Source organism: Oryzias latipes, chromosome 17 (assembly GCF_053564925.1).
Source record: "Oryzias latipes strain Hd-rR chromosome 17, Olatipes_Hd-rR_3.1".
Taxonomy (NCBI): Eukaryota; Metazoa; Chordata; class Actinopteri; order Beloniformes; family Adrianichthyidae; genus Oryzias; species Oryzias latipes.
In genome coordinates, this window is record NC_136253.1 from 28750069 (window position 1) to 28869141 (window position 119073).

The window sequence follows — 119073 nt, forward strand, 5'->3', positions numbered from 1 at the left end:
TTTTCTTGAAACAAGGGTTTCATAAGATTCCGTTTTTGCATTGTATGTTTTTATATTGATTGCCGCATATATCTGTTGGCCACATTTGTTTGATTGCTCATGTGCGAATGTTGCAAAGAAGGGACGAGTGGCAGCTGCAAAAAGTTAGAGCTCACGCCAAGTGGTTAAAAACGCAGGATGTAGGAGAAAGATCGTGACTGCTGTCGTGACTGAGAGCAAACTATCTATCTATCTATCTATCTATCTATCTATCTATCTATCTATCTATCTATCTATCTATCTATCTATCTATCTATCTATCTATCTATCTATCTATCTATCTATCTATCTATCTATCTATCTATCTATCTATCTATCTATCTATCTATCTATCTATCTATCTATCTATCTATCTATCTATCTGAATTGAATAAACAGGAGAAAATTGGTGTATAAAATCCGTTATTAGAATGTCCATGTTCAGATTAGGGCCGTCCCGCGTGTGTCCCGATAGTGTGTCGGTTGATGCTCCGCTCCTTTATCTGATGTCTCCAGGGGCCGAGCGAAGTTATTTTTTATCTCCAGGAGCCATGACTCTGCATGGAGGCCAACGTCCCCGGAGCTGCAACAACGCCTCTGACACAGAAGATGATATTTTATTTCTTTCTTCCAGTCAGGATATGATGATTAATTAAATCGGGAGACGTATATATCATTGCGCATCATGGTTTAAAATAGTTAAGCATTAATAGACGAGCGTGGATTGATGACATACGAAAGAAACAGACAAGAAAAAAAAGACTTTTTTGTATAGTTAATTGTAAAATAAGAAAAAGGGAAAAAACATATGATTTGAGTATATATTGTTCAAAAGCTGCAATATTTTGTTTATTTTATAAAAAAAAGAGCCGACTTTAGTATCTCAGCCCTACAGTATGCAGTCCACTGCCTCTTGTTACAGGCCGTTGCTCTGTGCCTGTTTGCTTTTTTAAATGCCTTGCCCTCCACAAGACTATATAGCCCACGACAGCCAAATAATAATGAATCATTTCATAAATAATGGGTTTAGGGGCTTATCGGTAATGAAGAGGCCGCTGCCGTGCGCTTATCTCACTCGGCCACATTGCGGCCTGTGTTCCGCTCCCCATGCAGAGGGAGCGCACTGGATGCGGCGAGGAATAACTCAGAAAGGCGCGCACGCCCATACACACACAATCTCTCACACACCCTGCTCACACACTGCTCCTAAACTGGTGGAAAAAAACCTCAGACATGGATGACCCACTCACAAAATGGCTCCACTTACACAGTAACATCAACAACGCGTCTGGAGCGGTAAGTCCGAGAAATATGCGCTTTGTTGGAACCGTCGTCTTTTAACGCTAAAATCCAGCTGCTGTCGGACACTTATTAGGGATATCATGGAAGAAATTTGATGACATTTCCTTCGGTTTTTTGTGCGATCGTGTGAGAATGTCCTGGATAACGGATGCGCGGCCTGCGTATGCATTCACGGGGAAAAGGAGTGCGCTTTTTTCGACGAAAAACCATCCATCTGCGGTCTTAAACGCGTTTCTGTTACATTTAATCGAATATTTCACTCGAACACCTGACGCCGGTGTGTAGTGCAGCGATGACCCTGTTAACATAAGCAACACTGGCCTTCTTATTCTAACCAAATGGACGCAGCAGTTTTCTCATTTTGCGCGTAAAAACCCAATCCACCCGGGTTCTATAGGTTCTTCTAGGGATTTCTTTGGATTAAAAACGAAAGAATAGTTTTACTTTGACAGGCACCACTCGTTACTCAGCTCACCGTGTGGTTTTGCTCTCCAAACTGTCTCTACGAGGAGGTTTTATATCTTTGTTCCCAGCAAAACACAACGAATTTCGATTTGAATTCATTAACTTTAAATGTTATTTAAACATTAAATATATAGTTACATTTACACAAGTATATAAAGCGATAGAAACTGAGGTAATCTACGTTTTATTTAAAAATGTTTTTATATGTAAACTAAAATGTCACATTTAAAATATGTCTCCATTTTGTGGTAAAAACGTTCAAAGCTTTTCCGAAACTGTTAAACGTGATGGGCCCAGCTTTTAAACTGTTCCATTTTTTATATGTTCCAAAGAACCAAACCCAGAGAAATGATTTGGATTTTAACTTTAGCAGTGCAACTCTTTAAATAAGAACTGAAAGCAGCAGCACATCGTCGATTAACAATCATGTTCATTTGATTAATTATAGACTCGTAATTAACCGCACGATATAAATGAAAGTCTGGTGGTGACGATCTCTTTCTTTCGATAGGTCTGTAAGGACACTGAATGATGCTAATATTTGACACGGACGCCTCAAATCATCTTTTGATAATGAAATAATTGTTGAGAATTAAATGAAGGACTGCAGGGCGGACTTGAACGATTAAAAATGATGGAAAAACGGCAGCAGGAGCTTTGTCCTGGAAGTCCCGATGCGGGCTCCGGTCCTGGAAAGTGGGAGGATTCCGCCATCATCTCCAGACAAAACGGATACAAGGAGGACGAAGAGCCTCAGAGAGAGGAGGAGAGAGAAGAAGAGGGAGAGGAGGAGGAAGACGATGAGGAGAGGGGAGGGAGCTTCAAAGGCGCTGAGGAGACGGATGACGTTCCTCTGCAGAACTCGAGCAACGGGACCAGCATTATCATCAACGGCGTTGCCAAGGAAACTGCCTCTCACAACGCCCTTGACCTGAAAAGGGAAGTGCCGGTGATCGAGCTCTCCAGGAGGGAGGCTATAAAAGTGCTAGAGCCGAGGACTGAAAGCCATTTGGTGCCGATCACAGAACTTCGCAGACCTCCACCGCTGCCGCTCCCTCCGCCGCAACGAGACGACGCTCGAATGGTCCAACTGAGCCCAAACGCGTTTCCTGTCCCGGCGCGGGCGATGCTCTACAACCTGGCACAGCCTCTTGCAGCCATCAACAGGTAAAGCTGCAGGCAGGAAGAGAAAAAACTAATGATTTTATGAAAGCACAAGCATCTTTACTGTCGGTGTTCAGCATGAAAAATATTGTGGCTCCATTGTGCATTGCAGAAGTATTAAATTCTGCAAAAAAAGTGGTGCACTTGAGTTTTATTTAAAGTATTAAGTCACCTTGCTCTCTAAAGCTTCAACTTGTGAACAGGTTGCAACCTTAAGAGTTGGTTACAATATAATGAATGATGAAATGTATGTTTTTTTTTTTTATAATGCTTTTGTATTTTGTTGTTGTTATAGTCTTGGAGGGGAGTCGGAGCAGTACAGCATGTACCCCAGCAACAGGGTAAAGCGCCGCCCGGCGCCTTATGAGGTTGAACTCGACGAGGGTAGGCGCATTTTAGATCTTTATAAGTATGGTAAGATGCACTTCTGCTGTGTCCTCCTTCTGCCAGTATAGTTCCTAAATTTCCCTTCCCCATCTCCATCTTCATCCATCCACTGACATGGACCTGCTGTGTTGCAGAAGATGCCTCACCCAAAAAAAAGTCAACCAAAAAAATGAACAAAATAAATCATGACTCAAATTAGCTGCTGCTAATGCCAAATGTACCTGCATGCAATTAAAGTAAGCTCTTCTCTGGAAGATTTGGGGTTTATTTCAGAAATAACGTTTCCACTGCTGCCCACTCGCAGCCATGTAGGGGAGGAGAATGGGGATGCTGCTGCTTCCATGCCAAGGTTTTACTGCAGAGTGGGCTGAGGGATTAAGATAGACTGGGTGTGTTCCAAGGGCAACAATAGCCCAGAAGACATCATTGTTGGAGGTGGGAGGATGTGACTACCTGCAGTGAATCATTTCATTATGTCTAAATAAAAGGTAGGGTGCAGAAACTACTGAGTGAGTGGACACCCCCTATCAAATGTGGTTTGGCAACATGAACGTTTTTCCCATCCCTTTTAAAAAGTTTTGCACAGACTTTTGGCAAGAAAAAGAAAAAAAAATACTTTAATGGAGGACTAACTTTGCAGTTTTTCTCAAAGTTGGGCATTTGTTTTGGATTTGCAGCTAATTCTTCATTCCTTTTTTGCACTTGTGATGCTTGACCTCTTTGGCAAACCACATTTTCTGTTCCAGCTCTGCTGGTTGTTTTGTATTCTTTTCTATGTGTTCACTCCATGTCTCAATTTTCTTTTCCCTTATTCCGCCTCTTCTAGCCGGCCAGCCGAAGATTGTGCGCCGCATCTTCACAAACAGTCGTGAACGCTGGCGCCAGCAGAATGTAAACGGCGCGTTTGCGGAGCTCCGTAAGCTCATTCCCACTCACCCTCCAGACAAGAAGCTGAGCAAAAATGAGATCCTGCGGTTGGCAATGAAGTACATCAGCTTCCTCTCCAACCTCCTGGAGGATCAAGATGGTGGGAGAAATGTTGGCAGCACAACTGAAGGGGACACAGGACTGCTGGTTGGTGTTGCAACGCATGAGGGGGGCCCTCAGGGTGCGCCGCACCAGGACACTGTGGTAGACTTGGCGAGGGACGATCTTGTAGAGACAATGTCACCAGGTTCTAGCTGTGGAAGCCTCCCCGATGGGGATGCTGAAGGGAGTCCGGAGAGCTTCATGGAAGACCAGGACTCGCCTCCAGCTACGAGGACTCTAACAGCTTCACGTGGGGCCCCACTTCATCTAGCTGCTAGAGACCTAAGGCGCAATGGACGTCCATTAGATGGTTCCAGTCGCCGATGATAAAGATGCCAGCGAACCAACAACATGACGCAAGGCAATGAAAATAAGCAAAGAGATTAACTAAAATCAGAGGGAAATCATCAGAACACTGTTAGTTTTGGGTCATCAGTGTGGGAAGGAGAACCAAGGCACTTACGTTCTGTAAAAAAGTTGTCTGACTTGGATCCAGAACTGGCTTTATTCTCCTACTCCAATCCCAGACAGTACTCTTGAATAGTTTGCTTTAATTTAACCCCGAAAAAGACTTGTACATTCTGTTTGCATGTCCAACTTAACTGACCTGCAAATTACGATTTTCATGTGCTTAAAAGTTGCAAAGTTATAAGAAACTTCAAAGAAAAAACCAAGAAAGAGAAAACTAAATAGATCCAACAGCTTTCGTTGAAGATCGAATTTGCTCTAAGTTTTTTTTGAATGTTTAAAATTGCAAAGTTGAACCTCAATTTTGAACGGCAGACACAACAGGTCTACTTTGCACATAGAATCCCGCTGGTTGACACATAGAAAATTCCAACTAAAGCAAGAACAAGAGAGACTGTTACACCAGGATGGGGTGTTAGCTGTACTTTTACAAGCGCAGTTATGTATGTATTGTAAATAACATTATATTTCCATGGCACAATTTAAAAACTATGACAGAACTCAAGTCGTGGTTTCACATGTACCATAGTGCGCTTGTCAATCAGTTTACTGGGAGAGTAGAATGGAAATTAGAAGTAAAACAAAAACTCACAGTAAAGTACAGCAAATGTGGTACCTTCTTTTCCTTGTTAGACTTTGGTGATTGAAAAAAGAAAATGTTGGCTGACCAAATAATGATTTTGTTGTCTAGAATAAATATACCTATCAAAACTATTGTAGAGGTACAAGACGACGAGAGCTCGAAAAGTGTACAAAAAAATGGGTCAAATGAGATCACTAAATGGCTCATGCGGTCTTTTTGATATGAATGTTTCAGTGTTTTTTAAACTGTAATGCAGATGTAGTTTAGTAAGGTACACCGATGAATCCCTTTTTGACACAAACACACACTAACACACACACACACACAGCAGCAACACACGCTGTTAATACCCTAAGAAAACCAGCAGTTGTCTGACAGAGACAGTTATGTGTTGCTCACTGTTGCTGTTAATTCTGCTTTTTTCAGCAGGACCTAGTAGCCTATATTGGTACCTTTGACAATTATGGTATTTTATGAATTGCAGTAAAGGGACATTGTACATTTGGTAAAGGCATCATTGTTGTATGATAGCTGTATCTATAAACACTTCCAATGGTAAATTGGTGAATTTTATATAAAAGTCCTAAATAAAACCTTGATGAGAAAAACAGTTTATACTTTGCCATCTGTTTCAAAGCTCTACCTATGTTGTCAAGCTCATAGAGAGAATTAAAGACTGACTCCAGTCATCTTTTGAGGTGTTTTCAAAGCGTTTCTAATGGTCTTTTAATTATGATTATGAAGTTTCTAGCCTAAATCTAAAAACCTGTGTCATTGGAGATAGTTTCTACAGAGTGGCAGGAGTTCATTAGAAAATTCCCCTCCGAGGACCGCAAAGCAAGTCCACCTCCACTTCCCGTCAACCGTTGATTTAAACAATCTTCCACTAACTTAAAGCCTCTCACACCCCACAATCTAACATTACCGGTGCAACAAAAATGGCGTGCAATATTGCAGCTATCCAGCCGTACAGTTTTGAGCCAGATGCCAGCTCGGACGTGAGAAATGAAGATATACATGGATTATTCGCAAGTGCATGCATCAGAAGGGAGCGAAGCAGGAAGCTTGTGGCCTGCTGACTGTAGCTTCTACATCATATCCACAAGCTTTTTCAAACTGCAATTTTTCGTCTGCTCCTGATTAACAACGACTTGAATAAAAAAATACTCAGAACTGCAATTTTGAGTTTAATTTTCTTCATTTGTGTCCTTCATCATCAGAAAAATAACACGTTAAAAACATAAAAAACACTTGGTCTTCATCAGACTGGGTCTTTTGGTTATGGGAAACCACACAGTCAACTTAGTTTGGATCAAATCAATTCAATTCAATTTCAACCTACTCAGTATGATTTGATTTCTTTCGCTTTAACTGCACTGCGCATAGTTTCAGCCACATTCTCTTTGAGAAGCTGCTCCAATGGACGCTGGAATCCTGACTTCCTCTCCAACAAATGACAACTTCCTATGGAGGTTACCATGGCTCGATGACCCTCAGGATTTCCTGCCATTGTGAAAGTGGTTTCGACGGCCTTTACTGCGCTCGTTTACCCGCTGTTGTGCCTGTGCACTTTTCCAAACAGTCACAATGATAAAGGCACATTCCTTAAATGATTTAGTCATGTGGAGGAAAGGTTAAACTATTTGTAAACTTGTGTTTGCTGATGCAATGATAGGGGAGAGGACTCGGTAAAACGTGGCACTTTCTGAGGCCTACTCCTTTTGCTTCACACATACCAAGCTTGGCCAGCAGTCCCACCACCCCAGCAGACTCAGTACTCAGACATTTTTGAAGGCTGTAATTGCTTCCAGAGAGCATCAGAGACATCCAGGTGTTTGGAGACCTCTCCTGTGTTTTGCTCTGGCTGTGCTGTGAATCCACCGAAGGGCTCTCTGGGTAAATGCCTGCCAAACATTTACCTGCTTCAGTGTTCCTGACTCAGAAAAGACGCACAGCAACAAAACAGGGACTATTTGAGGGGTTGAAAGGCAGCGAGTTAGAGGATGTGTGTGAGAGCGTTCATGTTTATGTGAGTGAGAGTGCAGGCTTATGTGGATGTGTGCGCATTGCATGGATCTTTGTGTGTGACAGAGAGCTGGGCTGTATGTGTGCGTGTTTATCTGTTCAGTGCAGATGGGTGGCAGAGTGGCTCTTGCAGCCAAATGATTCAGTATGCTAATGAGTTGTTATCTGTGGTGCTGCAGGAACAATATACTGTCTTTCTCACAGTGGGAATCCAGCCTGCTGGGAACAGATTACACTGCACACGCCGCCAAGGTAGTTATTTATATTTTTCGCATAGAGTTGTTGAAAATACATAAAACAGAGTTTTCCGCGTACACACACACACACATATACAGATAGGCCTATAAACAAAAAGGGGGAGAAAAAAAATAAAAATTTTTGCAAACGCGCACACAAACCACCATCAGCACAAACAGTAACATAAACACAAAATGTTACAGAAATTGCGCCTCTTTTCCACAGCAGATGAAGATGTCATTCTCAGCTTACTCCTAAACAGGTATCAGTGATATGTTTCCATCACATTTACAGAATTTTCTCTGTGGCCTTGATTGTGGTAAACATTTAATTTATATAAAATACTTTAGGATTTACAAAATATAATTTTTTATCATAAAGAGTGAGACCTTAGCATGAAAGCACAGATGTTTTTGTCTGAATAGTTTAATAGAACTCTAAAGCTATTTATTTTCTCATTGTACTGTAAGCTTTTTTATTTCACTTTTCTGCGATTTGATATTATTTTCTTTTTTCCATTAATGTTGGACATCAGGAAAATAGATGTGATGCATTCTTTCATAAAGAACAATTTTTAAACCTTTTTAATATCCATAAACTCAGAGTTTCTTAACTGAAATGACAGAAATTAAATTAAAATATAATTTTAGATGAAAGAAGGTGAAAAGAAACATCTCAGGTAAGAGTCATTTCAGTTAAATAAGATTCAAAAACGCTATAGAAAATAAAATTGTAAACTATGATTAATTCAAATGCAATACAACAATACAACAAAAAATGGCTACATAAATTAATTCAGGGTGATTTAATTAAAAGGTGATACATGTCTGTCTAGTTTTATTTTACTTAAAAATTACAATTTGAGACAAAATGTCAATTGTTAATCATAAAAGGAAAAATTCAGCAAAAAACTAAAACCACTGGATTTTTTTTCACATTTATTATTGTTTCTTGATAGATTTAATACTGAATTATGATGAAATGTAAGATTTCTTTTTTTAAAAACTACATAAATAAATATTTATACAAGTAATGGAATTAAGACACATAAAGTGTAGCAACAATCGAGCTATTACTGTAATGGCAGTGCTAAAAATTTTAAAGAGAAAAACTCTTTTAAGGGACTTAAAAAAGTTAAACAGAAAAACGCCTAGGTAGGTTGATGTATGTGGTGTAATAGTCTGCAGATATGAGATTTTTTTTTCTTTCATTTGTGTCTAGGGAGGAGGCCTGTCGTAGATTGGCAGCACTTCCAACACGTGGCCTTCCTCTCACTCTCTGATCTATGACAGCCTAGACAGGTTCCAGCTGGATTTGCTGAACTGAAGTGAATTTGATGAGCTTAAAAGGTGCCAAACAAAAAAGAAGGTAGAGAAAGATAAAAGGCGCCCCCTTTTATAAAACGGAAAGTATCTTGAGATGCTTCTTTTGTTATTTGTGTCAAATAATGTGCCTGGATGAGGCTTTCAGCACCAAAGTAATTTCTGTTCCAGAAATGTTTGTTTTAACCTTTTAAAATAAGTGTTTGCATGCATAATTTATTTAAACAAGAGAACGCTCCTGAGCAAAATATTTAAGAATCTGCAATTGAAATATTTGTAGAAATCCAACAGAAGTTTTATTTGACAAATATATAATTTAATTAATTTGTAAAAACATTCATCAAGTTGGCTATGTCTGTTATTATCTCATAAGTCCTCACAATGTTGGACATATTCAGATTCAACGTTTGGAAAAGTCTAATTTAGTGCTTGTTAAACAAAGTCTGGATCAGGAAGTAAACCTGACAGTTAAGTTTAGTTTTGTTCTCTTATTCCTAGTTAATGTGGGCAAACATTTTTAAAGGGTGTTAAACTTCAACTTTTCTTTTTTATAAATCATCAACAAACAAGTTGGTGAGTTTAAAATTCCTTTAAAATCTAAAATGTATTTAATTCCTTTTAGTTTGCTTAAACTTTCACTTAGGTTCTTCTATGACCCCATATTCTCTCATCGTACAACACAAAATGCCACTGAACATAAATATAAAACTAAAAACAAACAAAAAAATTCTTGTTTCAATCTAATTCATGCCAGATGATTCAATATTGTTATTGTCCAGTTCAGTCCAACCAATAAATTTCAAATATTTGGATATCTAGCAGAAGAAAATAAAATAAATATGAACATGTTGGTACTTTTGAAAATAAAAATGAAAAATAGATTTTAAAAAAATACTCCTAGTTAACCTTTGATTTAATAAAATATTCACTAAAGTTTGGAATAGATGGTTCAAACAAAATAATTAGAAAAAAAAGTGAAATGTTGCTATGAAGTGGTAAAGATTTAGTTATAATACATCTACTCAAGTGAACGGTAAAAAGATGGTGTTGTCAAATTTCTCACAATTTTTACAAAAAGCTTCTTAAGTAAACTTTAAATAAGTTCATAATTATTAACTACTTCAAATTGTAATGTTTTGCCCAAAAACCCAATCTCCATAGTTTAGTCTAGCTTTTGCAGTTATGACATAAGCTAAACATAGTTAATGATTGTTTTTATTTCTGGCATTGAAAGCTCAGTGATTGCATTAACCTCTTGTTTTGTGCTAGCAATAGCCAAATACATGTAGTCTTTTAGTTTGTTTAGAAAAATGTAAATAGGAATTCAACATATCAGGAGGTTAAAAAACTGTGTTTGCTTTCATTTGCAGCTGTTTCATGCAGCCTAGTTGCAAATGAAATTTATCTCAAGTAATTGAACAAATTATGCCCTCTAGTGGGAGCAAAGACACATGATTTACCTGAATGTCTGTGGAGATTCACAGTCAGGTCATATTATCATATAGTACTCTGTTCTTAGGGGACACTTTTCAGTGTCTTTGAAAAAGAGAAAGTGATTTCAGAGGAAGTTCCACTGAAATAAATTCATATGTAAAGTGGTATGCTGGGCCAAAATAACTTTTATCTTTGTTTGTTTTGTTGTGTATCTGTCACCCAGTATGCCGTGTTTGACCAGTCACAAAGAAAACTTTTGTTTAGGTAGACATACCAGTACAACCAGTGGCACCTGTGTTATTGAATGCAGCTTCTACTCTCTGTCTTCTTTACATTTTCTGTATAAAAGAAACAAGATAAAAAATTAACTTTGTCTTCTTTTTGTCGATTCCAGAACCTTTACTAAAGAAACACAAACCTTGACAATCAGGAGAGTTTAGCTGCTGGTTCAATTCTTGCCCATTATATAGCTTTTGTCACTGATTGTCTTTGAGAGAGACACCTAAGGTCTTCGTTAACCTGGTCTCTTCAAAAATAACAGAAAAGGGAACAACACGCATTATTAAAGAAAGTGTATTTGGTTTAAACTTGCTGGTTACATTCAACTCAAATGTTTCCATCCCTATTCAGAAGCTGCTGATTCCCTTTTGGGGTCATGGAGCTGCTGGAGTCAGCCCAGCTATACTGTCGGGGGAAGACAGGGTACGCCCTGAACAGGTCACCAGTCAGTTGCAGGGCTCAGGTGTTTACAATTAACTTTTTTTATTGCTGTTATGTCATTATCAAATACGTGAGGTTAGGTCAAATTGAAGAGGTCGTGAGTCCATTAAAGTAATATTTTGGAGGCTTTTAAATCAATACATCATTATGAAAGATCGACGCAATTCATTCTATTTTTTACTGTCAGTCTCCTATTTTCTAAAATCTTTTTTGATCCTAAATATTTCTGTAAAATAATTTAGTAATCAGAGGTGAGGATAGTGGTCCTGCTTTTACAAGTCAGACTTTGTTGCCGAATAACTAAGTGAAATTAAAACTACAAAAATAGGCACCATTCTAGAACTGTTAAAGTGGAGGAACTCTTAAAAAAAAGGTAATTTTGATTTATTATTATTCTGTTAATTCTGTGATACTTCCTTATAGTTATATCATCCTTAACGTCAGAAGATTTGACTACATATGAATTATTCTTTATAAATTCACTAGATGGCAGCATAAAGTGTGTGCACTGACTGAAAGTGGGTACCGGTATATACAGTTTCAAGCAGCACATTTTTGAGCCAACATGAAAGAAATCAGATTACCCTGCAGGGCTTAACAGCTATAAGTTGTAAACCAGCATTTTAATTGACTTCTTTCTTTTTTTTTAATATAAATATAATTTTTAAAATCTTAGAATAGCTTTTGTCGTTAAAGTAAAAGTTCATTTGGTTCACTCTTAATTACCGGTATTTCTGTTCAAATCACAGATGCACCTAATTTCTTTTGAAATAAAATTATTTACTTTCAACGAGTTACAAAAAATTGAATTTTTGCACATTAAAACATGTGCACATTCAAATCATTTATAGTAAATTATACAAACCCGACAATCTGAAAAGATATAAGAACATGAAACGTCATTAAAATCCACTGTAAATTACACCCAATACATTAAATACTATATTGTCCATTGATATGTTAGTTCACTCAAAAAACATAAGCCTAACGTTGACTTAACATAAAAAAAGAAGGAATCCATCGTGCTTGCCTTTGTTTGGATTCACTCAACATAAATAAATAGTTTAGTCGGCTATAACATTTCACTTTATTTCCATCACTTACATTATAGTAAAAAAAACATCAGACACATGACATAACTTAAGAGGTTTAAGTTTAAAAAAGCAAATTAATCATTTTTTATGAATTCAATGAGGAAAAACACATACAAATGTTCTTCATTTTGTTGTAACTTTAAATATGTCCTTGAACTATTCATCAGTTCTGAAGAAACTGCTTATTTTATGAATATTTAGAAAAATACAGCACAAAAATACATTACAAGAGTCCAGCACAACCAGTGGCAGAGCTACAACAGTTTGTATGTTCTTAAATGAGAACGTGTTATTTTAATTTAATGATTTAATATAATGTTAATTTAATAATCTAGCCAGAGGGGTTGCAAGCCAGTAACTTCTGTGCCGGTCCCAAGCCCGGATAAATAGAGAGGGTTGCGTCAGGAAGGGCATCCGGCGTAAAAATTGCCAAAATAACCATGCGAATCATCCACAACACTTTAGACATACCGGATCGGTCGAGGCCCGGGTTAACAACGACCGCCACCGATGCTGTTAACCTACAGGGTGTTGGTGGAAATTTGACTACTGTTGGTCGAACAAAGAGGGGAGGCAGAAGGGTCCGTGGCCAGAGAGAGAAGGGAAAAGGCAGGAACATAGGTTTGAGAATAGGGACTCTTAACGTTGGCACAATGACAGGGAAAGGCAGAGAGCTGGCAGACATGATGGAGAGAAGGAAGGTAGATGTACTGTGTGTGCAGGAGACAAGGTGGAAGGGCAGCAAGGCACGTAGTATTGGAGGAGGATACAAACTGTTCTATCATGGTGTTGATAGGAAGAGAAACGGGGTAGGAGTGATTCTGAAGGGGGAGTTGGTAAACAGTGTTCTAGAGGTGAAAAGAGTCTCAGACAGGATGATGAGCCTAAAGTTAGAAATTGAAGGGGTGATGGTGAATGTAGTCAGTGGGTATGCGCCACAGGTTGGCTGTGAGTTAGAAGTGAAGGAGAGATTCTGGAGTGAGTTGGATGAGGTCATAGAGAGTTTTCCCAGAGGAGAGAGAGTTGTTATTGGAGCAGACTTTAATGGGCATGTTGGTGAGGGCAACAGAGGTGATGAGGAGGTGATGGGCAGGTTTGGTGTGAAGGAAAGGAATCTGGAGGGACAGATGGTGGTGGACTTTGCGAAGAGGATGGAAATGGCTGTAGTCAACACTTACTTCCAGAAGAGAGAGGAACATAGAGTGACATACAGAAGTGGAGGTAGGAGTACTCAGGTGGACTACATCCTATGTAGACGAGGTCATTTGAGAGAGGTTAATGACTGCAAAGTGGTGGTAGGAGAGAGTATAGCCAGACAGCACCGCATGGTGGTGTGTAAGATGACTCTGGAGGTCAGGAAGAAGAAGAGAGGGAAAACAGAAAAGAAGACCAAGTGGTGGAAGCTACAGAATGAAGAAACTTGTGAGGAATTTAGGCAGAAGTTGAGGCAGGTCCTGGGTGGTCAGGATGAGCTTCCAGAGGACTGGGAAACTACAGCAGAGATTATCAGGGAAACAGGTAGGAAGGTGCTAGGTGTGTCATCTGGAAAGAGGAAAGACGGTAAAGAGACTTGGTGGTGGAATGAGGAAGTACAGGAATGCGTCCAGAGGAAGAGGTTGGCTAAAAGGAAGTGGGATGTAGAAAGGACTGAGGAAGGTAGACAGGAGTACAAGGAAGCGCAGCGTAGAGTGAAGAGAGAGGTGGCAAAGGCCAAACAGAAAGCTTACGATGAGCTATATGACAGGTTAGACACAAAGGAAGGAGAGAAGGACTTGTACAGGCTAGCCAGACAGAGAGACAGAGTTGGGAAGGACGTGCAACAGATAAGGGTGATTAAGGACAGAGATGGAAAGGTGCTAACAACCCAGGAGAGTGTACAGAAAAGATGGAAGGAGTATTTTGAGGAGCTGATGAACGAGGAAAATGACAGGGAAAGAAGGGAGGAAGATGTGGTTGTTGTGGAGCAGGAAGTAGCAGAGATTGGAAAGGATGAGGTTAGGAAGGCTCTGAAAAGGATGAAGAGTGGAAAGGCCGTTGGTCCTGATGACGTACCTGTGGAGGTATGGAAGTGCCTAGGAGAGACAGCAGTGGAATTTCTAACAAGGTTGTTCAATAGGATTTTAGAGAGTGAGAAGATGCCTGAGGAATGGAGGAGAAGCGTTCTGGTCCCGATCTTTAAGAACAAGGGTGACATGCAGAACTGCAGCAACTATAGAGGAATAAAGTTGATGAGCCACACAATGAAGCTGTGGGAAAGAGTAGTGGAAGCCAGGCTTAGGAAGAAGGTGGAGATCTGTGAGCAGCAGTATGGTTTCATGCCCCGTAAGAGCACCACTGATGCCATTTTTGCTTTGAGAATGTTGATGGAAAAGTACAGAGAAGGTCAGAAGGAGCTGCATTGTGTGTTCGTAGATTTAGAGAAGGCGTATGACAGGGTGCCGAGGGAGGAGCTGTGGTACTGTATGAGGTCGTCTGGAGTGGCAGAGAAGTATGTCAGAGTAGTTCAGGACATGTATGAGAGAAGTATGACGGTGGTGAGATGTGCTGTAGGTCAGACAGAGGAGTTCAAGGTGGAGGTGGGACTACACCAAGGATCAGCTTTGAGTCCTTTTTTGTTTGCTATGCTGATGGACAGGCTGACAGACGAGGTCAGACAGGAATCTCCCTGGACAATGATGTTTGCGGATGACATTGTAATTTGCAGTGAGAGTAGAGAGCAGGTGGAGGAACAGCTAGAGAGGTGGAGGTTTGCTCTGGAAAGAAGAGGTATGAAGGTCAGTCGTAGTAAGACAGAATAAATGTGTCTGAACGAGAGGGATCAAGGTAGAAGCGTTAGGTTACAGGGGGCTGAGGTGAAGAAGGTGCAGGAGTTTAAGTACTTGGGGTCAACAGTTCAGTGTGATGGGGATTGTGGAAAAGAGGTGAAGAGGCGAGTGCAGGCAGGTTGGAGCGGTTGGAGGAAAGTGTCAGGAGTGTTGTGTGACAGAAAAGTGCCAGCAAGACTCAAAGGAAAGGTGTACAAGACAGTGGTGAGACCAGCTCTGCTCTATGGGTTAGAGACGGTAGCAGTGAGACAGAGACAAGAGGCTGAGATGGAGGTAGCGGAGATGAAGATGTTGAGGTTCTCCTTAGGAGTGACCAGGTTAGACAGGATAAGGAACGAGTACATCAGAGGGACGGCTCATGTTGCCTGTGTTAGCGACAAAGTCAGAGAAGCCAGACTGAGATGGTTTGGACATGTTCAGAGGAGGGATAGTGGATACATTGGTAGAAGGATGTTGGAGATGGAGCTGCCTGGCCGGAGGGCAAGAGGACGGCCAAAGAGGAGATATATGGATGTCTTAACAGAGGACATGAAGTTGGCTAACGTTAGGGTAGAAGATGTTCATGATAGAGTGAGGTGGAAAAGGATGATTCGCTGTGGCGACCCCTGATGGGAAAAGCCGAAAGAGAAAGAAGATAATGTTAATTTAATGTTATTTTTTATTTCAAATTTTATTTCTGCTTACAGAAAATTATATTGATATTTTTTAATTGTTGTCAATAACGATACCAGTATTGACTGAAGATTGGGAGGTAGCTCCGACCTTGTCTGCAACTTAAAACACATTGAAATACAAAATTCTTCTCAATTACTGTGCAAGATAGAGGAAGAGGAAGACAAATAAAAAATGACATTAGAGAATAGCATATATAAAAAACTGCGAGAGTGTGGTTTTAAATTACTAGCCCTCAACAGTTTTATCATTTGACCGAAACTACAAAATCGGCATCGAATGACATCACACACGTGTGTCTCACAGCTGCGCACTTGTCATTGGGCTTTGGAAACGAGGGTTCCTGCTACAAAACCTCTGTTCCGGTTTAGACCTTCAAAATAAAGGCGCGACGCAGAAATAACCAAGGCAATATAACGACCCCAACAGAACCTTGTTGACCCCTTTAATCCCTGTTTTTCTGTGAATGAAAAATTGAGTTTTTGCATTTGTTGGACGCTTTTCCTTCAGGATGTGAAACCTCACAGGAGAGCAGAATGTGAAAAAGCGCGAGGCAGCTGCGGAGGCGGAGAGACACACGAGACGAGTGGAGGAAAAACGGGGTCAGCCGCGGAGACCAGGACACTTCTAATTCTTTTTCCTCCCCCTGATGATTCCCAGTTGCCTTCTGGGGTTGTCGTTGTTGTTTTTAATCTAAAAACACCCTGTCTTCACAATGAGTCGTGGGAGAATGGCCCGACCAGAATCCTGGTTTAGCGCTCCAGGAAGCTAAAGGCGATCGGACACAAAGTCGCCTTTTGTCTGTGATCCTATAGGTGAAAGGGGAGACCGGGGTAAAGGAGAGAAGGAAAACACTTGAGGGGGGAAAAATCAGTCTCTCCTGTTATTGATTTCTCTCTCGTTCCAGCTGGCGGATGGAGTGAAGCGAGCAAAAGGGAGGGCGTCAGACTGCAGCTTGGTTGCGTGTGATGATAGGAGACACAATGACGCTCCTGTCTCTTCTGGGTCGGATCATGCGCTATTTTCTCCTCAGGCCGGAGACGTTGTTTCTGCTCTGCATCAGTCTGGCGCTGTGGAGTTACTTCTTCCATACCGACGAGGTGAAAACCATCGTCAAATCTAGCCGGGATGCCGTGAAGATGGTGAAGGGAAAGGTGGCGGAGATGATGCAGAACGAGCGGCTGGGAGGCCTCAGCGTTCTGGATGCGGAGTTCTCCAAAACCTGGGAGTTCAAAAACAACAACGTCGCCGTTTATTCCATCCAAGGGAGGCGAGATCATATGGAGGATCGCTTCGAGGTGCTGACCGACATCTCCAACAAGAGCCACCCGTCCATATTCGCGATATTTGATGGTCACGGCGGAGAGGTAAAAAAAAAAAAAGTGTTTTTTGTTTTTTAAATATATCCACTGCATTTAGTTTTACAGATGTTAGATCTATGAGCATCAGTCAGATCCAGATGTGTCAAAAAATGAGCGTTGGAAAGATCTCCAAAATATTTTAAATAAAAGCTCTAATATGTATTATTCCATAAAAAAACAACATAAGTCAGCATCATTCGTGAAACACTTGGTGGGTTTGGTTTCAAACCCTTCCCCTCCCCACTGCAGCATTGTGCTCCCCCCCCCCCCCCCCCCTTTGTGCAAACCTCCTCTTGACTTGGGCTTCATCATAGCAGAGCTTTGTCTGGGTGCTCTGACAATGGGTGGGGGGTCCTTCATTCGCTGCATGGTTATGGGGGGTGTAGTTTCACATGATGGGGGCAGAACAGAACAAGCCACCATCTGTCCCCAAATGTGAATTTTATGACAAATGAGGTTCATTAGAAAACTTTGAAAATTCAAACTTAGAAATAAAAACTTCTTAAAAGTTGAAAAATCAATGTTCTTCTTTTCTTTTACTCTTCCTGCCAAAACTAGGAACTGAGCCAGAAGGATGAGGATGCTGTTGGTGCAGTTGGTTTTGATCATTTACTGTTGTTTGCTTTTGCAGAAAACTATGAAAAGTATTTCTGATATCATATTTTACAGAATTTGGGATCACCAAAGCCTCCAACACAAACCTATCAAACTTCAGCCTAAAAGTTTTTCCATTTCATTTATAGCAAGATTAGGTTTAGTTTCTGTGACGCAACAAATTAATGGAGCTAAGCCAAATCCTAACCCTAATACTGTAGAATACTTTTATATTAATATTTTTTAGAATTCTGCAAAATAGAAACTTTTAAAAACCCATCTTGATGAAAATCGTAGGGGGGGTTTGTGGGGGGTTTCTGATGTTCACCCTCATTTATGTAGTTTGCTTTTACTTTGGATGAAATAGTATTGATTTTTTAGAGCCTACTCACCTAGAAAACACTTCCAGAGTTAAAAACCCACTTTAATAAAAATTGTGTTTTTGGTGTTTTTAATGTGTTCTTGTGGCATTTTTATGATGACGGAGGACATATGTAAAGAAAAATCAGCTTAAAATTGCATTCCTGAGTGTGGCTTTTTTTTCCAAATCATTGTGAATCAGGATCAGATCAATGAACAGCGTTTAAAAAAGAGCGTAATTGTGACGCTTGGTGGGCTACAAGCTCCCTGCTCCACTTCATTCTGATGTATCCACTTGTAGACGACTAGATCCATGTATGTCTTAGTTTTCCTCGTCTGAGCGGGAATCTAGCTCAAATTATTTGTTCTTTATTTGTGTAATTTTAAACTTTCTTTTCTTCCTTTTATTTTGAAGCACTTTGGTACCCTCACAGAGATGTAAAGTGCTATATAAATAAAGTTACATTAATTTTTTTTTAATGGTTTATTTCAAGCAATCAAATAGAAATAATACACAAAACAATACAATCATCAGTTATACATTCATAAAATAACTAATCAAACTTGGGATAATTAGACATATTAATAAAAATTGCTTGAAAGGGAGTGGAAGGAAGCGAATTTATATAATCCCACCCCTGTTCTACTGGAACTATTTTATTACATGATTTATGATTATCCGGTTCCTAACTTTTATCAGACAGGATTAAGAATCTTGAAGTATCAATAAAACACATGACAAAGAAAATTCATTCAAAACTGTACAACTGGATAGCTCTAATATTGTGCAACATTTTTGTTGCACAAGGTTAGCATGTCAACAGATAGCTCAGTTATACTTGACAGGAAGGGGGTACGGGGCTGCTGCCCTGCCAACAGTCTCGTCCACAACTCAGAAGTGAGTCTTACTCAGAAACTATGTCCTAGAAAACGACACAGTTTTTTTATTTTTTTATTTTGGCTATAAACGTCATAATCATATTTAAAAGACCACTGGGAATAGCTTTTACAATAGATCAAAAGATAATCAGAGTGGGTCTCTAAACTTAGTTAAGAAGGTTTATTAGTAAGTAGTTTATTAGTGTGTTTTTTTTCCTGGCTTGGTAATTTTTTCACATTTTTTGTCCATCTTTTTACAAGTCAGACTTAAGCAGAGCTGTTCCAACATACCATAATATTAAAACAGACTTGATCACGGTGGATTACGGAGTCAACCCATTTACCTTTTTCTGTCTGTGAATGCAAAAGCTGCCTCGGCCTTTGGCCATTCCTGCAGACGGTGGCAACAAACACAGGTTGGATGGTGTTTACCCACCTGGATATCAGTCTATTCCTTTCTCATAAACAAATATTTACTTCTCTAACATCATCTTTGTTTTTTTGTCACTTTTCTTACATGTTTTTTTTTCTTTTACTATATAAAATTAACATAATTGACCTTCTATCCCTCACTTCCTTCCACAGTTGGAAGTGCTTTGGGTCATGGTGACATCTTCCTTATCAGTGGCTTTTTTAGTCAACTAAGAGCTCAAGACAGCAGATGTGTTGAACTCTCATTATTATTTTTAAAGACGCACTCCAATGAAAACTGTGTTTTTGGTGTGCATGTTTTTGTGGCATTTTTTCTCATGATGCAGGACAAAAAAATTAAGCTTAAAATAACATTTCAGAGCATTTCTTCTCTCAAATTGTTGTGAATTAGTAGCAGATGAAAATTGCAGTTTGAAAAAGCTTCTAGCAGTGTTATAGATGCTACATCTATAGCATCTATGGGGAGCCAGTTTAGCTCGTGCTGGTTTGCGGCGCCTTCCGTCCGTGAAACCTGGGTTCGACTCCGGGCTGCTCCCTGTTCCCTTCTCTACCTCCTCCGGTTCCAAGCCCGGCTTGAGAAGGTTGCGTCAGGAAGGGCATCCGGCGTAAAACACTGCCAAATTTACCATGCGACTTGTTCGCTGTGGCGACCCCTGATGGGAGAAGCCGAAAGAGGAAGAAGAGTGTTATAGATGCTACAATCAGCAGGCTCTCTGCTCCATTCCATTCCAATGCATCCACTTTCAGACAGATAAATTCATGTACATCTTTGTTTTTCTCGTCTAAGCTGACATCTGGCTCAAAACTGTACCGCTGGACACTTTGCAAATACAACAAAAGATGATCAGAGTTGGACTTTAAATAAAACCTTTTGAGCCCTGGTTCTTCCATGATGCATTTATTTTGACACTAAATATTTGTAGGTTTTTAATGGTCTTCTTCAACAGGAAGCTGACCCTCATTCCACACATGTACCAATTTTGTAATAATTTTAAGTCTTTGGGTCCGGATGTGTCAAAAGATAGAAGAGTGATCTTTATAGTTACTTTTTTGTTTGGTTTTTAACATCTGTATTCTTTTTAAAGGCATTGATTGTTGTGAATGAGTTTAGTTTTAGGATTATTTTTGATACATTTAAGAATGTGCAGGAGTCATCACATCCTTTTTTTTTCTTTCCAAATGTCGAGTTTATTTTAATCACCTTGAACTGTGCCTGCAGTTTGAACCTGCCTCCCCCTAAAGTGAATAGAAACGGTTTTAAACGTCACCATGTGTTTTACAGCCATAGATACAAACAAAAAAAGGAAATCTTTGGGGTTACCTTATTCTACAGTCAAATGTGTAACCAGATGTCTGTTAAACTAAAGCTGTAGGAGAAGAAAGTCAGTTAAACAACTGCTCAATGTTTTTCCTTTTTAAAGCAAACTTGGGATTGTTCATCTGTGGAGGTTCACACTCGTTCACACTTGTAGTTAATTTGATATACTTTGTCCAACGGCAATTAAATCTAAAAACATATAAAAAGGAAAAAAAGAAAATGATTATATCATTATTAAACCGGACTTGCATTTATATAAAGGTTGATTCTTTTTTAATCATTTACTGAAATGAATTAAGCATTAAAAAAGCTTTTTTTGTCCTTAGAGAACAGACTAATGCAAAAGAGCTGAAGTTATGAAATGAAATGATGTCTCTTTAACTAAAAGTTATTAAAAAGAGAAAAATCTTTTTGGATTTTGACATGATTCCACATCATTCGCCTAATGTAAACCTTGGCAAAAGAAATGACGAAGAAGCAGAAAAAGCTGGGGAGGAGGATGTTCAATAATTCAGCTCTTAACACCTGCTACATGTTACAGAAAAAGCACTTAACTAAATTAGATTTGTATTTCACCACATATATTTAGTCTTTCCGTTTCACCAAAAATCTGTCTTTAAACCAGAATATCTGCAAATAATGAGATGTAACGTATTCATTCCTATTTTGTGTGGACTTCTACTAAAATCTAATTTTAATTTTACTGTGAGAAAGTTTTTTTGGCACAAAGAACTACAGTTATGTTATGCACGGCAAGGCAAAAAAAAATGTTTGCGTAGCACCTATTGCACACAGAGGCAGTTCAAAACTTATTTTGAAGTAGTTTTAATTCAACCCAATTTTGTTTTAAACTGGTAGCCAGTTTAAAGTCCCCCTAAGACAATAAAAAGAAGAAAATGTTCCCAGTGGTATTTAAATTATAACTGTGAAATTTCTAACCAAAATCCCACAACCTAAATGCCTTAAAAAGCCACATTTCATGTTTATCTGAAACCACCGTTTCCAAAATCTCCTCTATATGGGCGTGGCCATTTGCCTTTGAGCCCTCCTTTCTAATGACGATAGCTGCAGTCTTGCATGAGTGACACAAGGGGGGCACAAACTACACCGACTGACAGTCTCTATTCCTACAGGTGTCTCTTTAGCGATAAAAAAACTGTGAAAAGTGACACATTTTTGGTTCCAAATCGACTCTTTTTGAGCAAATGTGCAGAATGACAAAACTAATGTGTTAACCAGACTCTGCAGTTTAATCAAAAGAACTTTGATAAGCCCATGATAAATGCTTTGAAATACATTATAATTTAAGCTACAATGGACTAGCAAGCAGCACAGGCTGTGGCTCAGAACTGATTTGATGCTTGCACATGCAGACTGTTGAATTACCTTGCACAGCAAATAAAATGAAATGCCAGAAAAAAAAGTGACTATTCTCACGCAATTTTCCAAATACGTGCGGCCAGTGCTGAACTTTTTTCTTGGCTGCAGGGACCCAGAGGAAGGGTTATGTTTAGGATTGTTGAGCTCCAGAAAGCCCCAGGCTCAGGAACCATTTGCTGGTTTAACCCGAACCGTAACTCGCTAATGGGACTTTAAGTTTAATTTGAAATTCGTGCAACCAACAACAAAATCCAGCCTTGGACGCATCTAAAATATGCCCAGAAAACGCAGCAAAGTGCCATATTTGTGCACGCTGGACGGGGCAGGGCATGGAGCTTGCACCCTTGGGCCGTTGTTGACATCAACAGCTCATTTGTTTCACAAAGAGCGTCTTTGCGACAGTTTGATTGACAGCAATTTCAAAAGAGATATACTCAGAAATGCAAAAATGAAATGATTTCTTATTACGTTTGTTCTCTTTCATAAGAAAAATGGCACACGTTCACAGCACAAAAAAACAACAACATGATTTTCATTTAAGAGAGTCTTTAAGGACTTTACAAAAGGAATGATTTGATTGTTTCCTCTAGTTTTGATTGAATCTCTGGCAGTATCGTTCTGGATAATCTGCCACTTTCTGAGTCTTTTGGAAAAGCAGACCAAACTGTTTACTGTGAAGGTTTAAATGCCATTCAGGAGTTTAGCTGCTCCAGGCACCAGCAGATAATAAAGCAAATATGCAATTGTAATACAATGATTGGAAATCACATCAATCTTGGATTTTATGCTCTCCAATGAAAAAAAAAAACATGTCTGCCCTTTGAGATATAATCTGACCCAACTGTGGACTGAACCTGATAATCCCTCCCACTTTTCCAGCTGATCAAGAAAATTTTATGCTCCAGTAAATCAAAAGTTGCTGTCAGATCAACCTTTTTTTTTCTTTAAAGAAGCAAGTAAAACCAAAATTCTAGGTGCAGTTATAAATGTAATGCTAAATTATGTGTAAAAAAATCATCATTTTTAATTCTATGGTGCAATAATGGCAGTGGTATTATGATACAGGCTTAACTAAATGGCTTACCATTGTAAAAAAATATAGTTAATTTGAATTTTATGAACAACTCCTTAAAAAAAAGTTTGGGAAAAACAGTGGATCACACAGCAAGATATTTGGTTATCGAGCATATTTTTAGTTAAGTTAATTAATTTTAAACTCATTTTTGTTAGCTTTGTTGGTTAAAGAGCTTGCATTGAAACCATTCAGTAGTATTTAAAAACTAGCAACAGGAGAGCTACTTGACACAAAATCTTCCATTTATTGCAGTACAGACATAACTGAAAATGTGGCTTTGATATTTTTTTTGTTTAAAAACCTGTTTTCAAAGAGGGCTCTGAATCCCGCCTCAGTCTATCCTTGGTCTTCTATCTGGATCTCTCTGTATCTCATTGTGTTTTTTTTTATTTCCTCCTCATCTAAGGCTGCAGCTGACTACGTGAAGGCCCATCTGCCCGAGACACTGAAGCAGCAGCTGCAGGCCTTTGAAAGGGAGAAGAGGGAGAGCTCTGTGTCGCACGCCAACATTCTCGAACAGCGCATCCTGGCCGTGGATCGTGAGATGCTAGACAAGCTCTCTGCCAACCACGATGAAGCAGGTCAGACGGGGCGAGGAAGGTGTTAGGAAATGTAATTATGTGGCACACTCTGTAAGCCAGGAAGAGGAGATGGCCAACTTCAACTTTTTGGAAAGTTTTACGACATCCCAAGCAAAACAAAGTAGTCAATACTACAAGTATACTTAGTCTGTACTAAAAGTGATGCAGTATGCTGGAAGTTTACTTTTTAAATATTTAAATGGTTCCTTAAGTCTGAAGAAATATTCACTTAGTATACTTCCTATACTACACCTACATGGTCTATAGTAGAGTTCTTATACTTATACTCAAGTATACTTGATAAAATAAATTTCAAGTATATTAATTTCTGCTATGCAGGGTGCTAAATTACAATTTAACAAAATATAATATACACTATATATAGTATATATACACTAAAAGCAGATTAAATAAATTTACAGAAACACCTTATGCCTTGTGACATTAATTAACATATAACCATTAACATTTATATATATCAATTAGGTACATAAATGAATTATTTTTTCTACAGTTTTTGTCAACCTATAAATTATGTTGCAGCATTTACCAGTAAACTTTTTTATTTTGCTTAAAGAGCTGCTGGAGAAGTAAAATAAAATGCTAAACTTAATTTAATCTAACTTTATTTTGCTTAACAGTTAGCTGTCTACTTTTTCTACTTCTATTCTTTCATCTTTCTTTCATCTGCTCCTGATTCACAAAGATAGAAATACACAGAAATTTAATTTTGAGCCTAATTTTCTTAACATGTTTCATCCATAAATCAGAAAAAGAATAAAGCAAAACATATTCACATGCACTGAAATGGGAAATATGTTTGGGGAAGCTAATCGAAGTGGATGATTTGATTTTTGATACAGACTCTTCAATTCTTAAGAATTATTTCCAACACCTTACAAAAAAATTCCAATTAAAAAATGTAGATGGGTTTCTTTTTTACAAATTGCACAATTCAAATAAAAATAAATGACATTTCTGTGTTTCAAATAGCACATTAAAGTTTTTTTTATTTGTTTTTATCATCAGCTTTAACAGTGAATAGTGTTAATTCTCCTCATAAAGCATTACCGTAATAACATCTGCAAAAGTCCCTTTTATCTAGCTTTTCAAAAACATTTTAAATATATCCTAAATGAGAATAGTAATATCATCTGGGTAGTTATGAGAGAAATGTTGGAATAGGCAGTATTTGGTGTCTTATCTGGGTTTCCTGTATAGGAACAACATGCCTGGTGGCGCTGCTGTCCGACAGGGAGCTCACCGTGGCCAACGTGGGAGACTCTCGCGGTGTGCTGTGTGATAAAGACGGAAATGCCATTGCACTATCGCATGATCATAAACCCTATCAGCTTAAAGAACGCAAGAGGATCAAGAGAGCAGGTACAAGCTGACATCTACTATGATAAAATCTATGCAGAGGTGGCCTTTGCTCTTCATTTGCAAATTAGAGTCCTCTGCTTCCACCTATTGGTGCAGTCTGGAAAAACAGTTTTGACAGATTTTGACTCTCATGTGCTTTTGCCTTTCCTGTCTTTTTTATTTTAAATTCTTCACGTCTTATTTTTTTTAAAAACTTTCTTGTCTTTTTCTTTTGTCTTTCAGGAGGTTTCATCAGTTTTAATGGATCCTGGAGGGTGCAGGGTATCCTGGCTATGTCCCGCTCCCTGGGAGACTATCCCCTGAAAAACCTCAACGTAGTCATTCCCGATCCTGATATAATGACCTTTGACCTGGATAAGCTGCAGCCGGAGTTCATGATCCTCGCCTCGGATGGGCTGTGGGATGCCTTCAGCAACGAGGAGGCGGTACGGTTCGTGCGCGAGCGTCTGGATGAGCCTCACTTCGGTGCCAAGAGCATCGTCCTCCAATCCTTCTACCGTGGTTGCCCCGACAACATCACTGTCATGGTGGTCAAGTTTAAAAGTGGAACTGGGGGGAGCAGCAAGGCCAGTGATTAGGACTGGATCATTTGGATGCGGAAATGCAACATAGAACAAAAGGAAAGCATCAGGAATCTGCAAAACAAACAGAAAAATATTGTAATTTTTACACACTAACACGTCTGAAAATTGAATTCATCATTACATCTAATCCACCTAGTGGAGAAAAGGGGCATTGAACCACAAAGCCCATAACCATCTTCTATATTGTTTTATTTAAAAAAAAAAAAAAAAGACTGAAACAGGAAACTTGTTTTAACCAGCACACATAAGACTCTGATTGCTTCACTTTAAATGTGCATGAATGGTACGGCTCCCCTTGGAGGCATTCATTTTTATTTATTTTTTTTCTTTTGGAGGAGGCTTGAAATGTGCCTACGCAATATTTACTGTGCAACGTACTGGAGGTGCTGAAAATGCAACTGCAAAAAACAAGACAAACAGCATCCAGCTTGCAGCGCCTCCATAAGTGTTGAACGAGTCTGTTCCCCTTCTGATCTAAAGAAATGTATCTTGTTAAGTCCTTTCCTAAATCCAGAAGGATGCAACTCCCCAAATACCGTATATCCTCTGGATATCAAACCTCTGCAAACTTTCTGTTATGGCATTTGTTTGTCGAAACTGAACAAATTAAAAAAAAAAAATAAGCAGCATGGAAATGTTAGGTCAAAAACATTTAGCAACGAACTATCAGTTCTCAGTAAAAGCTTGATCTGTCTTTGGTTTTTCATTGACTTACTGAATGTTTCAGGTGGCACCCATAAGGAAAAAGGTTACTGATACATTTAAGGAGTTTTTAAAGCCTTAAATGCTTGTTTTCTGAATAATGTATGTCACAGCAGTTTGATAGGTTTCTGTGAATATTTTCTTTCCTCTTTAAGGAGGTAAACTCTTTATCCAGCATGATTGAAACTTTGAGACCAAGGGTGTAATAAAGCCACATTTTAAGTCTGCAGAAGGAGTGTGATACCCAAAAAGAAACCGTATAGGGAGAAAGTTCTGCATTAAATGTCATGTTGAATTCATACATATCAACCCACATTAGCATCGTGCTGTTCTGAGTAATGCAAATGGGTTTTGATTTATGTAAAACCCGATTTAGAAGCAGAAATGACATTGCTCAAATGTAATGGAGCTAATGTGACGTGTTCCCTTCACTGTCGGTCGCGGGGTGTGCGTTTGGACCCTCCATAACAGAAACACTGCATTCGTCGCTGGACACTGGAGGCCGCCTTTGACCTGGAAAGCACACGTGACTTAAAAGTGACTTAATAAAAATGACTCGGTGCATACTCCCACTGGAGCCAGAAGGCAAACCTGATACGCTCCTGAAGCAATACAAACTGGCGTCATCAACAGGAGCCGCAGTGAGGAAAGTTCCAGTAAACCCATACTTGATTTACTACTGTTTTCAGTTCAGCTGTTTACCACTGTGTTTTATGATCTGTCATCAGCTGAGAGAAACGCTGAGACGTTTTCTTTATCTAATAATTTACCCCAATGCCTTATTTATTGAGGTTTTTTTTCTTCTTTTGGATGGAGATTGCCACATCAGAATATACCTACTGTGTGTTTTTGTTTTATTTCATTCTGCCTATGAGCAGAAGTTTACAATTTAAAAAGAATCATTTTACTGTGAAAAGCAGTTCATATCTAACACTGAGTGAATGATCTTCTGATTCATAAAAACAGTATTAAACAAAGGTCTTCATGTCAAATCTGTTTGTCTTTATTGTGCCAAAATGATCTACAGAAATGTGTTTAATGCTTTTTAAGGTGATTAAAGGCTTTGTTTAAGAGCATAACATATGAAATATTTCTCTGTATTTAATAAACTTTATTTGAGTTTAAATCAATTTTGAAGCCAAGAATATTAGGAAAATAGGAGTTTCTAGAAGGGGTGTAACAATTAATCGACAAATCCATTTATATTCATGTGATAAAATAAGATTGATCTGTTTGAGGCAAGCAGTTAATGGAATCAACCTGTAGCATTATACGATTGTTTCAATATGAAATAAATTGAATATTGGAAAATACTACAGTAGGTTAATTTTACCATAACCTAAAAACAACTAAGTGTCATTACAGTGGACAACACATGTGTAATGGCAACAACAAAAAACAGCCCCTCACAATCCAAACTAACAAAAAAGAAGAACACTAAAACAAACTATAAATAAGAAAAGATACATAGCAAAAGGATGGACAAAGAGACAGACATCAAAATAAACAAAAAAGATAAATGCTTCCTCAGCAGGACACAACATTTAAGACACGTCAAAAAGCTCAAAGGAGAATTTAGATATGAACTAATATGATGACAGTTTTCTATGCGTTTTAGGGGCTCACAGGGATATGACACTCCCAGCACACCCAGACTTGCCCCTCCTTGATATTCTGCCGACACGCAAACTGGATAGTGCTGCTGGCTAAATCCGGACTAGTTTAAAAGTACCACACATGACATACTTCTATAACCCTTATTTTAATTTATATCAGTTTTGACGGCAACAATTTTAGGACAATAAGAGTTCTCTTGGTGGCCACTTAACTTTGCATGGTTGTGCGCGTTTGCAGCTCTGAAGGGTGCGCAACTTGAAACCGCTCAAAGGAAGGAGGTTAAAGACAGCCAGCAGCAGGTGGGCACTCTCAGAATAGCTGGGACTTACCCAAGAGCTTTGGATCGTCATATATATGTGACTAATAACTAAAAGCAGGAGTCAGTCATCGTTACGGGAAGGGCGCGCGCAAACACTTTAAAACAGCTGTTTGAACCACAGGCACTTCAATTTGTTCAAAGGGAAAAACAGCACGTCATCTCCCTTGGAATCTACTTTATTTATTTTTAAAGTTCAAGGCATTATGGGGCAGCACGGTTCGAAATCCTCCTTCGAAGCTCGGGTGATTTTCCAGCGCGCCGAGGAAACGTGCGAGAGAACGGATTCATGCTCGACCCCAGCGCCGGTTGTCCGCATCCAGAGGGAGGCGTCCACTCCGACGGCCTGCTTTTGCTCCTCCGCTCGAGTCCCGGAGAAATCTTCACCCCACTCATCATGGCCTCATAGCCGCCGTGACGCCGGGGCTCTGGTGTATGTGATGGACAACCCAACCGGAGGCGTGTGGGTGAAACCCAGAGAGAAATGGACCAGATCTTGACACAAGAAAGTCTTGATTTGAAAAGCCACTACTCTGCAGGAGAAAACAAACGCATCCATGAGTTCAGCGTCTGGATGATTCCTTTGTGCTTCACGTTTGGCGTCCGCACCCACTTCTCAGTTGGTGGATGAAAAGGAACTCCATGCGTCGAGCTGGATGCTAATCACTTCCTTTTGGTGTCAGTTTGTGAGGAAAGTGCATAAAAATGACGAGTATATGCGCACTGGGAATCCTTGGTTCCTTCGAAAACGCTGTCTGGCATTGTTTTTTTGTCAGTTAAGGCGGCAAATGAGAAAAATGTAGAAAAAGTAAAAGGTGGAAACTTGGATCAAGTCAGCAGCAATGCCAAATATTGCACTTCAGTTTGTCTCAAACCTCGCCATTGGCTGACTAGCCCAAAGAGCCCTAGTCCTGTCTTTTATTTTACTTTTTCGTATTCTGTATTGTTTTATCACGTTTAAAGATGTTGGCTGCTTGATTTAAATCGATTTTAAGATTATTTTAAATGTCTTAAATGAATTGGTCCTTCATTTTCAAGAGAACTGCTTTTAGTTTGTGACCCTCCGCAGAGCCCCTCGGGTCCTCAGGTGAATGTTTGCTGGTGGTCCCACCGATAAAAACCCACAGGAGGGCACATTCCAACACTGGTTGGTGAGACCCACACCTGTGGAACACCTGAGGAGGTGACGGCTTCATCCACTGTGGAGGTTCTAAAAACTCAAAGCTCATCTTTTTATCTTATCTTTCCTCGTGTTTTAATTTGATTTTATTGACTGTTTTTCCACGATTTGTTTTCGTAGAATGTGTATGTTGGGGCATTTTTATTATGACTATTTTTACCATTACTTTTATTATTTATTTATTTTATGCAAAGCACTCCGGGGTTCTGTTGCAGCAAAAGTGTTCAAGATGATTTTGAAAGGGAATAGAGAACTTCCAGTTTAAACCACATCCACAAATCTTTTTTGTGAAAAAAAAGATTTGTGAGAATATTATTGATAATATTGGAATGTTTAAACTATTATTTATTAGATTTTTCTATTTCCCCTTTTTGTTTCCGTGCTGCTGGAAAACGTATATTTGCATTTTATTGATCACAAATGTGAAATAGGAATCTACTTCCATAAAAAGGATGAAAAAAACTTGTGCGTAAAGATTAAATCAATTTAAAATGTATCAAAGGCGATGCGCACATTTGTTCTATAAACTTCTACTTTGTTCCGTGTTCACGTGTGTATTAAAAGACACGTTTTAGTGGCGTTGATAAAGCTGAGTAGGGATTTGCTAATCTTAACCTTTGCTCCTGGTGTGGCACCTTATCATAGCGTGCGTTTTTTCCTGCATGGAGCTACTGGTTTATCTATTAAAACTCCGGGCAACGCATTGAGCAAACAGCAGTTGGAGTGAGTGCCCGGACCGAGCAGGGCGCACGCGTTTCCCGTCGCCATGGGGCATCTGACGTCTAAACAGCCAGAAGTTCATGTTCTTCTTCTTGGTCTGGACAATGCTGGAAAGTCCACCCTCCTGTACAAAATGAAACACGACGCGAGTGTCATCACCGTGCCGACGATTGGCTTCAACGTGGAAATGTTTGGGGCCAAGAAGAACCGGAAGAGCATCTCTGTGACCATGTGGGACGTGGGGGGTCAGGCGAAGATGCGGGAACACTGGCACGATTTTTACCTGAACGCTGCGGCCGTCGTGTACGTGGTGGACAGCGCTGACAGGAGCCGCGTGGACGAGGCCCGCGTGGAGCTGGAGCACATCCTGAGGAGCGAGCAGCTGAGCCACCGCCCGCTCATTCTGCTGGCCAACAAACAGGACGTAAGTGGAGCTCTGACCGTCACGGAACTGAAGGACAGGATCAACATGAGGACAATCTGCTCAGATCGGGACTGGTTCGTGCAGCCGTGCTCAGCCACCACGGGCTTTGGAGTTCAGGACGCTTTCAGGAGGGTGGTACAGATGGTCAGACTCCCATCCGAGGTCAAAGAGAACATCAAAGAAAAAGTACAATTCATCCGGTCAACCAGGAGGCCATAAATATATTTGAGCCAATTTTAAACATTGTGGATTTATCAACCTTTTATCCTAAGCAGAACTGATGAAGAGCTTTGACTGTTGAATGTTTGGCTTTAACTTCATGTTCTCATATTTATAATTGTGTGATCTTGTAAAAAAATATGTTCAGTTGGCATTAAAACCACTTTTATTGATCTAGCACCACTCCCACATCTATTTGCAAACATTCCCACTGATATCACGAAAAAAGGGGGAGGAACAAACAGATAAGTGGCTTGGGTTGATTGTATAGCCCTTCACATACATATCCGATAGAAAATGTGTTCAACAAAACTCCAACAGTTCCAGATCGCCAATTAACTTATTTCCCCATAAAAATTTAAGTGACAAGGCAGGAAGTGAAAAGAGCTTTCAAACATCACTAGCGGATTGGTAAAACTTCCTTTGCTGGTTGTTGTAAATCACAGACGTGTCCATGTATCCAGACTGGTTAGTCCCACTTTGGCGTCCTCCATCCCGCACAGTCTCCTCATAAGTTGGCAGTTGTTTGCACTCCTCGTATGTGGGCAACTGTGGAAGTGGATCAATGGAGCCGTCCGGTGTGCAGCTGTTCACCAGCAGCTCCTGTGATGCGGTGATGGTCGGCAGTCCGTGCTGTGGCGGTGTTTGCGTTCTGGATCTGGCGCACAGTAGTCTGTGGAACACGTAGCCCAAAGTGAAGAGGAGCAGCAGGATCAGAATGCCGGACAGCTTCCGAGTGACCACGCCAATGCTGTAATAAGTGTGGTCCACCACCTGCCGGCAGCAGGCGGGGTGTGTGGCGTTTTTCGGCTTGCAACACACCCAGTCGTCGGGACAGATATCCTCATGACACTTTCGGATGGAAGAAACAAACGAGATGTCGAGAAAATAGACGAGGAAAGCCGCCAGAGATGTGTGGAAAAACATGGTTGCGCTGTGCTGAGATGATCCAAACAAAGCCAGCTGGAAGGAGGCGGAGGCAGGACCCTACGGACTGAAACACTTAAGTATTCGACTCACCGCATACTCAGGAAGACTTCATCTGCGCACATTAAAACAGAACGCGCTGGAGATGAAGGCGAGCAGCATTCTACTCCCCCTCCCTTCCCCTGTGCGCTTTTACTGGTTATAAAGCTGCAAACCTTGAGGCTCATTTACCTCAAACATGGGGCAAGAAATATCCTAGTTATGTTAGAGACAAAACTCCCCAAAAGGGATCAAGTTAATAAATTGGGGATATTTCAGCACTATGGACAGCATCCAAGCCCTCCAAAGGGGGATATATATGCTAGACACTGTCCAAGGTGCTGACCAGCTGAGGCAATAACTCAAACGTCCTTTCTGGCAAGACAAAGAAATTCCATTTGCAGTAGCGCTTCGTGTCAACTTAGGTCATTGCTTTAAGAGGCTGCAGTGGTTTCCATGTCCACTTATCGTTTCCTGTAGAGGCTGCCAACTAAGTGCAGTCAAGATTTTTCTGCCAAAGCTCAATAAAAAAAAAAATAGAAAACAAGTTGGAATCTCATTTTCAGCTGATTTAATCATATGTTATAAAGGTTCCAGAAAAATTAAGGCAAAGCTGCGATTGATCACTCGAAGAAGCTAAAGCAAACATGTTACATCATAGCCTTTCAGATAATCAATACTGTGACTACATGATTAGGTTGTGGGCAGTAATGGAAGGAAATGCTCCCTAATAGCATGTCCCTGCAAGAGACATGAGCTAGGATCACGTTTCTCCAGTCGTCTTTCAATTTGTCATAATCCAATATCTAGTTATGTTCCAAAAGTTTAATGAGGCCAAGTGCCTGATATACAATACCAATGAAGTTGTTCGCTTTAGTTTTATAAAGTCCATGGACCAACAGCTTCTCCACACAAATTGCTTTAGTCGATATTATATACATTTAAAAGGTGACACAAACCAGTAATATTTACTGGAGAAAGAGTGGTCCACAGAATAAGCAGCATCATTTTTACAAATAAAGTTTACATTAGAAACTTAATTTATTGGATTGCAGCAAAATTCTTTAGCCCAACAAGACCAAATCTCTCAAACGAACTCAGACTCCTCCATCAGGTGTTCCAGGTCTCAGGAGGTGTTGTTCTTTTCTGACCATGTAGAAAAATTTGTTGCCACTGAAACTACTTTTCTTGACGGTAGCACAACGAGGGGCCCCAGTTGGACAGCTTGATCTGCAAAGTAAGACATTTTTCAAAACCAAGAGTCAATTTTAAATACTTTCCAGCTTTTACCATAGACAAACATCAAATTAACACAAACTCTTCAGATTTATTTTAATTAAAGGGGCCATTTCATGCTTTTATTAAGCCTTTAAAGAGTCAACTGTATCCATATGTATAACCTTTAGCAGACTCGAAAAAAACAATTTTATAAAATTAGTCATTTCCTCAGATCATTTTCCTACCCAGAAGTAATACACGATCTGATGCAACGACTTTCACTCCGTGTGGGTGCCGCCCTTTTCACGTCAACCTAGAGCCGCAGCATGTCTGTTTCGCCCACGAAAACGTCTGAACTTTTGCAGAGACAACTGAGCATATGACAATGAAAGCGTTTTTGCCGATCAACCAACACTAGTTCCATGTATAAAGTGGGTGTGTGTTAACCTGGGGGCGGTGCTGGCAGCGCAGACTCTTCATGGAACGGGCTGTTCCTCGCTCACAATGTGTTTTTGTGGATTGGCAGGGGCTGGTGCTCAGAGCAGGTTTTTAAAGGAATGCTCGGAAATGCGTGACTGCATCAAAATACTGCTTTGGAGTTGTTTTTTGTGAGGAACTAACAATTTAAAAGCTTAAAAAGTTGATTTGCATGAAATAGGCCCTTTAAGTTCTACTCACGAAATTTGTTGTCAGCATCCCTCTTCATAAATCTGTTGGACTGCTGAGGTTTGGAGTGATGGCTCTGATATGCTCCCGGCCAAAAATGGACGTAAGAAGCCGGTTGATGCTCGGCTTTATTGTGGACTATATTTTTCTGTGAAAGACCGATTTGGTCTTTGGCGTTCACTGGCATTTTAGGAGATGGCACAGCTTGCGGTTCCTGACCCCGCCTGAACACGTCACAGCTTCTGCACACCTGATCACCACCGTCTATGGATTGCCATCTGGAGCGAGATGGTAGCAGTTAAGATTTGGGCAACAAGTACTAGAACATTTTTGCATTTCTATTCCTATAGATCACCTGTTCTCAATAAAGGAGCAGGCTCGGTTCTGAGAACTGACGGCCTGTACAGCAGGAACAGCCTTCACAGCACAAGTAATGTAGATCTGAAAACAATTGGGAAAAGTGGTGACTCACAAGCAGTTTTCCCAAACCAGTCAGCAGTAATTTTGGATCAAGCACAATAATTAGACTAGTGACTGATCGTCCAATTGCTTAAGGCACACGGGGAATCAGGGTTCAATTCCCATGGAACACAATAAGCTTCATCCAACATGGGTCCGTGGGCAAGACCCTTTGCGCTACTGCTGAACTATAACCAACAAATAAAAATTGGCCAGGTAAAAATGCATGGTTGGCTGAAGGGCATCGGGCATAAAACTCTGCCAAACCACCTGTGCGACTCAGTGAAGGCTGATTTGCTGTGGCGCCCCCTGAAGGGATATGCCAAAGGGGGAACTACGCAAAACGCCAAGATCTGAGTTCACAAAGTGTCCGAGTTACCTTGTGTCGTGCAACGACAAAAATGGTTAAGCAGTATGAAAACTTGTATAAGCGTACAAATGTTTCATTTGGAGCCACACCTGGTTGCTGGGTTCTTGATAGAACCTGAAGGCTTCCAGCTGAAACCTCAGTTTATGTTCCTCAGTTCTTGGTAGGAAACGTGCGCCGGAGTTTGTAAGGTAAGCATCAACGAGGCAGCTAGTTTGGCAGAAATGTCAGATGAGTTATAAAGGCAAAAAAAAGTAACTTTCAGTATGCTTGACTTTAAGCTCACCCCTTATGTTCAATAAATTCATATCTTAAATTAGCCTCTGCATCAGGAGTTGCCGTAGCAACACAGTGGTCCACATACACCCGCAGAGGGACGTGATTTTCCACTATGGCAGAGACTTCAAAATTAATGGGATCAGCCAGGAAATATGTGTAAGACTCCCTCTCAGACTGCCAGTCACCTGTGCAATTGAAACAATCAGGGTGTTGAAGCCGCATATTGGCTTTGAACAGACAAAATATAATTTCCAAAGCCCGCCCTGATTACCAGTCATGAGTTTCAGATTGAAATCTATCTGGTCGTTCACAGAAGTTGTGGAGACAGAGGGAACCCAAGTTGATTCAAGGGAAATGCCATCAACAGAGTATCTCCTATAGAGAAAATAAAATTTAATGTTGTTCCATTAGTCGTCAATACAGCCAGGCGTGGGAAGTGGGAAGCTGCAGAGACAGCCATTATTGGGAACCATTTGGCAGTTTAAACCCCCAATCCAATCCCTTGATTCTGAGAGTCAAGCAGGTAGGATTTGGGTACCAGTTTTGGTATGACTGTCATGGATTTGAGGCTCACGACGTTCTAGTCTCAGGGCATTCACTCTTCCACAGGGCCACTGTTGCACAAAATAGGTGTATTTATAAATATGCACGCAGGACTCACCTGTCATAATGACATTCAACTGGAATAGTTGCAGCTTCCAATCTTAACAACCCATCAGCAGAAGGTTCGGGTGAGTAGATCAGAACGTTGGAATAAATGATCTTCTCTTCTGTTGACTAAGAAGACAGTCTTTTCATGCTGGACTCATTGCGCGCATGCCCGCTGTGTTCGAAACTTACTGAGAGTTTGGTTCCGCAGTCGGACAACAGGGCCCAGATGGTGAATTCGTCCTCTCCTTTCTGGACCGCCCCGCACTCACCGCCCGCGCCCAGAGTGTTGGAACCCAGTCGCAGATGTCCACCGTCCACATTCAGGCCCGTTTCAAACATGTCGGCCTTCACCACAACCTCCATGGAATCCGGGTGGCATATGACCGTGACGGGGCGGTGCTGTTCGGGTACCTCCGGGGCCGGCTGCTGCTTCACCGAGTAGAGCCGAGGCTGCAGACCGCCGTGCGTCCCGACTGGAGGTTGGAAGTGCCTTTCTGTAGAACCTCGGCTGTTCGTCTGGCGACTCTCTGTAAGAGGGGAAACCCAAGAAAAGACCATGATCCAGCAAGAAACGGCCAGCCGCAGGTTGCAGTCCATCCTCAGAGTTTGGAAGGAGCGACGAGGCCCTGCGCACTGAAAAAAGTCCGAGCAGCTGCAGGCGATTAAACCTGCTGCTCAAGCACACCTGTAGGAGCTCAGCAATCAGGGGCCCCTCCCCGCTCGTGTAAGTGCGCTTATACCGCGAGAAAGGGGCGAATAAAAGAGACCAATGATTGTTTACTGTTCACTCTTATTGTTGACTGTTTTTCATGGACTGTATATTAATTGAACCAGTTTAGGTCCACCTGGCAGGTCATTACCCTAAAAGTCCACAAGGTGGCAGTAAAACATGCCTGTACTTGAAATAATCCTTTATTTTTGTATAACTCGCAATCTGTTAATTTCTAGCTTTTCATGTCATAAATGAAAGTGCTATTAAAATGTATGTTGTTTTTTTTCCAACTTTGAACATAAACATAATACATTTTCTTTGGCAAAATTATTAAATATATATATATAAAATCTTGCTTATCTGATTTTAATATTAATTATATTAATAATAAAAACAACCAGAACAATAAGATCATTTGTAATACTGTATGACAGAAAAAAATTGTACCAATTCTAAAATAGCCCTTTATTTTATAAGTTAGATGATTTTGATTTTGCATAACAAAACATGTATCTCAAACGTGTCAAACCAATTTTAACTTAAAGTCCCACTCCAATCATCTTTTGATCTATTTTCAAAGCGTTCCCAGTTGTCTTTAGTTATGATTAAGACGTTTTTAGCCACAAAAAAAGCCTGTGTTGTTTTCTAAGGCATAGTTTCTGCAGAGCGACGGGAGTTAGAAATTCGGAATTAGAAATCTGGCTCTGAGTTGTGGGCGGGATCTTTGGCTCGGAGTAAGTCTGCTCTCATTTCTCATCATCCATCTGTTTACACGCTCTCCCGCTAGCTTACAGCCCCTCACAACTTTAGTGGTGCAACAAAAATGGCGAGCAATATTGGAGCAACCCAGCTGTACAGTTTTGAGCCAGATTCTAGCTTTGAAGAGAAAAATTAAGATGTCCACGGATCTGGACGTCTGCAAGTGGATGCATCAAGATAGAGCGAGCAGGGAGCTTATGGCCTGCCGACTGGAGCTTCTACGTGATACATACAAGCTTTTTCAAACAGCATTTTTTTTCTGGCTGCTCCTGATTCACAACAATTTGAATAAAGAAATACTCAGAAATTCAATTTTAGGCTCAATTTTCTTCACATATTTCCTCTGTCATCATAAAAATGCCACAAGAACATGTTAAAAACACCAAAAACATGTATTTCATGTATTTTGGAGTGGGTCTTTAAGTCAAATAGTTTTGTGTTTAAGACTGAAAAACTTTATTTTAATAAAAAAAACACACCAATAGGCTCCTCTTTGTTACAAAAGCAAAATGGAAGATACTTTTTGGTGAACCGGTAAATGTGTGACATAATGGAGCACATTAAAGGAGGCTTTGGAGCCAAAAAACATTTTCTTTTCTTTATTTTGCAAGAACTATTTACCGCTAATTGGACGGATAATAGAAAATGTACTAAATGGCAAATAAAACTTCCTTAGCTATGGTTTTCATTTTAAAGGTAGAATTATTTGCTGCGTGACGACCTCAGATGTTTATAGATTGAAAAGTATGTTGTGGAGACACAAAGTCAAAAGATGATTGCAAAGATTTTATTGTTTTTAATAAGGATTGTTTAGAGAGCGGACATATTTTATATATTGATTTTGTTCTTTTATACAGAGGAAAAAATGTCCATTACCTCCAGCAACAGAGGAAATACTGCCAGGCTCAAATACAAATACAAAAATACAAGCCACTCGCTTAAATGTTTACATTTCAAAACAAAAAGCACTGAAAGACAACATCTCAGAACAGTCAATGAATAAAAATAAAGTGTTTTTATGGGGAAAGGGAGAATTAATTCTTACACACATCTCAATCATCTTTTCCCAATGACATTAACAAATCTATTTTTTTCTTTTTTCTATTTATGTTTTAATGCCTCAAAATAAAATTCCATGCTCATTCTATTTTGACTGGCACCTTGTAATGTGTTTTCTGTGGTTTGGGTCTTTCTCAACCATAGAGGTCACAAAATGTTAGATCATTTCCACTTGACAGGAAATCTGTACAAAGTGAAACTAAGGCAGCACAGGAAGCTAATAACCTGATTAATGATAAGAAAGAGCATCTTTTCTGTCTTTCTAAGCTCAATTTTGTTGGGAAGAAAGATAGCTTGATTCTTAGATTCTGTGTCATTTTTATCTCTGTCATCTTTTCATATCAGACCTTTTTTATTTCATTTTCCAGTAAAAGACACAATCAAAGGATTAAGAAAATGTTTGCACCAGATGACTGATCACAAAACATTTGTGCAATTTTTAGACTCGAACCTCAATGACCCATTTTGACCTCCTTTCGCATAAGACTTTCTATTGGCCCAAAAGGTCAGTGATTGTTAGTTGATCTTTAATGTGTTGGACTTTCCAAGTGGAGAGAAAGCAAACACTACATTTATGCAAGTTAACTTAGATGTTCCTATGAGTTACACACATGTGCAGTCATTTGATCTTGGCTTTTCACTATAGAAATGTCAGATTCTTTTCTTTTTTTATCTGTCATAGGAATTATTCAAGCACAATTTGTCATAAATACTAGAAAATCAAAACTTTGAATCAGCAAAATCTTTATTTTATGATTTTCAGAACCAAGTTGATAACGACATTACAATAAATAGCATACAAATAAATAAATGTAATAAATAAAAAGCACATACTTTGTAAATATATTTCTTTGAAAAATACTCTTCCCCATCGTTTCGATGTAAGATCTAATTTTCACACAGATTAATAAATATTTGCCCTAAAAAAATAATAACATTTGGTGCATTTCACAGTGTTTTTGCATTTTCCACCCAATCTCACATCCCCTGTTTTTATAGGATCCAAGAATTTGCTTTGTTCTGAAGCTTGATGAACTGTCCTGTGTTGGAGCTCGGTGAGGATTTATTTAGTGTGTTCACCAGAGCTCATGTAGCTGATGGCGCGGCTGACTGTGATGGTCCTGACTTGGAAACCTCTCAGGGTTTTGCAGAGATTTAACCTTTCACTGTAGGTGCTCGCATGGTTCACAGGAGCCTGAAGCAACACAAATTAGATTATTAAGTTGATCATGTTAATATGACTAGGAAACTCGCAATGTGAAAAATCCCTTACCTCATTTTGCGTCAGGTTTGTAGGCAAAGACTCCACAAAGCAGTTCTGTCGAGAGTAAAATATCCTCTTTGTTTCATTTTTTTTACTAGTAATCTGAACAACGTGTACTTTTTCATTTTCTTTAAAAATTTAACAATTTTCATAGTGGCAAAAGAAATTATGCTGAACAGTGAACGACTGATGGGATAAAGACTCACCTCCATCAGTTTTCTGAGGCTGTGGATAACAGTTGGGACACGGAGGAGATCTGGCTGGGCCGTGAAGAATTTGTAGTAATGGCTCAGATCCCTCCAAATGTTTGACAAACAGGATTCCTTAATGGAAAGACAATTGAAACCTTTAACTAAGTAATAGTAAAGCCAGTATATACATGTTTTCGCTTGTTTTTTTTTCTAAAGTCACATGGACATTGTCTTGTCACAAAATAAGGGATGTTACCTGATTAAAGTCTACTTTGGTTTTTCCCAAACATGTTGCCTCCTATGGGAAAATATAAAAAATGAGTTAAAGCCACTGCAACGACAAAACTTTTTTTTTATCCAACAATTTTTTTTTGAAAGCATACCTTTGGTGCACACACATACGGTGTGTTTGTGTTGGTGTTCAGCTCCATGTTCTGCTCTGTGCAGTTGATTCCCGTAAAGAGCTCTGTCTGAAAAAAACACATTTAAACATTTAAAACCAAAACTCTGAGGCAAAAAAGTTTTTCCGTCAACTAGTAGGGTACCTGTGTTAGAGCCTGAGTGATGTTTTTCAAAAGCATCCTTGCAGAATTTACACAGGAGTCGTTCATTGGTGTCGTGCTCATCACTGGTAGGGACTCGCTGATCTGCCACACTGGCAAGCTAAGCATCAGCAGCAGCAGCGCAGGAGCAGAGTCTGGGAAAAAAACAAAAAACAAGAAGCTACACGATCAATCTTCTTACCTGAACTTGTGAAAGCATTTTAGTTAAGGTGCAGGGAACTCACAAAGCTTGAACAGATGCATCTTGTCAGCAGTTGTAGAATCAGATTCAGTCTGGCTCTGCTCTGTCATCCCAAAATGTTATATACCCATAGTGATGCAGGGATTTCCCCTCGGGTATAGCACTGAGGTGACAACCAAACCTTAAACTGAAAGTGGACAGTCAGAGCTGTGTGATTTTCCTTTTCTCCCACAATCACTGAATCCTTGAGTGAAACTGAAATGAACACACACAAACACAAAAGGGTAACAAAGGGCTATTTGTTTGACCTGAAGTAAGCAAAGGTAAAGTCGAGCTTTACAGCAATGACTACAATAAATCTTTCATATTTCAAATAAAAATGAAGTGGAACATTATTATGAGTTTTGAGCTTACACCAAGGTCTAAACATGTCTTCAGCACTGCATAAAAAAACAATAAACTTTAACTCAAATATCGATTTTAACAGGTGCAATGGAAAACATGACTCCAAAGTAATTCTTTGTGAAGACCTTAATTCTGCTGCCACCGATTATGTAAACTGACAGTTAAAATGGGTAATTTTCATTCATTCATTTTTCATTCATTCATTTTCTAGCGTTTTATCCCTTTCGTGGTCACAGGGCTGCTGGAGCCTATCCCGGCCACTTATGGGCGAAGGCAGGGTACACCCTGGACAGGTCGCCAGTCTGTCACAGGGCCACAATCACAAACCCATTCACACTCACACCTAGGGACAATTTAGAGTTGCCAATTAACCTATGAAGCATGTTTTGGGACGGTGGGAGGAAGCTGGAGACCCCGGAGAGAACCCACGCATGCACGGGGAGAACATGCAAACTCCACACAGAAAGGTCCCCCACTGATGTTTTGATTCAGGTCCCCCAGCCGGGACCTGAACTTGCTGTGAGGCAAGAGCGCTAACCTCTGCGCCACCATGCAGCCCTGGGTAATTTTCATTAAGGATAGATAGAAAAATCAACATAACATAAACATTTAAAAAATCAGAGCAAATTTAAATGTATTAAGCTTTGTGTTTATAAAATTAACAAGTTCCATTTTTTTAAATCAATACTTTTATCACCTGAACTCCTGAAACTCAATCTTCCCTTTACTTTTTGTAGTCTTTAATATCACATATGCCAATAAATGCATGTTGGATGGCTCAGTTAGTGGTGTGGAAAACCAGGGTTCATTTTCCAGAGGCTGCGGTGAGCGTCATCCGGTGTGGGAATTTGACCCTTCGCACTAATGCCTAACGACAGTATGTAGCCGTTAGGGGCTGGGTCTCCCTGTGCTGGTCCCCAGCCTGGATAAAATACAGGGTTGTGTCCGGTACAGCTCAGTGGAAGCCGATTCACTGTGGCAACACCTGAAGGGATATTCTGGCAGGTGAACAACAACTTAGGACGATATAGTTGTTTGATCTCTTATTTTTGTCACAATGTGCCTCTGTTGGTTGTGGTTGTCGTCCAAGACTCCCCAATGACAAATGTGTGAAAATGAGGTCAAATGTGTGAACGAGAAGTAGATTTACTTGATAAATTTGAGGTTAACTTGAGGTTAAGTGTCAGATGAATGTCTTGGCAGGAAGAAGCAGCACTGAAGTTCACTTTCAAATAGCTCAAAGTCATTGCCATCATTTGAAATGATTACAAATTGTTTTGCAGAAATGAAATCAAATATAGAATGAGTTTTCACATTTGAAACATTTATTGCCAGAACTGTTTTTTTTTTTTTACAATCATTTTCACTACAATTATTAGTAAAGCAAACACAAAGTGTATGTTTGTGTGAAATTACATTCTTAAAAAGCAGAGCAGGAGAACACTGAAACATCTCAAGGTGTGTTCTTTTATTCTTTTTTTAAAGTAATTTTTAAACATTTACATATAGAATGTGCATAAATCTCTTACACAGAAAATTATTTTAGCTTGTATAGTTTATGATTTCTGGTTCACCTTTTCCTAGATTAAGCATTTAAAAATAAAGTCTAAAAAACGATTTGCATATTTTGTGAAATTTCTATGATTAACAACTTTGAAAGCATATTTTGTCATCATTTTCCTGACTACACTGTGGCATACTAACAGACATAGGTGGTTATTTTTTGTGCAACATTATATATATATTTTTTGCAATGTAGTGATAACTGAAAATATTGTAATTAATTAAAAACATCCATTTGAGTGAGTTTATGTAGCCATTCAGATATGGTGCTTTTTTTAAACAGAGCTTCAGAGAAACAAGCCTCAACCAAGCTTTACCAAAAATATGTGTAAAACTGAAAAAACAAACCACAAAGCAGTAAATGAAGATGAGGGGGGTAATTAAGCTTAAAGAATTTCCCCTGACTCTCTGAATTACAACAATAACAATCATGCTGAGTGATAGTGAAAGCCACCAAAATAGATGATCTTTTGGATTTTATTGGTTGGCTTTGATGCAGTGGTATTACAGCTGTGTTTATCCGGTAATCGTTGCAAATGCCCAGATGTGATGGCGACAATCCGTCGAGTAGGAAGTTGAAGGAAAACAGACTTATGGGAATGCTACTTTGCTTTGTCCACTTGGGGCCTGTGATGGCTGTGTGCATGCCTGTCAAAAAACAGAGTTGGGGTTTGTAAATTTTAGGACATCTCTGTGGGATTAAGCCACATTGCTGAATGGTTTACCTGGTGAGGTCTTCTACGTCTACCAGCATGGCATCCTGCTCCACATGCAGCTCATCCCTCATCAGCAGCAACTGCACCAGCTCCTCATTTAGACCTGTGTTGAAGAGATGCTGATGTCACTTCCTCATCCAAAAAGGAAAAGCACAACTAGACGGTAAGAAAAAAAAAATGCATTGAAGAAGCTTCATTAATTAGTCAGCTTTCAGATCCAAGTTCTGTTTCCTCTAATTAGTGGGGGGGATGGAAGAAAAAACTGATGTCTGTCAGCAAAATCAGAGTCCAGTCCAGATTATGAGCATTTTTCTTTTGTTTTTGTCATAACTTACTCTGAATCTGGGAGTGGAAATCGTTTGTGATCACTTGGAGTTGTCCGAGGCTCATGTCTCTCATGTCCCCTCTCTTTAAATTCCTCTTCATCAAGCCCTCGCTGATGTGGGGCAGGTGGGGAAGCTGAAAGTAGATGTGTACAAGAAATGTACATGAACTTTAAAAGGTTTCGCATTATCAGTCAGTGGCATTGCTGTGCACATTCGGGTTTGCAAACACCCCCTAACCCTCAATCGAGGGACAAACACAAAACAATTTTCAACCAGTTTCAGGGGTTTTTTCCTAACACGTGAAAGCCAAATTAGTGACCTTCTGCTGAGGTTATGCAAGTCCCTTATGTCATCTTTGTTGTGTTTACTGTAACAGCAGCTTGCTTATTTTATTTTCACTTTGTGTTCCTTTACATTTGGATAATCAATTTTTAGTTGAACTAACCAGGTCTGCCACAGGCGAACGTCTGTGCAGCTGGATTTGCCTCTCCACCTCCACCTGCATTCGGGCCATGGGTCGGGCCAGAGCCAGCGCCACCCGGGCCTCCTCCTGTAGCCGTCTTTGCACTCGCCAAAACCCCCCACAGTCATCTAATGGATCGGAGTCCTCTTCTGCAGTGTCCCGGTCTGACAGCGATGAGCTCTGCTTGCTCTGTTCAAATGCATCGGCCAGAGAGGTTCAGTCACGCAGTTCCCATGTCATGTGACCAAAAACCGCACACTGAGACTCTACAGGTGCGTACCACAGGTGACAGCGGTGTGTCCAGACTGGTCTCCGTCCTGCTGTCCTCGGCATCACTGTCCTTGTCGCTGCTGCTATCATTGACAACACACACCTGGAGGTTCACTCCACTCTGCCGCCTGCGAAGAAAAAAAAAACGGGTTTTAGTCATAAAGAAACTTAAAAGGTGAAAAGGGAATTTACTTATAACAAACATTGCATGTTTGACATACAGAAACAATTTGAATGCCCAAAGCCACAGCAATGGCAACATGAGAGGACTTTAAGTTTCATTTCTGGGTTGGTGAGTGTGCTAAACACAGCAGCTCCATTGATAAAACAGAACAGGAAGTGCAGTAGGTGCTGTGGATAAAAATCCTCTTTTTTTTCAAGTTTTAAAACATCAATGAAATTATTTTCATTGTCAGAAGTCTAGATATTTGTTTAACTGTTGAGAGAGTGTGTGAACTGCAGTTTTAAAAAGCTCTAAAGAAGTAGCAACCAGTTTTTTTCTTACCAGCAAAATGTTGCAATTTCTCCAAAAATGGCACACAAAAGAATAGAGGTAAAATACCAAATTATCTTTGTGAATTTTACCTGGAAATTTAAGCTTTGATCCACTTGATTACACTTTTAAAATTCGAATGCCAATGAATTGCCCATAAAATTTATCTTTCAAATGTCCTGGTTCATTCAAAATATTCACAAGTATTCAAATTGGACCGGGCGGTGCTGGAATTTCCACCCACACTAAATGTCGCTGGATTCTCCTTCGCACAAGTTAAATAATGATTGGAACTGCTAGCTTACAGCAGGCATCACTTCCTCATTCATGCGCAGATAGAGAAGCACTTCCTCAAGCATAAGACAGTGCTCTGTGGGGGGGGAGTCCCACTGTTTGGAGTGGGTTCATGAGGCTAGATAGAAATGTCAAACAGCCAGAGGTTCATGCCGTCATGAAAGAGAAATCTGCAAAAGGTGCAAGGAAATAAATCATTGAATGGAAATATTTCCAGGCTGGGTGTGCAAAGAATTCTGTTGCAAAAAATAAATGTGATTTTGGAAACATGGGTAAGTGGGAAATGCCGGGTTAGGGTCTGTTTTTAGCAAACCAGCTTTATCACGTGTTTAGCCTATATTTTATCATTTTTTTCTAGGACATCAAAATTTACTTAACTGCTTAAATTTGCCGCATTTTTAACTTTTTGTATTGTCATGTGAATAAGATGAACAAACATGCTCTAAAGCTGACAGAACAATCCTACAATATTAATATGTTTTACATATTAACATACACAAAAATAAAACAGAGCAGCTGATTAAATACATACAAAGTTCACATTTAAATCAGATCAATTTAGTAACTCTCATTGTGCTGATGCGGTCAATAGAAGGATGGCTTTATGGCCATATTCACAATTCCTCATACTGACCAGCATTTTGGGGTCTTTGTTTGAATTTTGATAAGCCTTTTTTAATACTAGTTTTCAAACAAGTCTGGTCATCTCTCAACTTCCAATTCAACATCCTTTTTCCAGAGTTTTCCCATTACAACTACAGCGGTTAAGCGGTTTTTTGGTCACAGTTCCTCTAACATCAATCTGAACTTCAGCAGTTTCTCCTTACCTTGTTTTTCCATGCATCAGGCAGCTCGCCACGTGGCTGATCACCGATCAGTGAAACTTGCAGTTGAGGACAAAACAAGTGGCTGTGACCAAACATCCCACAATGTGGATATCTTTCCCAACAGCACTAGACGCATTCTAGGTTAACCACCGTCTCACATGAGGGATGTCTACTCTTCACATATTGAGTTCCTTTGTTCAGCTGTTGATTGTAATTCTATGACAGGCTGGCTGTAAATTAAAAGAAAAAATTCCAGGCAGCTTTTTTATTTTTGTTTAGATAAATGACACACACACACACACACACTTTTTTAGCCAACAAATGGAAAATTCCAAAATATACGTGACAAATATACCTCCATGATCTGGATAATTCCGTTGAACGCAATAATTTCAACTTCACTAATGCATTGCACAAAAAGTGCAAAGAGTTGGTCATCTTTTTTGCTCAATGTGGTTTTCAAATGAGGTAAATATATTTTTTATTATTTATTTATTACATGTATTACATGCGGAGCTATTATTCATGATAAATAGGATGAGAATTGTTGTATTGCTTTGACATTTTTATTTTAGTTCTTAATAAAATAGTTGTTACTCCTGTAGCTTCTGCACTTGGTCATGGACCCTGCCTCTGGCTCGCCCCGCGCCCCCAACTTTATCTGGATGAAGCCCATTACCTATTGAACTCTATGACTTCATGCTCTTTATGATTTCATGTTTATTATACAATTAGCTGTATGAAACCCAGTGAGACTATTGTTGTAATATTGGGCTAAATAAATAAAATTGAATTATGTTCATGTTATTGAGCCATGTACAACTAATCTGCAACATTTTAGGGGGATAAAGCAAAAAAAAAAAAACATCTGTAAAGGTTTCAATCTGACCTAACAAGGACAGTCTAAAATCCTTAACTAATTAAGGGGTTAGTTCCTTACTTTGATTCTCTCATTTTTTGTTTTTTTGGAAAGTGATCCAAAAATGAGCCAGAGCAATGCATTTGTGTTGTGTGTGTTCTATGACAATGTAGTATTCCATTTTTAGTTTTATTTTTTCTACTCCTAAGAAATTTTAGCAGTAACATTTTGAAACCAAATTGTTTTAACGTTAATGCTAGAACAAATACATGACTTATAGATTTTGGCTGTTCTGTTTTTTTATAGCACTTTCCTTTTTTTCTGTTCTGTGAAGAAAAGGCTCAAAGACCCTGGTTGTCAGCGAGCAGAAAAAAAGAACATTAAAGAAAAAAAAAAAAAAAAAAGGTGGTGTTGGACTTCAAAAGGTACATTGATCAAACCCTGAAACATGCACCACTAATGCACTGAACTGAAACGCACCGGGAGGACGGGCCGTTTTTGCTGCAGCTGGTGTAGATGACTGGCTCGTCGTCATAGAAACTGCCGAGTGCAAGTTTCTGCCTGATGGACTCTCTCTCATTCCTCTGTGCCTGACAAACAACAAAACAACACTTTACTAGTATAAAAAAAAAGACTAAATATGAAAGACATTTATTCATCTTTTTCTTGCTACACAATCAGATTGAAACAGTGCATTTACTTGAAATACAGGCAATGGAAAACATTTAATCTGAATAACTTTCTGATAATCCAGTTTTAACATGAGATTTCAATTAAGCAACTTTTTTTAAACAAAATTTTTTTGACAACGTTTTAAATTTTACATGTGATCTTCACGGCGGCGTTCAAAGAAATAAAACTAAAATCGCTGTTTTGTTGTGTTGTCTGCTCTGTTGGTTTTAAAACGCTGTGTCATTGTTGGTTTGACTACTTTCCCTCTTTGTGCTTAATAAATCACAATTTTTCATTTGTTTTTTTTTCCCTTTTTGCCCAAACTTTCCTCCTTTCCTCCAGTTTTCAACATAATTGACTTTTTTTGAGAATTTGAGTATTTTTAAACATAAATTCTGCAAATGTGCAATTTATAATTTCTTCCACCACAAAAAAAAATTATCAGCATATTAGGATTGTGCTACATACACTCTGCTGTTTCCTGATGAATAACACCAAAATTATATATTTATCTAGTTGCTCTCTGTAGATAAACTGCTCCCACAAATAGACACGCATGCAGGAAATGCAAATGAGTGTCCTCTTTTTTTTTGGTGACGCATTATCTGATGTGGATGTGACGTAGGTACATTACTGAAAAAAATGGCCTTCAGTCACAGAGGAGCATTTATTCCACCTATTTTAGACAACCGGATATTCTGCTTACTCACAGACCATCCACCCACTCACCCACCCATACAAACAGATACAGCGACCACAAAAAAATAATATATCAAGATGTTTCCTCTGAAACAAACGTGTGGATGCATGTCACAAAACATTCTCACTAAGAGCATAGAAACAGACAGTAATCTTAAATGAAAACATCCCCTCCCTCCTCACTCGCAAACTCATCCAGCATGGCTGACCCATCTCCACCACCCATGATGGATACCCATCCTGAGCACCTGCTAGACGCTTTCGAATCGAATGCCAGCACAAACCTGGTAAATGCGTTTCTCCTGGTGCACCATCCTTTCAGCGCATCGCACTAAAACAGCCGTCCTGCCTTCCTCTACGCTGCAGTGAAGCTAGACCCAGGAGACCCTCTCATATACTGCAGGTCCATGCAGGAGAGATGAGCGAGGATGGGAGGAGGAGCGAGTGTGGAGGAGAGAAAACGCATCGAGAGAGGAGGCAGTGGGAGGGGAGAGGGTGATGTGGAAGAGGCAGAGGAAAGAGTGGGAAGAGAGAGAAGCAGAGGAGGAGAGAGAAATGGAGAAGACACACAGAGATGCTCAGTGCTGCAAGTGCTTTCCTGATCTGATATCTGTTCCACCATCTTTGCCACTTTTCCTATCTACACATTTCTTTTAAAATGTAATAATGTGACTAAATAAAAAAACAGCATTCATAAATATCAACCAAAGTTAAAATCCCACTCCAATCACCTTTTGATCCACAGTAAAAGCACCCCCAGTGTTCTTTGAATTATGATTATGCAGTTTTTAGTCAAAAAACCTTGGACATTTTCAAGGACAAAGTTTCTGCAGAGCAGCTGTATGGTGTTGGGCAGCAAGCTTTCCTTCATTTCCTATCATCCCTTTGATTACACTTTCTCCCACTAGGTTCCAGACCCTCATACCACCAACCTAATATTACTGATGCAACAAAAAGCAATATCAAAGCTATCAAACAGTACAGTTTTGGGCCAGCTTGGATGAAGAAAATAAGGTGTTCGTGGATCTATTTGTAGGCTGATGCAATAGAATGGAGCACGGCAGGAAGCTATGGGGCCCGCCAACTGTTGATTTTTTCAAAAAACAACCTTTTTTAAACTGCATTTTTTGGTCTGTTTCTTATTCATAAAGATTTGAATATACATTACTCAGAAATGTAGTGTTAATCTTAATTTTCTTTTTAAATAATCATTAGAAAAATGACAAGATCCTGTCAAAAATACTATTTTTATTGGAGTGTTTTTTTCACATAGATTTACAGAAGGACAAAAAAAATAAAAAAATAATAAAAAAACAGTGTACCAAACAGACTTTTGGGACAAAACGAAACCCTGTCAGGCCAAACTGACACTGTAAAGACTTCTCAGATAAATTTCAGCCGCTTTAAGCAATCTGGGCCTGTCTTCTGTCTATCCACCATTTCTGTAAAAAAATAAAACAATCCTTAATTGCATATTTTCTGCCTCCTCTTCCGAAGAAAAGTCCTGCAGCCGCCATTCCGCATCACAGATTCAAGGGCTGTGAGCAGAATAGACCAAAAACAACAGTGCGTGTATACCCACACAATTCAGAAACACAGCAATTTTCAAACAGCTCTCACAAAGCTGTCCCACAGTCAAGCAGGGGGCTGAATAACAAAATAAACACTTTACTCTGTTGTCATTCTATTCCTTTAAAATTCAAGTAAAACATTAAAAAATATATATTATAAAAGGAACCTGAACGCACAAATTTTTCTGCAGGTCAAATCTAAAACAATTCTACTCATTTTATATTAGCCTAAAGTAGCAAGATCAACAACTATTGGGACAAAAAGCATTAACAGTTAATGGGTTACATGCATTACTTAGAGACTTATCGGAAGCTTTTCTCATTTTCTATTTTTTGCATCTCCAAAATTACTGGACAAAATCTGCTTCATTTAAAAAGGGTCAAATGTGAAAGATTTACTTACAGAAATGCTGGAAAGCCTGGTCCGTGCTGCATTGTAACAATCCTCAGCCTGTGCTGCAAAAATATCCTGCAGTTCTTCGGCCCAACTGCGACTGTTCACCATGCATCTCCTTAATCCTTTCTGGTGCCGAGTGTCACTGCTGCCATCACAGCTGTACCAACAGTGGTCCATTGTGTTCTCACTAGACAGGGCTTTCTTCTGTGTCCACATCATAATCCTCCATCGTGACAAACTGGAATGGTTGAATACATTTTAGGGTCATGTAGTCTGGAATGAAATAGCAAAATAAAAATTCTAATTGATTTTTAGTCTTGGGGCACATTTTAGGGAGTAACTATAGAAATTACATGTACCCCATACTTTGCTTTCATCTGGTGCAAAAAGATAAAATCTATATTCTATGCACCATTAATTGTGAAAAAAATATTCAGAGCATTTGCAAAAGACTTACCGTTCTTGAGCTTTAGATGCTGGAAAAATGAAACCTTAAAATTGTTCTGTAATTTTAATAAGTCATGGCTAATGCATGGTTGGTAAATGGAAAAAGATTCTGACCTGCATCTCCAGCTCTAGATAATACACGACTGAATAGTCACGTGTGACTTCGTGTCAGTGATGTGTGTAATTCTAACCATGCAGCATCAGAGGTTGCCTGAAGGAAATCGGACTGAGGAAAATCTACAGGAAGAGACAGAATGGGGTGTACAGCGTGTACATACTGAATTCTTTCCAGAACTGTAGAGGCAAGGCTTAACGCAAACATTTTTACTAAAAAAAAAGTTACAAACCAGTCATGACCATAATTCAGAAAGGTGTCACCTGTCATTTCATCTGCAGCCTAATCCCTCAATCTCACCAGGTTTACTGAATTTATTAAATATAAAAGTAGCAACCACCCCCAGCCACCCCATCCAGAAATGAAACAACTCAAATCTCAGTTACAAGGTTAAGGAAGTTTATTTACAGTCTGTAGGAAGATGCAGCTCCCCTAGTTTGGTTAGTTTTTAAACCAAGGAAGCTGATCCCAGATTACATTTGACTTTCGATTGACTCTACTGTAAACAGGTTTCTGGTCACCTAGGTCTTTATTTTTAAAAGACAGGCTTGAAAGAGGGAGGTTTAAGATTTGCCCAACCGAGTTATCGGAGTCCAGACAACTCCCATCAAACCAGCTTCTACGACAAGGTTTAGGCTTTAGTAGTGGAATGTTGGAAATTGCATTATTGAGAGGATGAATTTGTGGCTGAAACCCTAGTGCTTTATGCAAGTAATTTTGAAAAATTGCTTGCTGTGCCCGATTCCTTAGTTGATGCCAGTCTCCTGGCCTGGGACGGACATAACGATCTATAGTATTTTGAGGGATAGTATTCTGGTCACGAACAGTGTTAAGGTTAAGTACCCTGCGCCAGACATCAGGATTTAACAGTGGGCTTGTCGTTGTGGGTGGTGCTGTAGTAGTTGTAAGTGGCTGCATAACGAAACAAGGCACATAGGGCATGTAGGGCTGATAATAGTATCCTTTATAAGGACTATGCGGATAGGGATTCTTGAAGAATCGTTTGGTCCGACGGAGAGGCCATTGTTTGGGAGGCGAAGTGGCTTCTAGGAACTGCTGTACTGGCTCTGGTGAAGTGGATGGAACTGTAGAGTCAGGGCTTGGCAACACCGCACAGGCAAGCTTTATGGCCGTCTTTCGCCAGCTTAAAAACACCACAATGCTCCCATTCTGAAAATTAGAACATGCATTTAGAGTGGTTATCAAAATGTGAGCTAGTTTTGCTTCTGCCACTCTATATCCACACAAGAGGTCGTTTAAAAACATACCTCTTGTTTGACATTGCAGCCTTCATAGTCAACAATCAAAGTAAGGCTTGTGCTGTTCCCTTCTACTAAAAAGCCACACACCCGTGGCACTTTGCTTAGAGGTAAAGTGCAAGAGTCACCTACAAGAGAGAAACAAAGATACATGGACTTTCACATACAAGACAAATGACAATTTATGTGGGACTTTATTTCCTACCAAAGTAAAGCTCCAAGTCAGCAGAACCAGGTCCTTCAACTTCCAATTTCATTTCTGTACGGCCGCATTGGAGGGAGGTATTCAAGAGCCTCCATTCTGCTTCCTTAGTCAAGTAATCCATCCTTTCTGGAGGAGTGAAAAAAATAAACACATAATTACCGTTTATTGGCCTAAACTATGGCTGATAGTTCAGATTTTAGTAGAGAAAAGACATCTTACCAATAAGATCAGTTTTAACCAGTTCAGTTTCTCCAGCAGAACTGCAAAGCTTATCTAGTGGTTTCAGATCAAAAAAAATACTTCCTCTTGTCACCTCCACAGCTGAAGACTCCTTAGAATCACCAAGCTGAGCTACTTTAGCTGATCCACGCAAGCTTAAACACAAAGCACTAATGGCTAAAAAAGACACAAGCAAAGCACCTGCAAGAGTTTGCCATTTCTTGCATCTCCTCCCCCCTCCTGTTCCTTCTCCTGCTGCCATTTTAAAACTAGAAACTTGATAAACGAAAACTTCATTTGATCATTTAAGGCTTCATATGTTGAAGCAACAGGTGAGTCAAATGAAAGAGGAACCAATTAGATGTGACTACTCCACTCTAACATCTGTGGTAATCATGGTAACACAGCTGTACTCATTAAGGATCAAAATGTCTCTTGTTCCAGTTCCATCTACATACTTTAAGTCATGACAAACTTGATGTTCACATCATTTCCTGGCAGTTTTCCCATTGGTTTAAACATCCATAGCTATTACTAATATCTAGAGCAAGGATGTTAGCAAGTTTCAGATGTTTTGATTGATTCACTGGGATAAATTCAAAAAAGGAAACTGCTCGAGAAACCAGGAAATGACAGGATTTCAACTCATTTTGAGAAATCCATGCAACAGAAAACTCTATCAAACTTAAATTTAGGAAAGTATTTTTCTAGTTTTTTTCTAAATGGCAGACTTTCCAATGTTATTTAAATGTTTTCTAACCTGTTGCAGTGACTGCCTTGACTGCAGCTATGGACATGCAAGTCAGTCATTCAAGTCTTAGAACAATTCCTAGTGCTTGCAATGCTGATTAGATCTGCTTTCTGTTGTTTTCCACAAAAATGGCTCTAAAACTGACATATGCACTTAAGATTAAGTACTTTATTTTGAAATCCATTGTTGCAAGAACTTTTCCTCCCTACAGTTAAATTCAAAGTGTTGACATGTTCATTAAGAATTAAAGTCAATCCCCACTGGATCTAGACTACAAGAATACTTCAGGTATAATGCCGTACAATAATAGACACGTCAAAGGGCATTATTCCGCTTATACTATGGTGACTTACAAAAAAAAGTCTATTCAATAATTTTTAAGACTTTAATCTTTTTTTTTTTTACATTTTCAAAAAATGTGGACCATTTGATACAGGGTGAAACACAGTCATGGTTACAGCCTCAACTGCAGTGGCAAAGGAAAGCAATATGCTGATTTTTACAATTTAAAAAAAAAAAAAAAAAAAAAGTTCAGAGGGAAATTTCACCTCTTACCACTTGCTTTTGTCCAAAACTATAAAACCACTTGTCTTTTCTGACTTGCTGTTTTAATAAAATGTGGATCATATGACAACCTTTTTTAATTGTTGTAAAAAAATGTTGATTGGAACAATTGCCATTTAGGCCATGTGACCGGAAGCTTTTTCAGTGTGTAATCACTTTAATCCCAAACTTGCAGCCAATCAGAATAGTTTCACACAGATCATGGTATAACCCTAGTTAAATAGATGGGAGCAAGGTTAAATAATTGTATCAAGCCAAACTTGTTTTTATCAAGTACTCACTTTCGGAGAACTAAGCAGTTATTAGGTGTTAAATACTTTAATGGCACAACATATTCATTTAAGAATATACAAGAGACATGCCAGTCAGGCTTGTACAAGCCTCCCCACAACAGAAGACAAGTTGTTATTCAAAACATTTATTGCAGTCCTTTCAGATCAGCCTAGAAAATATGGATACATCTGGGAAAAAGGCATACGCTCATATGGAAAAAACTGCAAATTGTCAGGAACATAAAACTGTAAGGGAACATTTTTTGGAGTCTGTGTAGTTGTAGTTGGAGGTGCTGTCGTCTTCACTTCTGGATATTGAGCTTCAGGAGCCAATTCTGAGAGGTGGTGGCCATAGGACATGGGGAAATGTGAGAAGAAGGCATCCTGGGTAAGCTTTACTTTTGGTGCTGCAGTTGTTTCTGGTGCTGCAACTGAAGTTTGGCCAAAAGAGAACTGGAGATGAGAGTGAGGTGGATACTTGGAAAACTTTTCTGCATCAGGTGCCACGCCATAGAAGTAAGGGAAAAACGGGTATGGAAAGAAGTTACCTTGAGGAAGGTTGTAAACTGGTGGAGGAACGTTAACTTGAGGGCTCTGAGGCGGAACCTGAGGCATGTCATAAAACAGTGATGGAAACTGAATTTTGTTTTGGTCTTGAGCAGGTGGTAAAACTTGGACCTGGGGATCTTGAGGCTGGGGAAGATTTGGTGACAAAACCTGAATAGGAGGATCCTGAGGAGCTGCATTAAATGGTGGAAGAGACTGAACCTGGGGATCTTGAGGCTGTGGAAAGTATGGCGGTAGGATTTGAATCTGGGGGTTCTGAGGCCAAACTGGAGGAAAGCTCTGAATCTGAACATCGTGAGGCTGCGGACGGTTTGGGGGTAGGACCTGAATCTGGTGGTTCTGAGGCCAAAGAGGAGGAAAGCTCTGAACCTGGGGATCTTGAGGCTGGGGAAGGTTTGGGGGTAGGACTTGAATCTGGGGGTTCTGAGGCCAAAGAGGAGGAAAGCTCTGAACCTGGGGATCTTGAGGCTGGGGAAGGTTTGGGGGTAGGACTTGAATCTGGGGGTTCTGAGGCCAAAGAGGAGGAAAGTTTGGAACCTGAGGATCTTGAGGCTGGGGAAGGTTTGGGGGTAGGACCTGGATCTGGGGGTTCTGAGGCCAAACTGGAGGAAAGTTCAGAACCTGAGGATCTTGAGGTGAAACTGGTGGCACAACATGCAAGTGGTGCATTTGAGGCCAATAATGCCTACGAGGCCAGAGATGCTTATGAGCCCAGTTGTGGAAGAGGTTCGATAGAAAATTTGCTGCTCTTTTTGGACACATAAGTGACAGAGGATGCCCCTTCCAACGCAGTGGCAGCTTGTAACCTCCACCCTAGAAAGAGAAGGAAAATAAAAAATTCTAATATTACAATAATGGCCATTTATACACAACTCATTTTAATGTATAGATTTAATCCAGCATTGTGCCTAGAGAGACCATCCATTTAGTACAAGGGAAATTCTGACCTAATTTCTTAAAATCCCAGTCCAATCATCTTTAGAGCTCCTGTAAAAGGCATTCCCAGTGGTCTTTTAATTATGATCATGCAGTTTAGTAAGCAAAAAATAAATAAACTGTCGTTTTCTAGAATAGTTTGTACAGAAAAAAAAAAAACTGAGTTGTGGGTGGGACCGTTTCCCCCTTGCGCCAGCTCCCATCATCCGTCTACACTATCGCTAGCTTACAGTTCTTCACAACCCCAACCTAACTTTAGCTGTGCAACAAAAATGGCGAGCATCATTAGACCTATCCAGCCAAACATTTAAGCCAGGTGCCAGCCTGGACGAGGAACACAAAGACGTAAACTGATCCATTTGTCAGCAAGTGGATGCATCGGAATAGAGCAGAGCAGGGAGCTTTTGGCCCACTGACTGTAGCCCATTGACCCACATCACTGTTTGACCACAACATTTGAATAAAAAAAATCAAAATTAAGTTCGAAATGTAAAAAAACAAACAAAAACAAAAAAACATAATTTTAATTAGGCCTACTCATGAAAACGTACCTGATGACGCATGTGGCAGCCACTGTAAGGAACAGTCAAAACAAATGCCAGGGAGTTTCCAAGCATGTTGTAGCCACATTTTTGGGGTACCATGGACAGAGGTAGGGACTGTTTGTTTGCTAAAGAAGATGAAAACACCATCATAAGGGAAACTTTATTACCAATGCGTCAGTCTTTGAGAATCCTTCTTTACCTTGCTCGACTTCAAACTGTGAAGCACCTGGACCAAGTGACCTGAACTTCATGTGATCCCCAAAACAATACAGGGATGTTGCCATTTGCTTCCACTTGTCTTTGGATGCAGGATCCTCCATATTTACCTTATACCATCCTGTAGGAAGATGAAGAAAAAAACTAAGCTAAACCACTTGTAATGTTTCTTCACTTGATGGTCCCAGATTCATTCAACAATTTCCAGTTCTCATAACTAAATGTTAGTGTAAAGAAATTGTCTCATTGCAGAAACAAATGTCACTAATGCGGTTAACCTTCAAAGTACCTGGAAAATCTGCTTGGTAAGCCGATTCATCGTCTGCAGAAGCGTTAGAAGTTTTCTTGCTTTTATTATCTGTGACCTTCTCGGAAATTTCCCCAAAGATGACTTGCCCCTCCTGAACGCCCGCATCGGTGCGGGGCCCGGGCTCCCGCTGCGCTGCTCGTCTCTCCGTTTTCCTCAAGTGAAGACACTCTGCCGTTTGGAGCAAACAGGATATCAGGAGAAGAGCTGCAGCCACGCACACAGCGGAACCTGCCGTTTTAATTCTACGCATCGTTTATTTGTGCGCAACCCCTGGAAACCGCAGCACATGCGCAGCGATGCTTTATGTACGTCCTTTGATCTACGCCGCTTTCTGGATATAGGAACAGCTTAAATGTCATCGGCCAATCACAAGCTGCGACGATTTCTACACTATAATTGCCTGGGATTGGTTGCACCTGTAAGGTGTGACCAGTGAGAGCTCAGATCAAAAGAAAATAAACTTTTTTTCCCCAGTACAGCTGTAGAAAAAAGACCTAAAATGTAAAAAATTATATTAAAAAATTCGGCTTAAAGATGATTAAAATCTAAACCTAAGTTTGATTTTATAATCAAAAGATTCAATCAGGTATTTTTCGAATGAAATGAGTGGCTGCTCTGCCACCTACCGGAGAAACAGGAACAAAGTCTCAAAAGTGATGGTAAAATCATCCCAAAAGTATTTCATCACCAATAAAATTACAGAAATGTCTTTCAAAATTCTTCATAATTTTTATCCAGTGAAACACTTCTTTACCAGGTTTAAAAAAGATCTGAACATAAACTGTTCATTTTGTCATTCCTCACCAGAAACTGTGCATCATCTTTTTTGGTATTGCTCCTTCACTCAAGTATTCTGGAAAGATTACATTTTTTAAGAACTCATCTATGTGAAGATTAAAGATTATTTTATGAGCATATTATTTTTGGAAATTTTACACAAGGGAGACTTAATGCAGAGAAAATATATGTAGTTAATTTACTTATAATCATGGCTAAATACTTTATACACAAGTGTAAATATGATAACAAAAAACAGTATTTTATGTTTTCCAGAAAGAAATGGTACTGTATGTAAACAGTATAAAATCCTCCACTAACAAAAAACTGTCAGAACAGTTGAAACATGGTCTCTTTTGAAACTTTAACAGATTCCTTTGCCTTTATTATTTTTGCTTAACCTGTTTTACATTGTCATTATTATGTTTTTTTGATTTTTTGTGAAAATTGTATTTTGCACACTGTGTGGAGTTTTTTGTTTGGTATTTTGTATGTGTAATATTTGTTAATAAAGTTTAAAAAAACTCAAATCATGTGAGATGAAAGCATTCTGGGTAAACTTTACTGTTGATGCTGAGACTTTCCAGGAGCTGATCTGTAAAAAAAAAAAAAAAAAGAGTGAAATTGAGGTAAAAATAAATAGCTTTTTTAAAATTCAATGTGTTTCAAACATGTTAATAATTAGAATACTATCTTTATGATACAAACGTATGAGTAAAAACACAAAACCCCAAACAATAACAACAATGCAAAATACATGAAAAAGACCAGGCAGAACCTTGGCTTATTAAAGCCTGACCATTAACAAAACTCAATACTTTTACACTCAAAATTAATACAAATGTAATAATTATAAATAATTGTGTCCATCATCATCAACGATGTTAATAATAATCCTCATTATAACAATAATGAGTATCTACGGAAGCTCTGAGCTGCCACCGCGAAAAATATTTTTTGGAAAAGCTTCTCGTTATAACGTGATACGTTTCTCGTAATAACGAGAAGCTGTTCCAAAAAATATTTTTTGCGGTGGCAGCTCAGAGCGTCCGTAGATCTCATTATTGTTATAATGAGGATTATTATTAACATCGTTGATGATGATGGATTCCGTAAGTATCCATGTTTACCATTAAAATCTTTTTTTCTTTTAATGAAAATCTTTTAATGAAAATCTTTTTTTAATGTATTTATAATGCATTTTTGTATAGAGCCTATAGTGCTTGTAGCTGTTTTTATACTTCACAATACATTATTTTTGATCAACCCCAGATTTTTAAATTTTTTGTTGTGCACACAGACACTCAAAATCCCCTATGGTTGGTTTGTACTTTTGAAGCAGGTTGCAAAGCTAGTGGAGGAACCTTAACCTAACCCTCCTGTTATGTTTATTTGTGAGGAACAGAGATTATGTTCCTGGGTCAATTTGACCCGGTGCATGTATTATTAATTACAACAATGTCTGAAACCCAGAAAATCCTAACAAGCAGTGTGAATATATCATCTCTAACTCCATTACCAATTATTCTTTCAAAAACTTAGTGAAATGGTGTTCCTTACCTCTAACAGGAAGTGGTTAGATTATTAGATTATTCACTCGTTTTTCTTAAAAATATAATGTTCAAGCTTTTTATTTTTATTTTTCACTACTGTATTACTTTTGAAAGACTAACATTTAAAATAAAATAGTTTTACATAACATTGAAACATAATCTTGAAATGTTGTTTCACATACATGATCTATAAACCAGAAAAAAACAAAATCACAATACAACAGATAAGCAATTGCAATATGAAGTTGTGTGTGTGTCTGTACATATACACAGCACAAGAGTGACCAGGTATCACACTGTCCTTTGTGCAAATTAATTTTGCACATTTCGCACAGGTCATGATTGTCTTGACCTGGATCCTGTCTCCGGCTCGTCTCGCTCCCCCGGCCGTCCCCCAACTATATCCGGATGAAGCTCATCTGCTGGACTTTAAATATGTAGTTGTAGTGTAAGATAAATTCATTTCTCTTTATGAGTTCTGGTAAATTGCCTGTCCGTCCTGGGGGAGGATCCCTCCTTCATGTGTACACCCCGTGAGGTTTCTTAGTTTTTCCGGAATCCGTTTTTTTTATTAGGAGTTTTCCTTACCGCGAAGGGGGGTCTAAGGGAAGGGATGACCGTTTCAATTTAGTATTTTCCTATTGAATTCTATGTATTCATGATCCTTTTGATTTTATGTTTTACTTTTTCAATTACCGAAATGAAGCCCATCGAGACGACTGTTGTTGTGAATTTGGGCAATCCAAATAAAATTGAATTGAATTGAATTGACATGGTCACATGAGTCACTGCCATCCTGGTGGGCCCTGGCACTGTCTTTATTATGTTTTCTGCAGACAAGTTTGTCTGATGCATATTTGAGGATGAAGACCAATGTATTTCACCATTCTTTGATATGAATGTCTTGCTTGGAGGAACAGGATTAACAATTCCCTCATCTGGTTCAAAATCAGAATCATTAGAATCAGAATTTAGCTCAAGATAGTCTTCTTCTGATCATGATCAGTGATGACTTCCAGAGCCTCCTGGGCTGTCATCTTTCTGCTTTTGTTGCTCATTTTGTAAAGGTCTGCCTGTGTAATGTTGGAAGGACTCCCATACAGAGAATCTTTTAAATGTTATACCCCCTCCCCTGTTGAGTGTCGACTGAATGTGGGTTGAGTTTTCCCGCTGGAACATAAATGGTTCCTGTCAAAAGTCATAACACATATGCACCTGTGTGTGTGTGTGTCTATGTGTGTGATTGGGGTGAAATATGTCTCACAGCTGCAAATAAAGGAAAACTAATAATAATAAGACATCCTTGTACCTCCAGTTTGACTGCCGGGTCAAATTGACCCGAACAGTATTTATGTGATATAAACATGCGGGGGGGGGGGGGGGGGGTTGCATATGTGTGAGATGAACCATTTTCATAATATATGTTGATTACGCAAATTAAGGCAAGCAGAAGTTTCATGCAGAAAAAAATAATTTTAACTATTTTTCCTAGATGTTCAAACATTTCTCAACACAGTTAAATACAAAACAACATATGGGCTTTTTGTTGAAAAAAAAAAAGTTATCTAATAATAATAAATCCTTTAAAATGAATTTGGTATAACTGTGGGATAAAGAACTATACTGAGTGTCCCAAAAAGTACAAAACATTGCAAACTTACCATTTAATAGAATGAAAAGCAAAAATATGTTGAAAGGTAAATTTACCTGAAAGCCTCTCGAGTTTTTGATCATTTAACTGTCCCCAGCACAGATATGTCACGTAACAAGCTGCAAAAGCAGTCAAGTGCTTTGTTTTGCACTTGACTGCTTTATTTTATGCTCCGGAAAACTTTCTACAGATGATTGCCAGGCAGTGTTTTGCAAATGCACATCTAAGAGCTTTGACAACACAAGTGTGCAATAGGATGCTGGTTCTTAGCTGTTTACCAAACACTTAGTCAAAACATTTTTATACTAACACTCCATTATCTGACAGGATTCTTTTTCATTTTAGACTAGAACCAGGTGGTTAATAGTTAGATTTAAGTCCCTTTAAGTCTAACATATTTCTATGAAAAAAAATGATTTACAATTTAGAGTGGTGATGCTGAAGTACGGACACAGATGTAGGTGAGAGTGTTGGACTAAATCCCTGTATCCAACCTTCCCCCTCTCCTTATATATGTGCCCGATCCATTTTGCAGTCTGATCCAAGAGGACTTGAGCTTAAAGATCTTTGAGCGACACGGTTAAGCTTTAGTCTCCACGACACTTGACTGTTGTATTCAAAGAGAAAGACACTCCAATTCAACTCAGCTACACTGTTTGGGTTTGAAATAATGGATGCATTTACAGCTCATGAAGCTCAATGTTTATATTAGGTTTAAAAATGTCGGAAAAAATAAATTGAGGGTGCATGATGCCAACACTTCCCTCAATGATCTGAAGTTTGGGCCGTTTCTTCATCCCTGCTTTTAAGTTCTCTGCGCTTCTGATTGAAAACATTTTTTACCTAATGAAGTATGTATGGATCTCCTTTAACAAACCACAGAATCTGTGTCACAGTTAAATAGTTATGATTTATTCTTTTTAACTTCATCCAACTTATGCAAATATAAAAAATAGTCAGAAATCATCCCAATACACATTTCTCCAATGACAAATGATGATGGCAAATCTTAAGAATTTTTTTTATCAGTATGGTTATTTGCGTTTTAGGACATTTAATCTGAATTCCACACGTGGCTCAATGGTACAAACAACACAAGTTTATACTCTCACTGATCAATTAAATGCAACAGGTTAGAGACTAGAACATAAATGCAAAATCTGTTCTCATTGGACCACTAATCTCCTGGGTGAAATCTGCAGTAGTTTGAGGAGGAGAAGAAGAAATGGCCAGCACTGTCCCCACTCTGACGTCCAGGGCAGGACATCTCCAGAGCCCGGTGAAAAGTGATGAGGGCATCCAGTCTGTGCCAGCAGTGTTCCTGCCTTCAGCGCAGACGTTCATAAACATCACCTCACAGCTCAGAGAGAAACCCGCCTCAAACCTAAAATAGAAGGAAAAAATTATAAAACTATCAACTGCTAAAGTGTAAACCCATGAATGTTGTTTTTACTTACAATGAGGGTCAATCAGCTCCAGCCAGGAATGGAAACAGTGGGTTAAGAGTGATGGTGTGGTCTGCTGTTCATGTGAACATTCATCTTCATCTCATTGTCCAGGATTTGAACCAGCTGCTGCATGGAGGGAAGGTGACCGGACTCCAATTTTGACCACACAGGTACATCTAAAATAAGAATATACATTTCCTTTACCTCAGTGGATCTTTGCCCTCCCCATACTTTACAGACATAATAGATTCAAAGAAAGACTTTTTAGGACAATTAGAATTATCTGACATAGCAAACAAATGAGTCAAATCTCGATTGTCTTATGTACAGAAAAGGAAAATACCTAGAAACGTTTGTTTTTTTTTGGATGTTTTAACTTAAACCTAAAATAAGCAGAACCTTTCACTTCATTCAGCACCCAAAACACAAATGTCTTCCCACCAGCCAGTTTAATTCCTTCACAGGTCACTTTATGGAACAAAAACTCACCATTTAAAGTGATTTCAAAAGCTCCTGTTGACAATAACTGGTTTTCAATCATATTGCTGAAGAAGAACACCATCATGCAGGCATATATCTAAAAGAAAAATAAAGGAACTGTTAAGGATTATAAACAGAAGAGGACTACTCCACTACTACTCTTATAATCTCTTTAACAACAAAAAAGTTCAAAGATAAAAATGATCAAATGTTGCAGCTCAACCAATGTTTTAGGGTTTTTTCCCAGCAAGAAATAGGGCTGTACATCTTGTTTGGACCAAATACTCAAATAAATTATTTAGCATCAGCCACTCAGACAAAAAAGAAGTTTAGCCTTAAGGCACCATCATTCAATTTCCTTTTTCAAATTAAATAATGGTATGAATTGTTGAACAACTTTCAAACGCAATCATTATTAACAAAACATTAAACTCACACTTGTCTTTTATTTTTTAAATAAATCTAAAGAAACTGAAAATCGTACCTTATTTCCCTGACCCCATTCCCAGAAACCAGGGGGCTGCATACCAAAGAGGGCAAACGGGTCCTTGCCAATAATAATCACCCCAATCACAAGCAGTTTGAACATAGACAAGAAGGAGGCAACATGTCTAAAGGAAAAATAAAAACTGTTACAACATGAAACACTTTTGATGGAGATTACCCTCTCCAAAGTCTGCAAAAAATATCTAAATAGACATTCTTCTGTTAGTCTGCACATTTTAAAAAGCCTAAATGTGGTCAAAAAACATGATCAATTTGAATTGCATGAAAAAGCTGTAAAATATTAAATTAGAAGATACTTTTTAGAATAACCTGTTTAACAGGTTCAACAAAAATTTAATCAGTAGATATGTCATCCCTCAGTAGCTGATAAAACACCAAAAAATGATAGAACATTAGATAGTAAAAGAAAAACAGTTGGCGACATGATGCACTCCTAAAAGTAGTCTCTGGTGTGTTTAAGGACCTGAGACTCAGGTTTAATCACAACACTAGAGATAAACAGACCTGCCTCCCATTAACTTAAGGCGCAGTCATGCAAACATAGCCTAATACAGATGGGACTGAGGCTTCAAAAAACCATGAGAGGGTGTTGTATAAGATTTGAATATATTCAAATTACAGTCTGTGACACTGTTCAAGACAGAAATAATAGTGTTTACAAGTTTGTATTTTATTTTTATTTAATAACTAAACTACATAAGCAAGAGGGATCTACCATTATAAAAAGATGGGGATTAAGTTATAATGAACACATACAAAGAATATAAGTATTTCTTACCGATACATGGGTATTGGCAGATAATTCTCCCCTTCGATGCGGATGTCTGGGTACCGCTGGTACAAGGCCTGCGTGTACTCCTCAAACACCCGCTTGTACCCTCAGGAAATGCTAAACACAAAACACGTGATAAGGGGAAATGCAACCAACACTACATTCATGGCTTTAAACAAAAATAGGCAACGATAACATTTACTTTAAAAAGGTACTAAAGAACCGGCTAGTGTAATGTTTATTTGAATTTTGTGTACGTGACTACGTCTATAGCTGCTTGCAAGATTTAACAAATCTTTTGTTTTTAAATAAAATACTAATAAAAATTAGTTCATACAGTCCCCGTGACCAATGACTTACCCTCTGCGCATTAGCTAAAATACGTCTATCCAATTAATTATCCAAAGAACAGTGCGTCCCTCGAAGGATTAAACATTAACAAACAAGTTCAACTCCGGAAGTGAAGTCCTGTTAAGCTTGTGCAATATAATTTTAGAAATTCATAGCATCAACCGACACAGATTGATGTTTCTCTTAAATAAAGAATCGCGTGTTTAACTGAAGTCATCTAAATTGATCTGAAAATAGTGATATGTCGGATTTCTGGCCTATTGCGTCGTTAGCCGATAAGTTGAGCTAGCATGGAATGACTCGCCAGATTTTCCACTTCTTCTTGGCCTACTTACCAAAATTGAAACTTGAGTAGAGGCCCCGTCGCAAACTGCATCTTCATCCTCTTTATGCCACTGCTGTCACCAGACGTGGAGCATAACAGCGAAAAAAAAACCAGAATGAGGAGCGAAAGACGCAACAGCTTCATGTTAGCCGAGTGCTGGTTGTCTCCCTCTGCTTCTCGGTTGGACACAGGTGGCTTTACGGTTCCGTCGCTGCGTTCCCTTCTCAATGGTAAATTGTAGGTGGCTTTGCTTTGGCGCCCCCTAACGTTGGGATGTTATACATGTTGCAAATGTTTTGAACTTGCGTCCTGCAAAATCATTTAATCAGATCTAAAAAGTGCTGCAATTTCAGTCTTAAAAAAAACGCAAATACAATTTTATCCACCGAAAATTGGTTTTATTAAACTATAAACACATGCAGAACAACAATGCAAATTTAATCAACAAATGGAAAAACCACAAACAGCCCTGTATATTTTGCCAAGGAAGTTAATGTTACAAGTAGTGTAGATGGATAAATTCAATGCAGGGCCAGAAAAAAGAAACGGATATGTATGAGTTTTTGCATATAGAAAAAAACACAGAAATCAACAAAATGTTCCTAAATTACTTGCATTTTATTCAAAAGTAATTAATATGATACAAATTTAATAAAATCGTTTTTATTTCTAGCTTAGTTTCAGTGGTTCCGTCTCGCCATCCGCTCCTGGTCCACGGCAGACTGAACAGCCAGAATGGTCTCTGGATGACAAAGACACCAAATGTTATTATTTAAACTCATTTACTAGTTTTTCTGAAAAGGTTGTAACACAAATTTCTACATTATATAACACATTGCACATCATGAAGGGGTTTCATTTTATTTATTATTCTATTAAAACTAATAGAGTTGGGGTTTGTACTAACCCATTAACTTTTGAGAATAATCCAACAAGTCTGGAAGTCCCAACTCAATGTTGTATGAGGTTTGATCCATTTCTTTGATGAAATCATTTCCCCTCTGGAAGTAAAAATAAATTATTAAAGCTTCTTTGCTTAAAAAAGTTGCAAAAATAAATAAATAAATAAAAAAAATTAATACCTTGAGCTCAGCATAGACTTTCTCCTCCAGTTCTGTCACTTTGGATATGGCATCATATACATTGGTGTCTAAAGGAAGTTCCTGAAACACATAAAAATAAAAATTTGTAATGATTTTTTCTTAAGTTTACCACAAGTTTTATGACCGATTATTTAGACTTGACAGTTAAAGGTGAACTCACCTCCTCAGAGGAACTGTTTAAAGACTCGTGTGTCTTGGGTGCATCATTACTTTTGGAACTGCCTTTCAGCTCCTTCACTCTGCCATGATTTCAAACACAAACAAGCAAATAAATAAACAACAAACAGTTGAATTGTGTCACCATCATGTCCCTACTCTAAAAGCAGCTTTCTGGAATGTTAAAACAAACCCATTTAAGAGACTTAAATTGACCCATAACTTGTATGTTTCTCACCTAGTATGGGTCTGATTTGAGTTCTAAATAAGGTTGAATGCATAAAATCTTGCAACACCAGAGACGAATGGAAGTACTGAGCCATTGTTTTTTATCGCTATATGCCCAACATTCTGGAGACCAACGATATTTGCCATCATTTTAAACCTGTACTGCCCAAACATTACCTGTCAGCATAACGTAGTGTATTCATGGTGTAATCACAGGAAGCCATCCCTGGAGACACCATGGCAATCTGTGCAAGGAGACAAGTAGATCAGATATAGATCATTATTGACAGCATGTGCATGCAGTGCGGCAAATATGCATTTGTCAGTCGTCCATTTTGCATGTTGTGCTAATTTAACAGATAAGGTCTGCAATGTTCAACTTTGTGAAACAGAATATAGAATCCAGGAAATCAAATTGTGTGATTTCTTAAAATAATTTATTTGTATAATGAACCAGAATTTAAATATTTAGCTCCAATAAACAAGGAAGATTTCTGTGCCTCACAGACATGTTACTTCTCTTTAAGAAACTTTTCTATCCTCTACTTCTTACCTGTATTTATGTCACCTGTTTGAATCTGTATAAAAATAAAAGACACCTGTCCAGAACCTTAAACAATCAGACTGCAACCTCTACACCATGACCAAAGAGCTGTCAAAAGACATCAGAGACAAGATTGTTCACCTGAACAAGACTGGGATGCACCAATCTGCAATAAGCACGCATCATGGAGAAAAGAGAGCAACTGATGGATGAATTATTAGAAGATTAAAGAAATACAAGATCACTGACAATCTCCCTCCACACCTGGAGCTCCGTGCAAGATCTCACCTGGTAGAGCACAAATGATCTAGAGAAAGTGAACTGTGAAGCATGGGGTGGAATATAATGGTTTGGGGATGCTTTTCCACAAAAGGGACAGGAAAACTGATGCGTCCCCTCAAAAAAGGATGTGACTGGGGCCATGTGTGGAGAGATTTTAGGATAAAACCTCCCATCTGTGAGAGCATTCAGGATTAAATGTGTCCAGATACTCCAGCATGACAAAGATCCCAAACCCATCGCCCAGGCAGCGAAGGAGTGGCTACGTAAAAAACATTTCAAGGTTCTGGAATGAACTGGCCAATCGCTGGAATTTAATCAAATAAAGAATCTGTAAAGAGAGTTAAAAATGGTTTCCCAGCGACAGCAGCAAAGCACCACAGCTCTTGAGAAGATCGGCATGGAAGAAGGGACCAAGAGACCAGCTACAGTTTAGACAAACCTGCACGGTGAAGATCTACAGGAAACCTGACCTTTGTCGTTACTGAAGAAGTACAATACAAAGTATTAAGATGCACTTTTGCTACTGACCAAACACTTATTACCTGCACTAATATAGAAAATCTATTTTTTAACATTGTGCCTCTCTCAGTTGAAGTGCACCTAATGATAAATATTACAGACCTCATCTTGAAGTGAGACAACTTGCACAATTGGTGATTGTCAAATACATTTCTAGTTATATTTCCATAGGTCTCAATTTTTTTACGCAGATCATCAAAAAATTTCTAGAGGTTAATGACATTTGTTGTCCGGGTGCTCACCATGCAGGTTCTGGACTTCTCCCCAATGAAGGAATCCCTCAGCACTTTGGTTAAAGTGCTCATTCTGAAAGGAATGTGATCACTGTTCATTCCCAGCGAGCGAATGCACTCCTATAGGAAACAGCATCGGGTTTAGTTAACAAGTTATGAGGCAAGAAAAAAAAACAACAAGTTGCCGTCTCAACCAATTGTGTAGACATCCAACACTCATTCTCAAAAAAACTACCTTGAGGGCGAGTAGGCTGCGGTTGATTTCTGCAGTCTCGACCAGAGTGCTGCGGTCATAGCTGTTGACATCAGTGCCACGCTCATTGCCAGCTAGATCAACCAATGAGAATTTGCCATGTAAGGTTGTAGCACGATCATTGCGCCGCAGCACAATCTGGAGGACGGCATGGGACCGTGAGGAGTTGGCATTGGCTGAAGTCTGGCCTGATGTTCTGAGAAAACAAAAAGAAGAGGGCAGAAACATATTTTTAAGTTTTACAATCTTAAATATGTTATGTGTTGTTATTTATTTATATCTATGGTATATAAAAACAGCTAAACACCTGCATGCACTGCCCGTCTGTAAAATCTTGATGACTTCTTCTGTTGTGGACACATAGACCTCCTCCAGTCCAACCACCTGAACCTGCTGACGGTCATCCTCCAAAACTCGGAGTTTGGTCTTTTTGTTCAGCAAATCGTACACCTGTATGTGATAAAATATACTTTGCTGGAGTTTACAACGAATACAAAATGTGAAACCTAGTTAAGGAAAAAGTACTTTTTCTTACTTTTCCATTGTAGATTTCAAAGAAAGTGACATAGACGGACAAATCCAGATTAGCAAACTTCCTGTGGTTCAGATGGGCGAAAACATCTTGGGCTAAACAGAGAACAAAATTATATTGAAATGAGAAAAGTTCAATACTTTCCAAATGTAAAAATGAAGCAGATGGAAAAATAATACATCTTTGGATCTTCAAAATTATTTTTATTGAGGATTTACTAAAGAATTCAGAGACCAAGCATTGAGGTTGTCCTCTAACCTGCAAGTGCATATATTCCTTTGGAGCTGTTCTGCTGCCTTCCTGTGAAATCTCCTCCCATTGTCTGCCATAAATAGAGAATGCATTAGTCTTTCAGTCAGAAAACCTTATTTTAAAGCTGCTCCAAATCAGAATGCAGACTTACATGCGTCTTTCCACTTCCAGTCTGCCCATAAGCAAAGCAAGTTGCCACACCGCCTTCAAAAATGGATTGCACCAAAGGTTTGGCAGTAAACCTATGCAAGGAAAAAGCAATAAATAAATTGTGCACATACTATTGGCATGTAAAGCAATGACAATGCATTTTGAAACATCTCAAAGCTTCAGTAAAATTAGAATGACAACATTAAAATAATGCACCCCCCCTCACATTAAAACCCACTTTTCGCTAATTACAAAGAGTAAAGGAAGGTTTACTTGTAGACAAGCTCATTGGTGGCACTGTCATCAAAGGAGTAGTCAAAGTGGAAGACTTGGTTGTCCAAGTACTTTGTAAGGTCCACTTTTTGTTTTGGTTCGTGGACCAACAATGTCCCATTTCCAGGAACAGACACTACGTCTATCTCCTTCTTCATAAGTTCTGGAACAGACAAACACACAACTCAAAAGCCAACATTTTTTGTGTGCATGTGTGAATGACCTTTAAATAAATTTACTACCACACGGATCTATAAATATTTAACAAACCTTGCTTGTTTAGGGGCCGCTTGCGAACACACACACAAATTCGGTGTGGCTCAATCTGTAAAAATTGAGAGAGAGCCATTTAAAATGTAAAAGTATCACCAAAAGAAGAGTCCTGCATCAACCAAAGAAAAAAAATCAATTACTTCAGAAGCTTGGGTAAAACCATTTTCTTCCAAGTGTAACAACAAAAATATCGTTTTTCCCCTACACCTTGAAGTTTTTGCACATTTTGGTCCAGGTGATTCAGATTGGCTGCTGGTCGTACATTAAAAAGTGATAATCCACAGTGATAACGCACGCCTAAAAAAGAAGTTCCGGTCACATAGCTTAAATGTTCTATATCACTGCGCTGGCTTCTTTAAAACAAACTTTAGCTTCATCATCTGGACAAAAACAAGCAGTAAAAGGGGGAACTTATGCCTTATTTAACCTATCGTGATGACCAGTGTGTGACGCTACCATGACACGACCCGCACCACGTAACAAATAGTCCGCTTTTTTGTGGGGAGAAGAAAAACGAGAAGAAAAAAAAACAAAAAACGATCCAAACCGAAAAAAATAAAAAAAAGAACAAAGAACTAATAACTGGTTCAATATGCATTTCTTTTTTGAGTGACCATGGTATAAGCGGGTGAATGGCCTTCGAAGTGTGCATTATCACAGTTAATGCACTTTGAGGAAGCAACCTTCCTCCGCTTCGAGTCGGATGCTTCAGGCTTCCACGACATGCGTTAATTTCTGGTAATGGCCACAAACCCTCATCTTAAAAATAAAAACCTTCAAATATTAACTCAGAATTCTAAGAATTAATTTAAATACTTTTGGTAACCCCGTCTTTGACAAATCTCACCAAGTCAGCTGCTGATAAGGGAGTTATTTCCAACGTTTCTCTGAAATCTTGGATCATATCATAGAATTTCTGATTTGGTCGAGACGGCTCTCCGAACTAAAAGAAAACAAGAGGAAACAACTTTCAGATGAGTTGGAATTTGCCTCGAAGCTTAAGTACGGTAAATATTAATAAATGTATCTAACCTTTCCCCTCTTGGTTTGCACGTCAGAAGGTTTTACGACACAAGACTGCCTTTTGTTGCCTTTATTTAAGTCCTGGGGAGCCACAGATTTCCTTCTGCCTATAAGGAAAGTAGATGGAAGATTTCTTCAACTATATTTGTTTAAGCTCTGCACGTTTGAGTGAAAACAAAACTCAAAGAAGTGCACAGTCTTTGATTTGTTTGATAAATCAGACGTGGACCTTTGGTTGAAGGTGGAGGCATCTCCTCAGGTTCATTCTCCTTTTTCGACTCCCGTAGAAAAGGCAGCGATGGCGCCGGTTTGGCCTCATTCCCTCTGCGATGCTGTTTAGGAACTGCTGTACAAAAAGAAACAAAGACAAGTAATAAATACATCGATATGGAAAGAGATTAATATCACAAATGTCTGCCGTTGAGATGCATCAAATATACTGTACAGACTCCATTTTTTAAGCTTTAAAAAGCGTGATACTAACCAGTACCAGAAACTTTGAGGGCGGCTGGCGGGTTAAGATCTTGATGAGTGGTCTCAGGGTGAGCCGAGGAAGACCTGATGGTTGTGCTGGGTGTAAGTCCAGGTGCTGGCGGCTGGAAAAGACACGTCTGTCTCACCTGGGATCGAGTGGCAACTAAAAGAATGTACAAATGACACACGCACACACACACAAAAAAAAGAAATCCAAGTTATTTCAAGGTGTGGGGCATCTCCTAGTGGATTTTAATACAGGCTGTTTGGTATAGGAATAAAGGTTGCACAATATTTGGAATTCTTTTCAATCCTTTTGCTGAATCAGCGTGAGGCCCGTCTCCCTGTCATTAGAACCTTTTCCACTTCTGTGCCATTTAGTGAAGACTCAAAGAGAAGAAGCAACTATTGTGTGAACAAGTGAACGGAAACATGCAACATTGCATTAAGATGGCTGCTTCTGAGCTGTCTTAATGCAAGTAGTGTTTAGAAGACAACCGCGAAGGGTTTTTATTCTAAGGTAGTTTAACTTTAAATCAAATCATCTTTCTGTTACACATTAGATATTATGGTCAAGATGAACAATTAGATCAACCACTGTGTTGTGAAAAATAGTCAGGTGTGCTGTGGGGAAATTATTCAAAAATAGTAAAGCTTTGTTTTCCAAGCAAGCCCAGGTGACCAGGTAGAAATATGACCAATCAAAGTACATTTTTGGTGTTATTTTGTTTTTATAAGAACGACTATAAAGGTAATACAGACATCAGCATTTGATATTTAACAGTTTCAACTGTCATTTATGCCTTGATATTGCTATAAAAAGGGATGAATTAACCTATGCTCAAAAATAAAAAAGGTTTAAAAACTGTGACTTAAATAATTTCCCAGGGCACACCGTTTTTGATTTGACTTGACCCAATCACAAGCCTCTAATTGTGCAGAGCTTGATAAAGCAATTAATCAGCTAATTTTATCTAGAGCAGTGTTTTTCAACCTTTTCTGAGCCACGGCACACTTTAACCTTAAAAAAATCCCGCGGCACACCAGCATCCAAAAATTAAAAAAAAGGAGAAACTCATAGTCTGTATTGATCTACAGCCCCTGCACAATCTCACATGCATTTTTGAGATAATTGTTACAGAAAAAGCTGGAAACTGCAGCTGTTTTTTTCTAAAAGATGCAATAAAAGTTAAGTTAGAAGATTTAAAAACAGTTTGTGTGTTCGTTAGTTTCAAGAAGTTTAGCAACAGATCTCCTTTTGCGCTGTCACTCTCACAACCCAATGTATCATGGGAAATGTAGTGCATAAAACGGCCGAAGATCGGTTTTCGGAGCTTCATTGTTTTGTTCACTTGTTCCACGGTCTGATACCGGATTCTGTGGAAAGCTACACCGCTAAAGACGAGCTTTAGCTGGTATTTTTGTTAGAACTGAACGACTTTACGAGCTAAATCGAGACAAGGAAGTGAAGACTTTAAGCACTTCTGATTGGTCAGACCGATGACATGTGATTAACCCCCCCAACACGGGACTTTTCCAAAATACAGCCGAAGGTGCAGCTGAATCGCGGTACGTCATTCTTATCAAAATGTCTTTAATAAAATAAAATAAACGCAAAGAAAAGGTATTTTACGATCTTTTATATTCCTAACTCCTCAGTGTTTTATCAGGGCCTGTTTGGATGAACACAGAGCTAAAATCCTGGAGATGGGAAATGTTTTTAGATCAGTTAATGAGGGCAATTTCCCACGGCCATCTCCCACGGCACACTAGTGTGCCGCGGCACACTGGTTGAAAAACACTGATCTAGAGGCATCATAAAAAACATCAAGAGCAGTGTGGTCTGTGGATCAGAGTAGCAAAACACTAAGATCATCTATCTGCTGGCACAGAGAAAGCTAGCAGTTTTGAGCAGAACTCCTTTACGCCTGCCAAACACCCAGAACCGAAAAGTCTGTAAAACACAAAAAGCTACGTGTGTTGTGTACTTAGAAAAGCCCAGATTTTGATTTTCACCCCAGTGATTTATTAGAAGCAGATCAAGTAAAAATCTAGTTTAGTCAGAGGCCAGCAACCTTTTTGCTCTTACAACCAGCAATTTGAAATACTTGTTCATCTGCTTCCAACAAAGCAATATGCTGACCTGACTCTTGAAGTTTTGAGTTCGCTGTATCTGTAGCTTTGGAATAAAATGAGCTATTAAGACAGGTCATTGATAGTTAGCATATTGGTGAGAAATAGATCTACATACAGGAGGAAGGTGCAGGAATCCTTGAAGATCGAAGCTGTCGTTCATACTTCTGCAAAAGTAACAGTTTAAGATGTTCCTGCTGTTATAGGTGACAAAAAAACTTCATCTTTTTTTATAGTTTTTGGTTGTAAATAAAATTCCTCCTTTCAACATAAACATGCTTCTAGACTTACTTTGTCAGTAGTAGCAGCAGTGGGAGGCTCAGCAGCTTCTTTGTTGGCAGTGTTGACTTGGTACACAAGTTCTGGATTTAGTGAACATATTTCACTTATTTCAATCTAAAAATAAAAACAAGAGACAATATCTATTAGTTTTTTTTTTTTATTCCTAAAATTAAGAAAGACCAAATTAAGGGACATTTTCACACAAAACAGGGGGGGGGGTACTTTATTTGTTGACAAAGAAAAAAATACACATTTTTTTTAAATTTTCTTTACTATAACTAAGATCTGTGTATAAGACCTATAATAACAAATATTACACAATTGTCACAGTAAACACTCGATGAAGCGCGTGATTTGGCAAACAGAGAATACAGTTCAGCTATGTTGTTTTGATGATTAGAGAAAGAAATCGACCTCTTTTCCTCGGCATACGTTCCTCTCCAGCCACTCCACCATAGCCGTGGATTTCACAGCATCTACGGATTTCACTGTGGCTGAATGGACTCGACCTGTTAGGGCAGGAAGAGAACAGAGAAAAACTAACGTCACGCAGGGACGAAGAAAACAACAACTATAATAAATATAATAGGTGGAAATATGAACCTACCATCACTGCGACTGATTTGAATAGACAGTCCTACAAGTAACCTGGACAGGTTCGCCTCCATTATAACTCTGGGATGCGATACGAATCTGATCTAAAAAAGATACCGATAAATAATAATTATGGCAACAATGCGGCGGTCGCTGTCAAGCCAAACTATCTTTATACTACAGTGATAGAATACTTCCACTTTATTGAGTTACCCGTTCTAATTTATTAAAAAGAAAAAATGTCTGAAGACGAAACTCACATACCTACGAGCTCCTTTTTCCAACAACTCTCAAGATTTGAAACTGCGCCGTTGCAAGTTTTTCTGTATTCTGATTGGCTACCCTAATTTGAAGCAGCCGGTGCATTTCTTCTTCTGTGTTAGCTGGTCTGTAACACGGAAGTTATAGCGCCACACAGTGGAACGAGGAGAAGATACTACTTTAATAAAATGGAAGTGGAATGTGCAATGGAAGTTTTTATTTTTTTTAATTTTCTTGTTAAACATGAGTACAATGCTCCTGGGTAGGCAATACAAGAAGTTAGACAATATGCTCTACAAAAAAAAAGAAAGAAAAAAAAGGTGTGTGTGTGTGTGGAGGGGGTACTTGTTAAAAGTAAACATACATTTTAAAAATAACTTAGTTATGTTTAAACATTTTTACCCTTAACAAGTAGTCTATTTAAATGAACTGCAAGCATACTTAATACTACATATACAATATATTATATTGTAAACCTAAAATGTTACAATTCAGTTTGAAAAAGTAGTTATTATACTTCTTACACTACTTATACACGGTCTGTAGAATACTTAGAATACTTATACTTAATAAAATCATATTCAAGTGTAGTTCTTTTTGCTATGGGTAAATACTCTTTTTAAAATATTTCTATAAGAGGCAAAAGTGTTTTGAAACCAGTTTTAAAAAGCATAGTTTCCAAACCAAAACATAAAAAGAGGCTCCAAGTAAATGCAAGTCCACGACAGTATATTGATACTGATAATGTATGATTACTAATATTATAACACATGAAAATACTGCTGGATGTTTGTAATATGCTGATAATATAAGAAGAAAATAAATTGGGATATGTTTTATATTTCACTAAATAAAAATTCTGTTTAAATTCTACCCAATGACGAAGCATTTGGCTCCATGCCTTCCCACCATGTGACCTCAGGAATCCTGTGTTTGTCCACATGCTCTTTATGTCTTCCCATGAGATCACCAATGAGGAACAGCTGTTGTGGCGGTTTAACCAGATAACACAAAGTATTAGAATTGTTTTTTTTTAAATCAATTACACTTATCTCTTAAGTTATGCATACATTAAATTCCTCTAGGAGGTGCACATGTTTAAGTAAATTGCCTTTACTTGAACTGAAATAATTATTCATCTTTGTTTTGTGAAACTTAGAGATGGGGTCCATCTTCAGACTAAATGTATTACATTTTTAATTAAATAAATGTATTTTTACTTGTAGTTTTTCGTATTTTTAAAGTCAATAAGTTTACAATAAAGTATTACTGAAATAAATTGTAAGTCAATGTCAGACCTCCCCCCAGCTAGCCTTTCCAAAGCATCATCATAAAGGGGTCAGTACTATTTAGTTCCTTCAGTCTTAGTTGTGACCAAGTGTGTGTTACTTTCCTCGTTTTGTAATCCACTGTTGGAACAAATTTCCCATCTTTATTCAAATTTGGACCACATTTTACACCTTTGTCCCGGTCCCTGGTTGTTTGAACCCCCACTCGGGCCCCCCATGACATCACCAATGAAGAACAGCTGGCAAATAACCTGTCATGCAGTTCAGCGTTGCCTTCAGCGTGGGAGGCTCCCAATTTTTCCTCTTTTTGTTTTTTTTTTGTCATTTTGCCCCCCATTACACCCTCTCAGCTTCCAAACCTGCTAACTATACACAAGCTGGACTTGTGTATACACATTCTCCTTAAGGGAACTCTCACACATGACAAATCAAAGGTCTAATAAACAGCTTGTGTGGAGCAATTTTCCTCCCTTCCACCACAGGATGAAAAATAAACAAATCCCTGTTGGTCGACTGTCCAGGCCATTTGGTGGGTCTCTCTGCTGATGACTGGGTGGCCCAGGACTGCTTGGTGTGAGGCCTGGGACGGAGCCACAACTGTTTCCTGTGGGCAGCCCCACCCCCCCTAACTTCCCCACAACTGCCTCAGTGGGTGGTATTCCCCTCCTTCTGTTTTCCTCTTCTCCCTCCTCCCTTCCTTAATTTTCTCTCCTCCAGGCACCTCCCTTCTTCTTCTCTCTTTCATCTAATTTGCCTTGAAAAGGTAAATTGAGCAAAACTTTTGTTCGTTTTTTTAATCTGTCTAATGATTAGCTATGTTTAAAGAGAGAAAAAAATGTCTGTTGTGTGATGTGGTCATCAATGACCTTCAGAGTTCAAATATCAAGGTGTTGAGGAGCACTTTCATACTATTTAGGATGATGAGTTTAGCAAGAAAGTCAAAGAATTTCACGTCATGGCTCCCTCAAGGCTCCCAAACTATATATATATATATATATATATATATATATATATATATATATATATATATATATACATATATATATATATATATATGTTTTTAAATGATAGAAAAACAGAATGACTGGTTTCTCAGGTGGGCTCATTTGAAGGAGAGTCTTGTAGGGCTCAAGTTTGTTTAACTCCAATTTTTTTTTTTTTTTCATCAGTCCAATTGCATTTTTCTAAGTGTGAAGAATATCATTCTTTTTCAGACCTTCCTCTATAGAGATTTAATAGATTCTGGCGAGGTGTTTCAGGCATGTCCCAATAGCGAGAGGCCCCTGGAAAGACCCAGGACGCTGGAGAAACTACGTCTCTCGGCTGGCCCAGGGACGCTTCGGGGTCCCCCCAGAGGAGCTGGAGGAAGTGGCCGGGGAGACGCAAGTCTGGGCATCTTTGATTAGATTGCTGTCCAGATGAAGAAGATAGATGGATGGATGGATGGATGGATGGATGGATGCCAAACCCTCCAGCAAAGATAAAATATGAGAAGGGGCAATGATAAAAAAAAGGAAAATAAATGTTGCACACTTTCTTAGTGTAAATATTGAACTTTTTTTTTTTTTAATTTCTTTCTTTCTTTCAGGATTACTCAAAAGATACAGACATTACATTGTTTTGGCCCAATTTCAAACATATGCTAGAGCAGGTTTGTTTTCAGTTCCTGCTTCCTTTCTTTAATGTAATATCTGCAAAAACAGTAACAAAAAGGATCTTTAAAAAATAGACTAGGCAAAAATATAATTTTTAACAAACAATTTTTTATCATATTCAATCAAGATGTTAATCTTCAGAAATAGTTAAGTCATAAGTTTGACAGTGCGTTTACCAACCAGGTTAAATAATAGTTTAGGAAATGTTTACCCTATAAACATTTTATGAATGAAATTTTTAAAGATTTGGTATTTTTTAAATCTAAATTTAATACCCCCAAAATTACGCCTATCAAACAAAAAATCTTCCATTATGAGAACTCGAGAGTTTTTGGTGAAATCTCTTCACATTGATTATTTATAAACTGTAAATATTCTTGTTTTCTTTGCCAGATACTTTGGGAGAAATTGTCCGGTGAATGATTTTTCTCAGCTTAAAATATAGACAGAAAGTAAATGTACATGTTTTTAATCAAAACTGTAAAAAATAATTTACAATACATATGTTTAAGTAATAAAAAAAACCCTCCTTTTTACATTTTTTAATTTTTTTGTTTTTTGGGGATTTAAAAAAAAATGCTGCTTAGGATTTTTGTTTCTATCAAGCACTCACAGCGTTTAACCTGCCTCACAGTGGCTGTTTGGTAAAAGTTTTCACTTACAGGATAAAAATGTAGAGAGCAACTGCTTTATGCAGCCCCGCCAGCAGAGTGCAATATAGAAGCAAAAGAGGACAGCGGTGGAGGAATGTTTAATTCTGAGTGTGATTCTCAACAACATGGGTGGGACTGAGTGCATCAATGCTGAATATTGAGTGTCTAACAAAGTTTTAATAAGGCTACAAGGCTAAGCAAGCTTTTTCTGAAACAATTACTCATCACTGAGTTTTAGTCTTGACATTTGAGAGTTTTAGTAATCTTAGCATGTTTGATATTCTAACACATCCTAGTGGGCAGTTATGATCCTTTTTTTAATCTTTAATGACTTACATTTCTTCATTTTGTACATTTTTACAACATTTTTTCTGTTGTAGCTTGAGTTGAACTACAGTGAACTGTGCATGGGTGTTGGAATAAGCCCCTGCACCTTCTATAGAGCAGAGCAGTAACAAAAAAAAAGATTCATGGATGAATTTTTGCTCTTTTATTCTTTCCAGTTACTGTACAGCTGAAAATACAGAACCACTGGGTCAAGTTTGAAATTATGATGACAAATGCTGGTAACATTTAAGTAAGCATTAAAGATACGGAAAAGAAAAAAACAGGTACAAATTATAATTTATTTATTTAGTCTATTAAATATGATCTAAACAGTTGATAGTTTTTTCAAATCCCCCCCTATAGAAAACCTATTGAACAGTATTGTACAAATTGCAAAATGCAAAATCTAAGCAATTACATCAATCAGTTTGAAACTTTAGATGGTCAGATGGTTGGAGGAACAGAGTGGCAATAGTGAAAGCCACATTGAAGACAACTTCACTTAGTTAAGTTATGACTAATTTGGCATATTTTCCTAAGAAAATGTTAAAACAGATCACCCTTTAAAAACCATTGAAATTGCAGGATTAAAGTTGATATTCCACACTAGAATTCATAGAATAAAATAGTTAGTAGAAACCAACTGTTTAGATACACGATATTTGGGTAATTCTGTAATTTAATGGATTTGTCCTGTGTACATTTTGCCCACAGAGCTATGAAATAACTAATATTTTCTTCCAACATTTTCCCATTTAAGTATATTAGCTTACTTCACAGCAAAAAGCTAAAGCAAAAATCAAATGAAGTTTTTGGGTAAAATGCAAACCAGAATTTTACAAATCTTGAGAAAAAAACGGTAGAAAACTTTAGAAAAATAAACATTTCTGAAACAAGGCTTTAGGAATCACTGTAAAATTAAGTCATAAAGTTCTATTCTTGATTTGAACCAGTTCCTCTATGTAGAGTGTGAAAACTGAAATACAGCAGGCCTGCACACAACCTCTTTAAGGGAACTCCAATGGAAACCACAAACCATGAATAGAGCAGAAATGTGTCAGTGTGCTTTTGAAATTAATCCTTAAACCCACCAGTGTTTCTCTTCCCCCTTTTTTTACAGGACTCACCAGGGGAGTCAGACATTTAACTGCAATGTCGTCGACTGAAACATGTGGACTCCAGAGTTTTCACAGAAAAACGTACACCTACACCGAGCTGAGATCCACCATGAAGCTTCTGTTGTGTACATTACCAAATTTTTCACTCAACTTTAGAAGTCCAACAAGTTTCAAATCCACCCGTCTGTGAGCAAAAATGTAAATACTTCATTTTTTAAATGCAAAGTTCAATGAATCAAATATTTATGGAGAGAAAAATGCCAACCAACTTCACAAAATGCGTCTGTAAATTAAAAGAAACCCTACTTTATTTTAGTAAAACGTCTTTTGCAAATCTAGTTCAATGCTTTGCTCACTGAGACAACACAAGTCTATGTTTAGTATAAAAGAAAAAGTTGAGAAGGCAAAAGCTAAAATTATATGATGAGGTGCTTCAGAAATTAAAGAAACCACATCATTGGCCACGCTGTGTTCTGATTTGTGGTTGGAAATCACCACAGCAGACGTTGGTTAGTCTTCAAAGACAACACTAAATCCAAGAACAAAGCAGTGAAAATAATAATTCCATTTTGCTACTGCAGGTTAGAGCTTTATAATTTTCAATAACATTTATCAAGCACATGCCCCAGCTTAGAATATTAGGAACAAAAGGGTTTTAAAACACAAAAAGTCTTGTATTTCCTTGTCATAGAGATACATTCGAATTCATAAAAAGCACATCAAATCAAACTATTCAGCTATAATCATTCTCAGTTCTGAAGTTTGGCTTTGTAGAAGATTCAGCAAAAAAACTACTCATACCCCAAGAGTGCAACAAAAACAAACTGCTAGCTCTATTTAAAATACACCTTCCGTCTATGTTTTGTTTTTTAAATTGATCATGTAAGTTTATTTTGTAATGTGTGATCCTTAGCTGATTTTTTTTAGTTTATTTTACACGCTACCTACAATGTGGTTTTACTTTAATGGCTCTTGCCACCTCCAGATGTGTTAATGCTATTGTTTGCCTTTTCCGTTGAGATTGTAATTGTCTGGCAGAGCCTGAGACACGGGGTATTGAAAAACCATCCTAGTGCATGGTGCCAATTATAGTATATCTGGTTTGCCAAACTCTCTGGGTCTGCCTTTTTGCTCCTGCTTGCCCCATTCCACCTCCTCCTCCTCTTCCTCTTCTCCTCTACACCACATGAAATGGCTGTCTGTGCCAGCCTAGCACTGAGCCTTCATTAGCTTTTACTACCCCACTTCACTGTGTTTAGTTCTGCTTCTTTTCTTTCACTCTCTGTACATTTCACTGTGTGTGTGGGTGTGTGTGCGGAAGAGAGTTTCACCCCTCATGTAAGTGTCTGTGTCTGCATATGTTTAATTACCAGCTCCCACTCTCCCTTTAGAGTACCCCTCAATGCCATGCTACTATATCATTACACCATGGCGGCAATTTCAGTCACACAACCATCAACACACACCGGCCGGAGACAGAGGGAGGACTGTGGAAAGCTGCCCCAGCCCAAGACGGAGCCCTCAAAAGGAGCCATACAAAGATAAAGAAAGCAAATGAAGGTCCGAATATGCAGAAAAAAACCCACTGTTAAGTTGTACACAACACATCACAACTGATCTACAGCTACGTCTAGTGCTCAAACTGTTTGAACAAAACAAGCCACTTATAAACACAAGGCCTCTGGCTTACGAGGCTCACATTTAGCCCTTCTGTAAACAGAAAAGCACAGAATGAATCAATTAAAATGGCATTATGCTGGTTCCTGTTTATTTAAAACATGTTTACACTATATGGGCCCTCCCGCCTGTCTGCATGATTGCCTGGAACTTCATATCCCTCCTTCTCCACACGACAGGCTCGGTCACGGCCCAAGGTGTACCACACTCACAATCTCTCTTCACACACACATATACACACAGGGAGACACAGGCATAGATTACACACACATATTTGTAATGCTGAGAAGATGTTTGAGTAAATATTGATCTCTACTTCCTCTGTTTCTGCAAGAGATGATTAGAAAGAGTTAGGTGATGCAGCAATGTGAAGCACTGTGAAGTCAGAGCACATGAAGCTCAAAGAAATGCAAAAAAGAAAAAGAAAAATGGACTGTCTGGGTTTGCTGTGGTGTTAGAACAATCCTTGCATAAGGAGTGAGCACCAAGGTCATTACATGTGCATTTCTGAAGGAAATTGAGTTAAGCACATCTTAAGAACTGTCTTATGACACATCAGACATGCCATCACACATAACATAACCTTATTGAAGCGAATTGTGACACCACAAATGTCCACTTTTCGCATGATCTTTTTACCACTTACTGTGTTTATCATGTACTACTGTTTTCTTATATTTACATTGAGTTTTTACACTTTTGTTCCTATTTCTCATTTATATTTATTTTGCATGTTTACTCTTTTACAATGTTGTTATACACTCTAAGTCTCTGTTATGTATTTACAATGCATTTTTGTTGTTAATTTTAACATACCCTAGTCCTTGGGGAAACAAATTTGCCACCCATCCAGGGACTATGGATGAAAAATAGACTTTTGGCTAACTCTGGAGCGTTTGTTAAAGTACAACGTCTCTTCTAAATAAACTAATGTGAAACAACATTCAAGCCTTTCATGCATGATATTCTATAACATTACTTGCAAGAACTGCACTCATTCTGACACAGAAGCACATCTTAAGCCTAACTTTAAATGTTTATCCATTGAACGGATTATTGTCATTTTGAAATTGGGGAGCCAGTTTAGCTCGTGCTGGTTTGCGGCGCCTTCCGTCCGTGAAACCCGGGTTCGACTCCGGGCTGCTCCCTGTTCCCTTCTCTACCTCTGCCGGTTCCAAGCCCGGTTTGAGAAGGTTGCGTCAGGAAGGGCATCCGGCGTAAAACATTGCCAAATTTACCATGCGACTCGTTCGCTGTGGCGACCCCTAATGGGAGAAGCCGAAAGTGGAAGTAAGATTGTCATTTTGAAATTGTTTAAATTAAGCAAAATAATATTAAATAAGTGGGATCACTTATTTAATAGAGTAAATTCTTAGAGAAATTTAAAGTATTTTGATGCAAAGTACATGTCCCTTAAATCTAAATTTCATCCATTTTCCCCCCTTTTCTATCGCTAATATTGTTGTAGAGTTTCAATAGCCAGAACAGTTAGTGAGATTTGTTCAATCACATCCACTAATGTGTACATGTCAAAACGAATTATTAGAGCAAAAATATCAGTTTTTTGTCAGTGTAAACCTGCTTCCTCTTAAATGATGCAATTGTTGGGGCTGTAAACACTCGCATAGAGATGGGACACACAAAAAAGTCGGACATTTTTACCAAAACATATTTTTGCTCCTAAAAAAATCACTCATAATGATGTTACTTGTGTGAAGTTTTTATACAATGGAGATGGTGTTTGTTTTTTATTGGCTTAAGCAGGATGGTGGATTGCAACATGTTTCAAGAGTACAATTGTCACCTTGTAAAAAACACTGCTTTCATCATTTGAATGCTACTTTACTTTTACATCAGTTTACATCAGTTATCAGCATTATGAATAATTAATGGTCACAAACACCCACCTTTTTGAGTCAAACAGAAAGTGCACTTGAGTTTTGGTCAGTCAGAAGAGACAGACATTTTTCAGGATGTCTCTATCAGATTTTGTAACCTCTTGTATTACAGGTTTTTTCATTTTCTCTGGCTATCCAGGCTATCCATATTGTTGTAGTTAGCATAAATGCCTGCCTGATTGGCTTTGTTGGGATTAGTGGTGAATTTGGTGACATGTTCAGGTTGTATTACAATTTCTTTCCTAATGATGTCAGGTGCTAGGCTTTTGCTGAACATAATGCCATTTTAGTTCAGGAGCAACATTGCACCTCCTTCTGTTTAAAGTGTTTGTGCTGAGGCTGCTGAGAAATTCTTCTGCAACATTCACATTTTGCATATTTTTATCGTGTTTAACCCTGAGCTAAGACTGCTTTCTGTATCAATTTGAGTCTTCATCGCAGTGCAACTTTTCCACAGATGTGGAAAATATAAAAAGCCCAAACTGCAACACCCAATTCTCAAAGGGACGCATGCCGGTTCATGTTTTAGACACCTTTTACTCTAAACTAATCAGCACTATTTATTCCAGCAACAATAGCACCCATCCTTTGGCCACCCAAGCAGACATGTGCACACACAGCAGCACAGCATGATCAGGATTTCAGCCTTCTGTTCTTTTGTTTTGTTCTCCTTCTCTTTGTTGCTCTTACCTTCACACAGGTCAAGAGTTGTGTGAAGACTGTCTGATCCCACACAGCGAATTCACACCTAGAAAAATAAAAAGACAAGGATGATCAGGCAGTGCAAAGAATGTTCCTTGATACTGAGAAATTAGGCCGAATGTTTAGCAAAGTATTCGGTTCAAATTGGTTATTTGTCGACAGTCTTCTTTGAAACATTTGTCATGACGGGTGGGATTAAACACAACCTGAGAAGGACTTAAATGCAGAGCAGAGAGATGGGAGATGAGGAGCCAAACAGAAGAAAAGGAAAATGTGTCATGCAGGAAATTGAACAATTAATGGCAATAGAAATGGGACAATTACCATAACACTGGTGAGCAATTAACATCACCCAGTGAGGGCAAGACTCTTAACGCTACTGCCTACCTCACAACAAGAGTGACAATGAATCACACGTCATGCCGGCTCAGACGTCGCCTGGCCAAACAAAGTCTGCGTCAGGTGCTGGGGGACAGAAAGTGGGCTACTGGAACAAGACGGAAATGGACTAGGTGTCAGAACAAGGTTCTGTTAAAATGCTACTACTCAGAGGGGTTACATACAGAGATTGTGAAATGAATGGATGCTTCGAAACCCACAATCAAGGCTAACTGCCAAACAATTGCTTGCCCAATGCTCAAACATACACAAACGGCAACTCCTATCACAACTTGAGATTGAAGCGATACAATCCTTTGGTAATTGGGGCACTTATAGGGCAGTAACCCCCAAGCTGGAGGAGTGGCTACAACAGATACCCGGAAAGACCTCAGACCTCTCAGTCCAGAAAAGCGCAGTGCTAGGAACAGCTAAGATACTGCGCAGGACCCTCAAGTTCCAGGCCTCTGGTAGAGGACCCGAGCTTGGAGGAGAAACACCCCCGCGGAGGGTGAGAGGGGCGTTTTTTTTTAATATATACATTTTTTAAACATGTGAAACACCTTGTGACTCCTGTCTGTGAAAGGTGCTATAGAAATAAAATTTACTGACTTACATACAACCTTGCATCTCTGTCTGAGTGTCAAAGAGTGATCGCTAAACACTTATGCCTCAAAGGAAAAACTTCTTGGGATGCTGTGCCATCTTTAAAATAACTATAAGGATCACAGAGCACAGACAACAAATGGAATAAATAAATGAAACAAACCAAACCAAATCATCATAAAGTCCTTTTTGTCAAAGCTGTTGTGTGAGTCGACTGCTGGGTTAAGATCTACAACTTCAAAAGAATGAGATATCAGATTGAGACATACCCCACGTATGAAAGGCTGCTGTGTGGCAAGCAAAGGAATTTACAGCATCTACCTTTCATCTGCACAGGTGGGCCTGTGCTTACGTTTCAGTGTACCAGGAAAAAAAACAGGTTTTACTCTTTTTGTGAAGTCTAAAATTGCAAGGCTTACTACATTTATGAGGTTTGGCATACTATTATACAAAGCCTGATTGGCTATGTTAGTTAGTGCTGAAGTTCTTTCTGGAGTGCCACAATGTTCTTAGGTGTTACCTAGAACAGTGCACAAATGGGACCCATGTTTGTGTGCGCTCAGAAACAGGTTTTAGACAATAATTATTTAAGCAGCAAATGACTCAGTTACAGGAAGTTTAGTAAACCAGTTCATTGGTTTTGAAAAAGTGAAGATGCCTGACACTAGACCATAATACTCAGTAAAATCATGCAGATTTGTGTAACAACATAACAATGGAAGACATTTGTAGGTCATACAGGTAAAAATGGGATCCTATTCAGTTCAATTCAATTTTATTTATAGCTTAATATTACAACCATAATCGTCTCAATTATTATTATTAGAATATTCCTCAGTCACATATCCTTCAAACAAATCTGGAATTTAATGTGAAATCGCATTTAGTTTGCGTATTCCGAAACTTGTTCATTGCTTTGGAACAGAAACATTTTTAAAAGATGGGTTATCGTCAGTCATAGGTTTTTTTTTTATTCCTTCTTCCCTTGATGCATGAGGCATTCTCAAAAAGACGCAGATCTGGACATCAAGTGGGCCACCCAAACATACTACACTGTGCCCGTGAAGCCCCAAATACCCTGATCAAGCAACCACAGAACTCCAAAGAAAGAAGCTTCACCTGAACACTATCACATCTTTTTAAGAAATCAGTTTGAACCCAAACACAGTTGCAAAACATGCTACAGACACCGAGGCCCTCTGACGTCAATCCAAGATAACGCCCAGATATTTCTGGGCTCAGTTTTTACTTTTATATTTCAACTCATACAACAAGAGTCTAACTTACACTTGTAGATGCAACAATAAAGCTTGCTGAATGACGAAGAATGTCTCACATCTTGCCAAGCTAGACAAGTTTTTTCATGCAGATGAATACGAGAGCGTAGCGTCAATTGAGTCTCTGGTTTCCCAAATGATATTTCCTAACCCTCTAAAAACCTTTTCGCAACAATATCAAGCTAAAGATGTCAAAAGAAAGAACTTTATTTACATAAAAGCATGTCTTTAATCCGATTGCTAATTAGTTGGAGTTTTTGTGATTATTATACAGAACAATCTTACATTTATATTTCATTATATTTTTAGTTATGGCATTGTAAAGTTTTTGATAATCTAACGCCTCAATAAAACTTCTCATGTAAGTCGTACATTTCTATTTCTGACATTTTCATCTTTCTTACACCCTTTTCTGTAATAACATAAGATGTTAGTTAATACTTATTGTGATTTTGTTCTATAAAATCTAACACTATGCCATTGTAAAGTTTTGGTCTATATGGACTTATTTATTCATTTTTTGTCTTTTCTTGCCTAAATAAATGACCAAATAATAATAATAAACAATTTTTTTTGTTGTTGAAAGATTTACTGTGTGGTTTCACATAAAAAAAGAATTAAAAAGTTTTTAAAAATGATTACTGGGTGAGTTTTAAGTGCACACTTGGTAAAGTCTATCAGTTTGTTCACGTGATTAATGGATGTAAAATGTGTTGAATCTGACTCGTGCAATCACACAAAAAAGACAAGCAGAGACGAGATGAACACCTTTTCTTTCAATTTATTTTGTTAGTTAATCTTCTATAGCAGGTGAGGAAACATAATGGTCACTCATGGGTTTGTAACTGAGCATAGTTTTCAGAAGTCACAGTGTTTCAGACAAAATCAACAACATTTTAAAAATAACAACAAATGAGGGAAGGCCAAAAGGGAACAGAAACACAAGGTGTAACAGTGAAAAATGACCGCACACCTTCTCCTTCATGGTCCTCCAAATGCCCTCTTTGCTCCACAAACACACACACGTACCCACACGAACACACACACATACACACTGCCAAACATACAAAGGCCTCTCATCTAATGTGTCGTCATCCCATCCCTCCCATAACCCCCCACCCGATCGCTTCCAAAAACCCAAAATAATAAAACAGAACTCAGCAACAAATAGATATTTTTATATATAATATATATTTACTCTTTAAAAATAGAACTTCAGTCTAGATACTAACATCTGTACAAACTACAAAAATATTTTTTTTTATATAAATAATTTATATGGCAGGACATTAACAGTTCTTGTGAATTAAACTAGAAACAAGAGCACCCCCCCTCATTTCCTCACCAGTATCTACGGTCACTTCCTCCGCTGGCTTACTGCTGTCTGCTGTTAGACTGGAAATGCTGGGCTGCTTGCTTTGCTAAGAAATTGGATCAGATATATATATATATATATATATATATATATATATAAAAAATATATATATATATATATATATATATATATATATATATATATATATATATATAAAATATATATATATATATATATATATATATATATATATATATATATATATATATATATATATATATATATATATATATATATATATTTATATGTGTGTGTGTGTGTAAATTGGCGAACCCAATTGAGACATGGAGTAGATTGAATCGGTTCACATAATATCACAATTGCACAGATTCAAAACAAACAGCCCCAAAGCAGCCAGAAAGCAGAAGAAAGAAGGCAAAATAATAATCTGCAATAAAAAAAAAAAAAAAAAAAATCCCTTTGCTTTATATAATTCCCTTTTAAAAAATTCCAAGAGGGGGAGCAACACTTTTTTACAAATCTAAAAGTGACAAGAAGCTAAACAAAAAGACCCACTTACAAAAACAGCTGAAGGACATAAAAAAAACATCATATTTCCTTCCAAACTGTTGAGGATGTTTGTACCATACAGACTTTATAGAAAATCTGAATTGGTAATGCCAACATGATGGCGGAGGGATCACGACTCGCATCAGGCAGGTGGTGACAACTGACAAAATAAAGTCAAACATGCCTCTTCACAAACATTCAGTCGCTTGATGACACATACACACATTTATAACCTAAGGAAACATAATACTGAACTCTATCTGCTGTGAGGAGTTAAAAGCGTGAAGGCACGGTGGTTAAGCAAACAAAATCTGTTGTGTAATTCAGATTCAGTAAACACTCTAATAAACAAAGTGTACTTGTCCAACAAAGACTGCTAGAAGCAAGGTATCTCACAACTGCGACAGATACTTTCAAAGAGGCGATGGAGGGAGGGAGAGGTACTGCACGTTTTAGGGCAAATTGCTTAAAATCATTTTGAAGTGTAGCAGCAAAACAGAACAACACAAATAGAAATAAAACACTGACCATGTATTTTCAATATCCTAATACCTTAATAACATCTTCTGTGAAAACATATAGCTCATTTCTTATTCTATACAGTGTGAGAGGAGGACAAAAAATCCACCCCTTCCACGTGAAAATAATATTTTACATCTGAAATTTTACACAAGAGCATACCAAAGTTATACAGTACTCTTTTAAATAGCTTCCCTCTTTTTTAGTATTAAAATATATACTCATAGATTTATTTAATTCTTACAACTCAGTTTTCTTGTCCTTGACGTGAATTCTCTCCTGTTTATGTGCAGTCAAAATACATGTGAGAGGTGAGGACTCGATGTAACGTCAAGGTCAGACCCAGAAAATTGAAGAGAGAAGGGCGTGGCGTGGGAGAGGTTCTAGCAATCTTTGGATGCCTGGATCCTCAGTCCACCTGTGCCAGACACAACACAGAGATTAATATCCTAGAACGGTTCTAAAGCTCCTGAGCTGTTTTGACATTTTATCTATGATATAAAGAGTTGAAGAGCTAAACCTGGCTCACCTTGTGTCTTGCAGAGTTGATGCTCCGTCTGGCCCAGAGTAGCTTCCAAGTCCTGGAGCTCTACAGAGTCTCTCTTGCATGAAGAAAAGTTTGTTTTGTCACAAGTCCTTTTAGTCGCCTCGAAAAAGTCCGACTCATTGTCCGTGTCAAAACCTTCATGCATGTAGCCATGGTATGCTGCTCCTGGCAAAGTTGGATGCACCGCCACAGTCACGGAGGCTGTGGCTGTAACCATAGTAACAGGCCCCCCAGTGGAGCCCTGCTGTGCTGGCAAGGCAGAGCTGCTATGGCTTGGCCCTTTAGTCCTGTTTGGCTGAGGCCCTCTGCTGCTCTGCAGCCTGGGGCCGCTTTGAAAAGTTCTCCCTGCAAAGTGGGCTCTTTCGCTGGAGGAGTGTGGCTGAGCCTGCAGTCTCTGCTGGTTGTTCTGCTGCTTCCGCTTGCTTCCGTCCCAGCATGAAAACTGGGAGCCAAGAGGCTGGGCATTGTTCAAGGGTTCACATATTGGCTCGATTTTTCCACCAGCAGTGGTTTCTTTGAACGGCTTTACCACCTATGACAAACAAGAGTTTCTTGTTAATTCCAGAAAAAAAACCCACTGTTTCAGAAAGTCAACTGAATATTTGCATGCAGCTCACCGTGAGTTTAGGAAAGCTAGGGTTCTTGCTTGCTTCCAGCAGTATGTGAGAGGATGCAGGCGGGCTGCTGGTGTGGGATGCTGTACAAGTGCTGTGATCACAGTACTTGTAATCGTCCTCTCCGATTCCAGATGTGGTGGTTATCTCAGAATAGTACTCAGAGTCTGATGACTCAGAAAACGCTTGCTGACGAGCTGACTGTAAGTTGTGGTGGCCTGTGTAGTAGCCGTGATGGGTCATTGGTGGAGGCAGCGGGGGCTCTGGGGAAGGTGTCGGCAGACAGCTGGCATTGTCAGCAGGAGTGACTTCCGCTGGAGGCCCCATCATGGAGAGGAGAACTGGGAGAAGAACCAAGCCATTCAGGATCCCCAAAACAGTCAGGATGGCCAAGACGGCAAAGAAATATCTGGAGGATGAAGATAAAACATCAATTAATAAATGTGTTAATATAAAACAAAGGTAATTATGTTTCTAGCACAGGAAGATAATTATTTACTCTATAACAAGAATACGATTCACCAATGGTGGACATAGTGGTCAGATGTATTTATTATCACACATTGATTGGAAAAATACCAAAACAGGACTCTGTTCTTTGGAGCAGATAGAGTTTAAAGGTTCATGGATGAACTCACACACCTGAACTGAACCCAGGAGGACACTCAGATGAGCAGTACATTTTTTTCCAAAAAATCTTTAAAGTCCCATGCCGATCACCTTTTGATTTATTTTAAAAGCGTTCCCAGTGGTCTTTTAAATATGGCCGTGCTGTTTTTAGCCAAAACCAAAAACCTGCGTCTGCAAAGCGGCAGTAGTTCATTCGAAATTCACCTCTCAGTTGTGGGAGGGACTGTTGGAGTGTAGTAAGACCGCCCCCTTCCCATCTTCCCTTCAGTGGTCTCCCACAGGCTCACACCCCCTCACACCCCCAACCTAACATTTGTTCTGCACGAAAATGGCGAGCAAAATTGGAGCTATCCAGCCGTACAGTTTTGAACCAGATCCCAGCTGAGACAAGGTAAACAAAGATGTATAGGGATCTATTTGTCTGAAGGTGGGTGCATCAGAATGGAGCGGAGCAGGGAATTTATGGCCGACTCTGCGTATTTTCTATGACATAAATACGATCTTTTTCAAACAAACCTTTTTTATCTCCTGATTTAAAACCATATATATGACTAAATACACAGAAATGCAATTTTCATCTTAATTTTCTTTAACAGAAGATGCCACAAAAACATGTAAAAAAAAAAAAAAAACATGGTGTTCATTGAACTGGGTCTTTAAAAATCTAGTGCTCTTGAAAAACAGAATCCTGAGATAACCTGACCCAGATGACTGAGAATCCAAAAACACCAAAGCATAAATTAGAGAGAACCTTGAAACATGTTCACTGAACTATTCATTTGACCTTGTTTTCTTTAACATGTTTACATTTTAAACGGTTCCAGTGTGAGCCACACAAAAAAAAATATGAAACATTTGACAATGATTATCCCTTTATTAATCAAATCTCTCCTGTTATTTATTTATTTTTTTTGTTTAACCACAAAAGTGCATGGTTTAGAGATCCCACACATAGTTGGCACACAAGAAAGAGAAGCTCAGGGGAAGGAGTCAGGGAAAGCCCAGTGTTTGTGTATCAAAGGCAGGGAGGAGGAGCATTTCTGATTCCCCAATCAGGCCAAGTATAACATGTTTAGGTGCCTCCAGTGCTGCTGCTGAAAGACTTTCTCTCACTCTGTTTTTCACTCATATTTAAATGTGTGTGTGTGAGTGTTTTTTCTTCGAGGGCTGGTCGTGGTGCAGAGATCTAGTTGGAGTTCTGAGGAGGCCAGGGGCGGAGGCAGGCCACAAGAAAGAGCTCAAGAAAATTAGAGAGGACGCCATTTAAACACTAACAGAAAGCAGAAAGAGAGAGAGACAGTGTCATGTACACCAACACCCTGACTTAAGGAGGTAAAAAACAGAGGAAGGAAGAGAAGGATGATGTTGATATCAGAGGGGAAAGAAACCTGCAAGGACAAGAAAAAACAACTGTGTAGTGGAAAGGTAACACGCTTCTTAAACCAACTGCTAAAAGGATGTATGCTACAGTTTTACACGTCTAAAGTCTCTTTAGGAAAAATTTCTAAGCTAATGTGTTTGAAGTAATCTTAGCCTCATATGCTATGTTCACAACAGTCTTAGAAAACATTCAAGTGACCATTTTCGTTATTTTTTTTTTTTTTTTTTTTAAACTTGTCCTGTCCAACAGCTAGGCAAACAGATGAGAGCTGAGGGCTTGTGTTGGACATATTTTATTTTAACAAGAGGGGTTATTCATCTTCAGACAAACCAAAGGTATGTCTGAATAAACCCCTTTTGTAATTGAGGCCAAACTTTATTAATTTCAATCATGTTTGAAAATCTTTGGTGTTGGACCGGACGGAAAAGGAAAGAGGGGAAGAAGAGAGAGGGACGTTAGAGAGAGAGAGAGGGGGGGGGGGGGGTAGGAGGGTGATAATAGGAGGAGGAGGTAAGACCATGAAGCAGCATAGAGCAGACAGGTTTACTGGTTGTTTATCATTACGGTACGGTTCAAATGTAGTACAGAAAGGGCGGGGCCTGTTCACACACACTCAAATATTATCAACACACCTGCTAGCTGCAAAAATGTCCACATGTCAACATGTACACAAAACAGATAGTGTTCACGAACGCATACCTATGGCTTTAAACCAACTAGTGTGAAATCTTTCATTCATTCAATCATGCAAACTATTAGTGCAAAGGTGAGCTAACACCAGTGCTCAAGTGAGTGTTTATTTTCTTCTAAAATGGATGGTGGAATGTGAAAAGAAGGAGGAGGAGCGCCCAGCCACCCCCACACCCAGACCCCCGCCGCAGCAGCAGCGGCAGCCGGAATTCCCCCAACGCCATACGGGAACAGGCAGGGAACAACCGCCCCCCGGGCGACCAAGACCGCCACCCAGGCCAGGGCCAGCAGGACCGCCGCGAGGCCCCCAGAGCCAGAGAGCAGGGAGGCGCGGAGGGAAAGAGAGCGCCGCCCCAGCCCAGCCAGGAAAGCAGTCCCCCCGCCGCGCCGGAAGAGCCCAACGCAGGGCCCCACCGGAGAGGGACGCCCACAGCCCCAGACGAGCACCCTACCACCACCCAGGAGTTCCGGGCATCCCCCCGCCCGACCCCAGGTACGAGCCAGGACCCCCCAAGGGAGACCCGCTCCGCACTCCAGGCAGCCACCCACCCGGCCCACGGTTGGTCCAGGTAGGAGCAAGGCAGGGGCCCGCCGCCCCCGCCCAGGAGGGGGGAACCCCGGGGAAAAAAGGGCGGCCCATAAGGGGTGTTATAAATATGGCCCGACCAGGCTCGGCCATGTTGGAAGTTTGGCGGGGCCCAGCGCCCAGGGGCAAGGACCAGGACCCACCCCCCAGGGACACGAACACCCCCGGCTCAGGTGTAATATGAACCCCCCCACCGTGCGGAGAGAGCACCGCCGGGCCCAGGGAGCCGGCACCCAAGTGACCAATTTCAATTAAAAGTCTAAGTAACCATGTGTATATCTGCGTTCCTGTGTTCGAAACTCTTGTGTTCACGCATCGCTACGAAGATTTTTAAGTCTGCTTTTAGGCTTTATGTACAGCAGCCATTGAACGCGCCTCCAATGTTAAACCAGAGAAGTGATTGACAATTCATCGTAAAAGAGAAATGAATAATCGTAGTTTGTGCTTGGCTGAAAGATTGTTGACATTTCGCACCAAGCCTCTCCAACTGTCAGTACATGGGCGAGTATCGGGTAGCAACAGTCCAGTGTGAACACGAATATGCTAAAAGCATTTTTTAAGAATGCCTGTTCATCGCGTTCTTGATCGCGTATCACATGCCCAGTGTGCATGTAGCATAAGATTGCAGTTATTTTAATTGATCTGAACCTTTTCTACTCCAGAAACTTTTTAAAGTGGCGGAAATCAAAGTGCGGAAGATAGACTTTGGTGGGATCTCCAACAGCTTCTCCATGACAAGAATTTTACTGTTTATTTAAACTTTAAACTCTTCCAGTCGTTGTCAGGCCTGGGGAGTCCTGTGTGTATATGTGTCTGGCAGTGTTTACATGCCTGCATATATATATATAAATGTATTTGCATTTCTAGCTGTACGTGTGTGTATCTGTGGGTATGAGTATTGACGTATTTGTGTGTGAGAGAGGTCTCTGAGCTGCGTTGAATGGAGCTTGCTGTTTATTCAGTGCATTACAAGGCCAGGAGATGTTTACAGCAGAGTATTTATGCTGCTCCCCTGCTAGCCAGTTTCGACTCACCCTATTTACTCAACCACAGCGAGAGTTACGGCTAAACAAGACCTCCAACAGAGACTCGACCCTCTGTCTCAACCCATCTTTTGACATTGATGCTTTGCATGGCAAAGTGGGAACCGACAGGCAGAAATTTGGATTTTGAAAGCTCTCATTATTAATCTTTGTTCACTTCTAAATCCAATTTGGAACCACCCACAAAGAGCCCATACCCCTGCATGGCAGTCACCTTTTGAACATCTCCTCTTCCCTCCTCTGCTTCTGTTTCTCTCCCAGCTGAAACTCTGTGCTTTTTTATGTCATGGAGGTCTGCTAGAGTCTGTGAGCTCAAGGCTGTGGTTTGGGCCTAGACCACTTTAAGCTGAAAAACATGGAACTATTTGCCTTTTTTCCACTCTGGCCATGAAGCAGCGGTCAGGAACATACACATGGCAGCGCACATAGATGGGTTGCAGACACGCACAAAAACATAAAGAAGCAGAGGGGGTGAATCCTGGCTGTTGGTGGGCCGCAGCGCCCCCGACTGCCTGACCAGTTCAAATTTAGCTTTTAATATGGCAAAAGGATGACAGGAATTTTTACAGATTTATTTGTGTGTGTTTGACAAAGAGAAAGAGAGACACCACCCTGTGGGTGGCAGAATACTTCCATGTTTACAAGCAGCTGCTGAACACTCCCCCCATTCGTTCCACTCTCAGGTTAGATATCTGTTTGTTTATGCTGTGACACAACCAGATGCATGTCTAAATAGGGACATAATGTTGCATGCAGGGGTTTAGACACCGGTGCTGCGAATGAATCTATTGTTGTTGTGTGCAAAAAAACGAAAGCTTTGAAACGTATCCCTCTTTAAACATGCTCATCGACTCACCTCATGATGAAGTCAAACTCTGACCCTGCCAGCATCAGAACTCCCAGCAGAGTGGAGATGGCTCCGTCAACCACCGGGGCAAACATATGCTCCAGTGCGACGGCTGAGCGCTTGTTTCTGTCGCCGATCGCTGTCAGGAAGCCCTGTGACAAAGCGGAACATGGGAAAGACAAATGAATTGGAGGTTGAACCCAAAACCCCAAACTTTGCTCTGAGGAAAACTTCTAAATGGATGCATTTGGTTTTTATTACAAGTTACTACGCTTCCCCAGATGAAAGCAAATGATGCTGGGGATGAGGTTCACCAGTATGGAGAGGAACATCAAGAAGGATCTTAATAATAAAACTTTTAATCTTTAATTTTAATCAAAATTACTATTTGATTTAACCTCAAGTTGAAAGCCAGAGAATACTCTTCTGTTTGAGCATAATTTTTCACTTATTCTTGCAATGCTACATAAATAAATAAAAAAGCATTAAAGCAGGAATTTGTCTGTTTTTGCTTTTTTATTCAACAGGTGATGCGTGTTTGCTATTGCTTAATGCAAAATCTAATAACTTACCAGTGCAATGTGAACAGTAAACTCCACTCCAATGCCAACTGAGCTGATCAGGATTACCACAGGGATGGCACTGAGCTTGATACCAATCAGACCCATCATGCCAAACAGTTCCACTGTCATCATGGCCAAGATAAACACCTGGAATGGAGACAAGGAATAACCGTGCTTTAGCACTTAAAAAAAAGCCTGTTGTGATTAGACAACACTGAGCAAAACCATGTTTGAAAGTAATTTGTGGGGACTTGATCTCTATTGTCTTCTCAGACTACACAATCTTTAAGCAAGATCCTTAACTTTAGAGGATCAATTTTCTGACCTTCAGGCTAATACCTCACCCCTCCTCTTGGTTTTCCCTCCCCCTTTTCACATTGCATTTTTCCCTGAAAAGGCTGAAATGACTGAAAATGCTCAAAACTGAGCATTTTGTCACTCCCTTAAAACATTTTTTGGGACAAATTTACAACCCACGTCATTTATTAAAATATTTCTGATTATTCAGTTTAACAAAGCTCAGTTTGTTTAGGCATTCATGCCAAAAGTAAGGCGTTACCACTAATTGGAAATAGGAACAACGTTACTTAAAAAAACAAAGAGGAAAAAACGGGAACCTTTGATCCCTGCAGGAACTTTGATATTTGAGATGATAAAATTTCAAAAGATAAAAGGTGTTGCTGTGTAACCACATACAGGTGGGCGGAAACGATCGCAGAACCGGAGAGGTTTGGACGCCTGTGGTTTGTTGTGTTGCAGGTCTACAGTTAGTGTTTACGGGTACTTTCCTCAGTCTTTCTCACACAAATACAGACAAACATCCCTGATGGATGGATTGAACAAACCAAGGTTGAACAAATCCAATCTGTTCTCAAATCTTTCCCTCTCCTTCAGACAATGGCCATGAAGGAGAAGGACATGGAGGCTTCACCGAGGCAAAGCCTGTCTTTCTCCTTTGCATTTTCTTTTCTAAAGATGGCTGAGTCTGAATTTGAATAACAATGCTCCTCTATGTGTTAGTGTGTGTACGTGTGCTTGTGCATGTAGTGACCGTTCACAGAGCATGATGGGAGTAGGGAAAAAGCCACGGATGTTAGAGTGAGATGAAGTGCTCAAAAGTCTAAATTTAGGATAGATTGGTAAGAAATGAATTGAGAGGTGACAGACGAGTTGAGGAGATGATAAAATTGTGTGAAAAATCTAGACTTACGATGAGACCGGCAGTCCAGGGGTTGAGAAGGAGAATGGCACAAACCAGGAAGGTGCAGGCCAGCACCACACTGATGGACAGCAGGAACCAGTGTCTGAGACCAATGTACTGCTCCCAGAACAGAAAGGGGTAACCATTCGGGTAGTTGAACACGCCTTTGCGGCTAAACTCGTCGCAAATGGCCCGCACACTCTCAATGGTTTCCACAAAGTCACTGGCTTGACGAAGTCCATTCAGGTAAAAAGGAAACTGAGCGAACTCCAGAGGCTCTGCTGCTGGAACTACAAACAGGGATGAGACGGTTTATATTTATTTCAATCTTCGTTTGTGGTGAAACATTTTTAAGGTAGAGACACTTACTGCGCAGATTTTCCCCTGTAGTATCGTACTTGTCGTGTATCCATTCCCTTGGATGAGGGTAGAAGTTGGCCTGAGAGGCGGCATAGCCCAGAGGATCGTTACTGACCCATACAGTCAGGTAAATGTAAAACACCTCAGGCGGGATCAAACCCTCGGCGTCCAACAGCTGACGAGAAGTCAACTGTAGAAGAACCAAAATGGATTTTCATGCAGTCGGTTCGTATGGGCAAGCTTGTGTTTTGAAATTGTGTTTATACAAGTCGTCAACATACCTGGCTGTAGTTAAAAGGATCTTTCTTGGAGCCGGTCTGTATGAGAAGCTTGTATGCCAAAGCTCCATCCTCTGTGCCATTCCTATAGCTGTCAGCAGTAATCCTGCCTTCTTGCCAGTCAGCATCAAAGGCAGCTTGAAGACCTATAGGATCACACAAGAAGATTTATTTAGGTATTTTCTTGTTTATTTAAGCCTTGATTTCTTATACCTGCAATATGCAGAAAGTGTCCCTGCATTTCTGACTATCTGACCTGCGAGGGTAAAAAAAAAGCTAAGCATATATTCTCCTCTTTGCTGGTTTCTGGGCTAAAATAGACCAGTTAGCTATTACTTCCTCTTGACTGGACTGTTGACACATTCTAACCTCAGGACACACACACACACAAAGATAACCTATGACCTTAACCCATCTACTATGCCACCCCCTCAGGCTTAAGTGGAGGGGGTAGAACAGAGCAAATGAACTTTCACTCACCCTTAACACCCGCTGCTCACTTCTATGCTAAGCAAGGATCGCACCTGAACAAACTAGCTTTGTCCCTCAACGCTTTTCCATCATCATTAAGGGATAAGCTCTGAAAAGTGCAGATACTTCTAACCTGAGGTATTATTCAGCATGCACCTAAACATTTCTGGGCCTGGAGTGTTACCTTTGAGCCAGTCTTGAAAGTAGTGCAGCCACATGCGGGGCAGTTTGTTGTCGTTGTCTCTGACCACATTTCTTACAGAGTTGAAGGCGTTGTGTAACTGAATTAGGAGCCTCTGAGATCGGGCGTAATCGAATCCATCCATGGTTACCAAGTACATGTTGTAGAAGGAGAAATACTTAAACTGGGCTTCGATGAAATCGTACTCCTTTGTGTCACGTGGCACGATATCGGTCAGGTAAAGGCCGTCGTGCACCATGGTGGTCCCGTACAGGCTGAGACCCAGGAGGCCCAAGAAGAAAACAACCACGATGGCTTTACTCTTTGGCTGGAGGAGCAGGGGGGCATATTTTTCCCTGGCAAAACTGGACAGGTTCCAATGCAGGAAAGGGAAAGGGACACACCTCTTCCCTGATTTAGAGTCTTCCACCTGGGCTAAGAGGTCTCGAGTGGAGCTAGAGGTGGGAGTGAAGAGTTGGGAGCCATAGGGATCTGGTACAGAGGTGGTGGAGGGGGAAGGGGATATGGCTAGAAGAAGAAAAAGAGGTAAAAAATTTTTTATAATTTGTTCGTACCATTATCAAGGTAAACAACAAATAGTTTTTCCATACCTTGAGCCTGTGAGGTGGGGCAGACAATTATGGAGGTGGGGCTGGTGGAGATTTGCGAGGTAGGTGGTAAGATCGTAACGATATGCTGGCCTGCTGCGTCACACTGAGTAAACGCTTGCACTGTTGTGGTGATCTGGGTGCTGGTGGTGATCGTGGACCCCGCTGTGTACTGGTGAGCGTGCGCCGTGCCCGTCGTGGCCACGTAAGGCTGCTCCCCAGAATCAGACAATTCTTGTGGGGCTAGGTGGATGACACGATCAGAGCAGGGGCTATACAGGCAGCAGAGGATATCCAAACGCTTGTCCTCGCGCCGGTGGAGGTCCAAACTTAGGATTGCGGGAAATATAAGCAGCACCATGGCAAAGTTGAACACAACCACAATGGCTGCCTGGGGAAAGAAAATCAGGGAAAATGAGAAGAGAATTAGACGTGAGTATGCAACATTACAGCCAACCTCCAACCCCTGATGGGGAAAGTCTGGACTTTCTTTAGGGTCTGGGACCTCAGCCCAGTAAGCAAAGAAAAGCCTTGCTCTAAATCAACAGCAAAGAATACTAAGAGAGCTCGGATATTGTTTGTGTCTGCACAAAACGAGCACTTTTCACCGGTACTTCCACTGTCCTCCCCCACTCACCTTAGCACCCGAAACTGACGTGATACTTTGTGCTTTTCAGTGTGCACATGTGTGTTTATGTGTGTGCTTGTGTCAGACCACCCAGAGTTAGTCACAGATCAGAGAAAACCGCCATGACAGGGCAGTGATATACTGATCCACTCCTCCCTCCTTCTCATTCTCTCTGTGTCTGTCTCTCTAAGTCTGTTCATCACTCTCCTTGCTCTGAATTTCCTCACAAACACACACATACACACACATTCAAAGAAATACACTCTTAAAAAAGTGTTGCCCCTGTAGGTGCAGTGGTAATAAAACTAGGAACAAAGGCTTTACTTTTCCGAATAAACGTCACCTCTTTAAAATTATCTCTTTCGTTTCAAAGAGGCCTAGGGGCTCATGGTGTGCAATTGTGTGCTTGTTGTGTTTGTGTGAATGCACGTGGTGGTGAGGGTGTGTGTGAGTGCAAAGCATACCTGCAGCGAGAAAGCTCGCAAGGCAGGAATGGGCACCAGGGCAGCCATGAAGAAGGCGATCATGTTGTTGATGGAGGTCAGAGCGACGCTGGTGCCTGTGCGACGTAAACAATCTCCAGTCCTCTCCTTTTACAACATAAAAAGACAGATAAGAGTTAGAGGGCAAAAGAGCCGCTTAGAAGATAAAACAAAAGAGTTTTAAAAGTACCTTAAAGGGAATGTTGGTTCCACTCTCTGTGAAAGAGTGAGCCAACAGAAACATGTCATCCACACCAATCCCTAGTGCCAGGAAGGGAAGCACCTGGGATGGGAAACACATCAGTGGAAAGCAAAAGGTCAGAGTCTGTATTTGAAGTGAGTAAGATCAAAATCTGGCCTTTAAATCAAAAGAATATTACTCCAGGCTTTAGGGTCACGTAAGCTCAAAAGCCATATAATGCACATAGCTTCCTCTGAGTTGTACCTGTGTGGTTGCAGCATTGAAAGAGAGGCCAAGTAGGGAGCAGAGGCCCAGTCCGGCCGCCACCGATAGGGCAACCAGCAACACCCCCGCTAATCCAACAGCTCCCTGAGATTTTGAACAATCCCACCTCAGCATGGTTACACAGGCATAGGCCAGCTAGAGCGGAGAAATGCACATAAAATGTTTCAGAGAACAGGCAATTGAATAAATGTGATAAAAAATATTATGAAACTCACCATGAGCAAGTATCCACCAGCCACCCTGATGACGCTGACGTCAGAGAAGGACTTCATGATGTCGTTAAGGGTGGTTGTAGAGAAGGCATGGATGGACTGACTGGAATTAGCTGGAATACTCTGGTGCACCTCCTACAGAGAAAAGCATATTCTAACTTAAAAGCTCAAGCCGCACACATAGCATACAAGCAAAGCCTTAACTTCTTTTTCATCTTGCCGCCTAAATGCATTCTACTATCTGAACTTTAAAGTGAAAGGCTCCTTTCTCTTTGAAATGCACATGTGTTTAAAAGTGAGTATCATCGTGTGATGGTGTTTTTACATGTGGCAGCGCGTGTGTGTGTATGACAACTAGGAGTAATGAGCACAGATGCCAGAGGTTGTGAGGTCAAAGGTGAAAGGGATGGGATCATATGGCTCATGCGGCTACTCTCTGCTGCTCTGGGCCATGAATGAAGCAAAGCTTCTCAAAACGTTCTTTACCTGTAAGCCTCCACTCGACATCTCAAGCAGATTTGCTGACGTTTCTTTTTCTTTTTTTTATTTGCCGGGACGACGTCTTACATCTCTGTCAGTTTTTTGCCCCCTCCTCCCTAGTGCAGACCCCTCCCTTTATTCCTTTTCCCTCACTGTGGTGGGTGTCAGCTATCACAGCAACAGCTTGTTCCTATAACTAGGGCTCTGACAGAGAGAGATGATTGCCCTACCACACACACACATTCAAACCTGGCGCCCTGGTCTGCCCTGCGATACACTTTACGAGGGAGCTGAAGACTGATGGAATTCAGACACTGCAGAATAACTCCTAGTGTGTGTGTGTGTGTATGTGCACCAAAGCAGAACAAGGCTGCATAGGGAGAAGGAAATGCCTGCTCAAAACATCTTTATATCTGCCCTTGTTTACCATAAAGCATGAACATTTAACTGTACAAAGGTGGGTTCGCACCTCCACAAACTTCCTCTGCCAGGACTCAAGGATGGCGGTAGCCTTCTCCTCATTCCAGTTGATGTCGTGGATCTCGTAATCGTCTTTAAAGTGCTCATACAGCTGCTTGGGACTCATCAACAGGAACATCGTCTGGAGAGCCTCCGCACTGGAAAACACAGGAAAAAGCTTAGGCCAAGTCACAGATGTCCAGGCCCCCCACCACTGAAAACATGACTTATTGAATGTTGAGATGAGCTGAAACCCCAACTGCATTATCTATCACATTACTAGCATATTAAAAGTCCTCCACGTTGGCTCTAAACTATATTGACACATGCCTTTATTTGAGTGTATAAAAGCAGGTGCTGTGTCTTCTAGGATTTATCCGCCTGTCTGCTTGTCTGTTTGCCAATTCAAACAACTAAGAGCAGGTGCTATGCAGCCTGTCTGCAGATCTCTAGGCTGCGATCCCAGATGTCCGTGTTTTTCTTTCTCAGCACCCATACAACAAGCAGCAGTGCTGCTCAAAATGGGAAAAGAATTACGATAAATCAATCTGAAAAGGGATTGTGCGTTATGCAGATGGAGCTGGAATACTATGTGCGAGTATTGACCTCGACTGTTTGTATCCATTCAAATTAGTTTTTGAACCGATGTCAAACCGATTGACAAACCGACCGTGTCAATTCAGAAAATAATCTAAGTAAAGGTTTTGGGCTTCAGATCAGTGCAAGTGTAAGCATTTTTTCCTCGTTATTGCTATATCTTGGAAAAAAAACTGTAATGTGATTAAATATTTTAATTGCAGTTAAAAGGCAATCGACGAAGCACTAATTCAAGTAAGAGTTGACACCGCTACTATCAAATCCACAAGTGAGACAAAAAAAACAAAAACATTTATGAAATGAAAACAATTTTACGCTACAGTGTAAAACATTCACACACCTCAACAGAGTACCCTGGCTGCTTTTGACCTGGCCTCCCAGGATGAGCTCCTCCTGCCAATGCATGAACTTCTGGCTGAAACCATGGCAACCGCCCTGAAGACCCCCAGCAATGTCAGGACTCTGAATAGACGAGCAGAAGAGGAGGTGACCAGATAGCAGACAAAAATGCAAGATGTTTCTTGTAGAGTGCTACAACAGCGTGTCTACCTCATCAACTAGAATTCAACAATTACAGTCAAATGGTTTCAGTTTACCTCTCCTTGTTCCTTGTTGGGTGCGCTGAGTGGGCAGTCAGAGTCTGAAGGGTTGAGGCATGGTCTGTTCATGTAAGCATGTCCCACCTGAGGAATCAAAACGTGTTAAGATCTGTCGATGAGTATTTAAAAATGCATCACTACAATGTAGGCAATTATCTATTAACACTGTAGAATCAGAACCAGTGACGTGAAGAAGCTTAAAAAGTTCAAAAATTAAACTTGGTCTGTACTGAAAACTAATTATGCAAGCACAAATGTTGCACAAAAGTTTATGATGAATCCCTACGAAGACTTTTATTTAACTTGCAAACCACATTGACAACTAAATACTCCTTACAGGAATAAAAACGAATGTTTCAAATTTGTATTTTGACCTTGAGGTGTTAATTTCTCTTAGTGAATGAGTGTGATTTTGGGCATCTCACCTGGGCTTTGTCCAACATCTCTTTAAATCCTTCAAGAGAAGTGAACTGACTCAATTCCTCCATTAGCTTGACAGGATCTAAATTCATCCACTGGATGTCGGGCATACCCCTGCAGAGCAAACAAATACCAAAACCAATTGATTACAATAGAAGAATCGTGACAAGAAAATCTAATATCTAATCTTTGCTATAAGCAGGAATACTTTTAAGTTCAGTTTCTTTCTTGCGCCTTTGTTGCACCGGGCCACGCATGAGGCTTACTGCAGTTACAAGATAAAATAGCGTTTATTATCCTGTTTCACGCTGCCACAATGCCCAGGGAAAAGGCACGGTGGCTGCCTGCTCACTTTCATTCCTCAGTGCCCTGCATTGAGTCATAACAATTACCTCTGCCTCCCAAACATCTTGATAAGGAGGTTCAGAAGATGAGAAGGTAGGAGGAAAGTAAGTGAGGAATGATTGGAGAGAATTGTAGCCTAACAATGTGCACTGACACCCTATGTATGAATCTTATTGTATTTCAGCTTTTTTCTTTTAAACTTATAGTGAGTATTAAATGCCAAAAGAAAATAAATTTTGTCCTGTTGGTAAAAATAATTCAATTTTAAACACAAAACAACAATTTGAAGAGTTTATTGGCAAATTTGCCAAACACGCTAATATAAAAGAAACATTTGTCTTCAAAATAGAATTTCCTTTTAGAACAAGTAGAATAATTTAGGGAAAATTTTAAGAATGACAATAAAATAAAGGACTTTGAAAGTATCTTCATTAGAGGGTTCATTCTTCCCAAGGGGAGCTGCTTTCGTGTTCCCACATACCAGTCTTCTTTTTTTGCTGCTGGTTGCAAAGACACTCCTTTATCGGGTGGTTTGTGCTTGACTGAACCAGGCCTGGGCCCTTTTGTTTTTTCATAGATTGCTTTTTTTTTGTTCTTCAGAGTTTTCTTCTCTCCATCTCCATGTCTTCCTCACCCCTTTTCTAAAACCTACCCCAATTTCCCCCCATGTATCACAGTCTTTTTTGTTTACCCCCAACATTTAAAAGGGCTCCAGTGTAAAAGCTGCCTGAAGCAACACTGCTGTAAGTGACCGCTCCTAGCTTTATTAAATATTTTCAAAGGAAAAACGAGTATTAAACACTTAATAAATAACTGCAGATGTTGGAGGCTTTGTATGGATTACAGGAATGCTGGGATAATGTGTGAATCATCAAAGACCCCCTTCTCTCCTTCTGGTGCCTTCACACAGGCCAACTGGGAGATGCTTAGGATGGGAAACTTGTGTTTGTTTCTGTATGTGCTGGCTTGTCATGCAATAGAGTGCCGTCGGTTCAAATGGATGTATAAACAAATCATTTATTTTCAAAAGAAACATCTGCTATGATCTAAAGGATCCCATTTTTTTAAAGTGCACAGTTGATTGAAATATCACTGTGGACAACAAATATGGACATGCCTTTCAGCAACTCTTTTTCTCAAGAGAACTTTGTCATTTGGAGAAAAAGGAGATAAAAAACAGGGGAAAAAAAATCTGCAAATACGCCCAGACTGCGCTGTTTAATGTCTTGTAGCCGCTCTCTGTGCTTCTCGGGGGACTTGAGGTTTGAATACTGCCCATTTTATTTGTTGGACAACTCGGGAGCTGGGAGCCTGGGGCATTACCATGAGAATGCTGAGTGTTAGCCGTGAGCTGACAAAGCCGCCCTCCCTCCCTCTTCTGGGGCCCCTGCACTGATGGACACTCACTCGTAAACTGAAAGAATGCTTACCATTGTCTGGCCCAAAGGGCTCCCCTGCTACCACCACCGCCGCTGCCGCCACCGCCTCACTGCCTCACCGCCCTCCGTTCTACCAACCTGCCACCCAGTTGCCACTGCAGCCATCTCCTCTCCCTCCACCCCTCCCTCACTTTGGTGCATCTCTCCCTAACCTTCTCTTATTGAAATCCTGTGTCAGGGTACCCCCTCCTCCAGTCCTTTTCGGAGCCCTAAAAGAACTCTATTACTGAACGCCGCTGTCAGTCACAGCACCCACTGACAGACTACTGAAAGCCCAACTGTATGTCTCCATCCAGCATGCGCTAAAAGCTCCACACAGATGAGATGGAAGCAGTGACAGCACAAGGAGAGCCCAGGCCTTTTATGAAATGTTTTAATGTGCAAAGAAGATTTATGTTAGGTCAGAAATTCCAAGACTTACGGTAAATAGGCAGAACCTCCCTGTAGTTTGGCCCCCTCCCAGAAACAGTCCAACGGGGTGATTATCATACAGGGGAACAGCTTGTCAATCATCTGGGATGAAGAAACAGAAATGAAGAATAATTAAACCCCGCAAAAAATGTGGAAGGAACAAAAAAAAGCCTCCTTTGTCAACGTACCCTTTCAATCATGACGTTTTCTATAATTGGCACTCCTGATTTATAACATATTTTATTAAGGTCCCACGATCTGCAAGAAAAAGAAAAATTTAACATATAATTTATGGCTTTTATAGACGTGGGCATAAGTGTGAAAAGCCTTTTCTCATCTCACAGTCCACTTACTTGCCAAACAGCGACACCTGAACCTTGCTGGCAGACAGGGCGGCTTCCATGTGGACCAGCAAAGCCTCTTGGGTAAGAATGTTACTGCCTTCCTCTTTGGGGGTCTGGATGAGCATTTGTGAGGTAAATACTGACTCTTCTCCCTGCTTCTCCTTGGTGTAGCGAAGCTCCGTACTCACTCTACTGCCAGCTAGAAAGCAACAAAAAAAACAACAAAAAAAGGAATAAACATTCAAAGTCAGCCATGGATACTTTTAACTTCTGTACACACAAAGATGAACACATTTGCATCCTATTACAAAGTCTCATGCATGCACATTATGCACACATATTTTCACAAGAACACACACATAATGACCAACGCCCTTGGCCTACACCAGTGTTGGTTTTGAAGGCACTTCATACACGCCAATGTCTAGCCAATGGAAATGACTAATACAGCTTCTCATTGGCTCTTTCCTCAAAACAGATGTGCCCTGTTAGCAGAGCCAGCCGTTCGATGCCACTAAAACCCGCTGCTGTACAGCTATTGGCAGGATGCATGGACTTAGAAGAGACAACCTGTTCATCTTGATCTCCACCGTGTCTACTAGACAAAGGCAGGAATGTTCATTTAAGTCAGGGATAAAGAAAGGTGTGTGAATTCAAAAAGATATACGAACATGCAGGTTGGGATGAGCAGAAAATAGTTAGGAGGAAGACTGAAAGCGAAGAAAGATAAAGAGGGCAATGCTGTTCTTTGCGGTAGACCCCAGTCCCCTAATTACAGGAGGTTGCCCTGAAAAGAGCTTGCCAGCCGGGGGGATCTGTGCCTGTGCCAAGTGGACATGAAACATGCCGCGCTGGATCACAGAGAGCCCGTCTGCCCCTCTTGCTGTCCCCGCATGACAACCCCAGAGAGAGAGAAAGAGGAGGGGGAAAATTTGGAAACAAGAACCAGTCCCTTCTTTAGAATTTCATCGGCCCTCTACCTGCTTCTGTGCTGCGCTCCGTCCTGCATTTATATCTGCTTCACCTTTACGCATCTACCACATCGACTTCCTTCCTTCAACCCTTTTGCTTTGGTTTCTCTCTCCAGTCTAAGTGTATATCTCGTTCATGCTGTCTTTTTTCCCCTCGTTCCTTCACGCTCTCTGCACCTCCCCCAGCCTGGAACAGGCTGTTGTAATTGATGGGGAGAAAAGAAAAAATAAACTACTCAGCCTACCTCACTAAAGTGTGAGATCAGGTTAGAACTTGGGACCTTAGAGACACAGTCCAATATTTCTAGGCTTAGTTTTCAAGGCTTTAATTGCATTTGCAGGGGCTTGAGAATATCACGCCGCCTTGTTTATTTGCAGTCATTGGTGTGAGCTCTGGTGCATCTTGAAAACAAAACTCTTAGAATCAAAGAAAGAAAGATGAATATTGTAAGGAAAGCACAACAAAGATTTGAAAAAGTCACGATGTAGTCACTAAGGACCTCTAATGTTAGGAAAAAGATATCTAAATTAATATTTTATGTTTTTTTTTAGTAATTTCTGTGACAAAACTGCCCCACTAAAAAAAATCACGTATGAAATTAAAAATTTGTTTGTTATCTCTGTACAGTCACTTTGAATATGTCTTACCCCAAATTGTTTCCTTCAATTTCTAATCAAAAGGTTACAACTAAATTGAACCTTTTCTGTTTGTGAGCCTCTTTGACATCTGTTAAACCTTTTTTGACATTTCGAGTGTTAACCTCTGCAGTGCTGGGTTTTGATCCCAACAGGAACTGGGTGGCTCGGAGAGACTCTGGCTCTATAATTACAGGCCTCCTGAAGTAAATTATAGCTATTTGTGTCTCGTTCCTCCCATCTGGACCACCCAGGCTGCGGGTCCTCTCTCTGCTCTCTTTCTCGCCTTCTCTCCTCAGCCCCTGGTCCGGCCTCCACCACCCCACTACGCGGAGCTCAACAGCAACTCTGCTCAGGACTCAGCTCACCGCTCGCTACCTCAGGAGCCTCTCTTATTCCAAGGTTTTTCTTCTTCTTAGCTTCCCTCTTCCTGGCGTTGTCTGCTTCTTTTGCACTCTTTTTTGGTTACCCCCTCCATAACACACTCCCCCTCGACTGAGCCTGTGCTCAGAAGACCCTTAAAGAGACAGCTCCCCGTGACTTTCCCACCCAGGGATGAAAAAGCTTTTGAGTGTGGAAACTGTGGTTTGAACATGCCAGCGGCTGTTCGTTTTATCACATGTGCAAATCTGAAACATACAATATTAGTTTGTATAAACTGCAAAAAACAAGACATTAACCTAACTGTGTATAAATCAAGGCCACTCCACAGTCATCTTACAGATTTTAGTCAAAAGCTCGACTTTGATGGGGGAACATTCGAATCTGTTTACTGGCTTCACCGCCGAAGGTTCTTTCACAGCAGTTAAAACATTTGGGAAACGAGGAACGAAGGAAAATGTCATAAACTGTAACGAAGTTTTATGGCCGGGGTTCTACAAATGCTTGCCGAATGTTTGCGCTCTTCTGCTGGTTTGAATGTGTGGGTCTGTATCTGGTGAGTACACTGAACCCTGACTTCACAAAATCTATTGCTTCTGGGACGATCTTCTTGGTTCCATTTCACTTTATCTTCATGACTTCTTTATAGGAACAGTCCCGGTTCCAGGCCATGCTAGGTCAGACCAGGCCGCCTTCAAACTTCAGTGTGGTAGATTAGCTGGATTAGGGGCCTCTGAAAGGCCCCACGCTGCTACAGAGGAAGACCCAAGACGAAGAGGGCTGAAAGTGACATGTCTGCTTTCATTTGCTATATAGGTCTTTGCGCGTTGTCCCTCATTTGAATAGTGTGTCAACATGAGATCAAGAACTGGAGTCTCCCATTTTATCACAAAACCAGCAGCTGACCTAATATCTACTGGAAAATATTTCCAACTCTAACCACAAACATTAAAGAGGCCAAATGAGACATTCATTCCCCCCGCCATTGTACTTAGTATAAAAAAAATCCTTTTGGATCTTTTGTGACATGTATACTTCCAGAAATGTTTGAATCTAAATCCCACGTGCAGCCCAGCCCAGTGGCATTCCCCAGCCGGGGCACCCACTGCCTGAAACAGGCTGCCCCCCAGCAGATGGGCTGTTCCTCCACACAATCCTTCAGTACAGCTCCAGACTGAATGCAGACCCTTTTGTCATTCAACCCTTCAATTTCTTTCAAATGTTTCCCAACAAACAGCAGAATAAAGAGCTTTTTTCCACAACAAAAGCAAATGGACCAAAACTTTCCCAGCCTGTGAAACAATGCCAGGGTCGTCTGTGGGAGGGTGAAGCATGGGGCGAGAAAGAGAAACTGGCACATTGCTACTTTACCTATAGAAATACAGTGTATCTGTACAGGAGCCAACAAAGAGAATGATTTGATGAGATAATCCCGATCAACTCATTAAAGCCAGAAAACATCCTTAACTTCCACTTGTTCAAAGTCTCCAGGTTCATTACGAGGAGCCATCCTGCAGTCACAAGTTAAAAATTGAGTAAATAAAGCAAAAAATATATGAAAGATTAGTTTAATTTACATTCTTTTCAGATGTGCCAGTGGTGTTAGCCACCACACACAAATTTCCTCCAGGGTTGGCATTTAGGTACTTTCTATTTCCATATGTATAGGCTTGCCTCTGCTAATTATGCTAATCATGGGCAGTGTTGGCCACTGTGAAAAATAGTCACATTAGACACTCCACTGACCGCTAATACTGCCTAATGTGTGGTTGAAACATACATTCATCCCTGCTTGAAAAGCAAAATTTTTCCACATTGCTGGTCTCATTCAGATGAGAAATGAATTTATTGAACCCAAGGAGCATTTCTTTTTTCCTCTCCAAGTAAGAAAATGTTCAGTCTCTATTTCGCCCTCGCTTTACTTTTTGTACTTTGATGGTGTAAGGACAGACGTAAATGGTGCAAACTCTGAGGTGACTGGTGTTGCTTTATTTTGCCCAGACGAGAGACAAAGGTTGCTCTTCAGCGAGGAGAGAAAAAGTGACTCATTATACTGATTGAAGTTTGATCGCTTTTGGCCACTTCGCAGATCGTCTAAAGATATTGCATTCAATGTAGCAAAGTGGCTGATGGTTTAGTGCTTGTCTCATAAAGGCTTCGGCTCCAAAACAACACAAACACACCAGTGTGCATTAAACTTAAAAAAAGACTATTGTAGAACAATCTTTGTGTTTCATGTGTAAAACCCAACCTCCTCTTGGGTGCGTGTTTATTTGTTAAGGGGTGGTCCTGGTCTGTCTGTGGAAGTGTGCATAGGTGTTGGGGGCACTTCTGAGAAAGGGATGGAATGAGGCAGAGTTGGACTGAAGGATGGGGGGAAGGGGGTGAAATAAACATTTAGAAGTGACCCAGGTTGACTCGAGTCTTGTTTGTTCTCTCTACCAGTGAGGTCCTGAGCCCTGAACGCTGGGAGTTTATTTATCTAGCTGGGGCGCCACCGCGCACTATTCACCTCCAATAATGCCTCATAGAGCTCCCTTTCTCTGTCTGAACTGGGACGCTGTGTGCACTCCAATGAATTATAGCATTTACCTGCTGCGCCGCTCTGAGGTTTGTTTAGAGAAACTGCTCCAAACTTTGAATTACCCACATGTGCATTCGTTCATTTACATAAACTCTGGCGTGTTTTTTTCTCACCCCCCCCTTTCTTTTTCTAATTAGTCCAGTTCTTGATCTCCTCATATCCTGTCTGATTTCACCGTCAACTTAACTAGCACTTCACTCACTATTCACTTTACCTCCACTTCTCCTCGCTGACTTTTTTATGGAACACGTGGTGAAACTGCGAGGCCTTGTCTCGCCGCATTCATATTTGGACAGCTTGAGTCTGTGTATACGTCTGTCATGCCTCACCCAAACTCTGCCAAGAAAGATGAGTTTAGTTTATGTCCAAGTAAACACCATCGCTCTGACAAGCAGGTCCCCTTTTCGTTCTTTCTTTCCTTCTTTTCCTTCCTAAACAATCTTTTCGACCTCGTAAATAGAGAAGAACCAGATCAGAAAAAGTAAAATGAAGAAAATCAAAAGACACGGCACAACAAAGAAATCATGAAGTTCTTGTTAGCAGAAGACAGCAACCCTCTTTTGTAAAAAAGTTTTTTTTTATGATTTCTCTGTGAAATAGAGACATGCCAGTGACTCCTTCACACTTGATGTTTGTTCAACTGAGACAGGGAAAAAAAACTGTAAAAAAAAGCGTGAGCTAGCCATAAACCACCCTTTTCCTGCCCAAACCCCCTATTGTCTCTTCTCATCCCTGCCTTCCTCCTGCACCTCTTTTTATGATCTTTCTTTTCTGCTTGTGGACAAGACAGACTGAAAACAATGTTCACACTCAACATTACGAATATTTGCCTTGAGCAAACTTTATAAGACAGGTGGGGGATCCATGAAATGCAATAAAATCCAGGTTCTTGTTTATGAATGAACCCCAGAAACATCTGTTGAGACTGCAGGTCTTCTTAAGTCTTGGTTTAACTGTTTGAGGTTCTTTCTGAGCCAGCAACAGCTCTTAATCCTCTTGTCAGACTAAACACCCTGATACAGTGGCTTTTAGTCTCACCTTTGCAGGTGTGAGGACTGAAGATTAATCCAGCGACTTCTATATTACATCTGCCCGTCGCAGGTGCACGACGTGCTTAAGACAAACAAGCCAATGTGCAGCAGAGTGGAAGAATATGCATGGATTCTACAAAAAAACTAAAGTTTATTTCAAGATTTTGTTTTTCTTCTTACACAAACTGCTAATCTTCATCCTCCTGTGGGGAAGAGGAAGCAATAAAATCCCCAAAAATGTGGTGGCATGGTGGTATGGGACACACACAGACAGGTAGAAACAAAACAAAGCTCCAGCTCCCCGAGAGAAATTCCGTTTTGAACTTAAGGCAAAGGTTCTGCAAAAGAGGTAACATGTATATGTTTCTGCATGTGAAACCAATGGAGGTACGTTCTAGTAGGAATAACTGATGGCAAGCATATGCTCCTAAAGCAAACAGTAGGGAGGCATGGTGTTCACACATGCAGTGTTGATTCTCAGCTAGTTCATCCTGAGCAAATGAGGATACATGTGGAAAAACTTGAATATGCTGCGGTCTGGTCTAGGATATTTATTTTAAACATGCCTTTCAGTTAAAAAAAAAAGAACACAGGAAAATCTAATGACTGATTTAGAACAATATTTTCACTCTTTTTTTATTATTCCAGTTTAGCTTGTGAGCTTTGCATTCCTTGTTTCTGGCTCAAGTACAATGGCGCATGAGTGTGTGTTGCTCTGTGTTTGTGTGAAAGAAAGACAGAGAGAACTAACCTGTCCTTGTTACCCAACCACTTTACTCTCCATTGAGGCCCTTGCAGCTTTGTCAATGGGCTATTGGTGGAAACAAGGCAGGAAGAAACTTTAGAAACATGGCCACGGCCTCTTAAAGGCACAGCGCTCCCTTTCAGCTCTGCTGCCTCAGCTCCCTGAATCCCACCAAAACAATTGGCACACAAACATCTAAACATCTCCTTTAAGAGAAAGCTCGGCCAATTAGCTCAAGAGGTAATCCCACAGCTTTACACTGACCAGAATGAAACCAAAGAAAAATGGAAACAGTGGAAATCCAAATCTTTGTTTTTGATTTAGGCTGATCTATCCTCCTCACTCAGATAATTTTAGCCGCTTTATTGGTAGATAATTTTATCGTTTTTTTATTTATTAGACCATTTTAAAAGTAGTCTTTTAATGGAATTCCATTTGGAAGTGGAAGTGGAGCATGCAGTCTGTTTGATCGCTCCAACACCTCCAGGTTCTGTGGAAGCTGCCTGTTGGCGACCTCCAGCAACACGGTGGGCTCCAAAAACCCTATAGAGTCTGTTTATATTCACCAACTGCTGTGGCTCTTTAGAGCGTGCAAAACAGGTGGGTAAACTTCAGCTGCATTCACTTATATTTTTTCTTCTTGTGAGGAGGAGAGAAGGGGGAGGGAGCTGGGCTGGGGAGGTGGTGCCTGCTTGCCTCTTGTTGAATGGAATCCAAGAATAGTTAGGGACCACACAGGGAGCTGAGGGTGGGGGGGAGGGGTCAGAGCCCTTAAAGATGGCTAACCATTCACACAGTCCATCTGCTGCGGGGATCAGGCTCCGTACTGAAAGCCTGGGGGTTTAAAAGGAATTTGGCCAGTGTGAAAAACCAAATAAAGTTGCCTCTGGCTCTGAAATAATACGGATAACTTTAAGGTAAGATAAGATGAAATGCAGAGGAGATGTCCAGAAGCTCCTGTCCTGATTAAAGAATGATGTGTGACAAACACAAGATGGAGAAGAAGCTCTCCTATTCAACAGAATTACAAAAAAAATAATGAAAAAATATGAGAATATGTGAAAAATGTCCATGCTGCACTGGAGCCTCAAGTCTAGCAGATCAAAGTTAATTTGAGTTCATGTTCCTCCTATACCCAGATAAGCATGCAAAGAAATCTATCAAAGTGATCAAAGTGCTGATTGCTTCCAACAAACGCCTGAAAATCCTCAATTTGCCAACAATGCTGTCATGTTTCTAGCCAGACATACCAGTGCGTCAGTCACTGATCGCCCAGTGCCCTCCCAAGGCACTAAGATGACACTAATGTGACCACCCTGCCTCTTGCCACAAGCCATTGTCATTCAAACTCTTAGCACTGGAGCTGTGCCCCCGTGTCACAAGCTGTCTGAACTCAAGAATCCACACGCTGAACCAAAATGACCAAACTCGAGGAGCAAACAAGCAAAAAAAATTGTTTCTCGAAATGTGGTCTTGTTGCTGCTTCAAAACTACTGAAAGAAGAAAGCTCTTCAACTCACCTTCCACCCAAAGCTGCTCGATGTTTGTTTCGATGTCTGCGACCCGGAGTCCCACAGAAAGAGCCCCGAATACTAAGAGTCCAATAAAGAGGACCTTCCCACAGTGTCTCTGGATGTGGCAGCCCAGAGAGAACAGCAAGGCCTGGAACCTCGCCCGGATCCACAGAGGAGCTTTCTGACCCACCGCCTTCCCCTGGATTGCAAACAGTAATGAGGGCAAAAGGAGAAATTTGTTAGATTACTTCAAACGCATTAAATACTACTGCAAAAATGTAGAAAGTCATGTTCCAGATTGTGCATCAATGGTGTACATCATGATGCAGGAGCAGTGACAGCTACTAACTTTAACATTTCAAAGACACGATTGTTGATTACAATGAATCTTGGACATGTTTGTCCATAACATTTTTTTAAATAATTAGACATGTCATGTTGGTAAAAAAGATGCTCTAAAAGCTCAAAGTCAACTTCTTGGTTTAAGTGTGCAGGACTGGCACACTTTAAGTCTTAAACTGAATGAAAAGTCAGAGAAAGCTTATTATTAAGTGCCAAAAACCTCTTCTGATTCATAAAAAAGGAAAACGTGCTTCAGCACATAGATATAACTCATACTCTGTGCCTTTTTCAATTAGCCCCACAGTCATATGAGGCGCAGCTCTCCAAATCTGTGAACCAAACGCTTCAGAGTTACAAATGTCGCTGCTGCAGAGGACATTGCTCTGGTGTTGTGGTTTCTCTCAGCACTGCTGTAACACGTCCAAGCATCCGGGCGGTCCAAAGATGCTTTGTCAGATCAAACTCAATCAGTGGATTCCTTTACAGGACCCACCACATTTCCAAACAGACCCGGGGCCAGTGCGCTCTCCGCTGGCTGCACAAAGCCAAAGAAAAGCGCACAGAAAACAAGGCAGGACCGGGCTTATTTTTCAGGAAAAGTGAATTAGAAGATGAAATTCAAACAAACAGCACATACATGCTGTTAGGTTGTTATTCCAAATGTGCTCCTATAATGGGCTGATTTTCTTATCCGATTTGACTTAACAAGATGAGAAAAAAAAAACCAATTTCTGTCACTTCTAAATCATGGACAGCCTCTCCTCCTTTAACTGCTCTAATCTTCTCTCATTCGTGGAGATCTGGGTCTGAGTTTGAGAGCTCCATTCTAAGTTCCACCGTGCGCCCTCAGTCAAACCACTCTCAGAAAACTGCTTTTTTTATTCGAGTTTGCAGACCGAACCCCCCGCATCACCTTGGATATCTGTTTAAGTGCGAAAGCAGCGTGGCAGTAGCTGGGTCTCCGGATGAGGTCTGGGTTCGCAAGCGGCTGGGAGCGCGTATAACTCGGGGGTAAATCTCCAAAGACGCCAGCCCCTGGGACCCCGCGATCCGAGGCCATAGTCCAAAGACGGGTAACAGGAGGCGACGCAGAATCGGTGCGAGTTCAGCAAAAGCGACAATAATCCAACATGTAAGAAGTGGGGCTCATCCAACACCTCCGGCGACCACTTAGGGATTCTAGTCTTCCATGGAGCCGCACAAGTCTCGAAACTCCATCCCAACATTATGCGCCGAAATCCGTAAAGATCCTTCAGTCTTCATTCGTCCAGAGAGTTTGTGAAAACACGTCTAAGAGGAGCTGCAGCGGTGCGCGAAGTAGCCCGTCTCTCTGAGGCATCCGTGTCAGGTCTAACTTCGATCCCGTAGTGGTAACATTTGGAGGAGCTCGCCTCTCGGCAAATCCTGAAAAGGGAGGTTTGATGGAAAAGTGCTCCGGCTCCCATTGGCCAAGGAAGAGGCAAATTACTTTGCAAACATCGCCTATTATTAGCTGCTAAGCAACAGCTCGCCAAAGTGGAGAGAGAGGGGGACCACCCAGGCTGCTGCAGCCCGGGCTGCAGGGAGGGGAGGAGGACGAGGGGGAGGGAGGAGAGGAACTCTTTCAATAAACTTTGCGCGCTTGCGCACGCCCGCACATTACACACACACTGGGGCGTGTGCGTGCGCACCGTCTCACGCACAGCGCTCCCACTGCCTGCCCCGCTTCACTTGCTCTCCCAACAAAATTCCCAGTGGCCGGACCCTCCAGCTAGAAGAAGCAATCGCACATGCCATCTATTGATGCAACAGTGAGGCGCAAGCGCGCACGCATACATATCTGTTCACTTTCAATGAACAGAAACCTCATCTTTTCAGAGAAGAATGCAAACACGTGACTTCCTTTATTTGAGCATGTATGTGGGGATTACAGATCTTTCAACACTTTTCATATCACTCCGGGCCATCTCATGTTTTGGGAAGCCTTTGGAGCCTCACGTTTGCAGCAGACCAACCAGACCAGACGTTTCTACCCAGATCGGAGTCTCTGCTGCAGTGGGAGCACTTTGTTTCCAGACAGCTGGAAGCATGTAGGATCTTTGCAGCAACAGCTGTAACCTCACCTCTTGTGGCTTCTAAAAAAGACCATTTTCTTCCAGAAAATGTAACCTCTTCCCCCTGTGAAACAAAACAAAACAAAAGGCACATTTTTCATCAACACCTTGGTGCAGAGTCTCCCAGTGTGACAGCCTCACGTCCAAAGAGTCTTCTGGAAAGTTTCCATGTTTTGCTACGCTTGATTTAACAGGTTCAGAAAACATTCACCTTGTAAGAAGGCAAGAAAAGAAAGAAAGGAAAAGTTTAATTCAAATGAGTGATCCACTGATGTAAGCCCTAAGTGCACCTATAAGGGAAGAGAACTAACACTTGACTGTTATTCCTGCCCCAGCATCAGTTTGTGATACGTAATGAACATTTGACAGACGACTGGTGCTAATTTGAAGCACTTTGGGTGACAGTAAGACAATCTAAAACTCAAGCAGAGCAATTGGAATCCAAGTGACAGAGACAAGCTCAATTTGGTCCGTGACAAGATGCAGGTAAAAGACCAGTGTCACGGTTCACTCCTGAGCTGTTACATCTATCAGCGCTGTGTACACCCGGCCTGCAGGACGAACAAAAGGGCCAATAATGCCATGTTTTGCAATGTGTCAGAAAGGAAAATCCTACTTCTGTTTTGCTCTACCTTTCCAAAAGAAAATTCTCCAAAAATAAAACAGTTTTTACCATAAATCTCTGTAAATGCAAAGATAAATACAGGTATTTTTTAGATTTAGACAAGATATCTCAAATACTTTCCTAAATAAATCTTGTTATTGTTCATTTTATTCCAAATGTATCAAGTTTAATTATGTCAAAATAAACTATTCAATACATTAAAACTCACCATTTTTTCCAATACTCTCCATCAGACACAGTTTTACATGTTTTTCAGAGTTTGAAAACACATGGATATATATTTTTATACCATCACACACAATTATTTTTTCACACATCCGTGAAATATGAAGCAGAAGTGAATGGCAGCACCCAATGCAGTTATTCTAAAATCTGACCTTTGGCTCAACTTTTAAAATGTATATGAATTGTTTAAAGAAAACACACAATATTTTGCAGGATAAATCTGATCTTAAGGCATTAGCTTATTGTGTCCGACTGATTTTAATCATCAACGCTCATTTAAAAGTATATGTTTTTGCTTTAATGTAATCTAATGTCAAGAATGTCAATTGGTTTAGCTGGTATTTATGAAATCAGACTATTATTTTTTTAAATCAATGGCTGACAGCAGTTCATTTTAAGGCATAAAGTAGATCATTAATTTATATTATTTTTACTACGTTGCCTAGTACTAAAGACTTTTAGAAATAAAAAGAGATGTCAAGTTAAAATTTAATTTCCCTCTATTTATGGATTTATTTTTCTTATTGTAATGTTTATATCATATCTTTATTTTTTTACTCTATTTGGAGCCACATTCATTCAAATTAGAATGAACTTTAATCCTGTTCAGTTTACTCTTCAAATAAACAAAGTAGAAAAACTGATAAAATGTGATTTATAGATTCTTGTCTGACTCTTCTGAAGTTTTCAACATAAAAACATTCAAACTTAAGTGTGAATTATTTTCCTTTTGCTCTTTTCACAGCTAATCCTTAATGTACATGGCATCAGATTAGTGGCTTTGCCCTCTGCGTCAGCACTCTGCGGAAGCTCCCTGACACACTTCCATATATGTTTACTCATTTATCCGTCTCAGGACCGGCTTAATTCCCAGAGTGCCACCGTTTCTTCACTTTACTGGAACTGGTTCTCTTGGACTGGGCTGGTTTTTGAGTGGTAGAGGGAAAAAGGCAGCTGGAAATGGGAGCTAATGTGGAATGTGAGGAATTGGGCTGTGTGGTATGGGGCCCCTTCAAGCCTAACAAACTCAGGGAGGTCCGAGGCCTGGTCTGGAGGCCTTGGATAAATAAACCATCTGAGTTGACCATGCGCTGTGCAGATATCTGCCATCACACCTCCCTGGACTCCAAACACAGCCCCTCGCTGCTTCCCTCACTTCTCTTTATCCTCATGCTCTTTCTCCCTACTTTCATCCTCCATCTTTCCTCTTCTTGTCCCTCCTTTACTCCTCTGTTTGCATCTGACTTTTTTTTCCCTAACACTTAAACTGTCTCTTCAGTTTTATCTGGTACTGCCATCCCATTTCCCCCCCTGCCCTCCCCTTCATCCCCCCATTTCATCTCTCCCCAGTGACCCCATCCATTCAGTCGTTCATCCATGCATGGCTTGCTGTCCCTCCAGAGCTCTGTATGTGCCATAGGCAGAGCCGCGCAGCGTTTTTGGCACTCAGGCATCTCACAGCAGATGAGTTTGGGCTCAGAAAACTGTCTGTTTTGTAACGCATAGATTGGGAGACTACTTTTCATCCCTTCATGGGGAACAAATCCAGGAAGAAGATTTTGCATGGAAGAGACAGCTAAGCTTTTACTTATTTTGAAATTTGATTTGAAATGGTTTATTTCAAGCAATCAAGAAAGAATAACACACAACAACAATACAATCATCAATTATACATTCAGACAATGACAAATCAAACTTAGGATATTTAGACATATTAATAAATATTGCTTGAAAGGGAGTAGAAGGAAGCAAACTTACATAATCCCACCCCGTTATACCGTAACCATCTTATTAGATGATTTTTCATTATCCGGTTTCTAGCTATTATCAGACAAAATTAAGAATCCTGAAGTATCAATAAAGCACATGACAAAGTCCGTGCTGTAACCCGGAACCGGGTATAACACCACAAAAGCAGAAAAACAAAGAAAATTCTAGTTACGGTAATTTTTAAGAAAAAAACTGTAAGTAGCACCTAAAGTAAGAGTAACTAAAAAGTCAAGTGAAATAATTGAATTTCTCTTCATTTCTGAAATGAAAACAGTGCCTGTTACAGTACTGCTGTACTTGGGGTAACAAGTCACTTTTAAAACACGTATTAAAAATTCCTATATTCACCCATTTTCATTCATTAATGTTAAGAATAGCAAAACTAGATCCTTGAGCACAGGAAGCACAGCTTTGGTTTGACAGGAATAGCTCAAGTACCAAAAAGGACATAACTGTGTCACTTGTGGTCTCAGAGCTCTTAAGTTTAGATTGTTTGAAATTTCAAACGTTCCAAAGATATAAAATATTTATTTGTGTAATTTCTTTAGTGATCAAAAATAAAACATGTAAAACAGTTCTTAAGATTTTAAAGTGGAAATCTTCAAGATGTATTTTCCATTTTCCTCAAGCAGAAGTACATTTGAAAGAGAAATTATGTATTTTTGCTCTTCCACGAATCATTCTCTAATTTTTTTTTCTTTTACCAGACAAATGTAGGCTACCGTTAGTAATCTAAAGCACAATAATCATATTTGATTTTTTTCACTGGATCTTTATTTGGAAAACATCTAAAGTAAAGTCTGCACATTTTCAAATTAGGTTTTTATTTGCTGGAGGAGTAAAAATTGATCAAATTCTGATTCATTAAGTGAGATAAGGATGTAGGATTAAGCAACAACATTTTTTCTGTGTGCAAATTTTTCTTTCATTTTGGAAAAAAAATCCACCTTTCTGGGTGTTTCTGCTAAAAATGATCACTAAAAATTTCAAAGAGCCACCAGATATTTGTGGAACATCAAAGAAAAGATTGTATATGTAAGACGGACCATCCACGTGTGACAAGCTGTGTTAAACAAGCAGAATAAAGTGGAAAAAGACAAAACCCACAAAGTGCATTCACACCTTGGTTCCTTTAGACATCATTGTTAATATGAGGTCGAAGTTTTGTTGCTGCTGAAATCCAAAGCAGGGAAAAAAAATAAAAGAAAGAGTCCTAGTGTAAGACAGATGGACTGGATGTGTGGAAGGGACAAATGTGCGATACACAGACGTACACAGATGTGCCGAAAGGTGGGGTGGAGTTGCAAATCTGAGTTGGGGGGTTGTCTGAGTAGATGGGTGGCTTCGTTGCTTGAGGGCTGATTGTGGGTGAGCAGGAGACACCCACACACACAGAGCCAGCAGGCCACCCAAGTGGCAGTCAGTCAGAAACCTGCGTGTGTTTGCTGCTGACCCCTACACATTAGCACAACACTTCCTCAATTTGTCTTCTGTGTTCTTTGACCACAAATGAATTTCCTCCCTCCTCTTCTTTTTCCACACTACCTTTCAAGAATCTAACACCCCACTGCCACCACCAAACACATACAGCCTCACTGAAACCAATCTATCCTCAAATTAAATGTCTGATTAAATACAGACACTTTGCTCTTTGCCTAAGCTCCAGTTTTTATATTGCTCCGCCAACAGAGAATG

General features: G+C 40.0%; 10 protein-coding genes and 1 long non-coding RNA gene across 21 annotated transcripts; 3 read left to right on the plus strand and 8 right to left on the minus strand.

Annotated features, from left to right (window-relative positions):
* The first annotated feature begins 1101 nt into the window (after positions 1 to 1101).
* tal1 (T-cell acute lymphocytic leukemia 1) lies at positions 1102 to 6026 on the plus strand. 2 transcript variants are annotated; one of them, XM_011486807.4, is made up of 4 exons: positions 1102 to 1314; positions 2297 to 2952; positions 3245 to 3363; positions 4163 to 6026. In XM_011486807.4, exons 2-4 carry the CDS (start codon positions 2417 to 2419, stop codon positions 4690 to 4692), a joined length of 1185 nt encoding a protein of 394 aa, XP_011485109.1. In that variant the 5' UTR covers positions 1102 to 1314; positions 2297 to 2416; the 3' UTR covers positions 4693 to 6026. The 2 variants fall into 2 exon arrangements, with proteins under 2 accessions (XP_011485109.1, XP_004079282.1); XM_004079234.5 differs by having other exon boundaries at positions 3245 to 3333.
* A 10045-nt stretch (positions 6027 to 16071) lies between these two features.
* On the plus strand, positions 16072 to 27386 carry LOC101174949 (protein phosphatase 1L). 5 transcript variants are annotated; one of them, XM_078935128.1, is made up of 6 exons: positions 16072 to 16153; positions 16256 to 16578; positions 16653 to 17112; positions 23551 to 23725; positions 24947 to 25108; positions 25331 to 27386. In XM_078935128.1, exons 3-6 carry the CDS (start codon positions 16714 to 16716, stop codon positions 25684 to 25686), a joined length of 1092 nt encoding a protein of 363 aa, XP_078791254.1. In that variant the 5' UTR covers positions 16072 to 16153; positions 16256 to 16578; positions 16653 to 16713; the 3' UTR covers positions 25687 to 27386. The 5 variants fall into 5 exon arrangements, with proteins under 5 accessions (XP_078791254.1, XP_078791256.1, XP_078791253.1 ...); XM_078935130.1 differs by having other exon boundaries at positions 16256 to 16560; XM_078935127.1 differs by having other exon boundaries at positions 16073 to 16153; positions 16256 to 17112.
* Positions 27387 to 28327: 941 nt separating this feature from the next.
* arl14 (ADP-ribosylation factor-like 14) lies at positions 28328 to 31047 on the plus strand. The gene has a single exon (XM_011486810.4). It carries the CDS (start codon positions 30274 to 30276, stop codon positions 30868 to 30870), a length of 597 nt encoding a protein of 198 aa, XP_011485112.1. The 5' UTR covers positions 28328 to 30273; the 3' UTR covers positions 30871 to 31047.
* A 1814-nt stretch (positions 31048 to 32861) lies between these two features.
* On the minus strand, positions 32862 to 36101 carry LOC100049336 (ZPC domain containing protein 4). The gene is given in 8 exon segments (NM_001104750.1): positions 32862 to 33066; positions 33733 to 33998; positions 34076 to 34161; positions 34639 to 34756; positions 34833 to 35010; positions 35097 to 35200; positions 35487 to 35602; positions 35666 to 36101. Coding segments are annotated over 8 exon segments (1380 nt in total). The 5' UTR covers positions 36074 to 36101; the 3' UTR covers positions 32862 to 32962.
* A 2830-nt stretch (positions 36102 to 38931) lies between these two features.
* LOC101158636 (interleukin-12 subunit alpha-like) lies at positions 38932 to 40461 on the minus strand. The gene is made up of 7 exons (XM_004079338.5): positions 40249 to 40461; positions 40007 to 40158; positions 39845 to 39931; positions 39718 to 39759; positions 39477 to 39593; positions 39280 to 39324; positions 38932 to 39201 (listed from the first exon to the last, which is right to left on the minus strand). The coding sequence occupies exons 1-7, from the start codon at positions 40313 to 40315 to the stop codon at positions 39070 to 39072; spliced, it is 642 nt and encodes a 213-aa protein (XP_004079386.2). The 5' UTR covers positions 40316 to 40461; the 3' UTR covers positions 38932 to 39069.
* A 1456-nt stretch (positions 40462 to 41917) lies between these two features.
* On the minus strand, positions 41918 to 49907 carry zgc:153615 (schwannomin-interacting protein 1). Its single transcript, XM_011486808.4, has 8 exons — positions 49767 to 49907; positions 48077 to 48189; positions 46902 to 47011; positions 43959 to 44076; positions 43661 to 43867; positions 43225 to 43348; positions 42899 to 42992; positions 41918 to 42821 (listed from the first exon to the last, which is right to left on the minus strand). The coding sequence occupies exons 2-8, from the start codon at positions 48104 to 48106 to the stop codon at positions 42776 to 42778; spliced, it is 729 nt and encodes a 242-aa protein (XP_011485110.1). The 5' UTR covers positions 48107 to 48189; positions 49767 to 49907; the 3' UTR covers positions 41918 to 42775.
* Positions 49908 to 50704: 797 nt separating this feature from the next.
* Positions 50705 to 52320, minus strand: LOC101175599 (uncharacterized). The gene is made up of 4 exons (XR_013650678.1): positions 52006 to 52320; positions 51787 to 51912; positions 51591 to 51709; positions 50705 to 51492 (listed from the first exon to the last, which is right to left on the minus strand). It is a non-coding gene; the product is annotated as an uncharacterized LOC101175599 (long non-coding RNA).
* A 1402-nt stretch (positions 52321 to 53722) lies between these two features.
* Positions 53723 to 56500, minus strand: LOC101158888 (uncharacterized). The gene is made up of 4 exons (XM_011486814.3): positions 56146 to 56500; positions 55840 to 55977; positions 55647 to 55765; positions 53723 to 54972 (listed from the first exon to the last, which is right to left on the minus strand). The coding sequence occupies exons 1-4, from the start codon at positions 56414 to 56416 to the stop codon at positions 53758 to 53760; spliced, it is 1743 nt and encodes a 580-aa protein (XP_011485116.1). The 5' UTR covers positions 56417 to 56500; the 3' UTR covers positions 53723 to 53757.
* Positions 56501 to 61037: 4537 nt separating this feature from the next.
* On the minus strand, positions 61038 to 64268 carry selenot1a (selenoprotein T, 1a). Its single transcript, XM_004079240.5, has 6 exons — positions 64041 to 64268; positions 63361 to 63471; positions 62560 to 62686; positions 62085 to 62172; positions 61605 to 61771; positions 61038 to 61531 (listed from the first exon to the last, which is right to left on the minus strand). Exons 1-5 carry the CDS (start codon positions 64172 to 64174, stop codon positions 61647 to 61649), a joined length of 585 nt encoding a protein of 194 aa, XP_004079288.2. The 5' UTR covers positions 64175 to 64268; the 3' UTR covers positions 61038 to 61531; positions 61605 to 61646.
* Positions 64269 to 64406: 138 nt separating this feature from the next.
* kif2c (kinesin family member 2C) lies at positions 64407 to 73723 on the minus strand. 6 transcript variants are annotated; one of them, XM_078935131.1, is made up of 23 exons: positions 73599 to 73723; positions 73348 to 73438; positions 73155 to 73249; positions 72750 to 72854; positions 72577 to 72625; positions 72469 to 72498; positions 70336 to 70488; positions 70081 to 70194; positions 69861 to 69958; positions 69676 to 69771; positions 68826 to 68880; positions 68556 to 68718; positions 68284 to 68374; positions 68139 to 68202; positions 67884 to 67975; positions 67656 to 67798; positions 67331 to 67544; positions 67105 to 67215; positions 65695 to 65762; positions 65294 to 65372; positions 65113 to 65193; positions 64938 to 65031; positions 64407 to 64772 (listed from the first exon to the last, which is right to left on the minus strand). In XM_078935131.1, the coding sequence occupies exons 2-23, from the start codon at positions 73406 to 73408 to the stop codon at positions 64711 to 64713; spliced, it is 2118 nt and encodes a 705-aa protein (XP_078791257.1). In that variant the 5' UTR covers positions 73409 to 73438; positions 73599 to 73723; the 3' UTR covers positions 64407 to 64710. The 6 variants fall into 6 exon arrangements, with proteins under 6 accessions (XP_078791257.1, XP_011485120.1, XP_011485119.1 ...); XM_011486818.4 differs by having other exon boundaries at positions 70081 to 70197; XM_011486817.4 differs by having other exon boundaries at positions 72469 to 72504.
* Positions 73724 to 86349: 12626 nt separating this feature from the next.
* On the minus strand, positions 86350 to 114184 carry ptch2 (patched 2). Its single transcript, XM_023965163.2, has 23 exons — positions 113579 to 114184; positions 112330 to 112522; positions 104471 to 104660; positions 104306 to 104375; positions 104128 to 104219; positions 101928 to 102036; positions 101500 to 101586; positions 101244 to 101365; positions 100317 to 100464; positions 99371 to 99502; positions 99135 to 99290; positions 98880 to 98972; positions 98672 to 98797; positions 97583 to 97970; positions 96975 to 97499; positions 96323 to 96465; positions 96051 to 96231; positions 95691 to 95971; positions 94490 to 94627; positions 93927 to 94069; positions 88744 to 89149; positions 88109 to 88658; positions 86350 to 87997 (listed from the first exon to the last, which is right to left on the minus strand). The coding sequence occupies exons 1-23, from the start codon at positions 113723 to 113725 to the stop codon at positions 87963 to 87965; spliced, it is 4455 nt and encodes a 1484-aa protein (XP_023820931.1). The 5' UTR covers positions 113726 to 114184; the 3' UTR covers positions 86350 to 87962.
* Between the last annotated feature and the right edge of the window lie 4889 nt (positions 114185 to 119073).

What these genes read in the sequence shown, in the direction of transcription:
- tal1 (XM_011486807.4), top strand. Translation starts at nt 2,417, where the DNA reads ATGATGGAAAAACGGCAGCAGGAGCTTTGTCCTGGAAGTCCCGATGCG. An exon ending in CCTCTTGCAGCCATCAACAG is followed by an intron (nt 2,953 to 3,244) that starts GTAAAGCTGCAG and finishes TTGTTGTTATAG; the next exon opens with TCTTGGAGGGGAGTCGGAGC. An exon ending in TTTAGATCTTTATAAGTATG is followed by an intron (nt 3,364 to 4,162) that starts GTAAGATGCACT and finishes CGCCTCTTCTAG; the next exon opens with CCGGCCAGCCGAAGATTGTG.
- LOC101158888 (XM_011486814.3), bottom strand. Translation starts at nt 56,416, where the DNA reads ATGCGTAGAATTAAAACGGCAGGTTCCGCTGTGTGCGTGGCTGCAGCT. An exon ending in TTACCAAGCAGATTTTCCAG is followed by an intron (nt 55,978 to 56,145) that starts GTACTTTGAAGG and finishes ATCTTCCTACAG; the next exon opens with GATGGTATAAGGTAAATATG. An exon ending in GCTGCCACATGCGTCATCAG is followed by an intron (nt 54,973 to 55,646) that starts GTACGTTTTCAT and finishes TTCTCTTTCTAG; the next exon opens with GGTGGAGGTTACAAGCTGCC.
- zgc:153615 (XM_011486808.4), bottom strand. Translation starts at nt 48,106, where the DNA reads ATGGTGCACCAGGAGAAACGCATTTACCAG. An exon ending in AGGAGAAACGCATTTACCAG is followed by an intron (nt 47,012 to 48,076) that starts GTTTGTGCTGGC and finishes GTTGTTTGTCAG; the next exon opens with GCACAGAGGAATGAGAGAGA. An exon ending in ACACACCGCTGTCACCTGTG is followed by an intron (nt 43,868 to 43,958) that starts GTACGCACCTGT and finishes GCATTTGAACAG; the next exon opens with AGCAAGCAGAGCTCATCGCT.
- LOC101158636 (XM_004079338.5), bottom strand. Translation starts at nt 40,315, where the DNA reads ATGACAGAGCAGAGCCAGACTGAATCTGATTCTACAACTGCTGACAAG. An exon ending in CCAAAGTAGACTTTAATCAG is followed by an intron (nt 39,594 to 39,717) that starts GTAACATCCCTT and finishes CTTTCCATTAAG; the next exon opens with GAATCCTGTTTGTCAAACAT. An exon ending in CAAACCTGACGCAAAATGAG is followed by an intron (nt 39,202 to 39,279) that starts GTAAGGGATTTT and finishes GTGTTGCTTCAG; the next exon opens with GCTCCTGTGAACCATGCGAG.
- kif2c (XM_011486815.4), bottom strand. Translation starts at nt 73,408, where the DNA reads ATGGAGGCGAACCTGTCCAGGTTACTTGTAGGACTGTCTATTCAAATC. An exon ending in TTGAAATCTACAATGGAAAA is followed by an intron (nt 67,799 to 67,883) that starts GTAAGAAAAAGT and finishes TATCACATACAG; the next exon opens with GTGTACGATTTGCTGAACAA. An exon ending in AGAAGTCCAGAACCTGCATG is followed by an intron (nt 65,763 to 67,104) that starts GTGAGCACCCGG and finishes CTCCTTGCACAG; the next exon opens with ATTGCCATGGTGTCTCCAGG.
- ptch2 (XM_023965163.2), bottom strand. Translation starts at nt 113,725, where the DNA reads ATGGCCTCGGATCGCGGGGTCCCAGGGGCTGGCGTCTTTGGAGATTTA. An exon ending in CACTTAAACAGATATCCAAG is followed by an intron (nt 112,523 to 113,578) that starts GTGATGCGGGGG and finishes TTTGCAATCCAG; the next exon opens with GGGAAGGCGGTGGGTCAGAA. An exon ending in CTGGTGGATACTTGCTCATG is followed by an intron (nt 99,291 to 99,370) that starts GTGAGTTTCATA and finishes TCTCCGCTCTAG; the next exon opens with CTGGCCTATGCCTGTGTAAC.
- LOC101174949 (XM_078935128.1), top strand. Translation starts at nt 16,714, where the DNA reads ATGATAGGAGACACAATGACGCTCCTGTCTCTTCTGGGTCGGATCATG. An exon ending in TTGATGGTCACGGCGGAGAG is followed by an intron (nt 17,113 to 23,550) that starts GTAAAAAAAAAA and finishes TCCTCATCTAAG; the next exon opens with GCTGCAGCTGACTACGTGAA. An exon ending in CAAGAGGATCAAGAGAGCAG is followed by an intron (nt 25,109 to 25,330) that starts GTACAAGCTGAC and finishes TTTGTCTTTCAG; the next exon opens with GAGGTTTCATCAGTTTTAAT.
- arl14 (XM_011486810.4), top strand. Translation starts at nt 30,274, where the DNA reads ATGGGGCATCTGACGTCTAAACAGCCAGAAGTTCATGTTCTTCTTCTT.